We start from the raw sequence: 144179 nt of genomic DNA on the forward strand, positions 1-144179 counted from the left end.
ACATAAATTAACTTCCACGCACCATTGGTCATCCATTTAAAAAATAAATAGGGGCGCCTGGCTGGCTCAGTCAGTGGAGCGTGCGACTCGGTCTCAGGGTTGTAAGTTTGAGCCCCACGTCGGGTGTAGGGATTACTTAAAAATTAAAAAAAAAATCTGTAAATAAATAAATAAATAAATAAATAAATAAATAAATGCATGAGTTGAATGATTTTCTGCTTTTGTAATAAAATTATGTGGATACACGAACCTCCTGATATGATGTGATAAGAAAGGTGATTAATTGTTGTGGTATTCTTTCCAAAACTCCAACATCCAAGCTGAATTATGAGAAAAGAATCAGACAAACCCAATCGGGGGACATTCTACAAGGAACCTGGTCAGTAATCTTCAAGAATGTCAAAGTGGCCAAGGACAAGGACACGCTGAGAACTGACAGACCTGAGGAGACTAGGGGGAAATTATGAGACCAAATGCAGGGCAGTACCCTGGATTAGTAAGGGGATATTAATGGGGAAACTGATGAAATCCAGGTAAAATGTGGAGTTCCCTAAATATTAATGTACTGGTATTGATTTCTGGGTTTTGACAAACACACTGCAGTAATGTGCGATGTTAACAACAGGGGAAACTGAGTAAGAGTATATGGGGGTTCTCTGTGCTATCTTTGCAAATTTCCCATAAACCTAAAATTACTCCCCAATAAAAGAGTTCATAAAAAAATCTTCAGAAGGCACATTGTGTAATTCATTACCCAATGCCTCTACATGAGCAATATCTTTCATGATTTAGTGCCTGGAATTTTTTGGTGTCCCACCTCTCCATAGCTTCCCACATTCACATATTGACAAGTTGCTATGCTTCCTCTATTATAATATGAGGTGTTAACTATAGTATTTTCTTTTTTGCCTTGGGCATCAGGAAACTCTGGTCCAACTTTGACACTAAATCAGCCAAATGAGCTCTCATGATTACTCTCTTCCCCTTTCTACAGAGCTGATTTTATAATCTCTATCATATGTTTTCTCTTGCTAAAGATAACCTTTGTTGAGAACTGCTCTTTGACTCTATCCATGTTCATATCTTAAGAAAGATGGAGGAAAACTGGTGCGTCTTGGTAGGGGGCACAAAGAGACAGGGAAGGAGAGGGAAAGGGAGAGACAGGAAGAGAGGAAGGGAGGAAGAAGAGAGAAAGGGAAAGGTGTACAAGGGAGGGAGGAGGAGGGGGAAGGAAGGAGGGAGGAAGGGAGGGAAAAGAGTGAGGAACGGGGAGAGGCAGAGGCAAGGGCAGAGAGGAGCTTTGACACCATGTTTACGAGAGTGAGGGCAACCCCTGAGTTATCTCAGAAATAAACAGCTTCTGTGGGAAGGCATGGCATTTTCTGATGACAAAGACATCATGGTTTTTAAAGATTAGGTTCAGTCTTTATGTCCACAGAGGTCAAGGTCAAAACTGGACTGTGAAAATTACCAAGAAGCATGAATTAAAGGTGTGTGTTTTACAAGATGTAAAGCCACAGGTTAAAGAATATCCTGTCTCGTCTTGCTGAATACTTGGCAAGAATTTGTCTTTGTTCATACTCTTGGCCTTAGAACATGGGGCCCTTTGACATCCACCTTGGGTCTTCTCAGCTCCATCTCTTGCCCACCCCTCCCCCCAGCTCATCCCTCACCAAAACCAAATATCTACTATTTCTCACAAATGGCACACAGCTTTGCATCCTCTTCTTCACTACTTTCCCACTACCCAGAATTAGAGCCACGACGGGAAACATCTATTCACTCCTGTGTGCCAGACATTGTTCTAAGTGCTTCCTGAGTTTTTATTCATTTCATTTTTACAACAACTCCACAAAAGTAGGAATTATTATTATCTCTGTTTTAGAGATAGAAAACCGGCACAGAGAGAATAAGATCATGTAGCTGGCAAGTGGCAGCATAAGGACTCAAGCTCAGGACATGCTCAGGAACCATGCTCTGAGCCATATGACCTCTTCATGGCAGTCTTTGGATCATTCTCTTCCTGGACCACACCTGCTCAACCATCAACATCTTCCGAGATGCCTTCCCTGAGACCTTCCAAGTGCTCATGGACATAGGGATGGGGAGGTTTCCAGAGGTGGCCCTGAAAGGGGCCACAGAGGAAGAAATGAAGAGCATGAGCTTACAGTCAAAGGGACCAAATCTCAGGTCTGCCAGTCGATGTGAGATCTTTGACAGATTGCTCAGCCTTTTGGTGCCTCACATTTCTGACATGTGTAAGGAGGATGGAATCCTCTTTGGAAGGATTGTGAAGGATCTAATAAGAAAGTCCACGTGACATGTTTAGCATGATGTTTGGCCCATCAGCAATAGACAGCAATGGCTATTATTATTTATTATCACCACATCTGACACATGTCCTTCTTCATTTTCCTCAATGGGGAGAGGTACTTCTGTGAGCTGCCCAACTCCCTCCACCATGAACTATTAGGTTCAACTCAATCTGATAAGCTGCCCATCTTCAGTGGGCATGAGGGGATACAAGATAGAATGAGAAGTAACTCCTACCCACAGAGTTCTCACCAAATGTTGAGATAGTTGAAAAAACAATCCCATTACAATGTGATAAACAAAATCACAGAGGTAGGATGGAATGCAAAGGGAATATTCCAGATCTAGTCATCTTCTCCAGGAGGATTCATTTGGAAGGATTCAGGGCTATGAGGCTGGTAGTACCACCCACTGCAGGAACACAGATTTGGAGGTAAGGACAAAGACCCAAGGCTTTAGGTGGTTGTAACTATAGCGATAACCTCAGATGCTTCCCCTTAGCAGCATGGATTCTGGAAGACATGGCAGGGAAGTCAGGGGTGCATCCAAGGAGGGCAGGATTTGGACCACGTACAGAAACATGTCAGTTTTTCAATTCTTCTATCTTGGAATCCTTAGGAGGTCTTGGCTTTGCAAAACAACATATTACCTCTGAATCTGAGTCTCTGAAATCCTGGCAGGGGGGCCAGTCCAGCCGGCACTGTTGCCATATGTGTTTAGAATCTCATGCACAATAATTAATTTCCATTCTGCAAAAATGAATAATTAATATAGCATCCCACGTCAATTGATCCAAACAGAAGTTGACACATATTAAGAGACACACGCTGCTGAGCAAACTTTTTAAACTGAGGCATTTTATTAACAAAGCAACTTTTAAAAATTCCCTATCTTCCAGACAATAGGAATTGAACATTTTCCAACAAAGAGGGCAGGCCAAGCAGAGGGTGTCAAGTCGAGATTTGGGGAGGGGGAGGTAATGGAAAGATTGCACTCGTTTGAAGTTGCTGGTGGGGGAGCTGAGTAGGAAGATGAAGGATGCTCCAGGGATAGAAGAAGAAAATAAAGTGACAGCCTTAAGGAATTTAAGAGCTAAATATTTTACTTTGATTTTTAATTATGCAGCCATGATGGAGAAATATGGGCACAGTGATGGTAAAATTAGGGAGATAAAAAAATGATTTCAAAGACTATCCATGACAGATGCCGGTTCGTAGATGCAATAGAGTTCTCATGGCTTCATCATCCTCCTTGTCTGATTCAAAGGTTCTTTTAATAAGTCACTTGAAAATGTTGACAGAGTCACAGAATTTGTGGTGGACAAGAAGAAGGGCTGTGAATATCCTGGATGATGTGATGAGGATCTAAATGATCCCCATTCATCAGAATTTGGAGACACCATGAAATACATTTTGATTTGACTATTTCCATTTTCAAAATGATTAGTACTGTTAGTAATAATAACTTCCATTTATTTGAGCCATATGGATCAGACTTTGAGCTTCTCTGCAAAATGCTTCCATGCACCTGCTGGAGAGTGGGTATTCCGCTCTTGCTTTCCAGATTATGAAATAGAGGCTCAGTGTGGACAAGAAGGTACCCCACCCCCCCCTCACCCAGAGACAAAGGTTGAAGCCTTGACATGAATCTGGGCCTGTGGATCCAAACTGTATGCTCATTTTGTAAAATGGGACTATCTTCTCTCTAACTGGAGAGAGGTAAGTCTTTGATGTGGGGTCTAGAAGAAAACAACTTTCCAAGATGAGAAGGGGGAGAAATACTTTCAGCATTTTTCCTTGGGACCTTGAAGATGTCGGATGCAAGGGCTTCACAAAATTCCATGTCACCTGCATGGATGTCAGGAAGGATAACAGTGTTTTTGTTGTATGAACAGAAGTATGACTCTCAGAATGAGGGAGGTGATAGGTTTGTATGCCTGGCTTAAGTCCTATTTCTCCCTGTATAAGGAGCAGTCTCTAGACCTCCAGGATGGTGGTAGGAAGCTTGGATGGGATTGCCATATGGGGATAGTCTAGGAAATTCTTTAGATTGCTGAAGATGAAGGCAAGATCATGTTCTCCTCAGCTCCAGCAGGAAGTTGTCTGACACACCCCAGAGACCTGAGGAGGGACCCCTTGGTGGCAACCCTGAGAATGAGGCTTTGTCTCAGGGAGAAAGCCTAACATCAGAGTGATGCAATAGGGCAGCCCCCGTGCAGCCAGAAGTGGCATTAGGTGGTGCAGACAGAGGTCAAGGAGCTACAGTCCTTGTTCTCTGGGGAGGAGAAGACATGTGAGCAATCCCAAGCTGGCCACATGGAGAGCTTGAAGGTCCTCTTAGCCAGCCCAGAGTCAAGGGTGGGAAATGGGCGGTGTTGCAAGGTCATGTGCAAAGGTTATAGATATGGGCAGGGCGTAGTTGGGGCCATTTTTGTGGTCCATCAATGACAGCTTGGTTGCTCATCAAGGGACATGGGCTTCCTGTGAACTGAGCTTCCTTAGGCCCTGCACACAAGATGCGTTGAGATGCAGAATGCTTGCAATGTGGTCGTTTTAGGTGGTGATGCTGTGACCCAAAGAAGCACATTACAGTTCTATAGTGTTTTACAATCATTTTGTCCTGCCTTCCCAGTTTACAAATGAAGAAACTGAGGGTCAGAGATGCTCAAAGATTTCCCTCAGGCCAATCAACGTTGAGGGTGGCGAGCGACTTGGGGCAGGCTGATGCCAGTAGCCTCCCAGCAGGTAACACTGGGCACTGCCTCTAAGCTCAGTTTATGCCCTATAAAATGGGGGCTATGGGGATCTAGGAAATATGTGTGTGTATGTGTATATATATATATATGTGTGTGTCACCAGACATGCCTGTGGAGATGGCCACAAAATGGTCTAGGACCCGGATTTCCCGATTCCTCATCCAATCCCCTTCCTGCCATACCAACGACCATTAGATAGACTTCCAAACCTAGATAACTTGCATTGAACAGCAAGATGTCAGTGCAGCAACGTGAGCTGCACACAGTGTCCTGCAGGGAGCCTGTGAAGCCACAACACACCGGGCATCTTCTCTCTGGAAGTTTGGTTTTAACTTCTGCGGGGCGTGTGTGTGTGTGTGTGTGTGTGTGTGTGTGTGTGTGTACATGCCTGTGCCTGGAATAAGATCATTATCTTTTCCTGACAATTCCCACATCATCGTATCTGACAGAACAGATTTACTGTTTAAGGTAAATGCTGAATTTCTACGCTATAGGCATGTGGTCTCAATTAGGGGAATCACAAACAATTTATTGATTTTTCTAAAAGAAAATAATGGCAGAAAAATTATGCAATGATGATAGGGTGTGGAAGACTCGGAGCAGGACCCCGGTTAGAAACAATGAAGGGAGTATTATGATTCAAAAATTAATGGATGTCCACGAAACAATTATGAGCAGAACATTGAGTGAAACAATCCTTGCTTTGTAACAAATGCCATATTGAGGTGCTGACTTATTTCTAGAAGATACAGTCTGAGGGATACAATTGCTGTTTCAAATGCCTCCATTTAAACAGTGCAATATTTTATTTTATTTTTTTTTCTTTTTTTTATTATAAATTAATTTTTATTGGTGTTCAATTTACCAACATACAGAATAACACCCAGTGCTCATCCCGTCAAGTGTCCCCCTCCGTGCCCGTCACCCATTCACCCCCACCCCCGCCCTCCTCCCCTTCCACCACCCCTAGTTCATTTCCCAGAGTTAGAAGTCTTTATGTTCTGTGTCCCTTTCTGATATCTCCCACCCATTTCTTCTCCCTTCCCTTATATTCCCCTTCACTATTATTCATATTCCCCAAATGAGTGAGAACATACATAAACAGTGCAATATTTTAGACAAATATTCAGATGCCTGTCTGGCTCTGTGGGCAGCTCTCTGGGCCTAATTCCCAGGTTCAAGTCACTCTCTGAGCAGAAGCTTGGTGTGTGGGGCCAGGGGCACTAGATGTGGAGACAGGAAAGCTCTGTGGATGACCTTGGACAAGTTAATAAACCCTCAGGGGCTTGGTTTCCCTCCGGAAATGTATACTGAATGAGGGAGCCCTGGTTCCTTCCAGCTGTGGGAAAGACGACGTGGATCTTGAATGTGAAAGCCTGGCCGGTGTGCCAGTGGAGTGGCCACACACACACACACACACACACACACACGCATGCACACACACACAATTACTAAATGGAATGCCAAAGACCTAAATTTCATTAAATACATTTTATAGCGATTTGAAACGAAGCCAGAATCCAACCAACTGAAATCTGTAATAAGTGTACATGCACACACGCACACTGAGTTTGCAAATGATCTCTTACCAGCCAAGGTGGGGCGCGGGGTGCTCCGATGTTCTGAGCATTCTTCTGCGCTTTGGAAGAGTTTGTTTCTCGTCAGGATTTACACACATCAGGTTTGGTACCTTTTGTCACTTGGTAGTCTTTTTATTTTATCTTACTTTATTTTAGTAGAGGTTTCCCCCCACTCCCCCAATAAAAGAAAACTGTTAGTTAAAATAAAGGAGCTAGGAATAAAAGGTAAAGGAGAAAAAATAGGTGGGAAATATCAGAAAGGGAGACAGAACATGAAAGACTCCTAACTCTGGGAAACAAACTACGGGTGGTAGAAGGGGAGGTGGGCGGGGGGTGGGGGTGACTGGGTGGTGGGCACTGAGGTGGGCACTTGACGGGATGAGCACTGGGTGTTATTCTGTATGTTGGCAAATTGAACACCAATAAAAAATAAATTTATTAAAAAAGAAAAGATTAAACATTAAAAAAATAAATAAATAATAAAAGAGCTAGGGGAGTGCCAGGCCTGGCCCGTGAAGTCCTTTTCTGAGCAGCAGACGAGCCTTTTGACGAGTCTTTTGCAGAGGGCTGGGGTGCTCCCTGGGAGCGCAGACAATGTGGAAGGCATTTGACTTGCTGTATTAGTTTTCATCAAAGATTCACAGCTCATGCTCAACAGCTTCTTTGCATTAAAATCTGTGACTGTAAAGTTTCAGGGAGAAACATTGATCTTTCTTTTTCTCGTTAACCCTTCCCCCCACCTTCTGAGAGGATCTGAAACACCCTGTTTTTGTTGGAAAGTTCATTTCCCCTACTAAAAATGGCCCCATTTCTTTGAGCCCTGGCTCCTGTGGGATCTGCCCACATCCATCTGCGTGGACGGTGCCTGGTGAAAAAGGGTGTGCTGGGTGCCTGCTGGGGTGAAGAGTGCTTGGCCCCAAATCATGGGGCTTTACCGAAGGATCCTCATGAGAAAAAACACCTGCCTCCTGTTGGCTCCCCATCTGGGGGGATCTCCGTCAAATCATGCAGTTGCCCAATTGAACTTTTGGGAGGAGGATTCCCAGCGAATGCATTTAGCTGACTTTTTTTCCTTTCTTAATTTTTTATTGTGGTAAAATACACATAAAATTTACTAGATGACCATTTTCACACATACAGTTCGGTGGCATTAAGTATATTGACAATGTTGGGCAAATTTCCCTACCATCCATCTCTAGAACTTCATCATTGCAAGCAGAAACCCTGTCTCCATTAAACACAAACTCCCCATTCCTCCCTCCCCCAGCCCCTGCTAACCTTTATTCTACTTTCTATCCCTATGAAAACTTCCAACCTTAGGTATCTCGCGTTAAGTGGAGTTATATAATATTATTTGTCATTGGGGGACTGGCTTGCTTCACTTGGTGTCATGTCCTCACGGTTCATCCGTGTCGGAACATGTATCAGAATATCTTTCTTTGTTAAGACCAAATAATATTCCACTGTATGGATATACCACACTGTGCTTATCCATTCATCCCCTGAAGGACACTTGGGTTGTTCCCATGTTTTGGCTGTTGTGAGTGGTGCTGCTATGAACATAAGTGTAACAAATGCCAAAGTCTCTGCTTTTAATTCTTTTGGTTGTTTACCTAAAAGAGGAATTGTTGGATCATATGACAATGCTGTGTTTAATTTTTTGAGGAACTGCCAGCGTTTGAGTCTTGGGCCGGGACTTACTGATGGCTGTGTGTGGATCTTCACGGAACAACACCTGGCCCCTCAGGGGCAAAGGGAGGCTCCCGAGGCTTGGTGGGGCGTTAAGCCATCTGCCGTGGAAATTGCTGATTCAGTGCAGACCCCAGCTACTCCAACATTTTGTTTTAGTTCCATATAAATGTTCCAAAGTGCAGTAACTCGATCCCTTGCCAGAGCCTGCACAGAGAGATTATTGGATGTGTTAACGGGAGGCGCGGGGCTCGGAAAGCAACAAGATGTGCCGCAAAGCTAAATGTCAGCTCCGTCACTCTGGGTTGGGACTGCAGGCATGTGAGGTAAGTTCTCTGGACCTCAGATGCCTCTGTGATGCAGTGGAGCTGTGGACACCATCTGCCAGATATAAGATTGGACTTGGAGATGATGTGTTCCAACACAGCGGCAGGTGTGGACTGGACAGTCACATAGCCAGTCCTGAACTAACAAATGTCAGGGCTGAGACTGGAGGCTGCATCCCTCCGGGATTCTGAGCCACATGCTCTTCCACCACAGTTTACACAGACCCTGACTTAGTTTTCCCATCAGTCAAATGGGACCCCAAACGCTCTCCTCTCCTCCCAGAGGAGCTGCAGGTCACCAATGGGATGGCTGATGTAAAGGGCCTGTCCATTCCTTGGCATGAGTGAGCACTCATTATGTGCCCACTGCTGTGCTGAGGTCTTGCAAACATCATCTCATGGTGTGTATCTCTACCAGGGTCCTTTAAGGCAGGGGTCCCAGTGCATACAGGAGTCTCTCAGGAGCTTTGGAGGGACAGAGAAATCTGCTCAAGGTTTCACAGCTACAGGGCGGTGGGACATGCCCTTCCAGCTCTGTTCTTCAGGCGAAGCCCTTGGCCTATAGCAGGGGGGTGGGCAGTGTCTGGCAGGCAGAGGCTGGCTGCGTCGTGCCCTGGCTCGGGGCTGACGCCACTGCTGGGGCCTCCCCTGTCTCTGCCCGGTTTCCTGCGTCTGGATGGGTCTGAGGTTGAGAGTGGTTTCCTGTTTCTCTGCAACTCAGGACTGGCCTAATTGGAAAGACATGTCAGGCTGATGTGTCCAGTATGCTGGAGATGAGGTGTGTGTGGGGGTCCAGTTTGCTCAAGTCGTGTCTGTGGAGGAATCTGGAAGGGGACACGAGGGGTGGGGGAAGAGAGACTGCAGACCTCGAGGGATTCTCTGAAGGGCTTCTGTGGGCCACACACTGCATATCACTTGGTGCAAAGCAGCTTGGAGGGGGCAGTGCTGAGTCTGCCCTCTGTGGCTCGTCTGCGGTGGGCAATTGCCCTGGCTCTTGGAGCCTCCTTTCCTCACCATTAGTTGGGTGTGGCTCAACTTCACAAAAATGGGAGCCCATGTATGGCCATGTGCTTTGCAGACTCCAAAGCCTGGGATGAACATCTGCAGATGGACTAATACATATAACCTTTAGAACACAACCCTTTTAGCCCCAAAGGGAATGTAACAGGGCACAAGATGATGTTTGCCAGGCCCCTTTAGAATGGATAAAGAAGGGAACTCAAATGAGCAATCCATATCTGTGAATACTTTCACCATGGTGGGCTTCTTATAAAGGAAGAGATAGGCATAGTTCCTTGTTGTCCAGGGCTTACAATCTTCTTGATTTACTTAGGAAATCTCTAGATTCGAATTCTGGCTTCTGGCTCTCAAATTTAATATTGGGATGGAATAGAAGCACCTCATTCCATCGCTTCTTCCTTTTCTTAATATTCAACGAGCCTCAGTGTTCCCATCTGAAAAATGGCCACCGAGGCATTGCTGTGAGGCCTGAATGGTACTAGCAGAGTATAGAACCTGGTTTCGTGTTAGCTGCATTTGATCATTGTTTGATTCTCTGGCTGCTGGGCTTCTTCCTCCATTCAGGAAGAAGTGGTCCATGCCTCTGAGATGCACAGCTCCTCTCCCGAAATTCTCAACATTCCTGTCCAACAGTATCCCCCTGCTTCTTCCAGGCAGCTCATTGGTGAGCAAGGCAGACGTGGAGGGCTCAATTTCATGCTGCGAAGTGGCCTCCCACATGCCTGAGAAAACCATGGTCACCACAAGCAGCATTCCATCCCCTGGTTGGTGGCGGCTGGCCACAGGGACATGTGTTCGGCTCAGCTCACTCTGGTGTGATCGGTCTCCCGCAGAGCTCAGAGAGGAGGGTCTCCACCACCCTGTGACTGTGAAATCTGAGGGCCCCAGGCTCATGCACAAAAATGTCCTGGGCTAAAGGTGTATTGGTTAGAAAGTCCAGCCCTTCACCCCTATCTGCAGCCAGCACAGTTCACTGTTCAGCCAGGCTCTCTCCCACCATAGGTCCTTTGCCACAGGGATGGCAGGAGGTCAACAGGGAAGGGCTCCCAGATGGTTCTAGATAAGATGACAAAGTAGGCAATGTTTTCTTCAGATTTTGAAGAAACAATGTGGTGTAGCAGGAGATTTACAGACAGACTTGAGCTTCATGTGAGCTCTGGCATTCACTGGCTGTGTGGTCTTGGACAAGTTGGCTCAGTGCAAACCTCAGTTTTACTAATTTGTAAAAATGGGGAGAAGACTGCTGCATGTGTGTGTGTGTGTGTGTGTGTGTGTGTCTGAGAGAGAGAGAGAGAGAGAGAGAGAGATGATTAATAGGAAGTCATCAAGTAAAGTATCTGTCACATGGTAGGTGTTCTATGCAATTAAATGTCCTTTTTCCTTTATTTCCTCCAGTGTCCTATTAAAAACCTCTTAATGTCTTTTCAGTCATGGTTTATTGAGAACCTACTATGCGCTAGGGATTGCACTAAGCCATGGCAATGTGATTGAGGCCATCTTAGATGCTGCCAACATGAACTTTGAAATCTTCTGAGGAAGGAGCCCATGTAGACAAGAATGGTCCAGGCCATGGAAGGAGGTGTGGAAATGGTACAGGGCACAGGGGAGAGTTTATACTCCCTTCATTTGTTCAATAAATATACTTTAAAGCCTTCAGTTTTCCAGAACACCTATGAGGCACTTAATGTATTGAGATGAATGATACATGCCTTGTGTTCTAGTGAGTCAGATGCACATGCAAATAGACGGTTCCAGTGTTGGGTAAAGATCCTGATAGATTTTGGACACTGGGGCAGAAATATACCTTTTTAAGGCCTCATATCTTAAGGAGTCCTCAACTGTTTCCACTCTGAACATGATAACCTTGACTGTCATGGAGATCTGGGTTAGAATCTCAACTCCACTAGTAAAGATTGTAATGGTCAATGGTTTCCCTATTTGTGGAGAAGGGGCTGGGGGGACCCGGTGCATGACGCTTCCTCTGGGTTAGGATTTTTTTCCATTGGCTTATTCGATCTATACATAAGAGGGTACAATTCACTTCACATAAGGGAATACAGACCAAGGAGGTAAAAGGACTTGCCTAGGGTCACATGGCCAATGGGTAGCAGAAGTAGTTTCCAGTCCTGGCTGATTTGTGTCCAAACCCCCATGTCTTTTGTTGTATGCTACTGCTGCACTTGCCTCCTTGGGTGGGACCAGGTGGTACACACTGTCCTCATCCTACCTAGAATTTACTCCAAAGCAAAATGCAGGAGAGTTTTCACAGTCTGCCTTCCAGTGGTAATACCTTTGGAGAAGGGTGGCTCTGAGTAGGGATACGTGTGAGTGCAGGGCTCTGGGCAGAAGGTGCTGGAATCACCAGATCCTGAGGAGACTGTGTTCCTGACCATATTCGGAGGAAGCCCCATTGCTCCGTATTTATCTAATTGATCCCAGGGCTGGCCAGTGGCGAGCCAACGCGAGGCATTTGCTGACTGTGTGCCATTCTATTTTTTGAGTTAGGATTCACAAGAAAGTGAAGCCACATATTTTTGCAGCCAACTGGGGGGTGGGGCCAGGGGTTTGAACAATGGGTTGGCTCCTTGGCCGCTAGACCGGGCACAGTCATATTTGGTAATGTGTGGGGTAGGAAATAATTATTTATTGGTGCATTTATTTTCAGAGCTCTGGGTAACAGGCAATTGAATCCAAATAAGGCCTGAAGAAAGTTTAGTTCCATTATATACTGTTTTCTTCTCCTGGCCCTGGCTCGTCTAGCTTTGCGATTGGCCTTCAAACAATTCAAACTATGTTTTCCAATGAGATGAATGTCATTAAACACATAGATACACATGCACACTCACATCCATGCTTTTTTTTTTTTTAAAAAGAGAGGGCTCTAAAGGAATCTTCACGTGGTTTGAGTGCTGGCCAGAGAATTGTTTCTCAGTGTCCTGGGGAAAATGAGGATTTTGATATCACAGCTGCCCTGGAGCACTGATTTTATCAATTATCAGCTCTCGGATCCTAGTCAGGAAGTTATTGGACTTCTCCTGAGCTCAATGTCCTCATCTGTAAAATGGGCATAGGCATTTTTACCCAGCGAAATGCTGTAAAGTTAAAATGGGATGTTGTGCTTTGAAGCACTTTGATGCTTGGTAGGAATCTGAACTGGGTTGGTCAGCAGTGCCCCAAATTCATGTCCTTCCCAGAGCGATCTTGTGTGATAATAGGATCATTGCAGATATAATTACAGTTAAAATGAGATTATACCAGAGTAGAATGGGCCCTTGATCCTATATGACCGGTGTTCTTGTAAGAGAAGACACAGATACAGAGGCAAAGACCATATAAAGACAGAAGCAGAGGTGTCATTGAAGTATCCACAAGCCAAGGAATGCCAAGGGCTGCCTGCCATCATCAGGAGCTGGGAGAGACAGAGAAAATTCTATCCATAGTCTCAGTGGGAGCATGGCCCTTGCGGTACTTTGATTTCAGACTTCTAGCTGCCAGAAAGGAGATAATAAACATTTCTATAAAGAGCCCACTTCAGAATCTGGCATATTGGTCCAGTATTTATATTTGCCTATACTTGGTATCTGGAGATGCACAAGGGTTGGAGGAGACAAAGATGGTGAAGGCAGGCCACCGACTTCGAAGGGCCCGGGTCAGTAAATGTTACTTCTCTGTTTCTTCTACCTCTGTTACCATAAATCTGTCTACTTTACATACATTCCCATAATACGTAAGTTTGCAGCGCTGGTATGTTTCACATGGAGACCACATCTATAAATTCTATCTACATATATACTCACCTATTTGGTCCCATGTCTCCTGTACATAGACTCTCTGAGGTTCACAGAGATGTTTTAGGTACCATACTCTTCCCAGGTGGTAACTTGCCATCAAATATCTGAGTGGGCAAATGTAATTTATGCAGGCATATATCATGCTTATAAAGGCCAATGCCATTTCTCCAAGCCCCTGTGAACACTTAGGGCTGACAGTGCCTAAATAAACTGGTTTATTTACTGCAGTAGTTACCTGTTTAAGACTAGCCGTTACGTTAAGTAACACAGAGTGCCCGGACTAATAAATTTACAGCGCGCCTGTTTGTTTTACTGAAGAATTTATTGCAGCAGTAATAACTGTCAGAGGGCGAGCCTGGAGAAAGGGCTGGAGCTTACGCGGAGGATCCGTCACATGATCGCCTTCCTGACAGCCACTCTGGAGCTCTTGTCACCAACTCAAGCACCCGACAGGCGGCCTTGCATCTATGGAAGGGAGGATCGGGATCCAGCTTCTGGGAGAAGGCCATCTCTTCTCTTGGACCCAGATGGGTGTGAACAACAGGCTTTGTGCTGTGGGTGTGATTTATAGAAGCCCCTTGGAGTTGGCTCCCATGAATTTAAGGGGGGCTTCATGCCAGCCAGAAGAGGGGAATGTCCAGCTTTCCAACACTGGCTAACTGGAGGGTGGCCAGTGGAAAAACCACATGAAGTGTGCAGAATCTTATACTCCCTATTCCTCATTCAATCTGGCTTTCTGTTTTTGGACCAGCTGGGGTCCTGGGACTGCAGACAAGTGAGGCAGGAGGCATGGGGCACTGCTGTGTAAATGATTTGGAGCACAGGTTTTGGGTCAGGTAGGTAAGTACTCATCCTGGAGTGATCATGTAGAGATTTCACGAGAGTAGGGAAGATGTAGTGAAATTCTCTAAGTCACACACATTTGTCCTCTGAGACACTGGGTTAATCATCTACTTAACGCGGTTGCTGTGAGGACTAGGGGAAGTGCTGTTCAAAGTGCCCAGTTCCCAAGATGAGCCTAATAAATACTGGCTTCTCTTGGTATTTTAATTGACCATTTGTAACTTTTGCATCTGGGCAAGAAGGAAAATGAGAGAAGATATCTAGTCTTGTCCTTCCATCATCCCGTTTTGCAGAAGGGAAAGCTGCTCATGAGACAGGGCAATAAGTTGTCCAAGGCCCTGTTGTGTGTTCATGGTGAAGACTTGGTGAGAAAACAGATATCCTAAATCCGAACCCTAACTCTGAGTCATTCAGTCATTTTGCAGAAAATTACTGAGCATCTTCTGTGGGCTCAGCAGAGGCAGATGCAGAGCTTGAAGGCTTGTTTGTCTGCCTTACCAGATAGAGCCTCAGATAGCCCTGGATCTTAGGTGTCAATGCCAGGACCTGGCACAGAGTAGAAAAGCAGGAGAGGTTTGTGAAAGGAAGAAGTGATAGCCTTTGTCTCTCAAGATAAAGAGCAGTAGAATAAAAGCAAGCTGGAGAGTTAAGAGGAAGGTCCACTCATCCTCTGGGTGCGAAGGCTTTCTAGAGTAGGAAATACCCTCTCTTTGCCTTGATGGTCATGAGCAGCTAGGCAGGCAGACAGCAGAGTGGGCATTGTAAATGGAGGAAACCATATAAGCAAAGGGTCTTTGAAGTAAAAAAAAAAAAGTCGCTTAGTGCTGCAGAAGTGTAGACTGGGTGTGATCAGTCGTGTGGATGAGTTGTGTGTTAGGTGGGGGTATATCTTGAAGAGTCCTCCTTGGCTTTGCTTTCTGCACTCTCTTTGTTGAGATTCTATAGCGCACTATGAGTCAGGCAGGGGAGGAGTTACCCTTTCCACCTTGCAGGAAACAGGTTTTGAGGCTGAAGCGATTGGCCTAATGGTATCATTCATTCCTTCATTTGTTCGTTTCACACAGAACCAACTATATCATTCATGGGGGCCAGTGCACGGTGAAAGCATGAGACCTTTCTCCAAAAGTTATTGAGATTCAATACATTGTATTAACAATAGAAAAGCACTAATTCAAGGGCAGAGCACTTCTGAACTTGGGGACATGTGTGACTGCATGAAGCCAGGCTTCATTCCCCAAGTTTTTACTTACGTGTGTTGGATTCCAGGTATTCATCCTAGGAGCTGGCATGGAAATTAAGGAGTAGTTGTATGCTATACTACTACATATATTACTGTATGCCGGGTGAAGTTCTAGACATTGAGGACTCAGCAGTGAATAAGCCAGGGGTGGTCCTTGGTCTCCTAAAGCCTAGTGGGGGGAAAAACATAATAAACCAGTAAGGAATGCATGCATGGGATGGTTTCAGATAATGGTGAGTAGTACAGGGCTTCAAGGGGGGTTGGGATAGGTTATGAGGGAGGCATTGGTGAGAAGGTGGGGTGACAACTGGAAGAGATGCTATGAAGATAGGGTGGGTGGGGGAGGGTGGAAGCAGTGTTTCAAGGCAAAAGAAGAGCAAAAGATCTACTCTGGAAATATGCATGGGGCACCCAGGAACAGAGAACAACATGGGCAAGGTCGTGGGTGGTAGTGAGGTGGTTGTGGCCAGATATCGTGGGGCTCTGTGGGATCCAGAGAGGATTTCATGTATTCTCTAAGTGCAGTGGGAGGCACTGGATGGTATTGTGGGATGACCTGAGAGCAGAGAGGCCTCCATTCCAAGATGGTTCTCCACTCCCCTCTCCCCCATGTGGTCTGGAGCTCCAGAGCATCAGAGGTCTCAAGTAGAGCAGTGTGGCTCAAGGAAGATGGCGTGGGGAGGATTGTTTTGATGAACAAATGCATGCAGAGCATTAGATGGCCACTTGTGGAGCTCTCATGTAACCTAGCAGGAGGAACCATGAGAGGATGGGGGTGTCCAGGGCTCTCACTCACTTCCCTCACTGGCTGTTATCTGATGCTAAGTTTTGTTTATAAGGATAAAGAATAATTCTTTTACTTAAATATCCTGATAATTATGAAGAAATACAAGCAATTAAGAGAAGTGAAAAAGTTTTAAAAAGTCCTAATTTCAGGAGTGCCTGGGTGGCTCAGTCCATTAAGCCTCCAACTCTTGATTTTGGCTCAGGTCACGCTCTCAGGGTTGTGGGATCAAACTCCGCCTCAGGATCCATGATCAGTGGGGAGTCTGCTGGAGAGTCTCTCTCTTTCCTCTGCACCTCCCCGTACTTGTGTATGTGTGCATGTGTGTACACGTGCACACACATGGTCTCTCTCAAATAAATAAATACATCTTTAAAAAAATATCCTGACTTTAAATTGCTCAGAACTAACAATTGTCAAAATTTGGTAATCATTATTCTGGGTACTTTTATGTATAGAATAGAAACAGATTAAAATATAGCTAGGAAAAGTATGTATTTATAAAAAATTATAACTATGATTTTAAATAAAATCAAATGCATTTTTCTTACTCAATTACAAGTGCCATAAGAAACTAAAGAGCAACTTGATCTTTGGATAAATATTTCTTCATTAAAAAAAATTAGAGGGATCCCTGGGTGGCTCAGCAGTTTAGCGCCTGCCTTTGGCCCAGGGCATGATCCTGGAGTCCTGGGATCAAGTCCCATGTCAGACTCCCGGCATGGAGCCTGCTTCTCCCTCTGCATGTGTCTCTGCCTCTCTCTCTCTCTCTCTCTCTCTCTCTCACAAATAAATAAATAAATAAATCTTTAAAAAAATAAAATAAAATAAATTAGAGTGGCATGCCTGGGTGGCCCAGTGGTTGAACATCTGCCTTAGGCTCCAGGCGTGATCCTGGGGTCCTGGGATCAAGTCCTGCATTGGGCTCCCCACAGGGAGCCTGCTTCTCCCTCTGCCTGTATCTCTGCCTCTCTCTCTGCATCTCTCATGAATAAATAAATAAAATCTTTAAAAAATGAAATAAGAGTTATGGGGAAAACTTGAAGATTTTTAAAGAAGAATATCTCAACTTTAAAGAGTATCTCCTGATGAAAAAGTGAGCAAGTCCATACTTCTTCCTCTCATTACCATTCCCTCCAGTCCCCGGTTTTTGTTATATTACTTTGATATTTGCATTTCATCTTTGTTACATCCTTTTGTTTTAGACTTTATTTGTTCATTTTATTTATTTACTTTTGTGGCTGAGCCTTACTGTGACTTTGTATGCAATTTGGGGGTCACACTGCTTCCCTCAGAAATTTGCTTATAATGGTCAATTCTCTTCCATCCGTGAATACAGAGGTCAATTTTGGGTAACTTGCTTCTCTTGTTTATTTATTTTTTTTATTTAAAAAAAATTTTTTTTGCTTCTCTTGTTTAGATAGCTTCAGGATTTTTTTTCCTTTAGTCTTGAGGGTCAGTCATTTCATTGGGATTTAGTTTAATGTTGATCATGTTGTATTATTTTTTCCTTGAGGTAAAATATATCGCAAGCTGTAAATTTTAGTCTACATCTAAGAAAATGGTCTTTTAAGGTGTCATTGAATAGCTTTTGTTTTGTTTTCTTTTCCAGAAGCACCAATTATACAGATATTGGCTCTTTTATATACATTACCCTATATATAATCATTTTTGTTGCTTTTTTCTTTTGTGTAATTTCTTCAAAATTATTCTCCAGTTTTTCTTTATCAATTGTGTTTATCCATTTTCTTGCTTCTGAAATGGCTTTCATCTCTCATATCATTTTCCTTTTAATTCCTTTCTTTTCTAGATTAACAAAGTGTGTGTGTGTGTGTGTGTGTGTGTGAGAGAGAGAGAGAGAGAGAGAGAGAGAGAGAGAGAGAATCTCTTCAAACCACTGTAGGCTTCCTTTAATTCATTTATGCAGAGAAAAATCCTCTCCAAACCATATAAAATTATTTTTCTGAGCTCTTTTCCCATCAACATGGGCTACTCCTCTTACAATGGACATCATATCTTTTGTTTATATCTTTTATCCTCCCTTTTCTTGGGGTATTGTTAACATTTTTTAATGGCTAAATTTTTTCAGGCCACCTACAGACAAATATTATAAAGAAGACACGGCAAGGGCTATCTGGGACCAACCAAAGCTTTAGCTCTGGGCAAACGGAATCTTTCGTTCAAGTCACAAGATCTATTCTTTCTTTCATCCCAGGGGATATCTTGCTTCAGCTTTCGACATCTGAGGTGTTGCTGTGGCTAATAACAAGGCCATAGAGTCTCTGTGCTGCATTCTTGAATTAGAAGCCTCTTCTCCCTTTTTTAGCCCTGCCTGACCTCTTCCTGTATTCATCATCTAGGAGACAATGACATGATAAATCCTGGGGCTTATTCTTCAGGCAATCGTGTTCTTGGATGGGATGTCTAAAAGGCACTGTTCACCTCTCCTGTATGTTATATACAACCTAGATCCTAATCAAAATAAGCATTGATAGCACTGCTTAAAATGTTGACATTTTAGGGACAATATACTCTGCTCGAGATCAAAAGTAGAGTCGTTTTTGCTCAGCATTCTCCACCACCTAGCTATAGGTCATGTGGTATTTGGCAGGTGTGTTCCATAGCTTATGGTTTGAGATGGTGGTAATTCCCTTATATCATTGCAGATGGTATATTTTCTCTCTTATTCTCCTTTTTGAAAACTATTGCTATTTTTAGTAGAGTTTGAGAGTTGAATAAAACAAAAATGTGTTTTCTCTACCATCTTCAGGTGAACAATTCCTGTGACTCTCAGATTAAAAGGGATGAAAATCCAGGGCCTTTATATCTCTAAATTGTAACTGGTGAAGCAAGACAATTTATCTTAAGAATTTGGACTGAGAGCCAATGGTTTAGAGGTTCAGTATTTACTTTGTGGTCTAAGATTTACCAAAAGGGACCTGAGCAGAACAGTGATAATATTGACTACTGCTAATTATTAGAATATTTTATTTATTTATTTAGAGAGAGTGTGAACAGGGGAGAGGCAGAGGAAGGGAATCCGAAGTAGATTCCCCACTGGGCACAGAGCTGGATATGGGGCTCAACCTCATGACCCCAAGATCAGGACCCCAGATCATGACTGGAGCCAAAACCAACAGTTGGACACCTAACTGACAGAGCCACCCAGGTGTTCCTGACTATTGCTGATTGAATGCTGACTCTGTGAGGTGAAGCATGTTAACCCCATTTTACCAGAGAGGAAATAGGAAACAGAATCTGAAAGACAGGGTGACTGACTGTTAAACCCCTGAGCTTGTATTCAAAATCAAGTGAGTCAACACCACGTCCCTCCCTTTTTTTCTCTGTGTGCTCTGTTTTAGGCCTAAAAATAAAATTTGAAGATAGTAGAGATTATAGTGAACCCCAGTAATTCTTTTTCTCTTGACGTTCCTTTTATTGTGTTTAATTTTCAGTGGCTATGTTAATAACCCCATGTGGCTCCTTCAGCATCAGGCCCTGCCTGGCTACTCTTCTTCTGGCTCACTCATTATTAGTATATGTTCATTAATGGTTTCTAGTGGGAATTCTTTTTTTCTTTCTCTCTCTCTCTCTCTCTCTTTTTTTTAATGGGAGAGGAGCAGAGGAGAAGGAGAGAGAATCCTGAGCAGGCTCCATGCCCCACATGGAGTCTGATGCAGGGCTTGATCCCATGAGCAGAAGACCATGGTCTGAACTGAAATCAAGATGCTCAACTGACTGAGCCACCCAAGCATCCCTAGTGGGGATGCTTAAGAGCTGCTTGGATAGGAAAGGGACTCTTCCTTGTACATTTACAGCTATTGTTAACTGGCTGAAGAATTTGGTCTATTCCCAATTGAAATGTTCTGCACTAGACTGAATAGAATTAGCTTATAGACTTTATAAACCTGATCTTTGAATTCATTCAGGCATTGCAAATAAAATGAGAGGGACTATACTGAAAATCTCAGTCATAATCTTGCAATTTGCTTACTTTCTCATGGCATATCTCCCAATCTCTTGCTTCCTTTTGTTATGTCCAGCTTTGGCAGAGGGGATAATTCATCATCTGGTTAGGAAGAGCAAATGAACTGCCTCCACACCTCCTCCCATGTATCAATCTCCATCTTTCTGTGGGTTCACAGATCTTTTCCCACAGTTGTTTATGCCCCACTCCTAGGGATGGTGTATGTGTCATTGCTGTGCAGTGTGACAGATACACCATAATCTTTTATATTTGTTTAAAAATAAAAGTGTTTAAGATATTTTAAAGATTTTTTGGTAAGATTATCTTGTTGTTGTTGTTGTTGTTAGTGACTATTTCCACCAGATCATCAGAACTACCCCAATTGGCAACTGGTAGCCTGAATCATGGAAACTAGTTACTCCATTGAGAAGATCTTCTGCTTAAATTCAACATAGCAAGTTGCATTAGGTAATTCTCAAACACTGGGTTTCCTAATCCTCCTACCAGAAACACCTACTGCACCATCCTAAAATTGTATTTTCAATGTGTCCTGTCCTGGTACTCTGGGGTACATCTGTCACTGCATTCACTGCATCATATTGAAATGGGCTTTGTGTGGTTCTCTCTTCCTTGAGTTTCTGTCTTTAAAAATCTTCTTGCAATCTCAGTCTCCAGGTCAGATACTGGCAAAAACTATTGTCTAGAGTATATTTCCTACAGAGCATCATGAAAAACTAATGTTTATAGAATACTCTCTGAAAATTGGCCTCATCATGAAAGAGTGGTGGAAAAGGAAACCCGTCTTCCTGGTGACTCCTGAGCCTTGGCTGAGGTTGCTCCTTGCAGGGTTGGCTCATTGTGTTCAGGGTTCCACCCCAAAAGCAAGAAGCCCAAAAGTTTCCTGTGGGAAACCACATTTATGGCCAGCACTTAGCTGGTGTAAAGATGCTTCTTTGCTCAAATTCCAAATGATTAAAATTGAAGCCAAGTAACCTCTTTCATGGCTGTTAAAAACTTGATCCAACATAACATATCCAGTGTGGGACTGGGCGGAGGCAGTGATACCGTGGAACAGTTAGAGGCCTAGATCTTGACACATATTCCCAGCACATATTCTACCTTTCCATGTCCATTCCTTCTCTTCTGATCTTATAGAAAAATTAAACAAAAACAGGATAATAAAATACACACCACAGAAAATCATAGCATGTAACATTTATAGATGCCACTTATATCTTTGTTTTAAAGAATATAAAAAAGCATTATAATGAGAGTTTCATAAAACTCCAAATTTTCAGTGGATAGAATTTTCTGACTTTTTATCTTCCAAATGCTATTTTTGGCCAAGCATGGTCTTCACAGAGACTTTACAAATTTTGTAGCCACTGAAAATTTTAGCCAGAAAAACAATAAATTCTCATTGGAGCCTGTCCTGGAAAGCTATGTGGAAGGTCAACTGAAAGGCAAGAGAATGAACTCCCCATAATGGGAGTAGAAACCAGACTCCTTGTTCTCAAAAATTCTTTGTTTTAGTCCTGGAAATCATTGTTCTGAGACTTCTTTAGCCATCCTGGGCATTGCATCTTCTAGCTTCATCAATGCTACACACTGGGGCTAGATAGGAGGAGGAGATTTTAGTTTCCAGGGGCTGGAGGAACATCAAAAAAGACAGATCAAACCTCTTCATTTTACATTTGAGGAAACCCAGGACCAATGGAAGAAAACGGCTTGTCCAAAGTTCCTGGGTGAGTATAAATATGGAAACTAGCATCTGCTCCCTTCATTTTAAAAATTTTTAAAAAGATTTTGGGGCACCTGGGTGGCTCATTTGGTTAGGTGTCTGCCTTCAGCTCAGGTCATGAGACCAGAGTCCTGGGATTGAGTCCTGCATGGGCTGCCTGCTTTGCAGGGAACCTGCTTCTTCCTTTCCTTCTGCTGCTCCCCCTGCTTGTGCACTCTCCCATTTGACAGAAATAGAGAGAGAGAGAGATAAAGAGAGAGAGAGTGAAAGAAAGATGCAGACTCCCCACTGAGTAGGAAGCCTAACAGAGAGCTCAATTCCAGGACCTGGAGATCATGACCTGAGTGAAAGACTGATGCTTAATGTACTGAGCCACCCCAGATGCCCCAACATCTGTTCCTTCATAGCTGGACTCCAAGTCCAACCAGGAGTCCCATCCTATCTTGGCCTGGGAGACACTTAATGACCTTGATGCTGTTCTACTCTGAATCAACATCCCTGACTCTGTTTTTTCTTTTTTGTTTGTTTGTTTGTTTTTTTGCCTTAGTTTGGGCAATTGTGTTTCTGCTTTGTTCTGTCACCCACACTCATATTTAGCTTTGATAACTGAATGTTCTCTAAGAGAATCTTTCTTAAAGAGCTGACCTAATTCTTTGGGGGCTGAGCTCTAGCCAACACTATTAATCAGGATTTTTTGATTGTCAAGGAATGAAACCCAACTGAACCCGGCTTAAACCAAATAAGAAGAGATTAGTTGAATCCTATAACTGAGAAGTCCAATAGTGCTTCTTGTTTCAGGCATGGCTGCCTCTGGGAGCTGTATGCTGTCCCTCAGACTTGGTCCCTCTTTATCTCTCTTCTATGTTGGCTTTATTTTTTAAATGATATCTCCTTCTGGTGGCCCCCCGAAAATCCTAAGTTTAGAAACCTCACCAGAAAGCAAGCATCCTTTCCTTAATAATTCCAAGTCTTTCTCTGCTGGGCCAAAGTGGGGATCACACTCATCCCTTGGTGTCTGAGAATGGGGTAAGTCAACGTCAACCTCACTTGACCATATGGACTGATAATGAAAAAAAAAAGAGAAATTTCTTAAAAGGAAACCAGGATGCCTATGATCAGAAAAAAAGTATAATCTAGTTTGGGTAGGTAAAACTAGCAGATGTCCAAGATGATTTTCCTGCTCCTTTGTATCCTCTTTGACTTCCTGTCCCTGACTACCCTTGGCCTGGTGGCCAGCTTAGCCAACTAATGGACTTCTTCAGGGATGACTGCTCTCAAACACTTTCAAAGATGACTTGTTCACCTTCACTGTCTTCAGATAGTTCAATACCCTCTCTTTAAAAGAGGTGGCTTACTTGGGCCATTACCAGCTATTATTGTTTTTTATGAGTCTTAACCCAGAATGGGGGACAGGATACCTTCCCCATACTCCACTGTCCCATGACTTAGTCTGGCCCTACTCCCTTTCTTTCCTCAAAGGCCCCACCCCGGATCAATGAATGTGGACATATCCAGCTGGCATCAGATCCTAACCAGTGCCCCATAGCAACTTAATGGCTCTTGCAGGACCTAAATTCAGTTCTCCAGGTTCTTGTGCCCTTTTGCTTTGTTCTAAAGAGTCGACCACGTTAGGAAATCAAACAAAGGAATTAACACAAAGAAGCCCTCAGTGTGAAAATGTCATCCAGTCTACAGTCAGAAGAAAAGAATCAAAAAGTAGAGTCAAGGTTGCTATTGGGTGTTTTTGTTGTTGACGGGCACCAAAGTAGTGCTATCCTGGGAACAAGTTCTCTGACATGCGGGGGAAGCATTAACTTCATTAACTCGTGTGGGAGTGAGGGGGGGAGATGTCCCTGGGAACTTTTGGCAGCCTTGAAGGAAGAGGATGGTGACAGTGTGCTTCATATTGAACTTGGCATAAATGAGAGTGATGGGGGTGTTCAGAGGAGATCAGATGGCACTTCCAGTTTGTCTGCGAGAGCCTAATTACTGACCTGACACCCGTTGCTTCAAATAGGCCAGGCAAGCAGCTAGCTAACTGGTGTATGGGAGCATCTGGTAATGCAATTACCCTGTCAGCTCTTTATCCACTTGTAGTCCTGTCATTAGACACTTTTTTTCCTTGATATTCTTAAAATGTAGAGTTACCAACCAGAGCAATTTAAAATGATATATAGTTATTTTTGACTCCTCTCCTGTCGAGGGAGAACTTCATAAATGATGTCACAATAAACGGAATGTGAGAGAAACCTCAGAAATGAAATTTGTAAGGGCAGAGACCGCGGAAGGAAGAGAAAGATCATCGCTGGGGCTCTGGAGTGCTAATGAATTAACAGGAAACTGTGTTAATGAGTTCCGAGGAGGGGTTGTTGTCAGAGGTGTCGAGGTAATAGTAAAGAGTTATGGAACCAGAAGGCAGAGCCAGAGGCATTCCAAGTGGCCCCCACGGCTCTAGAAATAAAGAGTAGAAAAATCCAGGGCATAAGTCCCCAAACCAGATAAAAAGTCAGGACAACAAAAAAGATGAAGAAATGATGGGAGTCTGGGGCACTGGAGAGATATGAAGGGCTGAAGGTGGAGAGCCCTCTGGGAGCCTTGCCTCTCTTACTTTCCTAGTAACTGGGGGAAATGAATGGAAATGGGGAGAACAGAGTCCTTCAAAGCTGTTCCCAAATTAGTAGGGACAGTTTTGAAGGATGAAGTGGGGTGATGGAAGCCTTTGAGAAAGTGAGGTTGGCCACGTTGAGTTGGGAATACTGGATTAAAACTGTTTTGAGTTGCATGTGGGCAAATCTCATTCTTTACACGTTTGACTGAGGAATGATTTAAAATTCAGAGTTTTAGTTATTTATTTGCCGAAGGCTGATACAGTTCCCAGGTGGTACAATGAATTCCACCCAATATTTTTGGAATTTGCCTTGAAAATTCAGACATGGCCTCTAGTTCAGGGCTCTCAGTGTAAGTGGGGAGGAAGATACACATATAGCCTAACAACAAGGTGGTGTGAAAGGAGTTGCAGCAGAATTATTACCCCTAGTCTTTTCTTCAGCCTCATATCCTACCAGACTATTATTCCCCCTACTAGATGTTTGTGTGCATCACTAAGATCAAGGTTATAAAATGGTTTTGTAAACTCCAAAGGTCTCTGAAAACTGAAAAGATCATCTGTGTGGTCTTTTGAATAGCCTTAGGAAAACAATCCTGCCTAATTTATTAAGGTGAAATCTTAAGGTAAACAGGATGCTGGTTGTCCAGGCCACCAAAAACATCCATCACATCTCCAGATCACCAAAGCTTTTCTCAGCATATCTTCTGTTTCTTTCATTAGAAAGCTGCTTGGCATCCACAGCTTGCTACAACCCCTGCTGCGAGTGTGATGTTGGAGACCAAAGCCAGAAATGGTCCCAAGGAGCTTTCAGCCTGGAAGACAGGCTAGAACTTACGAATATCCTCTCATATGGACCTCAGTCTTGACAGATAATTGTTTTTCATCTCAGGGCCTGCCTTCACTTGGGCATCTTCCTCATCACCTAGATGAAGATGAATGTCTCTCTTTAAACTTCTGTCTTGTCCATGAAAAAGTTCCCCAACTACACAAGGATTAGAAGATCCACCTCCCCTTTGGGTCTTTGGTGGATGTTGGACATACCTCCATGGAAGTGCCTTCACATTTTACTGCGATCGTTTCACTGTCTCCTTGTCACAAAGAGTGACTTGTCCACACTAAGAAAACATGTTAAGTTTGGTGTAGCACTGCAAACCAAGCACTGACATGGTGGCCAGCATAAGTGAGAATTCAAGAGGTATTTGCTGATTGTAGGAATTAAACCCTAGTGTTCGAGTGAGTGGGTTCTTCTCCAAATTTCTTCTTTACAAATGATCTAAATAAAAACTAGATTCTCATAAATAAAGGATTGTATGCATTTCATGGGCCCCTAAAATCTCAGAGTTGATAATTTTTCTCTTTCTCTATGGCTTGTACAAACTCAGAACCCATAGGTAGCAAAATATAGAACCATATGACTTACCTGGAAAGGTACTCACCTAAGGAATAGCTTTCTCCCCCTCTTACTCTATGATCTTTCTGACTTTTTCATTTCTTTATGCTATTCTGTAGCCATGTCAGTTCTTTTTTTTAAGGGATTTACAAACTTCTTTTTAAGTGATCTGGTTACTGGAATTCACTGGGTGGCCCCGGCCCTTAAATGACTTGGTCATTGACTATAGGCACTCTCTCATTCTTCCTGAGGATCTCTTAGAAAAAATACGGTATTGCACACAAGCACATTCAGATGAAAAATCCTATCATTGGTGATAACTTCGGATGATAGAATCTTAATAAACTTTCTGTGTTTGATTGGCTGGGATAACGAGAGATACATATCACCTGTGATAGCTGCACGACAGAAGATAAGCCGGTCATCATTTTCAGATAAAAATGCCCATCCATCCACAGATTGCAATCAGGGGGCTGCCATGGAGTCTTTGGTCTATTCCAGTTAATTAAATGCTAAATGAAATTCAGAGTTCTGGCTCCTAGAGATGCACCAACCTGTCGCCATGTGCTGCAACGGCACAGGATACAGTCAGTAAGGCTTGCAGGGGAGCTAGTAGTTGCTCACGAAATACACGCCCTCTTGGCAGTTCCCTTCTTTTGAGAACTGGTTTGCAGTTTTAACTGGCTGGCACCTGACAGCTATGGGTCACGGGTGCTGGGAATTAGGATGTAAACATCTTTGGAGGACCATTATTCTGCCTACCACACCCAATATACAATTTATTTAGAGAAAAGGAAAAACAGATGGGGAATAAATTATCAAAAACATAATCAGTGATTTTTTCCCCCAGGGCTAAAAGAATATGTGAGTAATTGGGTTGAACATGCTTTCCTGGTAGGAGCAGAATGAGTGAAAAATGAACTCTTCCTAGACATGCCAGTGTAACATTTGAAACATTGAGGGTGAAGAACATATTCTAAGTGTTTCTAGAGAGATTGGGTGGGGGAGAGGAAGAACAGAGACAGGAAGAGAGAAAAGAAGAGCAAAAGGGATGGGGTAGAGCTGAGTGAGCAAAGAGCCACCTGGGGTGAGCGAGGACAAAGGGCAGGGAGGAGCTGAGAGCCCAGGATGTTGTCACTCAGATCCCTAGAGCCCACATAATCTGGTATGCAACCGAAGCCAGCTTTCCTAGTTTGTTAAATGAACAGCAACTGGGTTCTTAACTATTAGCTATTACTAACTCAGCTACCAAAGGATTAATCTGAGGCACCATCAAGTTGTAAAAGGAAGTTGGCCAAACTCAGTTACTGAGACCCAGGACTAGCTAATCAACAAGGTGCTTTGGGAGTTTTTCAGTTTCTCTTACTCAAAAAGTCAATTAGAGAGGAAGACAAATCATGAGAGACTTCTAACTCTGGGGGGGAAAAAAGGGTTGCAGAAGGGGAGGAGGGTAAGGGGATGGGGTGACTGAGTGATGCGCATGAACAAGGGCACTTGATGGGATGAGCACTGGGTGTTGGACTATATGTTGGCAAATTGAATTTAAATTAAAAAAAAATCAGCCTGGATTTGTCACCTGGGAGGGAGTCTTATGTCACCTCCCCTCCAGAGCTTACTGATACTGATGCCTGCTGGGGAAGTATTAAGGTGCTAGGATATTCCAGAAAGAGCCATATTGCTTGGCATGATTTAGACAAAGCTTGTAGCAAGAGAAAGACAAAGAGTGTTCTAACTTCAAGTTTGTGAGCATTACATTATTCAACAACAGAGACTCATCGCAGCGGCAGACACGTTAGCCTGGTGGAATTTCTGAGCTAACTGGTCCTTTGGTTTTGTTTTCTGACCAGCTTATTCATATTGCCCTTGGCTTTTTCCACCAGAGAAACATTTATGGGTATCCCCATGTGCAAATGAACTCAATCACTGACCATGGTGACTGAGCGTGTCCTTTCCCTGCAGGCAGGCAGCATGTGCTCTCACCTCTGGATGTCTGCACCCACAGGTTCCCTTCCTAGAATGCCATTCTCTCCTGATCTGCTTCTGGTCATCCTCAACACAATGCTGAGCTCTCCTTTCCCCAGAGATCTCTCCCTACTGCCTGTACCCTTCCCCTTCCCAGGCCCAATGGCTCTTCTGGGCTCCTGGACTTCACCTCTGACCATGGAATCCCTGGAAACATTCCTCTCAGACTTTAGCATCAAGAAAAGAGTCACCAAAGAGTGGCCAGCTTCTGTTCTGATAACAAAAGCAAGGGATTGCTCATGTTATCCTCTTTGCCTTGACTGCCAGGAGCTCTTGGCTCAGAAATTATATGAACTCATACTGCAAATAATAGCATTTTCCTTTCTTGCTCCTATTTTAAGTTTCATTTTATTTTCTGAGCGTGCCATCACTGTATTTGCTTTAAATTGACTTCAATCCTACCTAGCAATATATAGGGCTTAGGTAAACAAGTATTCATAAATATATAGATGAGAAAATTGGAAGAGGGGCCATAGCCATATGCTTCCCCAGGGACTAAACTCTGGAGAACAATAATGATGATCAGTCATTTATAGCATACAGGACTGTGGATTACAAAGCAGCTGTGCATGCATCATTCCTGTGATCTCAAACCTCAAAGAACCCTCTGATGCTCCCCTCATGCAGCAGCCTTGATTTGCTCTGTAAGTTGGTAAGACCAGAGTTAAATAAAACTCTCTTCGTAGTGCACAGTTATTCTGGTTTAGCGGGGCCATGATTGTCTCCCCATGGATGTTCCCTAGCCCGGATCAACTGTTGTATGCTCTATGGTGGAAATTGTGGTGGTAGATCTTGAGTTCAGATTTACCCTTTTTAAAAAAAATTGAACAATAGATCATTGGGAAAAGGAATTAAGCTCTTTTAAGACACTATTTTGGGGAAAAATATCCACTGAGCCAGGAATGTTGTTTTATTTCATTTTATAGTTGAGTAATTAGAGGCACAGAGAATTAATGATGCATCCGAAGCCACACAACAAAAAAACTGGCAGCCACAGTTTGAGCCAATGTCTGTTGCTGCAAATTGAGATCTCTTCCCAATCAGTCCTGTGTTTGTTGACTGAACCAGGCACCTACAACTTCCTGATACTAACTCCTGCACTGGCTTCTACCCCTGGAGGTTTTGGAGTGCTTCTCAGGACCCAGGATCCGAGGTCAACTCCTTCAGAAGCTTGTATTTTCTCCAGACCATGGAGCTGGGAAGAACCTGTTGTGTGATCATTCCATCTCAGGACAGAAAGAAAGTGGAGACCTGAACATGATTTCTTTAAAGCCATGAGTCTTATTGGTGTAACACAGTAGAGGTCACATTGCAAAAGTGTGATGCCTGTAACTATCTGTTTAGAGAGATGGGACCCATGGACACCCTGCTGGTAATCCATCATTCTTCAATTTGGCATTCAAGTCTTTCTATTGTCCCACCCTAATTTACCTTGGCAGTAACATTTTCCACAAGTATTCACTAGCATCCAATAGTTTGGTCAAGCTGGATAATTATTGCATTTCTATCTGCTCATCCCCTTCTTGTCCTTCTTCTCCTTCTCCTTCTCCTTCTCCTTCTCCTTCTCCTTCTCCTTCTCCTTCTCCTCCTTCTTCTTCTTCTTTTCTTTTTGTGGCTTTGCACTTTGCACGTTAGGAGCTCAAGAAGGTAATACTGATCATGCTGAATATAACTGAATTGTCAGGTAGCTGAACATATATAATTGTGGGTTTTTCTGATGTTTGGGACTGCTCACATCTCTACTTCCACCCACGGCAAAGGAAATCAAGAGTTGCCTACGTTTGACAGAAATATATCCAAGATTTTAGAATATAAGATTAGAGTGACACAGAAAGTACCTCAAGGACAAGAGAACTTCTGCTCACAAAGAGATTACTCTTTATGACATGCTCTGAACCTATTTGTCATAGTCTAATTATAGACCACTCAAGGAGTAGGGCTTGCTTATCTCTCCCTGGGAGATTCTTGGATGAGTAACTTTCAACTCAGGAAATCTGGGACTTCCACCAAAATGTTTGTCCTTTAGAGGGACCTGAGTTTTCTCCTTTATCACTTAATGTACATGTTTTATGCACCCACTAGGTGCAAAACTTAGCTAGACACATTGAAATACAGAACCAGAAAAGATGCTAGTCCTGGGCTGTCTTGGTGGGGGGGGGGAGGGGCGGCGGTTGGCATGATTTTTTAAATTCATCTTTTGAAATGCAAAGTGTGTTGTGTGAGTAACCAGAAAGAGCTTGGGCTCTTTGGATGGGGGTGGGGTGGGGGAGAAGATCTGTGTACCTGGCTTTTGGGGTCCTCTGGAGGGACACTGAGATGAGGCAATAGGCAAAATGGTGCCTGGTCAGGGCTGGCCTTGCGGAGCTGCAGAAGGCTTACACACTAGTTCTGGATGGTGTTTGGGTTCCCTGCAGGTGGAACACGGATGGAGGCAAGGGGAATCATGGGGGAGGGGACCTGTCTTGCATGTCACAGCATGCAAAAGTGAAAGCCTGAAGGGCAGGATGGGGGCACTGAGAGAAGGAGAAGCATGGCTTCTCACACAGGTAGCTGTAGAATCTGCAGGACTTGGTGACAAATTTTATGAAATGTGGTAGACAGTAATTTGATCCTAATAAAAACATGGGAATATAGGAGCTGATGTAATCTCCATTCAAGAATGAGGAAGCTGAGCCTTGGGGTGGTTAAGGCACTTGCCTTAAATATATTAAAGAGCCAGAATCTTCATCCTCATATTCTGATGTGAGCATCCACTTGCTTTTTACCACCTCGTCGTAAACATGAGCACCCAGTGAAAGGTGCGCTGCAGAAAGAGTAGGCTTCAATTAATTACTAGACCAGAAGATTCTTTCCTTCTCAAAAGGATTCACTTCAGGGTTTCCAAGGCCAGCCACCTTAGTGAATTTATGATACAATTTGTCGAATTGTTCCCCTGCCACATTCACGCCCCACGCATGCACACACATGTGCGCACACACACAGACATGTATACACAAAAATGGACAGGCCCACAAGCTATAGGGGGAAGAGACCTATGACATAAACGAAGGCACCTTCATGTTTGATGCCCTTGTTCTGTTGGGTGTGACAGCAACTTCCCGAATCAGTGCCCTCCCCCCAACAACAGTGTGTTAGAAACACCCCAGAGATATTCCCAGTTTGCTTCTGACTTCTGCCCTGACAGGGCATTTAGCTAGATCTTGAGCTATTGGTTCATTGACCAGTTTCAGACCTGCCACTGCCTCTTAGATTATTTATTTGACATCCCTATGTGCCAGGTAATCGACCAAGCCATTCATAGGTATTTTTCTCACTGGATTGTCAAATAAACGATGTGTAGGCATTGTAAGCCCTAATATTGTACATGAAGAAATTGGTCTAGTCACTGGCCCGAGGATGGTGGCTAGTGAAGGACATAGGTTAATATGACCCTTTCCAGTCCTTATCCTGCAGCCACTGGGTGACACTGTTTATCTGGTCCTGAGCCTCAGTCACCTTTCTCAGATCCCTGATTTTACTTCACCCCTGGATCAGTCCACTCTCTGCTACTTACTGAAACCAAACACATTTTGCCCATCCTTGGCTTGACAGCTTCCCCAGCCTCAGCCCGGGGAACTCGTGCCCCACAATCACCCAACCTGGGTCCCTCTGGAATGGAAACAGGTGAGATACCAGTAGATAGTCATACCTTTTTACTTCCATATGCAAATGGCCATGGGCTATTTTGTCCCAAATCCCTGATTTCCCAGGGTTCATGGAATTTCAGATGAGTTCCTTTTGATCTCTTCCAAATAAATATTTTTATGCAGGGAAAGGAACTGAGATTAGCAAAGGTGATTTGCTACCGTTATGTTGAATTAAAAAATATAATATAAAAAGAAAGCCCTAACTTTTTACTCATATATTTATTAAAAAAAAAAGAAATTTGGCTGATTACAACTGGTTAGATCTGCTGCTTCTCTAGTTCCATTTAGGAAAAAAAAAGTGGCTTTATATTCCCACCCACTGATTTCCAACTAAAACAGAACTTTGTTGCCTGCTGATCCTGCTGGCTTTTTAAATGAAAAACTTATTCTTCTTAAACTGCTGTAAAATTATATTTAAAAATCAGCATAATTCCATTGCTTATTCTTTCTGGATTCCTTGAATAATGCAGGGTTGCTTTCTGGAACAACTCTGCATAATCTGATGTACAAATCTAGTTATTGACATACATGTTAACCAGTGATGGGCATTGTTGCTAATCCTCAGAATCCATTCCTACATGTTAATTAGTATCATCTGAGTTAAAAATTCCCCCCCCCTAATCTAATTACAATTTCTGGAGATAAGACTTTGACCAACCTAAAGAGATATTATGATAATATTACATATATAATATTCTGTGTATATTGTAAATATATTCCAAATTCTTGACCCACAGAACCATGAGTTCTAAAAACAATAAATTGTTAATAAACAACAGTTTTATCTTATTTTTAATTTTTAAATAAATTGTTGTTTTAATCCAGTGAGTTTTGAAATCATTTGTTACACAAAGGTGAGTAACTGGAACAGTGTCTAGCCAGTGTCAGCTCTACACCACATTCCACCTCCCCCACACCCATTAACCCAGCTATAAATAAACTATGGCAGATCACTTCAAGAAGATTATCTATATTCTAAAAGATTATCCATATTTATATGTGTATAAAAGATGGTTTTACTTCTAGGGAATGCAGAAGCTGTGACATTCTCTATCTCAGTACCTCCTCATTTATCAGAAAGGAATTGCACAAGAAATCTATTCTAAATTTCTCTTCTGGTGTAAGATCTCAGGGCCTGGACTAGAGCAGATACAATGCTTGTAATACTTGGGCCATTATAGCAGATGAGGAAGCAGCTGAACCAATCTTGTGACCAAGATTGGAAACCAGAAAGTCAAAGCCAGACAGTGGTAAGTCATCAGATCTAAGAAGGACAGAGTCATCCATGGAAGAGGAGTTGTGAGGTTGGGATCCTAGAAGGCAGGGAGTCGGTCTGGGCAATGAAGTGTGGCAGGGATTAAGGCAAGAGGTTCTGGATAGAGCCCAAGAACTTTTCATGGGTTTATGAAAACCATTCTGCATGTGATGACAGTCATGCAGTATGAAGCTAGATCTGCTGGTTTGATGAAGAGATGATTAGTCAACAGAGAATGCATAAATGAAAATAAAAGATGGCACCAATTATAACATCTAGTATTTTAACGATGCTACAGCAGGTACTGTGCTAAGCCTACCTGTGTTAGGTTACCTTACTTTCCTATAAAGTTGATAATTCATTTTCCTCTTCTTGTAGACAAAGAACCTGAGCCTCATATATGTAAAAGTTCTTCAAGGTTCACAGGAATGTAGCGAAACACAAACTCTGTGTTTGAATACAGAGTGTCTGGACTCCATAGCTCCCAGTCTTTCATTCTAGGCTGTACTGTCATCCAGATGAGACTGAAGACAATATGAGAGCTGATCTCATGCAGAGATGTTCCCTTCATTACAGCAATGGTACAGGTTTCTCTCTACAATCTGGCTCATAATGAATCAACACGAGTCAAATGTAAAGGCATCCAGTAGCTTCATAGGGATAAGATGGAGAGCCTGTCACATAGCATGTAGAGGACTCCTAAAATAATACTCTTCCTCTATTCCTCATAAACTCTGATATATTTTTTCCAATCATTTATTTATTGGACAAAAATCCAAGGAGAGGTAACTCTGCCTCCAGAAATACAGAGACTATGATGCCTACCCCATGGAGCTCATGCACAGAGAAGGAAAACTTGGAAACAAAGAAGTGGAAGCATTTACTTGAAGGGTGAAATGTGTTGTATCCATGGAACAAAGGTTGTAATGGCAAAATATACTTGGGGCAATGGAGGAAAGCATCACAGAGAGGAAAGGATGTTTAAGGGGTGCAGGTGGATTGGGGGCAGGTAGGAGGGTGTTTTTTTGGAAAGGGTCAGCATGCCTAAGAAATGGAGAGTTGTAACAATAAGGCTTATTGGAGAAACTATATAAGGACCTGGTACCTAGAAATTAGCACCACCCTGATAATACAGGAATTTCATTGGTCCCAATGGGCATGGAGGTCTAAAAAGAAAGGATTTTACCTCTCACCAGTCACTCCATTGGCAGTGGCTTTAGTGTCCCTGAGAGCCTTTGGTGGTGGGAGGGGCAGCTGTACGTGAGAGTGGGGCAGTGAGGTATGGCTTGATGAAATGTGAGCAGCATTTGCTTTGAACAATTCTATCTTCATTGTTATCTCATCAAAAACAAACAATTGCACAGTCAGCTCTGGAAAGCCAGGTAATAATATGCAATTCTTTGACTGTCCTCTGTAACCTTCTCTATTTTCTTACATGTCCTTAAAAAGACAGATAGAGCTACAGATGATTATCAGGTAAGGAGAGAAAAAGATAAGCAAACACAAAGTAATAATATAGTTCTCTGCAATCATTGGTTGTTTCCCTGCCGAGGATGTGCACTCAAATAAGCCATTATTTAACGTCTTCTTCTGCTTCTTAATAAAAATCTCATGAAGTCAGGGTGTTTTCTCATTCCCACCCCTGGCTACCTCTGTGAATAGACTCGGGAGAGCAGAATTTTTCTCTGGCTTTCCTCCCTGCTGTTCTATCTATTTCTCCCATCCCAAGGTCTTCCAAACTTTCCATTGAAGCAGGCGTGTGGGAGCCCAGCGCTCAATGGCTCCAATTCTCTCCTGTATTCTTTTCACATCAGACTGATTTCTTCATTGTCCTCTGGATCACAACATGCATTTCTCTCCTTGCACATTTGTTCAGGTAATTTGTACAGCTCAACAAAACTCTTCCCTTCTCACTTGGTTGGTGCCATTTTCTGGGGGTGGCGGGGGTGAGGAGGAGCAGTGTGGGAGGAGGAGGTGGGGGAGGTCTGAAGCTGGGCCAGTCTAGGGGATCTAGAATGAGACATTTAATGTAGACCCTCACTGAATGTGCATGAATCATCATAATTGTTGATGAGCCTCTAACGTCTCAAGCTCTGGTTCAAGTTATGCAAACAGACTGGAAGAGAATGGCGATGGACATCTTGACCTCTCATCTGTGAACAATGAATGTGAACCGTACGCACACTGCAGATTTTGAGAGGAAACTCTGAAACTACAATAAAGCTGCCTTCCTAGACCTTTGGTTCTTGATTTGACTCCTGATTTCTAGAGGCACTGGAGGTGGGTTGTACGCTGCTGTTCCCCTTCCTCAGATGATCGACTCCTGCTCTCTGGAATTCTCACAGAAATTCAGAGAAGGGGTGGGTGATTCTCCTTACCTGGGACTCCTTTCTTCCTTACTCGTATGGCCAAGTCCTCCCTGTTTTTCTAGCTTAGGTTTGCCCAACAGCCCTGCTCTTGTGCCCTAGGTTGGTCAGATTGTAGGACAAAACACAGAACAGCCTGTTGAATTTGGATTTCAGATGAATAACAAATACTTTTTAAGTGTAAGTATGTCCCAAATATCACACAGGACATGGGTATAACAGAAAAGTGTGTTCTTCATCAAAAATTCACATTCACTGAGATCCTAGACAACCTCATCAAATGTCATCCTTGTGTGTGTCTCTGACACCTGTGCACTCCCTCCTGGCCCTGGGTTTATCCTGCTCCCTTTCCCTCCTCTCTCCTCTCCCACCTCACAGGAGCAGGGAAACCACGGGGCTCCCACCACCCTGGCCTGAGACACAGCCACCCCTCCCTTAGGAGATTGTGGGTGTCTTCCAACCAATCTCCTTGTTTCTATCCCTGACTGCTTATGTCTGTCTTTGTTCAGAAAGCTTTCTCTAAAGTGTGATGAGGTCACAATTCTTCCCAGAACCCTCAGAATGAATTCCAGAACCCCTAAGCTCTTCTTTTCTTTCACTTTGCCTCATTGCATCCACAACCTCATGCCCTGCTGTTCTCCCCTCTTCTTGCTCTTTCCATCCCTCCCACACCCCATGCTGAGCCCCCCTAACCCTCCAGGCTGTTGGTTTCCCCAGACCCTCCCTGCGTATCCCCACATATGTCCTCCTGGCTGTCTCCCTCGCTACATTCCCATCACGCTGCCAGAGAGCTCCTGCTGTCACTCTGTCGAAAATCCTGCCTTTGACCACTACCCTCTGTCGCCATAGCTTGTTTTATTTGCTTAATATTATTTATTGACATACGACATATTATATATTCATATATTGTTTGTTTTTGAACTGTGTTCTCACATAAGCAGGAATTTGAGCTGTTTGGAGCCGCTCAGTATCCCACTGCCTAGCACAGTGCCTGGCATAGAGTGGATCCCTGATAAATATTGGTATAATGAACAAATGAGGGAGTGAATGAGTGTTTATATGCCTCTTTTCCATAAGCTAGGGAGCCCCTGGATGTCCAGGGACCACCTCCGGATGCCCAGTTCCTAGCGCAAGACCAGAGACATTGTAGGAACCTTCTAAATCCCCAGTGCCTCGCCCAGGGCAGGCATGTAGTAGGACCTTCATATATGTTACTTGCGTGGACTGTGGAAATTGTCTCTGGCTTTTGCCAGTGAAGCAGAAGGTCTTGATTAACATGCTTCTGGAAATCCATCAGAATGTTATGGGATTTGAAAACAGCTACTGAAAAAAAAAAACCTAAAGAAAATAAAATCACAGTCTTGGAAAACTTTGCTTTGAATGTTGCAAACATCTTTAATAGATTCTGACTTCAAGCTTTCTCTGCAGGGTTTTGAAAGTTCAGAACTACTAAATAGTCAAATATATCTATTGAGGAAAAATCCATATGAACAAACGAACACAATAAACATCCCCAATTAGGAGCAGAGTGGGCAGATGAAGGACTCTGGCTCTTTGTGTAGTACAACAGGATGGAGTCTTTTCCCTCGGCAAGCAGTGGATATTTGCTTTATATGAGTGCTTGCTGATCGCCACGAGCTACCCCGGTCTGCCATTAGGACATAAGGACATGCCTTGTGAGCGGATGTGTGGTATTTATGAAGGGTTTCTACCATGCTAAGTATTGAGCTGACACTTTCCCCCCAGCAGGAAAATTATGATATATGTGTGATACGATCTTTGCCCTTGAAGGACCTATGTTCTGAGGCAGCACTGCCCGGGAGGACTTTCTGTGACAAAGTCCTCTATTTTGATGTCTGGTATGGTGGCCATAGTGTGTGTGGCGATCGAAGGCACACGTGGTTGGTGTCACTGAGGAACTGGATTTTAAAACCTATTCAGTTGTAATTAACTTAAATGTGAAGATCACATGTGGCTAGAGGGATTGGACAGTGTCGTTCTAAAGTGAACAGAATGTAGGAAGCGATCCTCCTCTTGGTGCTCGTTAGCTCAGCTTGGCAACGTGGATGTGCTCCCGAGAGCCTGCCCAGGAGGGATCTGAATTCAAAGTCTGCTCTAAACTTCTGCTCGAGGAGGAATTTATTCAACTTCTCTGCGCCTTGCAGTTCTTATGTCTAAAGTGGGGATGACGTTAGCTCTGCCTTTTGGGGTTGTTAAAATAATCAGTGAGCTGCTGCTGCACAGCAGTGCGCCTGTGTGGACAAAGGTACTGCATGGTGCATTTAAAACAACAACAACAACAACAAACTGTTAAGAAGGTGGCTCTCGTGTTAAGTGTTCTTACCTTGGTAAAATACTAAATAAATAAGTAAGTAAGTAAGTAAATAAATAAATAAATAAATAAGTCAGCTAATGTGTGAAAGTGTACAGGACACTGCCCGACACGGGGGAAGCTCTTTGCAAATGCCAACGTATTACTTGTGGAGCAGGGAGGCCAGGAGGCCACGCTATCTATTGCGGGTTTGACATCTCTGTATGCATTTTAATCCCCAGAAATAAACACATGTCCCAGTTCTCATGAACCCAACACACCTCAGTGATGCCCTATCGCGTGCACCGGGGTGACAGGGATGCAAATGTGCCCAGGATGTGGGTTCTATTCTGCAAGGGCTCACCGCCTGGCAGAGATGGCCTACATGTGAACAGAACATTTCGGCTCCTTCACTTACACGTCAGGAATTTGCTGAAGAACTAACAAGTGCCAGCCCTGTCTTCAGTTTTTCTCTAAGGATTTTAAATCCCTTATGAATGTTTTCTAGCTCTTTATCTCTCTGGACTGCATCCTGGTTAAGTTACTCAGGCTCTTATTCTCTTTCACGAGGCTCAATCTTTGAGTGTGTCCCATGTACAGCTTAAATGTTGTACAGCCTATATTTTTAATTTCAGGGTTTCTGGTTTAATACTTCTTTATTAATTAACTTCATTGTCATATTTTGAGTCTTCTCACAATTGCACATTTTATTTCCATTTCCTTACAACAGAATCTCCCTCCCCTTAGTTGTATTTATATAACTCTTATGATGCAAGCTTTCCTCATGTGGCTCAAAATTTAATCTGTAAGCTCTTCTTGAACGGGGACTTCTAATCTCAGTTCTTATCCTCCTCTGAGTCATGGCTTTAAGATGGCTTCATCACCTTTCTGGGGCCTCAGCTGCATGACCTAGCGTGCTTCCTGGCTCTCTGCAGCCTCTCACATCTGAACCTGATGATGAGGGAGACTGAGCTCCAACCGTACACCCTGGACTTTGGGTTCAATGTGGTGATTCGACAGGGCACACTGCATATGGGGCTGCTTTCCTGGGTGTGTGGTTGAGTATGTTTTAGGTATGCAAAGAAACATGAGGTCAGTGTTTGCTGACCGGAAAGGTGGAGTGTGCTGGGGACTCAGCAGATACTCACACACTTACCTCTGGGCACATGTGTTTCCGGATTTCCCTGCAGGTGGCTGGGGTGCTGGGGTGCTGGGGTTGAGTAACCAGCAGTCCAGTGTGGGCAGAGATGTGCTCACTTCCATGGCTGGCTCACAGGGTGCTGAAGCCTGGGACCACTTGGGGGGGATGTCACGTGATTACATTGAGCCCCCATTAGCTTTGGTTCCTAAAGGTCTGGGAGTGGATAGCACTTTTCACGATTGAGAAATAAACTTCTTTTGTGTTGAGTCATGAGACTTGGAGGCTTAGCTGCACAGCAATAAAACTAACACATGCCTCCCTTGTTCTTGTGGGCTTATGCCTTAAAAAATATTACTTCACTGTCATCTGAGTGGCATCTCAGGAAGGAACATGTTCAAGTCTCCATGTTGAAGCTGCATCTCCTGTCGGGGGTTCTCAGCGCTCTGGCATTCTGCGAGCACCCTGTTTTATTTTCCTGTGCATGCATTTATTTGTTTGTTTTAAAAATAGCTTTACTATCATTTCTATGGATCGGGTGCAGGGAGAGGGGGGCTCAGTTTGTGCTTAGAGTCCTATCTTCAAATCGGTTTAATGTGCTGCCAGATTCTATTTGCTAATATTTTATTTAGGATTTTCCATCAATATTCATACATGAGATTGGTCTGTAGTTTTATTTTATCCTCTCTGTCAGGTTTAAAAATCCACATTAGGCTGGCTTCACAAAAAGAATTTAGAAGCCTCTCTTTCTTCCCCACACACTGGAGGAATGGAAAGCATGTAGAAATAATCCATTCCTTAAAGATCCAAAGAAACTCACCTGTAGCACCATCTCTTTTAGAACAACAGTTTTCTAAAAAAGTCTTTACTTTTTCTTTGACATCATTTCCATGAGATAGTCACTCCTTCTAGGGTCAACTTCTTTATTTCTGATTTCTTAGAAAACCACCCATGTCATCAAGAATTTTAAGTTTATTTGCTTTAAGCAAATTAATCTCTCACCATTTTGGGGGTTAATTTTTGAATTTTAATAATTTTAATTTAGGTATTTATACTTTCAAAGGTTTTTATTCTTGATAAGCTTACCTAAGGTTTTTTTTTTTAATTCTTTGTTGCTGTCAAGCACATTCTTGGGTTTATTTATCCTTCCTACCATTTTCTGTTTCGAATTTATCACTCTTTGTTTTTATGATCTGGTTACCTTTTGTCTGGGTTTATTCCTCTCCCATTTCTTGCATTGATCTTTTTCTTCTTTGGTTGAATGTTTCCTATATTTTTTATTCGGTTTTCTTAGTAATGTAAAATTTTTATAATTATTTAAAGACATTTTGTGATGAATGTGGCTTTAACAATAGAATACCAGTTAGGTGCATATTGTTTTTTTAACTGTAATTTTATGTTAGAAAGGTGATCTACCATGAAGGAGACTTCCTCTTTTAAGGGGAGATTTGTGTTTATGTGTGTTTTACTTGGTTAATTTCCAGATTGGGTGGAATCCTTTCCATGCTCCCCCCCCACCACCTTTAAAAAAATTTCTATGACTTTGTGTTAGGAACCTACCTGAGCTATAGCTATCTGAGAACATTTAGTGATGTTTTCTTTGTGACCTATTGATTATGAACTCTTTCAGTATGCATTCTATGGGACTTGAAAAAGAAGGCATTGTCCCTTTTCCCAAGGATAGGCTTTGTAGTCCACTGGGGCGGATGTCTGCCCGGTACTCTGGCTACCAAGACATTTTAGGACACCTTTTCTATGTTTGGGGTTGCTAAGCTCTCTGAGTCAAGCCTGCCAGTTGTGTGAATCCTAAAATTAGCTCTCCCGGCTCCTTTTGTGCGAAAACTCAGGCATCCGGCTCAGACTCTACCAAGCAGACTCATCCCAGGGATGCTAGAAGTGAGCTTCTTGAGAAATGTGAAGGATAAAAGCTGAATTCAGCAGACTAGGGGTTTTAAAACCAGCAAATGGAGCAGGTTCAAATTTCTGAGACAGAAAGGGATTTTCTGCTTGTGGAATTTGAAGTGGCAGTGAAGGAAGAGTCCAAATCGGGGCATTGTGGAATAAGGATTTTGGGAAAGTTTCTGCAGGTATGTCACCTGCTGTGCTTCCTCAGAGGAGCTCATGGTTCTGTAAACGGTGCTCATCTTTTTGTGCTTAATCACTCAGACACAATTTCTGTTGTTGCAACTTCGAACCCTGTCTGTTATATACGTATCAAAATCAATTCTATATATCATGCAATTATGTATATAATGTATTAAAGATCCATATGTTATTTCTATCTTACGCTATTTAGATTGTCCATCTCCTGACTTTATTTATTGTTTTTAACTTTCTAAAACCTTTTCATTTTGAGGTTATTGTAGGTTCACATCTTTATTTCATTTTACTTTATTTTTTTATTTTTCATTTTACTTTATTTAACTTAAATTATTATGCTTATAGGATGAGACAGGTGCATTAAAATGTTGTAACATTATGAAATTACTGTCTTTTCTTACCTTTACTACATTTTTGGACTGTACTTTTGCTGTTTTCATTGTTGTATAAATATTAAAGAGCGTCCATTGTGATGTGTTTACTCATTAAAAATGATCATAAGAAAAAAAAATAAAAATGATCATAAGTATCTCCTTTAAATCTCTCTGCCTTGAATTTATCCTTGCCTGACTCTTTTTTTTTCTTTTAAGAGAAAGAGCATATGCCTGTGGTGGGGGAAGGACAGAGGGAGTGAGAGAGAGAGAGAGCGAATCTCAGACAGGCTCCACACTCAGTGCAGAGCCCGACATGGGGCTTGATCTCATGACCTGAGCTGAAATCAAGAGTTGACAGCTTACCTGACTGCACCAGCCAAATCCTTGCCTGATATTTTAAGGTCTGTATGTACTTTGAAGCTCACTTTTTCTTTCAGTAGTTATAGCTATAAATTTATAGAATATACATAATTTTTATTTCTTCAGATAGTGTTTATTGATTTCCTTCCAACTAGCTTCCCTCTGTCCTTTCCATATAGCCTGGTTTTGGTTACCTACATTATTATTTTTATTTCTTCCAGTGAATACTTCACACATTTAAATAATATACCTATATATTTTATTAGTTTTAGACATTATGGATATTGATATTTCAACCTTCACAAGAGAAGATTATTTATGAAATATCTTTCTCCTTTCTTCTTCCTCTTATGTTGTTTGATAGCTTTAACATCATGGTTGATAGAATATGCATTCTGTTTAATGGCAATGTTTTTCCACAGCTGTACAATGTTTGTTTCAATTAGTTTTTAAAATATAATATAATAGTCCCAATTATTTTACAATATCTTTCTTTAATTTTGGAATGGTGACAGAGCAGCTTTTCATAGCTTGTTTAAGATTACATCATGGAAATTCTTTTCTTTGAGATATTAATTTTTTTTTTTGAAAAGAGGTATTTATTGGGCCAGCTGGGTAGCTTCTGCTTGGTCATGATCTCAGGGTCTTGAAATTGAACCCCACGTCATGCTCCATGCTTGGCATGGAGTCTGCTTGAGATTCTCTCTTTCCCTCTCCCTTTGTCCCTCCTGTCATTCTCTCTCTCTCAAGTAAATAAATAAATAAATGAAGGGGCATCTGGGTGGCCCAGTGGTTGAACATCTGACTTTGGCTCAGGTTTATGATCCCAGGGTCCTGGGATTGAGTCCCACATCAGGATCCCTACAGGAAGGCTGTTTCTCCCTCTGCCTATGTCTCTGTGTCTCACTCTGTGTCTCTCATGAATAAAGAAATAAAATCTTAAAAAAAATGTAAATTTAAAAAAAGATCTATTTGTTGCTTTATTCTAAAAGGATATCTTGGCTGACTATAAAACTATTGCCTCACCCTTTCTATGAGGACTCTGAAGACATTATTCCATTGTACTATAGCACTCCATGTTTTAGGGAGAAGTGTAAAGGCAGGTGGTTTTTTCTTTTTTTCACTGAAAGGTGAGTTGACATTTTTTTCTGGCTATAGAATTTCTTTTGTATTTTTGAGGTATAATGACTCAAATAAAATATACTCTCAGCTAGTGGCCCATTCTCAAGGTGTCTGTACATTCAAATATTTATTTCAAAGCCATTTCCTTATCTTAGATCTTTGGGTAACTTGTATGTTATATTTCTTTTGCTCATTAATCTGAGGCACCAATTCTGCATACATTGGATCTCCTTTGTCATCTTCCACAGTCATCATTTTCTGTTTTGTAATTTTAAACTTTTTGTTATTTTTTTCTATTTTATTCTGCTCAGGTTTTCTCAAGCCTGTCCCCTATGTCCCTGAGCATTACTGTGGCAAAGCCTATTTCCTATCAACTGCTTCCAAAATGAACTTATACTTATGGGATGACTTTATTTTTCTGTTCTGCTTTTACTTGGTCTTTGTCAATTTGTTTATCTTTTTTTTTTTTGCCTTCTGCTTCTTAATAATTAGGTCCTTATATTTCTGCTTTGACTTTTTATTTTGTAGAAGTCATTATCCCTTTCAATGGGACAATGTGGAGGCACATTATTACCCTACTGAGTATCAACATTATTCTGAGATTATATTCATTGTCTCTTTTTATTTTACCATGTTTCTCTTCAAGGATTTTGGTGGAGGTACCGTAATGGTTTCTGGTTTCCCACTGTCCTTGAATGCCAGAGCTCCATCTGGGTGAGCTGTATGCTGCTGCATTATGTAAGAGGAAAGGTCAGGAGGGTGGCTTGGGATAGGGTGAAAGTCAGAGCACTGATCCATTGTCCATGGAGAGTGTCTGCCATGACCTCACTTCCTTATTCTTTGAAGAATCTGTGGTCTCCTATCTTTGCTATACTGGATATCCTGTTTCAGCAAATTTACTTATGCCATTTAATTTTCACTTTAAAATATCTTTCTTGGTTTCATTGAAGATAGATTATTTTTGTTTTATTTTTCACCTTCTTTGTGTTGTGTTCATTTCAGAAGTTTATAGGATTCGAAGCACATCTACTACAATCTTTTAAAATTGATATTCTCCTTCCAGTGTTTAATTATTATTGTGATAACTCATATTGTTTCAGTTTCTGCACTTTCAATAACTCTGTGATGCATTTTAAGGTATAAAGTTTTATCTGTTTATAGGATTGTTTATTTGAGGGCAGATATCAATAAATAAAATTAATGGGAAAAGATATGAACATTTCTAAAGTTCCTGATTTATACTTAAAAATTACTATTTATAAATTTTTCTTTATGTTTCTTCAACAATATATCAGAATGCCCTCACTCCATAACTTCCCTCCCCCAACATTGGCCAAATGCATTTTTTTTAAAAAAGCTCTTGATCATTTGACAAACACCCTAGTTCAGTTTGTTTATTTATTTGCTCGTGTGTCTGATTATTTCAAAATTAATTTTTTTCCATTTGTGTGCTTGAATGACTTATCCATATTCTTCACCTAATTATCTTTTGGAATATAACATTGTTATCAATTTGTATGAGTTTTTTATTAATAAGAGTGTTACCTTTATCATATTTGTTACAAAGTCATTTTCTTTGAACTTTATGGTATATTGAGAATTTTAACATTTTTATGTAGTAAATTTAATTTTTAATTTTTTGGGTGATCTCTCTTTTGTTTTAAATCTTAGGAATCCTTTTCTTATTCAAATATTAGATAAATGTTCAGTTATTTCTTTTACATTTTTGAGTCTTATTTTTTAAATGCTTTATTCTTCATTGCACATGGACCTGTACTGTCTATTTGACTTTGTATTCAATATACACACTTAACATTATAGTAAATATGCATCCTTATCATTAAAGACATTTTTGTAATGACTTTATTTTCTACACAAAAATTTGTTAGCGAGGTATATCCTAATTTATCTGATCCTATTATTGGCTGTCTAGATTGCTTCAGGATATTATCTATTTTAGAGTACACTGCAATGAAAAACATTCTCTTTTAAATATTTATTTTCTTCATAGTTTGCACTATTTCATTCCCATTGAAAGTACAATCTGTAGGGCCAAAATTATGGATATTATTAAATCTCTTAATACAGATGGTTTAGCAAAAGGGTAAGTTAGTGCCCATTTTGTAATCTGAGAGTGGCATCGTTAGAGAATTTCAACAAAAGGAATTCCCTGAGGTGACTTGGCCTCTAGCCTAGCTTGCTAGATATTTCCCATCTCTTGCATTTTCTTCAACAATTTCTAGTATGCAAAAATGGTCTCATTTTGGAAATCATTTATTTTCTCATCAACTGCAGAAGAAAATACTGAGGCCAAAGGATGCTCGACCCCTCTTCCCAAGGTAACAGAGCCAGATTGGGCTAGTTGAGACAAGGTTTTCTGATGAGCAGTACAAAGTCCTATTCCTATGCCACTAATTATTAGTGGTGAACACAGGCTCATTGACCAGGAGTCCAAAGTGGAAGGTGATTTTAAAGCTAAGAGAGATCCAAATGTCTGTCAATATTCAAGAGAAATAGCAGCTGGCAGCCTGTACAAGAGCAGACACAGCCAGAAAATTCCTCAGGAGGGAAGCCACCTCTTACTGCCCCCCAAAAGTACTTATGATAGTCAAGAAATCTTTGAGCACTTGCTTCTGAAATTTTTTTGAGGCAAAACCCCAAGAATTTGGCCTGGCTTTAATCAAATATTTATGATGCCCTCATTAGTCTCCAGTCCAAGGGTAGTACAGGCTCTCATTTGAATTTCCGAGTGGTAAGGGAGTTTTGAAAGGAAATGTCATATTATATGCACTGTTTATACAGATCAAATATGCATGTGTTGGTTTTGCAGACTGGTGCCAGTGCTGCTGTTATTTACTGGGACAGTGATAATGAGGTGCAGCAGGCATTCCCGCTGGGGATCTCGGGGAACATCTGGGCTGTGGTGGGTGCACGGAAGCCACTTCATGGCACTCGAGGCTTCCATGGGGCCACAGGACTTGAGAAGGTGTCTCTGTCACTATACTGCCTGGCAAGTTTGACTAGTGTGCGATAATGAGGTGACATTCACACCCAGCCAAGTGATGAGTAGGGGGAAGAATATTCCAGGCAGAGAAGCCTCTTCCATAGCAGCCTGGAGGCCACAGACAACAGGGGGCTACATTCATCGAAGGCCGAGTCTAGTCAGAAACTGTGTGATGGGGAAGTGACTGGGGCTGAGTAAGAACAGAAAAGAGAGCCAGGCCTGAGTGGTCTGTTGTGGAATTTAGGCATCATCCCCCGGACGGTGGGAAGAACTTTATGGGTTTTAAGCTAGCAAGTGACATTATCTGGTTTATGTCTTGGAAGATTACTCTGGCTTCATTGCAGACAGTGGATCGTCAGGAGGCAAGTCTGAAGCAGGAGGAAAAATCAGGAGGCGGTTTCGTGAATCCTGGAGACACCACGGGATGGGGATGTGGATGGATGGATGTAGGTGCCAGACTCAGTGTTATTTAGTGGCTATTTGTACATGGGGAGTGAGGAAGAAGGAAACCTCAAGCCTGACTCCTGAGTTTTAGCTTTGGTGACTACCCTGGGGAATCCATGGAAAGCCAGGGAAGTCGGTTTGGAAGGGCAAATGAGTTTGTCTTAGTTTTGAATCCACTGCCAGCTGACCCAGCAGGGATTCCAAGGAGGTAGTTGGCCTTTGCCCTGGCCTTTAAGGACTTTGCAGTTTAGTTGAAGACGCAAGTGAGCGAGCAGACCGTCACACCAGAGATGGGCAGTGCCATGGAACGGAGAGGGAGACAACTCTGGAGAGGCACCCCACCCCCAGTGGAGAGAAGGGATGGTAGGATGTAGGAAAGCCTTCTTAAAAAAACTAATATTTCATTTCTCATTTAAAGGATGAGAAAAGGTTTTATCCAGAGTTGGCACGGGCATTCTGTGGGAAGGGACTATAGGCATGAGGACAGGGATGGAGGGAGAGCATTGAGTCTGCTTGCCTTGAAAATTGTGTCTCCACAGCACCCAGGAGTGAATAGGCACTCTATATTTGTTGGGAAGGAAAATGAACAAAATGCACAGAATGAATGGCAGTGAGGCAGGAGAGGCACAAGGACAAGTCCACACAGGGTCTGGCAAATCAAGGGGAGGCATTCCAATTCTATCTAAGGTCAAGGGGGGTGGGGCTGGTGGACTGGTTGCATCCAGAATGAGACATGGTTCTCTTCGCTGGTATTTGCTAATGCTATTTTCGCAAAAGGGTTGCTAATGCTATTTTCGCAAAAGGGTTGGAGCTCCTCAGACAACTTCATGAAGGAGATGAATGTTTGGATTTTGTTGACCCGTATTTCCAGGTCTTTGTTTAGTGCAAGTTCAGCAGAAATAGTCTTCTGTGAGTTAAAGGTCTAAAGCAGCTGTCATTGGAGGAGACTGAGGGTTTGCAGGTGTGTGGTGGGAAGGATTCCCTCAGGCACTGCAGGTAGCTCCACACCCTGCTTTTCTCAGCACCCCCACCCACCCCACTCTCAGGGAGGGCCCTGGCAAGAGAAATACAAGAGAAATGGAGAAGCGGAGAAGGTGCGGAGCTGGGCCCCTCCCCGGGGCAGAGAGGGGTCAGAGCTCACCCATCCTGGATGTCTGGTTATTGCTGGGGGGTGCCCTGGCGGGTGTGTTATAAAAATTCTTTCTCTCCTTTCCTCTCACTTCTCTGCACCTTTCTTTTTATTAAGGCACTGAGTGAGGGACACAGCATGGAGCTAGGGGCACCCCTTCCTTTGGGTGTTCATGTGTGATGGAAAACGCATAAGCTCTGGGAACACAACCCTGGTGTTTTAATCCTAGCTTTGCTTCCTCTTACTAGTGTGTGACACAGGATGGATTATTTCAAGTCTCTTAGCCTTTCTGTGGCTGTTGTTGTTCTTAAATACAGGAAAAGTTCTTTCCCATCCCAGCACAATGGTAAATTTGGAATGCCCAGGCTTTGGTAGACCTTTGGTAAGTATCCATTCTTATCCTCACCCATTCTGGGAAGTGCTTTGGATCTAGAGATCCAAGAAGATTCTAGAGCGAGGATCAGGGAGGCAGAACTTTCAAGAAGGGAACAGTTAAGGAGATTGGATACATCTTTGAGTCCAACTTCCCTGTGTGGAAGAGGCATCAAGAAGTGAAGAAGGAAGCTGTCTACAGGAATGGAAGGTATGCATGTGGACAGAGGATCCTCTGGGCCATTCCTCTGAGGGCTCTGTGCATGATAGTGGGTGGGCATGTGGGGGGATGGGTCTTTCTTCTCCCAACCGAAGAGATGAAACCCCTGATGCGTTGAGCTGGGTCTTGTCCTGTGGCCCTGGGTGTAGTTGTGTCTACATAAAATCTTGTAGATTGTGTATTGCATAAAAGGAATAAGGGCTGCTGACAGATAAGTGATGTGCCAAAGGACAGATTTATGGCTTATGTAGGGAGGCAGAGCCTGCATCTGGTAATGTGGAGCAGGACGGATATATGATTGGTTTGGGAGGGCAGGGCCTGTGTCTGCCTGCACGGCTGTTTGAGATCTGCTATCTCTCTGGTCATCTGCCTTGGGCGGGATGATTTGTATGTGAGTGTTTCTGTTGGTTTCAGGATTAGGACACCCAGAATATGTCTGTTACTCTGTGTAATTATGAATAATTCATGTACAAGCTACATAGTCATAGAGGTGTTATTTTCACCCTTAATTCCAGTCAATCAAACTGACCTCAGGCCTATTTATCAGGTCTTTACCATGGCCTGGACACATGGTTATGAGAGAGAACAAAATACAGATAAAGAGGGAAAGATCCAGTCCTGGACCTAGTAATCTTCCACTGCAGCTGGCAGATAGTCAGAGGAGTTTCCTCCCAAATTATTTGTTGAATAAAAGATATAGTTCGATGGAGGACATATAATTAGAAGCCAGTCCTCTGAGACAGATATGTACCAGCTTGCACGGAGTAGTCAGGAAGAGGCATTTTTTGAGTTGGATCTTGGAAGAGGAGAGGGAAGAAGGAGGAAGCTATTTTGGTGGAGACTGGTGAGGGTCATAAGATTGCAGACTTAGTTTCTAGCTCTACCTGCCCTGCAGACTTGTCTTGAACATGTAGGGAAATAGTTAAGCTCATTCCCATTGGTTCAACCATCTGCAGTGAGTAGATCCCTATCTCCCTGCCTACAATCTCTTACTCCCCTACTCAAGGTCAGAAGGAGGAAGCGATGCCGTGTCAGAATCGAAAATGCTTCAAAAAGTCTTGACAAGCTGAGAAATAGATTCTTAACAACAGAGAACAAATTGATGGTTACTGTGGGTGGGGAGCAGGGGGGTTGGGTGAAATGGAGATGAGGATTAAAGTGTGTTTATCAAAAAAAAAAAAAAAAAAGACCCTCATGCTGGCCATGCAACTTGGGTCTGCGGAGGTTCCTCTTGTTTTTTTTTTTTTTTTTTTTTTTTGTTCCTCTTGTTATATCCAAGGCACTACCCCAGGTCCATGCAAGGTAGCTTCACCTTCCTCCACAAACCCAGGGATGTCGTCCTTTACCGGGCCGACAATTACCTCCAACCTCATTTGTGTTTATTTGCCCTGTGACAGTTGCAGAGCAGGCTACAGGTTTGTAAACTCCACGAAGACCAAAGTCTTATCTGTAATTTTAATCTTGGTGTTCCCAAGGTCTAGTGTAGACGCTGGCAGGAGTTAAGGATCCATGCATTCTTGGTGAATGAGTGGGAGGGTAAATAGATGGTTGGTTGAATGCAAGTAAGAGATAACTGCCTTTTTTCCTATAGATTTTGAAGATAAGATTTCTCTGCTCTTGCCTTAAATAAGTATATATATTTTTCATTTTTCCTTTTCTTTGTGTGTGTGTAGAAATTTTCTACTTATCCTTTTTTTAAAAAAATATTTTATTTATTTATTCATGAGAGACACACAGAGAGAGGCAGAGGCATAGGCAGAGGGAGAAGGAGGCTCCCTGTTGGGGAACCCGATACAGGACTGGATCCCTGGACCCAGGCATCACGACCTGAGCCAAAGGCAGCCACTCAATCACTGAGCCACCCAGGTGTCCTTCAACTTATCTTAATTTGTGGTAAGAGATTTTAAAAAATGAGCATGTATAGAAAAAAATTTACTTCCATTCTAGTAGAAGGGGATTAACATAGTTAATATTTTGATAATTTTTTTGATTTTTTCCTCTGCATTTATCTGAATAGTGACCCTAAATTAATCATATATACTCAGTATATTTTCAAAAAGGAAACAGTCATATTTTTTTAGAAGATTTTATTTTTATTTACTCATGAGAGACACAGAGAAAGAGGTGGAGACAGAGATAGAAGGAAAAGCAGGCTCCCTATGGGAGCGCCATGTGGGACTTGATCCCAGGACCCCTGGAATCACGCCCTGAGCCAAGGCAGGTGCTCAACCACTGAGCCACTCAGGTGTCCCCAAATAGTAATATTAACACAGTTTTATTTCTTAATTACTATTTTTTTAAGATTTTATTTATTCATGAGAGACAGAAAGAGAGAGGGAGGCAGAGACACAGGCAGAGGGAGAAGCAGGCTCCATGCAGTTTGCTGATGTGGGACTCAATCCTGGATTTCCAGGATCAGGCCCTGGGCTGAAGACGGTGCTAAACCACTGAGCTACCTGGGATGTCCTATTTCTTAATTATTTTTCACTTAGCATTGTAACATAAGCATATCCTATGTTAGATATTTTTTAAAGGAAATTAAATTTTCATTGTATGACTGTATAATTCATTAAATCATTCTTATTTTGTTGGACTTTTTTTTTGCTAATACATAACCTTTTAATATTAAAAATAAAGAGAAAATACATATATTACAACCAAATCTTTGAAGGCAAAGTTAGTTATGTCCTCAGCATGAAGTTTTAGATTGGACTAATCAAGTCAGTGTGTGTAAGTTGTATAAATAGAAAACACAAGGCTATGACATACATTGCCAAATTGTTTTTCCTCAAAAAATGCCTCAATTTATAAAATGTTGAGCAGTGAGAGAGCTCACCAAAAATCAGAAGCAGCTTGGATGTCACTCTAAGTTTTATTGGCTTTCATGCTCGTTGCCAGTTCTTAAATAACATCATTCAGTTCCTAATTTTGATTCATTTCCATGATTGATTTTGCTTACACAGCCAACTAAATTTTTGGAGACAGGTTTGTATCGATGCATGCTCTGACCTCTCCCCCAGCGGAAAATAAATGACTTTCCTTCGCACTCACACACGGAGGATAATTTTGCTATTTTTGCTACATCAGATTCTCTTGGTTACAAGTTCTGCTGCCCACCCTTCTGGAGCTGTTGCTTCACAATATCCAGTCGTCGAATCCCAAAGAAGTTCAATTCTATCCTAAATTTCATTTCTTCTTCAGTGATCTGTAGTATATGCTTAGACATTTGTAGGTTTTATTTTTTTCTTTCTCTTTGTAAGTCATCAATTTTGCTAGTATTTTCTCTTTTTTCTTTGATTTTCTTTCTCCCCTACCTAGAACCAGCCTTTCTGATTACAATGCCCTGGGCTCTTTGAAATTGGTTGTTACTTCTGTTCCGGTTATTCTAACTTCTTACTTACCTTTCCTTAACATATTCGACATTTTTTACTATTCTCATTACCTTCTCTCGTCTTCTCCCTAATTATTTTCAGTTCTTTGTAGACTTTTTTTTTTTGTCCTAATTCTGAAAGACCAAGTCACGTTTGCTCCGTGTCACTGATTCCATTTTTTTCAGGGCCAGCGCTGCTCCTTGATGTTTCTTATGTAGACCTGAGGAGTCTTTGGGGCTCATACCCTCTTTCCCCACCACATCCAGCCCCTTTATTCTCATTTACATGCCTTTAGATTTTGGCTTTGGCTTTTCTTACCTGGCCTTCACTGAATATGCCCAATAGTTCCAGACAATTTTCTTTCCTTTTATTATTATTATTTTTTAAAATTCGGCACTACATCACCCTCTGTCCTGTTTTTTGCATGGGCTATTTCATTGACTTTTTCAAGGACATGACAGTCAGTATGCTGAGTGCTTTACATACATAAGTTCATTTTCTTTCCCCAGTGACCCACCAGGTATGTGTTATCTACTGGGTGCGTTTTGCAGGTGAAGACATAGTGGGTTGGCAAAGTGCATGGCTCGACGGAGGTTGCCCAGCTGCTCAAGGCTATAGGATCTGGCCTTTAGCCCATCACGTAATATGGGATGGATCTGGTAGGGTCATGAAAAGAGGCTCTTACACTCAAAATATCCCTTTTCAGAGTCCCCAGGTCAGGCTCAGATTCAGCAGGCACACAGGATGAGTGCACGACTACCATTTCCAGGATGAGCGGCTACCAGGACTGTCCAGTCTGCATCTGCCAAATACGGAGACCACACCTTCCAGGACCTGTCATGCAGCCACTTTGTACCCTTGACTTTTGACTCACTTGTTTTCTGAGTGTTACAGTCTCATAAGAACTAGGAAAAAGTAAGACCAGCCATAGCAAAGGGGATATCTGACATGTTTTGGGTCTATGCCGCACTCCGTACTATGTGAACAGTACAGATTTCCTGTGTCAATCCACAATAATGCACTAAACCCCTGGGAGGGAGGGGTTGTTATTAGTTAATGTTCTCATTTTACAGCTACATACAGAGTCAGAGGCCGCTGTCCCGACACCTGTACCCCTCTGAGAGCAAAGACATGAATGGAGGAGGCAGTGGTGAGGTCATGACTCAAAGCTGTGGGGGTGTTTAGATGAGAGAGGTGCCTCACTCCCTGCATTGGCTGCATCTTGCATTTCTGTCCTAGAATCCCCTGAGGGTGGCTGCAAGGGCTTTGTCCCTAACCTCGGTGAGGTGGGCTCACTCTCTCAGCAGTGGTAGCATGAGGGCAGGCTGGGAAACTTCCTTTTCAATCCTATCCTCTGAGTTATGCAGCAGGTTTCCCCCCAGCCAGATGTTTGCATGGGCTGATGGTCAAGCCTGGTTGAAAGTGATGATTCACTGAGCTCTTGTTTTTGGTCTTTCTGATCCTCTGATTTCTCTTCTGTGAACTAGTGACCTTGACCATTTCAAGAACTAAATAAAAATTGTACCAAGCCTTTACCGCACGGGCTGGCTCAGAAAAGCCCTCATTGCTTGGACTTGTTTATTGACCTTAGCATTATTTTCTGTGTTCGAATTATGGTCGTAGGAAGTTGAGGGGAATCCGTCAGGGGTGCAGATAGCAGACTTGGGCAGTGTCAAAGCCTTTGACAGTTGTCACTCCAGGTCCTACTGTTTGTCCTGCTTGGATGGCCCCTGGAGCCAGTGACTGTCCTTGCTCACCTTCTTCATGTCAGGCTGCTCTTCAGCCAACTCAAGCCTTTCCTACCTTTCCAACCCTGAGTACTTTGGCCATTCTGGGATTATTTTCTAAGACAGCTCACAGCATCCATCCATCCATCCATCCATCCATCCATCTACCCAACAGACATTTCCTGCACAGTTCCTTTGTGGCAGGGCCCGTGCTGAGTGCCATGGATCTGGAGATTCACAAAGTTCAGATCCTATCCTCTGGGTCAGCAAGACTCCATGGACCCGATGTGACCAGCTGCAATAAGGAATCCTTGTGGACTCAAGTATATGACATTTACCTTGCAAAAGGGAGGGACAAATTTCAGATCACATCAAAAATGGTTGACACCAGCTGTCCCACCTAGAAACATATCCTTGCATCTTTCTTTGGAACAAATAAAAATGAAAAGCCCAAAGTGCTCCTGTCTCTAAATCATAGATATTACAGTGTTGGCCCTGTTGGCCTCTGCATTCAGAGGTCAGCCTCAGCTATGATTACCATGCTCTCCCCACCCCACTCCCCTCTGGATCCCTCTGGGTTTCTCCTCGGTACAGTCCTCGCCCATCGGCGTTTTCAACGGCTGTCGGTAGAAGAGATAAGTCTGGTGTGACAAGCTCTTTCAGAGGGTAGATATTTTTAAAGATTGTCAGGATCCTGCCAGGAGCTCTTATTACTGGGTACTTCTAGGCTTTTCACGGGAACAAAGTTGGGTGCAAATACCTTTCTGACGTGCAGTCTGCCCTGATAGAGAGTGTGCTATTATTACTCCAGGAGGTTAATATCCCACTGGGTTTTCAAGTCGATTCATTACTTTTCTCATGACTTGTATTTATTTTTCAGCACCTGTGAAAAAACACATTGATATTTCAATACCCGCTATCACTGACTGCCTGTTGTGTATCAGCACTTACTCTCCTGGAAGGAGGTTTGGTTTTTTTGTTTGTTTGTTTGTTTTGTTTTTTGTTTTGTTTCATTTTATTTTTGGATTTTTTTTTGTGTGTGTATGTGTGTGTGTGTAATAGAAAATTATTTAAAAGTTTAAACTCAAAAGTGAGTTTATATTAGTCCTTTTAACATCTGACTTAAACAGGTATTTTGTTTTTTTAACCTTCATCCCAATTGAGAATTTGGATTTAAATAGTTCAAAGATGTTATTTTAAATTTACATACAAAACCCCCAGATTGGATTTGATAGATTCAAAAGAAATTCACCCCAAAAAAAGATCTCACCTAGCTAAGTACCAGCTTCATTTTCTAAGCATCTGCTGAGTGTCTCTGCATGGAAGTCCCACACACCCTACAAACTCAGCATGGAAAAAGAAAAATCATTTTCTCTCTGCTGCCTCAACCCTATTTCTCCTCCTGTGCCTTCTTAGTCCTTGAATTAACAACCTCTCCTGTCCGGTTTCCAGGGGCAGATATTCTGGATTCATCTGCAAGCTTTCCCTGCCTTTATCACTGAGCCCTTTCACTGTGGGTCCTATTAGCTCCTCCTGACCTGTGACTCAGGGGCCTTGGTCCTCAGGATGCAGAGACTTGTGCTCCTTTAGGAAATCTAGAGGAGGGTCCATTTTGAGGCACCCCAAATGTGCCCTTTCTCCCAACTCCTTCTCAGAGCCGGTCTAAGAACTCCTTGTTCCCAGTCTGATCTCCCTGGTGACCCACTCATTTTCTTGCTCCCAACCTAAATGATCTTCCCAAGATCGATGGGAAGATGATGTTGATGCCATTGTTACTCTCCTGTTATGAAAGGCAGTGGAGCTCCGTGCCTCTAGGGTCAGGTCCAGAAAAGCTAGGGTGGCATCTCAGGAACCCTAATTGCATTTTCTAGTGTCTTACCCATCATTTTCTTTCACATGACCTCTACATATTGATGGAAACTTCCATGCCTCCATGAACACAAGACTGAGGTCAAGCTGCATGGATATAAATACAATGATTGTTCTGTTGACCAGAGCAGATCAGGATTATTGCCTTTGTCACAGGGACTTTAAAAGATGTGGACAATGGCAGTGCGCTGGCATGTCAGGAGGCAGTGATAGGACCTATAGGGAAGCTGATGCAAGTGTCCTCGTCACTGGGGGAAGTTAGTGTGGAGGGAGGTCTTGGAGAAAACATGAGTGCTGCCTTCAAATATGTGAAGATGCATCATGCAGGAGGGCTTCCATTTGTGGGGGCAGAACTAGGGCCAGTGGGTAGAAACCAGGGAACGCCATTTGCAGTTTGATATAGAGCTGTCTAGCCACAGCTCTCCAATGAGGAATTGGAGATTATGAGCTCCCTGTCATGAAGATACACAAGTAGATACTAAATGGCATCTTGGCCAGGTCACTGTGGAGTGGAAGGCTTCAATAGTGCCTGGCACATTGCAATTTTAATTATTGTCGTCATCATCCTCATTGACTTAATTCGGGTGTTAAAGCCTGGCAAAGGATCATGTGATATTTAAGACCTCCTCTGACACTGGGATTTTGTGAACCTGTGCATTGCAAAAGACTGACACAGCTGGCTACAGTCACAATTTTAACGCCCACTGGAATGTCTTAGAGCAGCAGCATGGATGCTGCATGTAATGCTCCACCCAGAGCCAGCTCTCTATTCAGATTGATTTTTTTTTCTTCTAGGACTAGAAATAGCTTTTACATAATCTCCCCACGTTGTTTCATTCTAAAGGTTTATCCCTCACCTGCATTATCTTGTGTGGTTTCTGAGATATTTGTGATCAAACCTTGCAACAGCAGGCACCAAATTCTACTTTGAAGCAAAGTAATGAGAACAATTCAAAGGGAAGCACTGCCTTGCACTGTGGTGGTGATAGACCAGGGGACTCGCCACGCCATCTCCCAAGGTTGATGCCATTTACAAAATTACAAATAAATTCCTAATAAAACCCGAACCTGCCACTTCTGATGCACCATCATATTCAAAGGTCTTTTATTTTCCTCCTAACTTGAATCTTCACACCCTGCCATGTAGCAACAATTTTTATTAAAGATGCAACTAACTTAACATAGAGCAGTAAAATTAAACCTGATGAAATGTTGTTGCCAATAATTCTCATTTCTAATATTCTTCCAAAAATTATTTCAGGACTATTGAGAAACAGAATGGCAAACTAATCAACTTTGCAGATTTATTTACATTTTCTTTCCTTCCCTTATGATTGATTATGTAATTGAAAAAGCTTTAGGTTATAGTTTAAGTGCAATCTTAAAATTGAGAAATTATTGCCAAAAGGGATGATCTTGGAACTTCTGAAGAACAGAAATACGTGTATATATCTACATACTTATACACATACACATACAAACACACATACACACATATTTCACATTTTGAAAATAGTAAAATTTTTGGTAAAATGGCAAATGGTCAAATGGTTAAAAAAACTCACATCTATAATTCTATCTTTGTATCCCATCTATTTTTCTGTTTATCTATCTATCATCTATCATCTATCTATCTATCTATCCATCCATTCATCTAACTATCATCTGAAACACATACAAGTATACAAGTTGAGGTCATATTTTCATCCTGCATTGCTCCATTTTTCATCCGTCTTTCCCCCAAAGTAACTATTATCAGGCATTTTCTGTGAGTTCTTTTAGCTTATGCCTTATCATGCTATTGCATGTTAATCCATGGTAACAGTTTTTTATAGTAAACAGTAAGCAGCATTGTTTTGTGTCCTATTTTAAAATGTATATGAATGGAAGAACCTTGTGACTTTGTACCTTGATCTATATACTCGCTAGTATGTTTGAGAGCTCTACTTACACTTAATCTCTTGACTTGCTTTGTATCATGCCATTTTATGAATAGACTGCATGTTATTTATCCACTCTTATTTTTCATTTTTTAAAGATTCACTTATTTATTTGAGAAGAGAGGGAGAGCTTGAGCAGCGTGGAGGGGTAGAGAGACAGGAGAGAGAGAATCTTAAGAAGACTCGATGCCAGCATGGAGCCTGTGCGGAGCTCAATCTCATGACCCTGAGATCATGACATGAGCAAAAAACAAGAGTCAGATCTCAATTGACTGAGCCACCCAGGTGCTCCCATTAATTTTCATTTTTAGGTATCGCCAACAGTGCTGGAAAGAGCATCCTTGACCACATCTTCTTGTAAATGTGTGGGAAGACTTTCTATAGCACAAGTTATAGAACTAAGGTGTTTGGGACTTGAAAGAGAAAAATGTTACTCTTTATTTTTACTGACCTTTAGCATTTCCTTCAACTGTGAATGTAGACCAGAAACTCGAGTACCATTAGCCATGCTGCGACTTTGACGCCAACAGGAAGCAGAGTTTCAGATCACATCATAGTTGTTGAAGGTGACTCGAAATATCATTGGTGAGCATCAGCACTTAAAAATTATAGGAATTATGAGAATATTACTAGATTGTTTTGGCAGTGAGTAAAAAAAAGAACACAGAGATTGTAATCTAAAAAATTTGTTTTTTTAAACATTTATGGATGTTTTCAATATAATTGGTTTCCTTGGCAATCCTTATAAATATTTATTATACACTCTATAACTTAATAGGTATAATATTTGATAGAGATATAAAATAGAATATATAATTTATATTGTGTGATACTTTACTTATATAATAATTATATACTATACTTATATATTGCATATATTATATATATTATTTATTCATATGTTGCAATATATTACTATATTGCTATGTCTATAAATATCATGAGATTGTCAGTTGAATAAACCCTTCTCCTGACAATATATTTGCTAGGGTATGTGATGTTCACAATTTCTGCTTTAGTAGAAATGGACAAAGATTCTAATAAGAGATGTTACCTTTGTTTTGTGACACCCATGAGCAATCCATGGTAATGCCCATTTCCTACACCCTTGCCAACACTTGGTATTTCAGGACTTTTTTCATATTTGCCAATCTGATGATTGAGAAAGGATATCTTATAGTTTTAATTTTCATTTCCCTGATTTCTAATGAGATTGAACTTTTTTTCCAATGTTTATTGGCCATTCCCTTTCAGTTTCTTCTCTGTGAATTGGGCAATACTGTTATTAGCAAGACAGTCCTAAGGGAGTTATGAAAGCATGGACTTTGGGAAGATAGTTTTTTTCCTGTGAAATTACACTCATAAATAACCTCAAATATTTTTGACCAATGATCTTCAAAGTGGGGTGTTTGCTCAGAGGGGTACATAAAATTCTTTATTGTGGTATGAGCAAACATGTTAGAACTTCCATTTACATATTTTTATTTTATCTAAAAATATAAGAGGAAGTTAGACTTTATTAAAACAATATATATGTTTGTTAATACTTACACTTGTAATTTATAACATGACTTATACATTCATAGGCATAATATAGCAAAGCATGCCTATTAGTCTCCAAAAATGTTTTAATGTCACTGTTTAAGGCGATGGGCATAATGATAAAAGTAGTTACATTTAACGATCACCTGCTATGTGCCAGTTGCTTTACAAGCATTATTCCATTTAATCCTCATAACGATACAGAGAGGCACGTTTTTAGTTTATCAAGGACCTGAGAAAGAAGGATGTTATGTAATTTGCCCAGTGTTGCTTTTGGTAAATTGTAGAATTAGGAATTGCATTTACATTTATGTTTTTCTGAGTCCATAGTGCAGTCTCTTTTTACCATATCCTGCTCTCCCATCTGCTAAATATTGGTTCCATGAGGGAAGAGCCCATCTGCTTTTTTCTTCACTCTATTCCAATGCCCAAAAGAGTGCCTAGCTTGTGGTAGCAGAGCAATCTACTTTTATTTACTGAATAATTGAATGAAAGAAAGGAAGTGGAGAGAGAAGGAAGGAGAGGATGAGACCACATGGGATTCATGTGCCTGTGTGGGCATCAAAAGAACAGGGTAAGCGGGGCCCTTGAGGGTATGTACATAGTATGGGGGAAGCATGGGGATGGAAGCATGGACATAGGGTTGTTATCTTGGCATGGGTTGGACTAGGAAAGGGCCCCCAAATGTGTAGGATGGGAGGTTCATTCCCATAAGGGAGGCTAATATTTGTTAAATGTTTTGTACTGCAGGACAAGGAGTGGATTAATGGATGAGGTGCCAGGGCCGACCACAGCCTGGGGTCATGGGCTTATTGGTTTCACACGAAGACTGCAAGCCTTTAAGGTACGTGTGTACCCTCAGCTTTATTGTAGCCCCTGGCTACCTCTGATCTTTGCCTGCCTTTCCAGGTGGAGGTCTCCCATGACACTTATGGAAGAATTCAGGACAAACTGTTCTGCTGGACCCTGGTCTCTGTTTTGGAATGTGAAGCCTATATAGAACAGGGCACTGGGATCATTCTCTAATTAGGCAGGTGGGGGGTGGGATTATTAAGGTTCTTAGGCAGCAAGTATCAGGCCATCCATGTTATGTTCTGTGTGGTTGAGAATGAGGGGTGGATTCCCCTCATTTATTTCCTCCCTCACCGAGGTCTTTATTTATGAAGACCCTTCCAGAGCTCTCTATATTCCCACTCAAGGCTTAGGCCTCAGCACCTCACAGCTCAGTCTCCCTCAGGCTCCTGGTGGCGGGTGTGGGGCGGTATCTGGAACAATCCAAATTAGCAACCCCCAAACCCCCTCTTCTTTCTGGCTCCAGACAAAGGCTGTCACTTTATGGAAGGTCCTGCATCCTCTCTGCTCAGGCATCTCCAGTGGGCTTGGCCTCAGGAGCAGGTTGGGGTGGGGGATGGGGACAGTTGCCTGGAACTGCCATTTGATATTGGCTGTTGTCCCTCTCTTCCTGGTACCTCCTCTGCCTCTGGACAGCTTGTTCTAACGGGGGTCAATTCATTCCTTCCACACAAGTCAGCACCTGGGCCTCCACCATGGAGCCTCCGTCCTGGTGTTCGAGCTCCCCAAGGACAAGGTATGGGGAGTCCACCTGGCCTTGCATCACATACAAAAAGTATGATTACATTATAGCAGAGCCCCATTGATGAAGGAGCTCAAGGAAGATGAACTGGAAGAACTCTTTGGGATCTGTGGTCCACTTCTTGGTTAGGTTGACATTGGGACATGCATGGGGAAGACACTCAGGAATGAGCTCACTTATTCATAATCAACCCTTCTGCTGTGTTCATAAAGTCTCTAGTAAAAGCACCCTGGGTGGTGTTCTGATAGATCTATTTAGACCCAGTCTGAAAATGGCAACCTTGAGATTGGTGCCTAGATTCAATAGAAGAGGTGGTCTGTTGGCTGGAGTAAACTCTGGGTTATGTTTGATGGAGGGAGGGATGTGAAGCTTCAAGATGACTGCTTCTGGCCTGGGCATTGTTTTCATCTCCAGGCTGAACCATGGTATTGTGTTTTGGGTAGGAAACACCTCTGTGGACTCTGAGCCTTATAGTCTTGGTGGTATCAAATTGACACTTGAGATTTAAGAATAAGGAGCTCCATTCAAAACAAACAAACAAAAACTTTTGATTGTAGCAGATACCGCAGCAGCAAAGCCCTGAATTGGATGACCTTGACTTTGGGGCATCTCAATAAGTCATGTGAATCTGACTCTTGGTCAAAATTAAGTCTGGGTGCTTTCTTTGTTTCCTTTAAACCTGGAGACAATGGATGGGGTTGTTTGCTGAGTTTTGGTTTTAGTTGGCTAAGGCTATAGGAGACAGGACTATTTTATGATGAAATTTGCCAGAAGAAATTGGGCTTTCATTGGAAAAGGCTTTAAAAATTGGGGCTTCTCTCAGTGGGAGCATTGTGATTAAATAAATAATGCTAACATCTGAGTGTGGCAAGAGCGCTGTTTGTTTTCCCATCCTTTTGTGTTTTTGATTAATTTTTCCCCCCATTTGGTGCTAATTGGACTGTATTTGCAAAGATTGTTATGACCTGTTATCCTGTGTACGTGGCCTAAGAGATGCTTGAAGGGCTTCAGAGAAAAAGGAAGTCAGAACTGGTCTGACTTTTTTATTTCAATGTTCATAAAGCTGGAGGCAAAATAGTTTAGCCCCATCCTGGAGAGGAACTTGAACTAGGGCTCTTTTTTTAAGGACTTCTCATGGAAACAACTAGCTTTTGTTGTTCCTTCTGGTCTTCCTCCCTTCTTTCTTTCCTTCCTTCTTCTCTCTTTCCCTCCTTCCCCTCCCTCCCTTCCCCCTTCCTCTCTCCCTTTCTTTTTCTTCTTTTTTTAAGAGTACCTGAAAAATATTAAACAGCTACTGATGACTCTTTTGAGAAAAAAAGCTAATACTCTCCAGCCAGTTAACATCATTTAGCATTTAAAAAAATATTCATTTAGCTTTAACAATGCATTTCAGTTGAAAGAGGTCGCATCTCTTTCTTGCCTTTAAAGCAGCCAGTGCAAGGAAGACAGTAGTTGGGAGAAAGAGTGATTTGTTTCCCTGTGCAGTGTGTTTACTATCACATCTTACCACATTCTATTTCAAGATAAAAAAATCACCCGCTGAGGGCAGCAGCAGGGGCTCTGCTCACCTCATCCCTCACAGGTGCCCTTGGAGGTGTGTTGTTGTTCTCATCCTGCTGGGTTGGTTATGTCTGGTCAGGTTGGAGCTGATGGGGGCCATCTGTGGAATGCGGATGCAGTGGGAATGGTCCAGAAGGACCCTTTGCTCCAGAGTGTCTGATTGGCTAGAACAAGCCTTCTCTTAACCAAGAACACAGTTAAAGACGTTAACAGAAGAGGGATTATGTGGTTTTACAGAACAAAATAGTATAGTTGGGGCCTTGTCCACATTCATGCTCGTTATTCAATCAATATTCTGAAATTCTGTTTTTGCCTGTTTCTGAGCAAGATGCTGAGGACAGAGAAACTAAAATGTGGTCCCTGTCCTCAAGGCACTCATGGCCTAGATGGGAGGGAGAAGAGTTAAAAAGACTGCTAGACTGGGGTGCCTGGGTGGCTCAGTTGGTTAAGCGTCTGACTCTTGATTTCAGTTCAGATCATGATCCTGGGATCGAGCCTTGCATCTGGCTCCATGCTTAGCGAGGAGTCTGATTAAAAATTCTCTCTCTCCTCTCCCTCTGCCACTCCCTCTACTTGTGCTGGCATGCACACACTCTCTCGCAAATAAATAAATCCTAAAAAAAAAAAAAAGACAGCCAGGTTAATTTGGTAGCCCTTAGGCTAGAGGTAAGATGATGCTCTGGGGACCCAAGAGAAGTATCTCATCCAAGGTGGGCATACAGGGGGCAAATCATTCATTTTTTTTTTCACTATCTAGCACCTAATATCAAGGTGGTAGAGAATCTGGGTATTAAAAATAGATATGTCTATTCCATGGGATCAAGTCCAAAATAAACTACGTGGTCTCTCTCCTTCATCTCTCTTTCTGACATTTAGACATATACACACAGACATAGAGTCAGAAAGGAATTATGACCTCACACTCACATAAGTTCAAATCTAGAAAGAGGAGTGAGTGTGTGTGTGTGTGTGTGTGTGTGTGGGAGGGGGACATGCATGTGTCTGAAATAAAACCAGATCAGATCCTTGGGTCGAAATCATCTCATGTTCTGTCTGCTTTGTGGACCAAACTTCATTGCCCTCATCTTCTTTCCCCATCTAGAGTTTTCCTTCAGATATCTCCTTTCTAATCATTGCAAACAGAGCTAAGAAGGAGGAGCTTTCTGGGCAGGGGGAGAATGGGATTGGTTGGGAGTTGTGGGATTGGCAGATATATCCATGACGCTGAGAGCATCCAGAACAAGTGCTGTCCAGAAGGATGGCCTGTTGACTTGGCTTTAGCGTGCCTGGAAGGTGAGGGGCTTGAGGCCTGAGGGAGACTGGGGACCCTATTAGGTACTGGCCATTTTCTCATCCTGCTTTCCATCCCATCCCAGGACTTCCATGGTGTCCCTAGCCTGGGCCACCCCCTCTGCCTGGTTCCTTCTACCTAAACTGCCTCATGGCTCAGAATGTCAGAGAACAGAACCAGTGTTTCTGGACTGGAGCTGGAATTTTTGAGACCAATGAATCCAAAGTAAAAAGCAAGAGGACAAGGATGAATTAAATAGGAAATGAGGAAGAGAAAGATCAAAGGAAGAAAATCACAAAAATTAGAAAAAAAATAGGCAAATAGTGCCTAATACTCACGGCTCCCATTACTGTGAGTGTGGATTTGCAAATCGGGAGAAAATATGAAGCAAAGGGTTTCAGAATTTGGTTTTGGCCTCCATGGAATCGATCCTATTTACAGCATTTGGTAAAAATTGTTGTTCATGTTTGCATACTGCTTTGTCATAGTCAGAGGAAGGCTTATAAAGCCCATTTTAAGTGAAAACAGAGTCTCCGATACTGAGTGATGAGCCAGGTTCACTCTGCAGAAGTCGCAGGATTGGCCCGGGAGAATCTGAGGGCACAGTAGCCGCGTCACTGACGTGTGGGAAGGTTTGTGTGCTGAACAGAGACTCCAGAGGAGCTGAGTCATTCAGATTTCCAAGGGTGGGAATCTTCCAGAAGGAAAGCCACCTGACAGTGGCTTGCTAGAGCTCTGGCACCCAGATGTCTTGGGCAAGATGCTCCCGTCTTCCATTCCCTGACTTGGGAAGTAAGTCACTAGGTGACTCCAGATGAGCGGGACTCCCACACTGGGGATGGTTCGCTGTGTGGGTTTTATCTCCTTCGTTGGGTCTGTGCACATCCTAAGGAACAGGGAGATGGATGGCTTCCCGGGAGAGGAGGCAAGGGGCTTATGGAAATGGGCTTTCTCTTCCTTTTGCTCACACACACAGCTAATCCTGATTCAACAAGGTTTTTTAATTCCTCTCTCGTTGCTCTGCAAATAATTTCCTGCTCCCAAGTGTAACTCTGGTTAAAAACTACAGACGTTTGGGTGCAACTGTAGACAGGTTTTTGGGGAACGTCAAATTCATACATATTTGCTTATTAAAATAGGACCCTTAAATCTCCAAGCTGAGGGGAAAAGGAAGTTAAGTCTTTAAATGCACGTGTACAGACTTTTCCTGTGTAGCCGAGATTTTTCTGTAGCTCTGTTTTTTTATTTATGGATTTCTGCAGTTTACTTTGGATGGGGGGATTATTTTTCCCTCTGCCGACTCCAGCTGATTGATTCAATGCACCTGCTCACTTTCAGATATGGCAGGAGAAGCTACAGCATAAGTTTGTGTCTGTATTTAAAATTGAGAATACAAATGGGTTTAAACTTGAATATTTCATCGAGACATTGCGTTTTACTAGTAATTTATTTTAGAAATACAGGCTTCTCCCTGGGCAGCGTAGATTTTGAGTAACTTGATGCTGACTTACTTCCGAATATTAATATCATTTGGACTGTGCACACTTTGAGATTTCATACAAACTTATCAGTGCAAGATACTTAAATAGCCATGAAGGGGATAAAGTGAATGCTTTTCTCAACATTTATATCAGGATATTGGCTTTCTGTACGATGACTTTAACTAATATAATTTCAGACAAGAAAAACAGCAACATTTAGAATGGAAGACAACTCTGTTAATCACAAAAAATACTGGATGCAAGACTTAATCATTTTTAGGACCACGGAAGTTATGCGTGCTGAGTAAATGTAAGATTTTTCTCTCTTTTTTTTTGTCAGCTTACAAAATAAATATTTCCTTGATGTATTTTTTTTTTCAGAAGGAAGCTTTAGAAGTCAGCTTTAGCAAAGATTTAGTCCAGCTTAATTCCATTTTTCATCAATCCATCGCAATTTGGAAGGTAAAACTCATTAAGTTCTGGAAAAAAAAATTGTTGAAATTGGTGGATTGGGGGAAAGTGAAGATGTTCAGAATGGAGTCCTGACACTCTGGGATCTTTCTCTAGGGATCAAATTCTCCTTCTATCATCTTTGAACACTGTAATTCTCAGCTAAAAATGGCTTTTATTTGAAATGATGCAGAGGAAACCAGGCATGAGGGAGAGGAGGAAGACGATGAGATGTGTATGGGTTGAATTGGGTCCCCCCAAAAGATTTATAAAATCCTAATACCTCATATTTGTGAATGTGACCTTAACTGGAATTAGTCCTTTGCAGATGTAACCAAGTTAAGATGACTTCATGTTGACTTAGGGTGGGTTCCAATCCAACAAGGGGTGTCCTTCTAAGAAGAAGAGATTAGCACACAGACGAGGAGAGACGAACGTGTGGGGACAAAGGCAAAGACTAAAGTTCTGGTGACACAAACCAAAGATGCTGGGAGATGCCAGAAGCTGGGAGAGGCAAAGGGGGATCCTTCCCCAGAGCCTTCCGAGGGAGTGTGGTTGATCAAGGACTCCCGGCCATCAGAACTATGAGAATAAATTTCTGTTGTTTCAGGTCCCCCAGTTGGAGGTACTTTGTTATGGCCGCCACAGGAAATGAATACAGATACAAGTAGTGTCATAGGAACAAATGGAATTCTGGAGACAGAACAACCGAGGTTCAAGTTCATGGATCCTCACAATGTGTGACTGGACAAGTTCCTTAATTCCTTCATGCCTCTGCAAAGTAAGGATGGTGGAGAGGCTACATCATAGGAGTGTATGCAAGTTAAATAGTTGGTTTAGCAGAGGTCTGTAACGGCATGTGCATGTGTGTGTATGTGATTATGGCAATGTACACTGGTAATTTTGTTTGCCAATTTTAAGAGCTCTAACCCTGATGGAAAATGAGCTGTCTGAGACCAATACGAACTGGTCTGAATTAATAAATGATATTTGCATCCTATTTAAACAAGGTGTGAATCTCAATTCTCTGATATCTCTGTATCCACACTGACAGCCTAGAGTAGAGGAAAGAACACAATATTCAAAGTCTGTGAATGGCTTCAAGCCCTATTTCTACTGCTTTGGTAACAGTGTGACCCCGAGAAAGTTACTTAATGTCTCTGAGCCTCAAAGGACATTCATAATTAGAATCTCACAGGCTTCTGGCATAAATCCATGAGACAATGGTTGTGAAAGGCTTATTAAATTGTGGCTTCATAGGACTTATCGGTTATTGTTGCTAGAATTTAGTGTACTGTCTTGCATGGGGTTTACTCTGTAACACATACACTATGAAAGTTGATCACATTGAATTGAATTTGTCTGAGCATCCCCTCCATCTAATCACCGTGGATTTTTAGGCTTATTATTATTATTTTTTTAACACAATCTCCCTTAGTTCTGGGAAGAATATGTTCATCTCGATGATGCTGGTCTTACCTTGACGTGGGGTGAATGTTTGCAGGTAAATATACCTATTTCTGGTGAGACATTGTGAAGAAGAATTTCTTGGAGCACCAAGATATCTGAAAATGGAGGTAAGATTTCTAAACCTTTTCATTGGATCACGATCTGGATTAGCCCGGAAGGGAATATGGCGGCATGATGGCTGGGGTGGAGGGCTGTAGAGTAAACCTTCCAAAGCTCATGTTAGCTGTAGAAGGCTGCCTGCCAGAACTTTCTCAGGGCAGAAAGCATTTCCTGCCCTTGCCCTGTCCTTCCTCCCCCATCTTCTCCTTCCCAAGCGGCCCCACGAAGGCCCAGGGATTGAGTCCATTCAGTCTTTGTAAATACTAGTTTCATCATTTTAATCTCCAAGAGATTATGTTTTTTTGAGCAACATCACTGAAGCAGAAATCTTGAAAACTTTAATTATGATGGACTCACACTGTTTGCATTGTTTAAGATGAGATCCCCAAGGCAGAGAATCTCTGTGACAATTTTTGAGGGTGTAGGCGGTGGGTGATACCTCCTTTGTCAGCTCCTGGGTTCTCCGTGTCTACACTGGCCACAGCAAGCCCAAGGGCTCCAAGGCAATGGAGGCTGCCGCCCTGTCTAGCTATGCTCTGTGAGTTGTTTAGGGGAGAATTGGCAGCTGACAAACAGGTAGGATTCTGACACAGGTGGAGCTCAAAAACTGGCCAGCACCCTACCCACACCCTGGAATTTTTTTGGAGTGATAGTGACAAATGCACACAAGACATATCATACCTTCCCATTAGAATCTGGCCTAGATATGGTCTATAACGTTTCTGTTAAGAAAGATATGTCTTATGTGAGGATCCAAAAAAAAAAACATTTGGAGCCAGATAATCCTCTCCCTAGACACTTCCCTGTGTTCTTTCACATAGTGATTCTCAATATGACCCTGGCCTTGGCTGCCGGCAGCTCAGCACTCAGCCCCAGACCACTTTAGCTACCTTTTCATCTAAGAGCCTCCATGGCCTTATATTTCCCCTTCTCTGAATGGTCTCTGATCACTCTTTCTCAAGTATTATCTTAACAAATTAACTTGATGTGTATCTAAAAGTTGTCAGCTGTTGACATGGGTTTAGGAGTAGTATCAACTCTCAGGAAGCAAAGCTCCCAAAATGCCCTTGAGAAAGCCTTTATGCCCTATCCTCATGCTTTGACCAACTCTTGACCCCAGAAACTGTCATCCATATAGATGGATCCATCCCCGCCACCCCAGCCCCAGTACTGCACAATCCCTGGCATGTGACCTCCAACCCTGGGCCTGTCTTGGGAACTGTGTGTTTAGGATTGTGGCCTGACCCTTGGCCAACCACAGACTCTGGTCTGTGGCCTAATCTCCACTGGATTGCACTTTTGTTGGCTCTGACACTGGGTTCTGTCCACAAATGCCTTCCTTGTCATGCCCACATCTATTCCTTCTGCTGGGCATGGCCACACCTTGGACAGAAGCCTCAGGACTTTCAGGCTTCTTGGTCCCTAAAGTGGGGTCAATTGCATCTCACCTGCCACCACATTGTTTTTGTGGGGATCACACAAATGAGTGAGTAGTGATGTGAGCTATTCCTCAAACATGCCCAGCTCCTTTCATTGAAGGCCTTTTCCCCTGGAATTCTCTTTTTTTGGATCTGTGCATAATACCCATTCACATCACTGCACATCTGCTCACTAACCCTGGGTCCCTGATATTCCAAATTACAACTCTTGTCCTACTTCCTTATTGCACTGCATTGTTTTCTATAACTGGTTGCTATCTGAAGTCAGGCTATTTATTGATTTGTGTTCTTGATAACTGTCATCTCCCTCTCCACCCTTTGCTCATTACTGTGTTTCCAGCATCTTCAGATCTCTGCCCAGAACAGAGTAGGTATTGAATACACATCTGTTAAATACATGGTCAGATGCATGAATGGGCATTATGACCATAAGGGTCCAACTTTCCAGCATGGAAAGTTAAGCTTGCACAAGGCTGAACTCTCTTGAAATCCCTTTGAGGTTGTCATGTGAATCATCCCCTTATCCCCAGTTCTTCCTTTATTATGGAACATGTTGCTTCAGTAGAGTATCAGAGGTGGGACTGGACCCAAGTTTTAGATTTCTGTTGCATGAGAAATACCCATCTTTAAACATTGGAATCACACCCTCCATGGTGAGATGTTCACACATTTGGAATGGGACCTATTTAGTATAAGAATCCAAAAGTCACACTTCCCAAGTCATGTTCACATTGGGCCATACTCTCTTTGAGTAGAATAATAGAATTCTCCAGACTATTTAAATGATTCACTTTCTCCTCCTCCCCCATCTCCAACCCTGGGTGCTTATAATGATTTTGCACATGATGTCACTGCACCATATGGACTCTTTGCAAATCACCTCCATCCAGTCCCTTAGTTTTGGTGGATGGTACAATCTGGTGATGATGCTTTTGGAAGAAGATGGGTCTAGTTCTTCCAATGACTCACCTCTGTACCTCTGAAAGCCCTCCTCTGTGAGATGGGGAGGGGCATCCTTTATCAGCACAGGAGCCTCATGCTTGGGTTTCACTACACATCCAAAGTGAGTCATCCATCGTCACTGACTTATTTAGAGCTATTTTTTTCTGTATTTTTTTCCTCCTTCAAATTGCGACCTCTGCTGAAAAGACCCCCAGGCACAGAGACAATAACATCATTCATTAAAATATTTAAATCAGCTGCAGAAGCAGTAATGACCAAGATGACATCTTGGAGCACAAATTGCCTGTAACACAGGCACCTATTTTGCCAAAGGGGCTTGGAATGATCTGGATCTGGGGTGCTAGTAATGGCTAAACTCTTGTCAATAAAAAGCATCTTAGATTAGCATGAAGTCTCACATTTGCAATCTGGGGTCACCAACCCGTATGCTTCCCAAAGACCACCAATCCTGGGATCTTGTAAGACCTCTGCTTTTGGTGCTAGAAACATAATTCTCATAATAAAGATAAAAATCTATTACTTAAGATAAAAACTATTTTCACTCAATTATCTGACTCAAGGCATCACAAATAGTAATCGTTATTAATTTTTTACAAAAAAGAATAAAATTTGCCATGTTTCTGGTAGCAAGTAGTTGCCAGTAGATAGATTCTGGGATTAAAACAAAGACCCCAGAAAGCTTGGTAGGGAAATAAATCCAATTTGGAAAATAGAGCCTATGTGAAAGCACTTTGAAAACTGGATAATGAGCAATGTATTTAATGAAGGTTCAATATTGTGAGGCTGTTTAGTTATGAATGGTTAAGGGCAATGTCTCTGGGGAAAGAGAGACCCTACTCATGTCTCATGAGCTATTTTACCTTGGGCAAGTGACTCAGGGTTCTGAGTCCAAGCATCTTCATCTCATGATGGTGCGGGCATTGCTGAAAGCTGCCTCCCCTGGTCCTCATAAGGAATGGATCCACTTGGGCTCTGAGTTTCTCAGATCAGTTGTATTCTGGCTTCTGATAGCACCATCTCCTTCCTTTGTGGTGGTGGTGGTGGCTTCCAGCTGTCACCCATCTCTGGGTTCTCACTATTCTCTTTTTTGATCCTCAGCTCTTCTGTGAGCTATAGAATCAATTCCCAGGGTTGGACTCTCTCTAGTTTAAGCACATGGTGTAGGTTCTATTTCTCTGATTGGGTCCTTCCTCCCAATCCTTTTCCTTTCCCTCTCCTGATTTTAATTCATTTTGGACCCTAATAAATATGGGGACATTTTAATTGTATTCTAAGTCCCAAGTTAAATCTTGTTTCCTAATTGAAACTTTCTTTGGCATCTCCAGAAGAAACCATTGTTCCCCCCATTTTTTTGCCCTATCCTCTAGTCAACATAGCTCTGTTTTATTCCAAACCACGTAGATTACAATGGTTTTGTTTTGTTTTTCTTATTCTTCTGACTTCTTCACTAGACTGTGTATTGTTCATCTTTGCACTCTTAACTCCTAGAGCAGAGTAGAAATTAGCTTATTTTTGTTGAATTAATTCAACTAATGTTACACAAATGATCACAGCAGGTATTGCATTAAGCACCGAGCATGCTAAGATGTTTCTGGTCTCATAACAGCTACTGGCACACCTTAAGTGTTCAGACTCTCAGCCAGAGAACTCTGGATGAAGCTGTCTCAGACATATTTCTATGCCTCACAAACTATACGTCTGCTTATTGGTTTTGATTCTCCTGTTTTCTCTGTGGAACAGGATCAAGAGTTTGAAAGTCTCCATCCTAGGACATGTCTGGTTTGGTCGCAGGCTTGCTGCCTGACCTGCTCCTTTCTGGCTTAGCCTCATTCTCACGTCCATCAAATAAGGCATTGGCTGCAGTAGAGCTCCTTATCTGGGTCCACAAACCTTTAGGGCATTCTTGGAGGGCTTAAGTAGTCTGTGTACATTGCAAATTATGAAAATCATGGGTATGGATGCAAGTGTTCCATTTCTTGGGGAGAGGGTCCATAGGTGTCCTCACATTCTAAAACATCCCATTTCAGTTCTGCTATGTGGTTTGCCCAGGAGTTTCCAACTGCTACTGTGGAAGCAGAGGGTGGCCCTGTGAAGTGGCTAAGGGCTCCTCTCTGAGGGGAATTCCTCATTCAGTTCTGATGGAACCCATGAAAGCATTTCAGGATGCTATAGTTTCCCCCCACCACTCCATTTTAAAAAGCATTGTATAATTCATAAACTATCTGCCTAAATAAATGTTTATCTGAACACTGGGCAAGGAGCCTCCAGTGTCTCCATGGAAAACGAATCATTTTCTAACCTTTGATGAATTATTATTTATGGGAGTCAAATAAGCCAATAAATCTACCCTCTTCTTCCCATCCCCCTTGTACTCCCTCCCCCTTGAGTAGAAAAAAAAGTATTTTCCACTGTCCATCCAAGCCAGATCCTAGAACACAAGTGTTCAGGTTGTGGTAGCTTCAGTGTCAATAAACAAAACCCCGTGGAGATAGGGATTCAGGTAGACTTGTGAAGAAAATAGGCTGGGTTTGTGCCTTTTCTCCTCACACACTTTGTTATAGGGGCATCCTCACAGTATAGAGCCTCTGGGATGTCCTAGAAGGGAGATGTCTTGTCCCTGGAACTAGTCAAATATCAAATGCCTTGATTCTTTTTTACCTTCACTTTTTCTCATTTGGAAGAAATAATCAGCATCAAAAAATGTTTCTGATCACCAAGCATAAATCAGTCAGATATTTAAGAAGAGAAAAAGGAGTGATGTAGTGATCAAATGCCAGAAAAATCTTCTGAGTTTCCAACAGTATAGACATGGAATGTCCAGGTCACACTCATGTGGAGATCCCTAGGGATCCCTGTTCCCCATTCAGGTTCAAGTAGACATAGAGTGACTGGTCTGGTTGTTGTATCTTGAGTCAGACCCAGTTGAGAAGCATTAAGTGTTGTGACAGAAAGACTTGGCTTTGAGAGTGGTCTGGAGGGAGCACAGAGAGATGGTGCATTTCCAGGGGTGAATGTAGATGGTAGCCCCCGGAAGCCCATGATCTATGTAGGCAGCGAGGGTCTCAGCAGCTTCAGCACAAAATGGGATAACACCGTCAGGCCATTGGTCAGGTGAGAGGTAAAGACATAAATATAGCAGGTCAGAAGGCAGATTGCAAAGCAGGAGTGACAGGTGGTATGTTGGCTTTGCTGAAGGCTGTCCCACTTTGTGGATGGAGGTCTGGGTGAAGAGCATCACCATCTTCACTGTTGATACAGTCAGGCTCACAGATTCCCAGTAACTCTGACCTTTCTAGATACCAGGCTCCTTCCACTTATGAAATGGTGTGAATGAACCCCGCTTTTATACTCCTCTCTCCTCAAAAAAAATGTACTATATTGAGATATGAGAGAGAATAACTATTGAGGCCTTAAGGAGGTTGTCTGGATCCAGAGTGGTATCCTTCATGACCTGTGCAACCAGAGAACTAGGAAGGTTCCTCCTCCTCAAGTGCTGTATGCAGCAGCACCCCGCCTCCTGCCCTGGGCTTTGGGGGGACCAAGAGAGGCACCAGGCCCATCTGCACCACATGACTGTTGGAAAAAAGCCCAAGCCTCCAATTCTGGAGCCTCTTCTTTTCCTCTTGAGTTAAATTGTTATGGGAACCACCCTACCCATATGGTAAAAAAATGTTTGCTAGGTTTTTAATTGGACAGTATTATCACTTTTCACTGCTAGCAAACTTTGTTTTTTATTTTTTCTTAAGATAATTTTTATGGAGTACACTTTTTTATTTTTAAAGATTTTTTATTTTTTATTTATTCATGAGAGACAGAGAGAAAGGCAGAGACACAGGTAGAGGGAGAAGCAGGCTCCATGCAGGGAACCCTATGTGGGACTCCATCCTGGGTCTCCAGAATCACATCCCGGGCTGAAGGCGGTGCTAAACTGCTGAGCCACCTGGGCTACCCTTTATGGAGTATACTTATGAAGTGTAGGAGTTCCAAGCTTCAGCACTGTCTCTCTTCAGAGCACACTTGCTTTGCCTGCTTTGTCTTACGTGCCTGGCTGTGTTCAAGTAGTCACCGTAACATTGGCTATGTGGAGACCTCATTCTCTTTGTCCTGATGAGGAAAGGCAATTATATTCTGTAAACATTCCATTTGCTGTCAATGCATGGTACATATCCTGGTTAACCCTGAACCCTTAAAAGCACCTTAATTTGAGGTAATTCAATAGACGAGAGGATCATATTGGGGGTCCACTCTTTTGAGGTTCATACTGACAACTGTCAGAGCTGGTTGATTCCTGCTCTCTGCTCTCTGACATGTTGCCCCAGAATATGAGCAATGATTGGGGAGGGGGGTGGTCAGGGAAGGATTCCTGCAGTCAGCAGTGACTTGTTTGAGTCCTTGTGGATGGATGAGGTTTGGTCAGGCACTAGGTAAGGAGAGCATTTAAGCACACACCCCTAATATAAATGCAACTAGTAATCCACAGTCACCTCTGTTAGCAAACAAGCAGTTTAACTAGACCAGCCCTGTATTGTCCTCTTTCCTGTGCCCCTTAAAGTAATCTCTTTGGGTAATCCAGGCTGATTCTAGCCAGAATTTGTAGATGATTGTCAGGACAACACCAAGATACTGACAACACCAATTAATGTGGCAATAGCTACTCTGCCCAGGATCCTGGGAAGATGGTGATGGGTGGAGTTTGACCAAGGAGAGTCTTAGATTGGGAGGCAGGATAGCTGAGTTTTGGTGTTGGTTTTGCCACCAGCTTGTTGTGTGTGGGATCTTGGCTGAGGAGTCACCCTCAATTCTCTTCCTGATGGAAGAGACTGACAACTCGGGGATACTGTGCTAAACAGTGTGACCAGCAAACTCTGGCTGTAGCAATTTTGTCCCACTGATGCCTAGCCCAATGTCCTTGGCTGCCTAGCTTCCTCCAGCCTCTACTACCTTATGGCACAGGGCTCAAACACATTGATTAAATCCAAATGAGTCCAGTGGGATTGAGCAGCAACTCCCTGCTCATCACTGGATAGAGGCATTCTTGTCTGACTCCTTAAGAGTCTAGGAACCAATGGGAAGTGGGCAAGTACCCCGGGGTGAGTAGGAGTGTGTAAAGCAATGGGGTGACTGTACTATTTCAGAGTGGATATCCCATCTCTGCTTCCTGCTCTCTCTGACCATTGCTAGCCTCACCCTTGCTCTCCTGAATCCCAAAACAGACTGTAACACAAATGAATAAAGTCTTCCTCTTGACCTGATTCTTCCCTCTGAACACAGTGGAAATGCAAATTCACCAGCATCCTTGCCCATATGTGATGCAAACAATGTTTTTTTTTCCCATCTGGAAATTATTCCTTTCTGATTGAGAGGTTCGAGTCCCTTCTGCTTGTAATAATATTATTATTTATAATTTATGTTCTTAATTTTTATAAATAGTGCTCAGTCACCATGGCAACAGAATCTTCACAAATCATTAAATTAAATAATGAGTAGTCATGATGCTTTGCACTTATGTTCATTTTCTTATTAAAAAAATAGATCTCCAAGTTCTTTATAAAATACTAATTAATTGGGTCTTTCGCTCCACCAGTATTTTCCAAAGGTGGGTGATGAGGTAAATGTTTTTCATCTCTCTGCTGCCTCTAGCTTGGGGTCAGGAAATGATGGGGTGGAGGGACCTCGAGGATGGTCTGGTGCGATGTTTCTCAGAGTGTGGGTGCAAATTCTCTTTTGGACTATCAAGGGTGTCTGTTAACATGAAACCCATTGCCAAGCTCGCCCCAGGCCCTCTGAAATAACATTGGTAGGTGCTGGAACCCAAGGGCATGTACTTTTAACCAGTTTACTTGGTGATTCTTGGGTGCAATCAACTCTACTCCCTTGTCTTTAATCCCAAGTCACTGTCTGGCTTGGGTGTCAATACCCTTGTGGCAGTTTCTGGCAGCTTCTTAATCTCCTTATTATTAAAGTTTGAGGCCAAAGGATTCTGTATTGTGGGGCTGCTCTGTGCACCATGGGCTTTTCTCAGCATCTCTGCCTCTCCCCACCAGATGCCAGTGGCAAAACCCGTACTCCTAGGGGAACAACCAGAAATGTCTCCAGACATTGCCTCACATTCTTTGAGGGGGCATATTGCCCCTGGTTGAGAACCATTGTCCTGCACTAGGACAGGTCATTCTAGACTAGGGAAGCCCAGCCTTCTTGTTTTGTTATATTACTTATACTATTTTACTTTATCAATTTTGTTTATTTTTGTGACAGTTCTGAGGGGAAGTCCTCCCTCATGTTGAATGAAAACCTGGTTCCCTGTAGGTCGTGTGGATAAGTCCTACTGTCACCTGGAATACAGGGTCACAACCACTCCTTTTGTCCTTCTGATCTGAAACCAGTGTCTTGGGTCCTTGGAATTACTTCTTACTTAGGTGAAACTATAGTGGTTCTTTCAACTGTTCTTCCTCTGCCTTGAGTAGGAATTATTTTTCTTTATGCTTTTGATAACACTGATTTGGATTTGGAGTTCCATCAAATTGAGACCAGATTTTACAACAATGATTTAGATCAGATCAATTTTTTTAAAAAAAACTCTTGACAGTCAGTGCCCATCTCTAGACCAAGGCCTGCCTTAACTTTATTTCTCCAGAGGTTACTTGTTGAAGAAGACTCTGATTCCTGGAGTAGTCAGAGAGACTGAGTTTAGAATGGCTGTGTGGGAAAGTAGCCTGCCACCTGCCACATGGCTTCTCTGAGGCTCACTTCCTTACTTGTGAAATAGAAAAAATAATGTCCATCGTCATAGGCTAGATTATGTCCCTCTAAATCTATATGTTGAATTCCTAAGCTCCAGTACCTCAGAAGACGACCTTATGTGGGAATAGGGGCCTTAAAGATGTCATTATAGATGAGGTCATCCTGGACTAGGGTGAGTTCCTAATCCAATGTGACCAAACATCCTTATGAGAAGGGGGCATTTGGGCACAGACACGTACTCAGGAGACACAAAGGCAGAGATCAGGGTGATGCTTCTATAGTCAAGGATGGCAGAGATCTCCAGCAAACCTCCAGGATCTCAGGGGGAGGCCTAGAGCAGGTTATCCCTCCTAGCCTCGGAAAGAACCAGCTCTGCCACCGGCACCTAGATCTCTGACTTCCAGCTCTACGACTATGGGATGATACATTTCTGTTGTGTAAGTCACTCATTTGTGGTATATCATTATGGCCCCAGGAAACTAACACAACATTTTATAGAACTGTTTGAAAATAAGATGGAGCAATATGAAGACCAGGAGATCAATCACCTGACATAAGGTCTGCCACATGAGACCAACTTATCAGAAGACAAGAAGGTGGCTCTGGGGTCTGAGAGTCATTGCAGCCCCAAGGGAAGGGAGGAGTGGGGGGACTGTGGTGAACACTGCATCTTGAATCAGAGCAAGAATAGCTCCCATCCTTAAGCACCTACTGGGTGCAGAAGGATGTGTTTCAGGCTGATGTGCTTCCTCTCAACCTTATCAGTCTTTCAGGGTCAATACTGTGTCCCCATTGCACAGAGAGGTTGCAAAATTCCTGTGATGTGTCAGGTGTGCAAGCCCATCCAGGGCAGTGAAGGAGCTCGTGTTGCTGGTGTTTCTGGTCATCAGCACCTATCTCCCTCCCTGGCACGAGACAGACGTTTGTTGAATGTTGAATGAAATTTAAAAAGTGGAGGAATTTGGATTCAAACCTGGGCTTTCCCACTGTAAAGCTCATCCCCTTTTGTTTATTTCCTCTTTACCACCCTACAGAACAGACGGCTTATGTAGCAGGACAGTGAGGGCCACGAGCCAGCCGCCGACTGTCTAGACCCTCAGCTGCCCCATTTGTGAATTAGGGGTAATAAAATGCATTCCAAAGCCTCTTTCGTTAGGACTAAATGAGTTATTTCAAGTGAATGGGCTTTGCAAGCTGTAAATTGCCGTATAAACCCGAGGAAATGAAATGACAAGGAAAACTGTCCACCAAGACTTAGCCTGCACCCAAGCGCTCTTATTTTGAACACAACCTTCCTCTGCTAATGCATCAATTTACTCTCAGAAAATCCACACTGCATCTCTGAGCAGCTTCACTCAGAGCCAGCCACTCAATTAATAAGTCCCCATTACCCTGAAAAAAAAAAAAAAAAACCCAAGCCAACAAAAAAGCCATTTTCTAGTACCTAAACAACAGGATTTTCGACTTAAAACACAATGCCAGCCTAATTAACTAATTAGACAACAAAATAAATAATTATCCAGTGTATCAGCAAGAGAAAGAGATGCGTTAAAAGGTTACTCAGATGCATTGTTTCTTCTGGAAAGGGATCGAGCTGGCTTGACTAGGATCTGGAGAGTTTTATTTGTGGGTTTCAGTCAGAGACCTCTCCCAAGCTGTGTGATAATTACACACATCACCCGGTAATGGCAGAGCCTGTGTGTGCACACTTTCTGGGTGATGAGCAGCCCAGTCTCCCTCCCTGCACTCCCAGCCCTTTGTAGCAAGCAACTCTCTTTCCCAGTTCTCCTCCTAAACAAAGTTATCAGAACTGTGACGTCCACAGAGTGGAAGAGGATGGTGCTCTTTATCAAATGAGCCTCAAACATGCAGACTGAGAATGTGTTTTGGCGCCTCCTTGGTAATCCTCAAACAAATTTCTTTTACATCATTACAACCATAGGTTCCTAGGAATGGGATTTGGGATAAAGGTTGAGAAGCCTTTGGTCCTGTATTTCTGTAAGACCAAACTCTTCCTATGCAAAGTATCTGAATTAATTAATTTTAAGATGGCTTGGCAATGAGGAGCATGCATCAATCCATAAAGGGGTTGATACCACACATCTGCCTGGTAATTCATTCTGACGTCCCTGATGGATGTGCTGCGGGCAAGGTTGGTGTGTTGCACCTGATGGACTCTGTCATTATCTTCATGGGTCCATTCATGGGGAATGGCTTTAATAATGCCAGCAAAAAAACAAACAAACAAACAAACAAACAACCCACCAGAATTCCCAGATGAAGGAACGAACCTTACCTTCCAATGACAAAGATTCCAAATCTCTAAAGATTACTGGAATTTGGCTGGAAGATGACCCTGGACATGGGGCTCCAGATGTGATGAAACTGTTATACTCTCAAGAGAAGAGCAAGATCGATCTTGGGCGAGTCAATGAATTTTTAGCCAAAGCAATTCGCTTGGCTATCAATGGACTTTACCTCTTGCTTATACTCTGAGGAAAGAATCCCTCCTTCTTCCCACTCCCTTTCCCCTCTTTGCATAAAGAGCTGTGGAATCTGCACTAGGTAAATGCAATGTCCCTGAGGATCTAAGAGTAACAGCTCCATCCTCTTTCTTGTGAAACTTATATTCTTGAGAGGGAAGCAGACATTATCTCAGTTATGCAATTAGTTACTTAGTGAAAAGAGTAGTAGATGCTACAAAGAACAAATCAAGGAACTTTTGTAGTATGTAAGAAAGTGGGGCTCTCGAGTGGGGGTGGAGGAAATGCCCTTTGAACTGGCATCTAAATGAGTCAAGAGAGGCAGGCAAGGATCAGCTCATGAGGAGAGCAGAAGGCTGTGAATTTTATCTGAGGGCCAGAAGGGAGCCTGTGAAATATTTCAAGCACATGGAATATTACTCAGCCATTAAAAGAAAGAAATCTTACCATCTGCAATGATATGGATGGAACTAGAGGGTATTATGCTAAGTGAAATAAGTCAGTGAGAGAAAGTTATCATATGATTTAAGTCATATGTGGATTTTAAGAAACAAAACAGATGAACATAGGGAAAGGAAGGGAAAATAAAAGAAGACAAAAACAGACAAGGAGATAAACCATAAAAGATTCATAATGCTAGAAAACAAACTGAGGGTTGTTGTACAGTTGGTGGGCGGAGGTATGGGGTAACTGGGTGATGGGCATTAAGGAGGGCACGTGATGTGATGATCACTGGGTGCTATATAAGACAAATGAATCACTGAGCTCTACCTCTGAAACCATTATTACAGTATATGTTAATTGATTGGAATTTAAATTAAAAAATTAAAAATAAAAGTTTAAAAAAAAGAAAGAAAAGATCCAATGAGCAGAGACTAGACTCTGAGTTTCTAGGTGAGAGGAATGTGAGCTTGGGCTGCAGAGTAGAGGAGGCAACAGAGAGGAGCAGATGGATCTCAGAGATGTTTGGGCAGAAACTTACAGGATTTGGCAATTGATTAGATTGGGGACAGGGGGAGGGACACCATGTTGTGTAAATGTGACTCCCAGGGCTGCTGGATGGATGGGTGGCAGTGAATTCACCAAGGCAGCTCAGACGAAACTTTATACAACTGCTCAGAGAGCCATCTTTAGTCTGCTCATCTCAGAAAGGCAATTCTTTTTTTTTAACATTTAAAGTATTTTTTTTTTATAATTTTTTATTTACTTAGGATAGTCACAGAGAGAGAGAGGCAGAGAAAGAAGCAGGCTCCATGCACCGGGAGCCCGACGTGGGATTCGACTCCGGGTCTCCAGGATCGCGCCCCGGGCCAAAGGCAGGCGCCAAACCGCTGCGCCACCCAGGGATCCCTTAACATTTAAAAAAAAGATTTATTTATTTATTCATGAGGGACACAAACACACACACACACACACACACACAGAGGCAGAGACATAAGCAGAGGGAGAAGCAGGCTCTTCACAGGAGCCCGATGTGGGACTTGATCCCCTGGTCCCAGGATCACAACCTGAGCTGAAGACAGATGTTCAACCACTGAGCCACCCAGGTGTCTCCTTTTTTTTTTTTTTACATTTTTTTAAAAATTTAAATTTAATTTGCCAACATATAGTAAGACACCCAGTGCTCATCCCATCAAGTGCCCTCCTCAGTCCCCATCACCCAGTTACCCCATCCCTCTGCTACCTCCCCTTCCGCAGCCCTTTGTTTGTTTCCCAGAGTTAGAAGTCTCTCATGGTTTGTCTCCCTCTCTAACTTTTCCCACTCAGTTTTCCTTCTTTCCGTTATAATCCCTTTCACTACTTCTTATATTCCACGTATGAGTGAAAAGGACTCTGCACTCCATCCCCCGAGTGGAGACATAGGATGTAGGGATGGGGGACTGTCACGCCTTCGAGAGCAGGACTGATGCGAGCTGTCAGTGCTAGGGCAGAAAACCTGAGGCTAGAACTGTGGCAGGTCTTGAGATTGGAGGGCAGAAGTGCACACAGCCCGATGGGCTTCAGGAGAACTTGGATCTCAGGCAGAGGCAGTGGGAGCTAGTTATAAGCAGCTCAGCTATGTGCTGTGTGGAGACAGGCAGTGTGGCCAGGCATGAGCATGGACTCTCCAGGGAGATAATGCTGGATTTGAACCTGAGTCTGCCCTTACCTGGGCATGCATGTCAGCCCCCTGAGCCTCACGTCTGTGGAATACAGGTGGTGATAGCATCTACCTCAGTGAAGGCTGAATGAGACCATGGGGTAAACGATTGACCACGACAACTCACACATGACAGGTGGCCATAAACTGCTGCCGTCATTACTATTTCCGCCAGGAGCATAAATTTCAATCTCAATACCCAAGTGAGGCCAAAGGCAGGGTTAGCATTCAGGGAATAGTCCAATGTCAAATGGTAATGAGAGCAAGAAGAACAAGGAAATGGAGGTGGCAGGAGGCTGGGGCTTGGCTCAGATTTCTGGGCTCCACAACGAACACCCCATCTGCATAATTACAGAAAGCCAAGGAACAGCCATTGTTACACTGTCCCCTGGTTCTGAGTTTATAACAATAGTTTAACCTTGGCCACAGCCGTAGCCAGCAGCCCTTGTCATGTCTGGCTTGCAGGTGTGTTTTGTTTGGCCTCCACATGGCTTAATTTTAAAAAATTGTTATTAATTAATTTTTAAATATTTTATTTGAGAGAGAGAGAGAGAGCGCACATGTGCACATGTGCACGAGAAAGTGGGGGCAAGGGAAGATGGAAAGGGACAAGCAGACTCCACGCTGATCGCAGGGCTCAATGTGGGGCTTAATCACATGACCTTGAGATCATGATCTGAGCCAAAAACAAGAGCTGGGTGCTTAACTGACTGAGTCACCCAGGAGCCCCTCAGTTATTATTTTTTTAATGAGCAATAAACATTCATTTATTTACTTACTTATTTTAAAGATTTTATACTTAAGTAATCTCTACACCCAACATGGGGCTCGAACTCACAATCCCAAGATCAAGTGTTGCATGGCTACCAACAGAGCCAGTCAGGCACCCGATAAATGAGCAACAAACATTTAAAACTTGGATTTGTCACACTAAAATCAGAATTTCCAGTTTTACTGAGAGACCCAAAGATCTGACAAAGCTTGGGTTCACATCCCAACATGGCTACAGTAGCCAGGATCCAAGAGTGGACATTTCCTTTAAGAAAAACACTTGCTGTCCAGAATCCTGGGGTGACTCTTCTTGGTTCTCTGACTTGCTGAGCCTTGTAGACTTTAGAATCTTTGGGCTCCTTCTCTAAAACAATGGTTTACTATGTTCCAGTTGGGATTATTATTCTTTTCTAAACTGGATAAATTGGTTCACTGTTAATATTAGATCATTGATAGTATTTTCCAAATTCACACAACCATGGACAAAGGCACACGTGTCCTCACGCTAAACAGTCTAATTATTGGAACTTTTCTTGACTTTTTCTCCAAAATTGTTCTCAATATTCTCAATAGTCTTAAGCTTGTCTATACTAGAATCTGGCATCGGTGTCAGATTTTGTTCACGTGTCTATCTTTGGTTTTTAACATTGAAGACATCTAGATATCACAGCTCTCTTCCAGGTGTTTTGCCTCCTGAATGCTTCTGAGACACACTTGGCCAAAGGTTCTTGTACAAAAAAATCAAAACTGTTTTAAACCCTGAGTGAAATGGTTTCTGATAATCCTTCTTTCCAATCTCCCCTTGGTGAACCCATGAGGAAGTAGAGACACGTATGAAGAACCTGCCTCTTCGAGGAAAACAAAACAAAACAATAGGCAATGACATAGTAGAGAGGGAAGATATTTGCCCCAATAGCAAAATCAACTACTTGCTGATTTCATTTACCCAAGGACAGCATGTTTTCTCAAATATTCCATAGTGATTATCTGGCAAAATCTCAAAACATTTTTTAACACAAGTTGTCTTTGGTCAATAAATACCAGAACTGAAATGTCCTGGTGGGGGGTGGTGGTGGAGATTTATGATCCTAGCACAACAAACACACCCATAAATCAGTCCGAGAAAGCTCTCAGGTAGCCGAAGCAGCATTTTGCTGCCCTCAGCAGAGGCCACGAGTGAGCGTGTGGGCTCCTGACAGGCTGGGCTCTGCTCAACCTGTGGGGAGAAGGACCAGCTTTCAAAGACCTCATTTATCCCGCCTCGAAGGAACGGACACTTTGACTTTGCATAGCTGAGTTTTCCTCTCTCCAGTCTACATTCTCTGGGAATTTACATTTTTCTATTGCTTGTAAGTCTTTCCAAAGACAGGCATTGGGGTGAAGAAGCTGAGAGCTGGGTTCGAATCTCTGCTCGGCTGTGTGAGCTTGGACATCTCTTAAATGCTCTGGCATTTCACTTTCTTATCTGAAAATTGCACATAATAATATCTACCCTCTAGGGCTGCCGTTTGGACCTAAATGAGATGACCTATGGGCAATTAACTTGGTGCCTTGCCAATGGAAAGCACTTGATACAGTTTTATTTTTATGGTTTATAAGGTTCATGGCACAGTATAAGTCTTCTATGAATTACACTTAGTGCTTTCCAAGGTGCTAATTTACGGGACTATGCAGATGATGCTCCAAAATAAATAATAGCTTCCTCCAGATGCAAAGCTTGACTGAAGCCTTTGTGCAGTACGTCTTGATATGGAGTCCAGCTCTGATAATTGGGTTTGTCTTGGCCCCGAGATCTATTGCCACCTTGAACTTCCATTTGTTTACTATCCATTCCCATCCACCATTCATCACGAGACTCTCTTAAGCCTGCTTCTCCACATTTTAAGTGTTGGGAGTTTCCCTCCTCTGATTCTATGCCCTCTTCTCCCCTCCTGGTCCCCACTGCCCCTCTCCCTTTCCCAGCCCCTCTCCTCTGTCTTCTCTTTGCCTTTCCTCCCTCCCTGCCTTTCTCTCAGTCTACAACTCCCTGATGAACTTAAATTCCCTGGTCTCAGTTACTGCATACATGTGCCTATGGTCCCAAATGATATGTGGTTCTCCCAGCTGTCTTTTCTGGATTCTAGGTTCCATATCTAGAGAGACACTCCATCTGACATTTCCACTAAGGTACCTCAGACTCAACGTTTCTCAGACATGCTTCTTCACCCTTCTTCACTGTTTGGGCAATTCATTCCAGACTCTAACATACGCCGGCTGTGTGCAGGATGCTGAGGAGGCAGTGATGGGAGTCGGACAAGTCTCGAGCTTGCAGAGCTCACACCTGGTTGGCCTTCGGAGCCTCTTGTCTTGGTAAGTGTCAGCAACAACGTACTGGTCATGCAGGTCCAGTATCTGGGACTCCCTTTGGATGCCTTCCTCTTCCTGTGTGCAAACCTCTGCCTTGCCCTGTAGATTCACTTCCTAAATACCTCTCTTGTCTGCCACCCTATCTTGACAGCGTCTCATCTGTCACCCACATGCTGCGGCAGACAACCTTTTCCTGGAACCCTGTGTTTCTCCCAACCATCTCGCACAGAGCCGCAGGAGTAGCTTTAAGTATCAAAGTCTGGCCATGTGATCCTTCAGCTTAAAATAGTTCTATGGCTCCCCTGGATTTTAGCACACAACCCAGTGTCCTGCCTCCGCCTCCGCCATGTTTCCAGCTCCTGTCTTCCTCTCTTTCTGTCCTAGATATGTTGACATTCCTTGTGGTTCTCCACTGTGCTGTGATCGCCCTGAATGCCCAGCCATTCCCTCTGATCTGATCCCTACTCCCCTGCTCAGGATCAGGGCTCAGCTGAAACATGACCTTCTCTGGGATGCATCCTTGACTGCTTATCCTTGGTCTACTCTCCTGCACCATCTTGGGTTCTTCACTGTAAGTTCTTGCACACTCATGGTCATTTAATCAGAATGTGGTGAAGCCTTGGACCAGTACTTCCTTGTGCATGGCTTGGATCACCTGGGGAGCAAGCATGTGAAATATGCAAATTTGAGGGGGGTTCTCACACTTAATCAGAATTCCAGGAAGTGGGTTCTGTAAATGTATATTTTTAAGGGGCTTCACCAGTGATTCAGAAGCACAGCAGAGATGGAGTACTATTGCCCATGGAATAGGAGAAGAATCCCCGCTCTTGACCCAGCCAGGCAGAGAGACAGGGCTATGGGATGAGGCAGGCTATGGACAAGGCACAGGGTCTCAGGATGCCCTAAGGAGCTTCTCCCTCCTCAGGTTCTCTGCTCTTATGGCATGGCTCAGATTTCTAGCTGTCTCATGATCTCTTGACAAATGCATAATATTTCACAAAAAGTGGAGAATTTTCTAGAACTGTCAGCATGAGCAGACTTCCTATTTCCTATCCCGGGGGTCTGCCACATAGATTACCCTGCTACTCTTCTGACACATGCATAAGCCTCACTGACAATAACAACCCTGTTATCCAAAGTTATGGGAATGGAAGAGGCAAATAGACAAGGCCAGTATTTATCTATGAAATCTCACTTCCTCTCAAGGATATTTCCATCCATGACATCTCTTCCACTGTTCTTTGGAACAGCTGCTTAAATCTTTGGTTTAGTGCAGAGATCAGGGGTTGTCAAATCAGACGTCCTAGAAATGACCCTAGATACATTTCTTCACCTCTCTGGAATTCATATTTCTCTTCTGTAGAAAAGCAGCAACAATAGCAAAAGCAGGTAGGAAGCTCACCTGGAGGGGATGTGAATTGTGTGAAAACCTGGACACAGGGAGACCCCCTCCCCCAGGGATGTTAGTGACCCTTCCCTTGCCCCTCTGCAAAGTGTTCATCAATCTTAGACATCGGGAAGGCCAGCCCTGCTCTGACAGTGATGTCACTCCTGCTGCCACATTATAAATACAGATCACTGTCATGGTGAAACCAAGCGGTAGCATCCCTTGCTTTGGTAGAGAGCTCCATAAAAAATTGCATCTTATTACATACTTTTCCCAAAATTGACATAATCCATAGCTTCGCTTTCCATGGAAGGAAATTTAGAGACAGATTTGTCAGGTTCTTTCCTATAATCAACTGGCGATCTATCTAGATTCAACTCTTGACTCTGGCACTTACTGGCCATGTAATGTGGGAGCAACCCTTACACCAGCCCTGAAGACATTGCTCACTTGCTGCGAGGCCCTAGTCTAAAAGTTTAGTCATACCTGCCCTTCCCCTCGTCGTATGATCATGATCTTTATGTCACAGGTGAGAAGATTAAGGCAGAGTGAAGAAAGACAGTCCAGAGTCCACTACTGGGAAATGGCCTTCGGGTAGTGGAATTAGGCCTGGGACTGTCATCATGACCAACATGGTTGAGCTTTCCAAGTCATTGTTCCTTATGTTAGCAGAAGTAGGGGTGATGAGAGTCAGTGTCCCCACCTAAGCAAGGCAGTGCAGCTAAATATCTAGCATAGCACTTGGTCATGGAAACATCAGGATGTGTTTCATCTTGTGTTAAAGTGGTACCTGGGCCTTCATTGGATGAAGCCGCCCTTTACCATGGCGGCTGAATGCAAATAGTGGCATTGCCCCTGCTTATGTAGATGGCCAGACACCTCTCTTCTGTTCTAGCCTGGCCATTGGCTTTGTTAGACTCAAAGTCCTGCTGGTGGTGATTCTGCTCCAGCTCCTACTGATGGCCATGTGTCTTTGGCTGTGGCTTCCATGCCTTGGTTATAAAGGTGTGGAGGGAAGAAGCCTGATGAGAGACTGGCCTCAGGACATCTGCCTGCTGCAGCCACCACAGAAGGAACCAGGTCTCCAAGTTGCTGCCTCTCCTGCTGTCTGTCTTTCCCTGGTCCCTACATCTTGTACACTCTTCATAGAGCTGGATTCTGACTTTTCTTCTCCATCTGGCCCACAACCGCACTGTGTCTCACTGGGATAATTTGGCAGGCTTCTAAATGGTTTTCTATGTCCAGACCTCCGACCGGGAGTCAACAAACTACAGCCAGTGACCAAATCCGGCCCTGGGCCTATTTTTAGCTAAGAATATTTTTACATTTTCAAAAGTTTGTAAAAGCCAATGAAACAAATAATAAAAATAAAGAAGAACATGCAGCAAAGCCCACAAAGCCTAAACTATTTACGATCTGGCCCTATTCAGGTCCCACTTGCTGACCTTTGTTCCAGACTACCCTTTAGCTTGCAACATAACTATCATTTTACCTAGATCCCTGGGACCCAACCCCACCCAACCCAGCACGTTGTATCGCCACCATGCTCAAAACTCTTTAAAACATCATGAGTATAAGAAAAGCACCACCCTGCTCAAAAATCTTTAAAACATTTTGAGTGTAAAAAAAGCAAGCTGGAGGTGACCTGAAAAAATCTGGATCCAGATCCCAACTCCACATTTGATGAGCTACATGCCCCTCCAAGCCTGTTTCCTCATCTGCGTGGTGCAGAGTCCTGGTGGCAGGCTATGGGTTATTTGGGGTCCCGTGGCTGTGAAGGGTGAAAATAAAGTCTGAGCTGCAGAGAGCTCTTCCAAGTACAAGATGATTTCCTAACTCTTTTGTTCATGGGGTGGCATCCCCAGCCCAGAGCCTGCTTTGCAGCCTGTCTCCAGTGGGGCCCCATTTTCTCCACCTCATTCCTTGGGATTCTCCACCTGACCTGCCTCCACACATTGCTCTGTTCTCACCCACTGTGCAGAAACGCTCTTCTAGTGTCCTCTCGTTTGAGTCCAACCTGATTGTGGAGGTTCATACTCAGGTGGCGCGAAGCACATAGTGGAATGTGTGTGTGGACATTGGGCACAGAGACTGGATGTAGCTTTCTCAGCTCTGTGACTGCTCTCCAGGCCCACGGAGGCCTGCATCATGGCACTCTGTGAGCCAGCTCTAACTGCTCTCCTCCTTCTCTTTTCTTGTTCTTTTTCTTTCCAACACTCCAACATGAAACAGTGCCTGCTGGGGCCGTAAAAATATTTTGGCTGTCTCCTTCTTAAAAACTTTCTAAAAATACACAGAGGCACCTCAGATGAACACATGGCTGGCTTTGATGATTGCCTTCCAGGTGACGGAAATACAACCCAAGCGTGCGCCCCTCCTGGAGACGAGCGTGGGTAACTCCTGGTTCAGGCTTTCCCAGGAGAGGCTGGTAAAGTGGCAGCAGCGTCGACACAGAGCAAAAGTTCACCCTGTCTGCCGGCCACTTGAAATCCTGCAGAACTCCAGTTTATTTGTAGAAATCGGAAGGAGGAACGTGACTTAAAGGGAAGTAGAAAGTGATTCATTCCCTCCTTTTGTATTTGAAGATCTGCTGAAAGAAATAAGAAGTTTTGAAATTTTTGCCTCTTTAAAGCACTTGTCTGAACTTGGATAAACTTTTGTTTCATGGCGTCCTGGAAGATCACTGGGCGGGAAGCCAGTGAGACAAGGTTCTAATTGCCACCTGCCACTAACCTCCGACAAGTCACGGCTTGCCTCCGAACCTCAGTCTCTTTATCTAAACACGGAGATGCTTTAATTAAGTGACTTCTCCGACCTTTTCCAGCTGTAAAATTCCATGATCTATCAGCTAATATTTAAGACATAATGTAAGACTAGAAAACAAGAGAGATTCTTTCACCACTAATAGTCACAACTTTGGAGGATGCTGCATATGGCTCTCATTTAAAATCCTGTTCACTGGGCAGGGTGCAGTGACTACAGCGGAAGAAAGCATGTGTTTATTCTGTGGTCCTGCGTGTTGCATGTTTATAACATGCCTTTGTGGTTGAGATCATTCCCGTTATACAGAAGATAACACCGAGGCTGTGAAGTTGAAATTAATATTCAAGCTCATATCTATGAGATGAGCCCATTCTACTTAAAAGGGCCCCAATCTTATTAAGCATCTCCAAAGTAGACCTTCAACTTATTGGACCTTCAGGTAATTCTGACCAATGGTGCAAGTTGTTATTTATGACACATTTTTTTAAAAAAGTTTTATTTGTTATTTTTTTAGAGACACATAGAGAGAGTGTGTGGGGGCTGAGGGGGTAGTGGGAGAAGGAGACGGAGAGAAAGAATCCCCAGCAGCCTCCATGTTGAGCTTGGAGATCAACACCGGGCTCGATCCCATGACCCTGAGATCATGATCTGAGCCAAAATCAAGAGCTGGATGCTTAACAGGCTAAGTTACCCAGGCGCCCCTATTTATGATACATTATTAAATGAGGTAAGCCTATTTTGTATTGCAATGTATCACTGCTTCTGATGTTTTGGTACTTACAGCGAAGTTGCTTGCCCACTGTGTGCCTAATATTAGTAAGGCCTCATTCAGGCTCTTGTAAGTGTGTTTTCACAAAATCAAGATTCCTCAAGGAACGCCCCAGTTCATGCATTCTTGCCTATCTTAGTTATTCTAGGAAAAAGGCTTTCATGATCAGTGCATTTTGGAATATGAGACAAAATTAAATGGGGTCAGAGTCTCTTTGCACAGCCTGTAATGCACAGGTGGTCATTTGGAATCTCCCAGAGGGTGCTAAAATTTGCTATATTTCCTGAAGTATTTCATCACAGGACCCCTCTACCTTTGCATTGGTATCCACAGAAATCAGTGCTTCTCCCACTTAATCTTAATTTCTTTCATTGGCACTGAATCTGTGGGGTATAGTTTCAATATAAAAAAGAAAGAATAATGACTATTTGCTATGTTTTAGACACTTTGTGGTTTCCAAAGTGTTTGTCTCACTTGGTTTTAAAAATGACCCTGAGAGATGGGATATGATTTGGTTACTCCATTGTATTCACATGGCAATGAGAATTTCAGTGCAAGATGGTGCACAGAATAAATGCTACAACCTTCCCCCAGCAATGAGAATTTCAGTGCAAGATGGTGCACAGAATAAGTGCTACAACCTTCCCCCACTTCTATGAACACATTGGGAAGGTGGAGAAAATATTAGTAAGGTATATTAAACACATAGCAGTGCTCTTAAACAGGAATGGGGATTCCCAAATATCAGGAAGGGCAATATTTCTTAAGAAAAAGGCCCCTGTGGTACTTAACAGGTCTGAGTCCTTGAAGTCCAAAGGGGTGCTGAGAAGAGCCCAGCCCCAACATGAGTCCAGGTAAAGGGCATTGAGTCCTAGGAAGGGCTGGAGCTGTATCTGGCAGTCTGGGCATAGCTAAGGACTGCACTTAGGCTGTGAATTTGTAGTGAGGCTAGAAATCTGCTCCCTGAGCCCTATTTCTAGAATCTGCACTGCCCTGTGTCTGTTTACCCAGAGGTGTGGCTTAAGCCCTGGTCCATGGACTTGAGCAGTGCCTTCTGCCCGCAGCAAGGCCTGGAGTTACCAAAGGGTATGGCCTGTCTTCAGAGAATCCCAACATGTGGGATGGGATCACATGATGAGACATGTGATTAGGAGCCATGGGGATGCACCCTGGGACTCCCCAGGATGAAGACCATGGAGGACAAACAAGACTATAGAGAGTAGAAGACTAGTCACGTGATGAAAAGAAAAGATCACCAAGGAATCTAAAAAGAAATTTACAATATGTGAATATCCAGAAAGAAATAAAGGAAGAAGAGCCAAGAGAAGAGGAAAGAAGGCTGTGGGGAAGGGAAATTTTGAAATGTTAGCAAAGCATTCGGAAAAGCAATGATAATTTCCATATGTAGAAATACATTTTTTGAAAGTAAAGTACCTTTTATGACGGGGTTTTGGAGTGTACTTGTTATGATCAGCACCAGGTGATTAGAATAAAAGCCTAAAGAAAAGAAAAGAAAAGAAAAGAAAAGTACCTTTAAAGACTTTGGTTTCCTTGACAGAAGGAAACCTCCAAGAACATAGCATTGCAAAGAGAGAACTATCTGAAAATACTGAGACATGGCAGGTGACCTGTTCAGAAACCAAGGCAAATGGGGTTCTAGGAGAAGAGAATGAACAGAACAGAGCTCAGAACACATACAAGGAATATTTGAAGATGTGCTGTGTGGACATTCTAAAAACCGGCTGATGTCATCTAGAAAAAAATCTCCGCACATAACACATACAAAGGAGAATCCTACAATGTGTCAGAGGAAATTAAAAACAAATCCTGCAATGGAGCGAAAATCATGCTGATATCAGATTTCTCATCAGCAGTATCAGGTGCCAGCATAATAATTAAGTAATATATTGAGAAAGAAAATAGATTTCTGTCATGAATCTCTCATTTTTCCCAAGTAGTTTTTAAGAGGGAGGATAACGTAAATAAAGAGATTTAAAGACATACAAACCAGGAAGGTGACCACAGCCTCCCCTGAAGGAACAAGAAATCCTAGAAGGAGGTCCACATGGTACCATGGGCCAGATCCAGGTCACCACCTAGTTTTGTGTGGTAAGTAGGCCAAGAAGGATGTTACACTTTAAAAGATTGAGAAGAAATAAAAGAAGAATAAAATATTGTGACACATGGAAATATCAAATCAAATTTCGTTGCCCATATTAAAGTTTTATTGGGACATGGCCAAGCCTATTTGCTACATAGTGTTGAGGGCTGCTTTCAAGACACAAGGGCAGAGCTGAGTAGTTGTGAAAGAGACCACGTGGTCCACAAAGCCTAAACTATTCACTATCTGGGCCATTATGGAAAAAGCTTGCCAACCGAAAAGATGTATGTTAGAAAGAAAAAATATGAACTATGATAAACAGAACTGAATGCAAGAGGTGAAAGCAAACAACACAATCAACAAATATTTTGAGGATTCTAAATAAATCATGATATAGCTATTATTATTTAAAAAAATTAAAAATGTGTGAAAAGAAACTGCAACTAAATCTCCAACAACAACCTCACAGAGTAGAGAGTTTTGAAAGGAAGTAAACGTTCTGCGCAGATTGCTTAGGAGAATGGAGGTACTAATGATATTTATGTCTTTTAGAGAAAACATATCTAAAGTAATTTTTTGAGAGACATTAAAAAACAAAGAGAATTTAAACACAAATCAGTAGACACTAAATAAAAGGCTTAAAAGAAACTTGAATTACCTAACAGAAGGAGAAGAGGGAAAAATAAGAAGGCAAGAAGTATAGCAAGTAGAAAACATGAAATAAGAAGGCAGATATAAGTCCAAAATTGGAGCAATTCCAGCATAAAACAAATTAAACTCACCTAAAATGGACTTACTAAAATAGGACGAAATGCTGTCTGTGAGAGGCACAGCAGAACAAATAACTCTAAGGATTGAAAATAGGTGGAATGGGGCGCCTGAGTGGCTCAGGGTGGTTAAGGGTCTGCCTTTGGCTCAGGTCATGATCCCGGGGTCCTGAGATTGAGCCCTACATCAGGCTCTCTCCCAAATAAATAAAATCTTTAAAAAAAAAAAAGACCTGGCACCTTCCAGTCTCTGGCACCAGGAGGTCTCTGGCAAACCACTCACGTAAAGAAAGCCAGGGAGTCAATGCTAATGTCAGAAACAGGGAATTAATCCAAAGGGACAAAAGAGACAGAGAAGATGCTCATGGTGATAAGAGGACCATGTATAGGTTAAGAACTTGCAGCACCTGCTGGAAGTATCAAACCATTTCACCTTTGCAGGACTCACAGAAACAGTCTGGTGGTCTGGATGTGGCCATCTGCTTCAAGTTGCCTCTGGGTTGCCAGGTGGTGGCTGCTTTGCTCATAGAGTCTTCATTCTCTAGAAAGAAAGAACAGTGGGAGAGAGTGGGTGCCTGGCAGGTAGGCAGGGGAAGATGCTCAGGTCTCAGAGCACAGTCCTGACCTGGGCGTTCAGTTGGGAGGCCCTGACCTGAGTTTGGTTCACACAGAATATGGATGCTTCACCATAATGCCTGAGGACAAACAAATGTCCCTTGAAGTTCTGCTTTCTGATTCCCAGGATAAAGATTCTCCCAGCTGGAATTTTTAGAAACAATTGTGAACTGGGTCATTTGTGAACAGGAACGAATCCAAGAAAGAAGCCCAGAGAAGGTCAAGGAATGAAGTGTCCAGGGAAAGTGACAGTGTGGGGTGGTGGGTGCCGGCTGCATGGGGGTCCCACCTCTGCTCCATCCAGGTCCGGTGCTTGTAGGCTCTGTCTTCTCTTCACTCTGAAGTGCAGATTACTTGCTTCTTGGTTATCCTTCCATTGCTGGTTTCTAATTGTACTGTGACCATAGTTTGCATGATGCCTATTTTGGGAGGAGTGGGGAGCTTTAGATGGAGTACATGGTCAATTTTTAGAACATACATTCCCTGTGTGTTGGTGTCCACATTTTATGTTGTGTCTATCAGCTATCCCACACATGTACACTTCCAAGTGTGCCATGTGCCAGAGTTTCAATAATCAAATTAACCTTACTATACCTTTTACTTGTATTACACTTGTTCCATTGTCTTTTGACCTAAGTGTGTTAGAGACACTCATGTGGGTTGGGAATTTATCTTCTTCTTCTTCTTCTTTTTTTAATCTCCTGGCAGTTCACTCAAGTTTTTGTTTTCTGTATTTGGGGAGTTATATTATTAAGTGCTGGGGTAAAAAATGTTTCTTTCCTCCCAAGACTTACTCCTCATTCCTTCCTTACTAGCAGAGGAGCCTCTATGTTGTTGAAAGGAGCAATGCACCCAACTTAGAAATATTTTCCCTTGAAAAACAGAAAACAGGAAGTGTTGGGTGGGGATCTGGGGAAATTGGAACCCTTGTGCTTTGCTGGTGGGTGTGTAAAATGGTGCAGTCGCTGTGGAAAACTGAATGGCAGTTCCTTTAAAAATTAAATATGGAATCACCACATGATGCAGCAACTCTACTCCTGGCTCTATACCCCAAATAATTGAAAGCAGAGACTTGAACATGTATTCGTACACCAACGTTCATGGCAGCATTATTCACAACAGCCAGTGTGGAAACAACCCACACTTTGTTTTCTTTCTTCCTTCTCTTGCTTCCTCTATCTCTTCCCTCCCTCCCTCCATTCCCTCTTTCCTTCTCCCCATTGACCCCCATGTGCAATCTCCTGGGTGGGGGTGTAACTCAGTAGGCCTACATGCCTCTCCTCTGCCGAGCACACGGGGGACATCCACAGGTCCTCATTAGGCTCAGGAGTCCTGGACCAGACCCTGACCTGAAGGACCCACAGAGGGCTGATTCAGATCTGCCTGGGCCTTGTCAGATCTCCTTCATCAGGCTTCCATTTCATGATGTGATTTTACTGGAATGCAGCAGGAACGGCAGCACTTCCTAGAACTAACTGCATTCAGCTTCAGGCCTGGGACTAACTGGTATGCACAGTGTGGGCAGGAAGTCAGAGTGCAGGGCTGGGCATCACGTGCCGGTGACCACTTGCACGTCTTCTTCTATTTTCTCCGGACCTCTTCCCCACATCAGCTCACCAGCAACCTTATGCTCCTGCTCTTGTCTATCCCTTTCTCAGGTGAGGGAATCTTCAGCCCCAGAGGGCGGTCCTGCATCTCATAAGGGATGACACATCTCCTAACAGACAGTGCTGAGATCACAGGTGGCCCTGTCAGTCTTTGGGTTTGTTGGTTTTCTTCTTTCTGGATCTGCTTCCTCATTTCAAGAAAACGTCTACTATGACTCTTTTAGGATTCTAGCCTTATTTTCCACAAGGATTGCTTAGGAGCTTATCCTTATCAGGTGAAGGACTCAGGAACTGCATTGGTTTTAGTGGGAACTTACCCTTCAGCTTTAAACTTCTCAATGGACATCATTTGAGGGCTGCAGGTTCTCTGCATGCTCCTGAAATCAGCCTCTGTCCCAAATCCCACTTGTCATCCATGAAAAGATCCAAAATCTACCAAAGAGCAGGGGAGCTATTGTTTGCAATATTTGTTGTCCCACAAATAACAAAGCTCTCATCTCTTTCCTTCTCTCCTTTTCCACTGCCCAGATGCATCTTAATTGTTACCTGAAATTCTCTGACCATCTTGATAAATCTTAATACATATGCATTTATTGAAGAAAAAATATTCTGGTTGAAACACTGTGCTCTTTACTGGGAATTTTGAGACACAACAAGACAAACTCTTGGTTCTCCACCACTTCAGTTTAGTAGAAAGTGTGACATATAAACAAATAGTGAGAATTAATATTTATTAGAGGCTTACACACATTGTTACATACATTGTCATTTACTCCTTTACACACTGGGATGTCATTTAATCCCCAACACAAACAATAATACTGGGAAGATATTATCATCAGCCCATTTCACGGAGGTGAGGGTTTCAGGTGAGAAAGGAGGAGAGACAGACGGGCTCTTTCCCTGTTTGGGGGGGTGACAAAGGCCACACTCTTACAGCAGGTGACAGGTCTCTTGCACTAGGCTGTGATGCTCACCATGCTTGGTGACATTTTAGGGCAGGCTGCCTAGAGAGCTGGGGAGAAGCTACATGTAATTTTGAATGCTGAATCAGGGTTCATGAGGGAGGGGGCAGAAGGAGCAGAGACACACAGTAACTGTGCAGCCTGGCATGCTCATACAAGTGCACACAGTTCAGCACTGCTAACATTTATAGCAAATTTGGAGGGCGAATGGGGTACAATGAGGGAGACTGGAAACTGAGGCGGGGAAGTGAGTGGGGGCCAGGCCATGGGGTCCCCCCTGGCTTATAAGCGGTTAGGGGTCTTTTCGGGGAAGATGAAAGGTGCAAGCCCGTTTTTGGGCAGGGCTGCTGTGATGCCCAACCTCTGTCACAGGGCCAGGCACGTAGTAGGTGCTTGGTCTCTTCCTGCGAAACAAAGCTATCTGCTCTGGAGGCACCTCGGATTTCCATTTCTGTGCATGCATTAACACAAAGATCTAAACAGCAGTAAAAGCCAACAATATGTCTATTCCATGCCCATGTCTGTTTTAGACCATTCACGGAATAATTATCAGGATGGCTAACAATGGATGATTTATTACAAATATCAGCTTTGCTGCTTGTTAATTCAGAACCAAAATATTTGCCCATTTCCATCCCAAAGGGAGAAATCTAGTTAGTTTGTTCCCCATGTTATAACTATGAAATTAAATTAAATGAACTGAATGAATTGCATGGGGGTAAATAAACTATTTAATTTAATTCACACGATGAAGAATAGTACTGGATACATCTATAGTTGGCTAAATAAACCAATTAACTATTTTCTCTTTAGACAGTACAAGCCAATGGTGCAGCTTGACTGAAAAAAAAAGTGTAAGTGAAAAAGAACTTGTGTTTAAGTGTAATTGAGCCTTGGGCCACCAGCCCTTGGGTTTTGGCTCGCCGCCCCCCCCCCCAACCTTGGGTGATTATGATAGTGGCTTTCTCGTCTTCTAGGTGTTGTTCTTTACTTTCTTTCTTTTTTTAATTGGAAGAAATAAGTCCATGGGGTTGAAGTTGATGGGACTCTATTTCTCCAGCACACACCTGGAAAATGACAAATCGTGGGCAGCGTGAGCACAACCTGATGTTCTAGTACTAGGTCTTGAGGTCAAGTGAAGTTAGGCTTAAATTTATGGCAGGATGAACTTAGGCAGGTTACACCGCCCTCATCTCCTCATGGCTAGGATGGGAATGGGATTGGACTACCTCCTGGGCTGGTATTGAGAATCGAACGAGGCCGTGGGCATAAAGCATAGCCCTGTGCCATGCGCATAAGCACGCCGTGGCTGTTAGCGCTTTCATCCTGCTCGAGTGCTAATCTGCCCTGGATGATCACACATGCCCTGTTCCCAAAGCCAGAAGAACTAAATTCTTCCAACTGCTCTTTCCTGAGCACCTACTATTTGTCTGGCGTTTGACTCAATGAGGAGGGGTACTGATAGGCAGAAGAATGAGACCTCCAGGGCTGCCCTGCAGGATCCTAGAGTCTAGCTAATCTGGCTGGGATGATCACACATGCCCTGTTCCCAAAGCCAGGAGAACTAAATTCTTCCAACCACTCTTTCCTGAACACCTACTATTTGTCTGGTGTATTACTCAAGGAGGAGGGGTGCCTGATAGGCTGCTCTGCAGGATCCCTAGAGTCTAGCAGGTGAGTCAAGGATGGGTCTGGCAGGTGAGTCTGCTCCCTTCACTTGGTTAACACCCAACAGAAGGAAAATTTGACAAGAACGTGCTAGAATGGGAGCTCAGAATTCAGCCAGGCTCTCATTAGTATCTTGGCCTCAAGAAGTTACTGACAGCCAGAGCCTTGGAGAGCAGGGGGATATATTCTTTCATTGTCATTTCAAGCCCAATAATGCTGATTCCTGCCTCTATCTTGGGTCAGTTCTGAAGGTAACTGAGGCTGGTTCGGAGTAGGCTGCATGTGATGAGGACTGTCTTTGGTTGGCTCCAGGGTCAGTGTCCACAGAGAAGACAGTGACAGAGAAGACCTACAGCTAGCGAGGCATCCTGGACCAGAGTCGGGATCCCAGGCCTGTCCATGCTTGGCACATGAGCTTTGCATTCCCACCCTGGGCCTCAGTTTCCATACCTGCAAAGTAGGGAGTGGGAGAAGTTTCCTCTGGTTTTGAGACCCCACAGGGAGTAATGCTAGAGCTACAAGTGCAGCTCTAATCTCTGGAGAAAGGAAATGAGTTGTACACCCATTGGACACATACTTTATGAACACCAACAGCTGTTAGAACCGAAATCAGTGCTGGAATAAAGAAAACCTGAACCAAGGAGCACACAGTCCAGGGGGCCAGACACACAGCTAATACTCAGGAAAGATTTCACAAGTGCTGAAGTGTAGAGCAAGGGGCCAGGGAGCTGTAGCCATGGGGGAAATGGTACCCAACCCAACCTGGAGGGATTAGCAAAGACTTTCTAGAGATGCTTAAACCTGCTATGAATCATCAAGGACACAGATGAATCCAGGACGTAGGAAGTAGGAAATCACCTGGTTTACAATCCAAGCTGGGAAATGCAAGCTCTTTGGGGCTGCCGGAACTGAAAGACACAGAGAAGGGGCAGACAGAAGGCACAGACAAGACTGGGAAGGACATTCTAAGTTTTGCTAAGGAGCTGAGACAGGATCCTCTAGGGGCCAGGTGACCTGAGCATGAGTAGTAATTGCACTGATGTAGGAAAGAGACCAAATAGGAAGAACTCCAGGAGATAAAATCTTTAGGATGCTTTAGGCAGGAGAGGAAGGTGTGGCCCGATTTCTGTCTTGAGCCAATGGGCAGAGACACAAACCACAGGGGTCAGGAGTCTCAAGAAGTGAGAGCTTCTGGTTTGGAGCTGCTGGGTGTGAAGAGCCGAGCAGCCTCTAGAAGACAAGAGGTTATGCTGCAGTTGCAGAGCTCTGGGACAGCCTTCAAGGTGGGAGACACAGATTTGGACACTGGGAAGGCCTGGACAGAGCAAGGTAGGAGAGGCACATGGCCAATGGGATTTGGTGACAAGAAAGTCTCCTCTCCCTCTTCCAATCCTCTACTGTCACCTGGCTACTCCCATGTGCCCCGTGTCGTTCCAGCTTGGAGAGAAAAGCTGAGTCTGCTCCCTTCACTTGGTTAAAATGTCCATCTCCAAACACAGAGGGAAATCGGTAACAAGTGACAATACAGCATTTGACTGAAGTTTGATGGTCCCCAGTAAAATACCCCATGGCACTGCTGTTCTTCAAGCTCCCCTACTTTGACACGGATTTTGATGACAGACAGTCAAATGAGCTTCCCCAGAAGGGCTGATCCTTGGGGTACAATGGGCTCTGCCAAGGGATCTGAGATTGCAGGGACACCACCTGCCTGGCATCTGCAGAGGGAATGTGAGGGACGATCAGCCCAGGGCCACTCCAAGAAGCCAGTGGAGGGCATTTCAAATGTGGACTCTAGGTGCCCTTTCTCCCCAGTACATTCACTCAGAAGGATTGTTGTTTTGTTTGTTTGCCCTGGAGAATGGGGTGACGCGATGGCATCTTCCTCAGAAACCTCACTGGCTCGAAGGAGTCTCCTACGTAGAGCACAAACCTGCCCTTTGGGACTTCAGGGTTCCCACTCGGCTCCACCTCTAATCCTGATCTGTCTTTTTGGCCTTTTGTCTTGATCCCTGTGTCAGAGGAGCCTGTTTGTTAGCTTAGCCAGGAGGGCTGGGAGGCTGGGGAGGGCCCAACAGGCTGATGCTTCATCCCTGTGTCCTTGAGCTGCATGTGGGGTTTGCACCAGCAGGTGCTCCAGCAAGGTTTGCTGAGGTGCTTGTTTTCCCAGAGTAACCCTCCTTGCCTTTGCTCATGTAGTGACCCCTACTGGGAAGCCCTCCCGTCTCTGCATCTCAAACATTTGCTCCTTCACCAAATCCCAAATCCAGAGTACCTTTCCCAGTGTCCCCCAGCAGTGGGCCCTCCGAGTGTTCCTCTGCAATAGACACCCCAAGATTTGACTAGTGGGCTAACGTGTATTCCTTTTGTTGTTAAACCAAACTCTGCTATGCCCAAGACCCAGATTAGGACTTGTGGGGCTCTTGGGTGTCCCCAGAAACATCTCTTTAAGTGTTAGATTCTCTCCCATGTTCTAGACCTTACAAGGGTGCCAAGTCTCCTAGAACCCTCAAAGGATCACACAGGCTCTGTCTCAGGGCCTTGTTGACATGATCCCCTTTTCCAGGGGACACATGCAAGGTCACATCTTTCCTTCACAGGACCTCTGGCATTTCGTAGCTGGCATTTACCCTGATAAAACATCTTGGTTGAAACTGTTGACACTGTTCCATATCAAAATACTGGTGCCCTACTTGTCAGGAATCTTCTCTCCAGTCTGGCCCCCTACCCAGTGGCATACAGAAAATGTGCAATCAGTGCTCATTGGATGGCTTTGGCTATCACATCAGTCTTAATGGAGTATGATATGGCAGAGACAGCACAGTGACGTAAAGTGGACAAAATGTGAATGTTGACTTTGCTTAGTGGTTAGTGACCTTGGTGGGATGTGGTGAGAGGGCTGCCCTGCAGACACGGGCTGGCCTAGGCAAGGAACATTTGTTTAGGAGTTAGAGATCTTGCTCATCATTCGAGCAACCACCATTTCATATGCCGTGTTGTCTATACCCGAGAGTCAGCCCTGTGCTAGGCCCCCACTGGGTTCTGGGGATGTAAACATAAATTAACTATTTCTTTGTCTCAATAGAGCTAAGTCTGCCTGGAGAAACAAATACGTGGACAGGTAAATTCCAACGCAGTGCACATTGACTAAATGGGTCAGCCCACTTATTGCAGAAGACAGGACCAGCGGTGTTTCTCATCTCACAGTTGAAATTGCCTCTTTTATTTGGTATCTACGAGCACAGGGGGAAGCTAAGAGAGTGAGGCAGTGAAGGGCTCATGACTTTGGCCTTTACTGCTGAGCTGACCATAGACATGTAATCCCTCCTTTTTGAACCTGTGGTTCCTTCTGGGAGATGGTGTTCAACTTTCCGGTTTGTTTGGAGGATTGATGCTCATGTGTATGAAGCACCTGGCCCAGGTCGACACTTAGACTTGTTGTGAAAGCTTGTTGTGACCCCAGTTATGCTCATGCACAGCTGATGGGGCAACGTCCAGAGCGATAATAAGCAGACAAGGTGGACAACAGACTTTAGCTGCTGCCCCTGAGTTCTTACTGCTCTGGGACCAGACAAATTGGGAAGGCCCTCATCTTCTAGCTTTTGTAACCTCTGCTCCTTCTTCTGACCTGATGTCCACAGAGGCTGTCCTCATTCTGTGTGAGAAGCTCCACTCAGAGGCTCACTTGTCTCCACTCATTTCTCTGTATCTTCCTGCTCACAGGAACAAAGTGAGAGTGAGCAGCAGCGCGTTGGGAATCTTCTGCAGTCCCAGATGGCACGCTGACTGCTCTTTCAGGGGATGGGGGCCTATCCATGAAGCTGCAGATGCTCCTGGGCATGCAGGAGGCGGTCTGCTCGGAACACTTGGTGACCACTAGTGCCAGGATCCAGTGCCAGGGGCCACACGGGGCCTGGTGTGCATACCTGTCTCTGCATCTTTGGGTCCTGGGGGAGGCAGTGACTTACCCTGGATTTCCAGCCTCACCTAACACAGTCCAGGTGTGAGGGGGACAATTGTCAGATGTAAGGCCACCTGGCATCTTATCAGGACAACACAGAGACATTCCCTGTTATTTGGTTTCCTAAAGGCCTGAGTCATGGCTACTGAACTTGGTTCTAAGCAAGCCTGTGATAAACCTCAGTCCAGTTATTTTGGCTCTTCAGCCATCAGTACTCCAGGTCAACACTGCCATTTCCTTCCATCTTCCATCAAAGATTGATTAGTATTCATTGGATGATTCTTAGATACCTGGAGTTGTGACAAGCTACTTTACAAAATTAAAAAACATTAATTCTGTCCCACCACTCTGCATGATGGATATTTTATCACCATATTCCAGGGTTAAAAAAAGGTCTCAAAGAACATAAATAATTTGACTAAGACCATGTAGTTCATACCTAGTGAATCTGACCAGTTGTTGATCTGGCTCTAAAACTCTGTTGTTTCTATTTTTCTACTTAAGAGTCATGGAATCCTGAGGGAGTAGGAGATCTTAGAAGCCACCTGATTCCTCCACTTCCTTCTAATGCAAGGATCTCTTACAGATATTTTTCAGAGAAGCAGGCTTTATTTATGTTGTAATCACCCTGTCTTCCTCACCACTGTTTTTTTTTTCATTGTCATCATCATCATCACCATCATCTTCATCATCACCATCACCACCACCATCATCACCATCATCGTCATCTTCAGCGTGTTCACCATTGTGTGGAGTTTCAAAGTCTCATTTGTATGGCAGAGCTAAGACACAAACCCAGACCTTCCTTGGTCACTGTGATAGGCTACCTTGTAGTTCTTAAGTCGGGCAACTCTTTTCCTCACAAGATAACACATTTATTTTTTGTCCAACCATCATGGACAGAAGGTCTTCAGTTAGTTAATAAAGGGAGCAGCCACTTGAATGGCCCTCTGTGGATACAAATTTGACTCCTCATGTATACCACAAATTTAGATATTTGAAGACAATGCTCACTAGGAACTATTTCTCCTTTTGTAATTATTTCACTATTATCTGAGCTACACCCAGGTCCATCTCATCCCTGGTAGAACCTGCTGACATAAAGTGTAGATTCCCCTTTGAGATGGAGTTTGATTTGGCAGCCCTTCCAGACATGGACATGGTGGAAACTAGGTGGTAGTGGGATATCTGGGCAGTGTTTGCAATAGTGAGCAAAAGACTGGGACAGACAGGACACGGGACACTCCCCTCTTCATGAAATGTGAATGTTTCTGAGTTTAGGTGAAGCAGTGTGGTGAAGTGAATAATTACCCTACTCTCAGATCACTTGGCTCTTTCCCCAACTCTGCCATGAACTTTCTGTGTGACCTTGGCTAATTCACTTTCCTTTCCTGGTCTTCAGATAGACTGTCTAAAAACAAGGGTTTGATGTAATGATCTTCATGTTGCCTCCACTCTGAAACTTCTCTGAGTTAAATGATTCAGAGAGAATGAATGAAACTACCAGCTTTACGACAAACAAATGTTGACTCAGATCATAGCTTTGCAAGACAGAAGCTAACCATTCAAATTAGCCATGCACATGGAAAATAAGAAGAAAATCTCACACTTCAAATATAGGTGAGGGGTTTCAGACTTAGAAACAGGAGTTCTAAGAAAAAGAAGTGAGAATAGCCTCTTGAAGGGGTAGACTTGAGACTGAGGTGTGACTAGAGACTTACTTATGACTTGGTGCAAGGTCATTATGATATCAGCTTGGGTTTCAGAGACACTTACATTGAGTTGATAAAAATGGTAGTCAATGAATTTCCTGTTTAGAAAAAAAATGAGGAGAGTCACTTGAGTAGCTCAGTCAGTTAAGCATCTGACCTTTGATTTTGCCTCAGGTCATGATCTCAGGGTCAAGAGATCAAGCCCCATGTCGGGCTCCACACTCAGTATGGTGTTTGCTTGAGTTTCTCTCCTTCTCCCTCTGCTCCTCCTGCTTGTGCTTGCTCTCATTCCCTCTCTTGAAAAAAAAGAAAGGAAGGATGGAAGGAAGGAAGGAAGGAAGGAAGGAAGGAAGGAAGGAAGGAAAGAATGGAGGCTCAGAGGCTGGGTAACCTCTTCTCTGTCTCCTGTATATTGAGAAATAAGGCTGAGGTCAGCATGCACCCACACCCACTCTGCCAAGTCTCACCTTTTACAGACCTTGGCTTATATTTTCAGGTAGATTATTAACATGAGGGGTTCATAGTAAGGTAAGTGCTTATTATATTAACTTAATCAATACCAAAATGATCACAGATAATTTATCAGATATTCTCTAAAAAATTACACATCACATTTTGTTATTTACATAATGACCTAATCATGTTCAGTTTCAAACTGAGTGAAATATGAAGCCCTCTGGAATGGAGATGATATATTGGCCATCTAGATCTATGTATTACTTACACCACCTTTGATACTTTGCAGAATAAATTGAGGTATACATAAAACCATAAAATAAATTTAACTTTTTTTTTTCTCTCTGTCACCACATCAAACAAAAATGGCCAGACAGGTTTCTGCACACTGGCTTTGGGATGGCCAGGTGTAAAGTTGTACTCTATGGCATGTGTGACATTCACTTTGGGAGCCCTGGTGGCCTTTCCAAGAGAGGCAGGCAGCTTGATCTGACCTTGAGGTATGATGAGAGGTATATGTGATGGCTTATCAGGAAAGATAAAATATATAGTGTGAAGATGCTATGGACCAAGAAGATGAACAGTGCTTCCAAGGATGAGCTCCACCTTGCAAGTCATGAGGGCAAATCTTTGACCTTCATTCTGATTTTGCTTTGCAACAAGATCAAATCTTGCTTTGTAACAAGAGGCTGATGTTCAGGGGGTACTAGTGTCAGAGATCAGCATTTTCAATGACCATTAATAATTCTAAGTAAAAAAGAGTGCAGTGTGTATGCATGTGTGTATTAACTCATGCACATGTAAGATATTCGTACACATGGAGCATGTCTGTAGTAACGCTTGTGTGTTTAGACACACATGCAGACTAGTTCATACATTCTTTTATTCCAGAAGGAAAGAACAAAATCAACACAAATTTCAAGTATACTTTAACTACTCTTTATTGATACAGTAGCACAAAGCATAAGCTAATTATAATAAAAACTATTAAGGTGCCTGATTCAATCATGAAAATGAAACGTTAAGGAAAAGCAACCAGCTAAAGGTCCTCCAAACCCCTACCAGCTGAGACATGGCCTGCAGTCAGACCACTATATTTCAAGGTCCAGCCATGCCATGCACCTGCTGTGTGACTTTGGACAAGTCACTGCCCCTCTGGTTCTTGATCATCTCACTCTGAAATGAGCTAAAAACTCGAACTCTAGCAGCACTGGGCTTGGAGTCACAGGAAGCGTGGGCAGTGTGGCATGGTGAGTAGGAGTTCAAACTTGCAAAGCCTCTGCCTAATGCTGAGTTCTGGAGCGCTCAGTTTCCCTATCTGTAAATTAGGAATGCTGACACTAACCCTCACGGGGTCATTGGGAAGCTTTGTCCGGAACTCAGGTAGGGTGCCTTGCACAGTAGAGCACACAGGAGGAAATGCTGGCTGCAGTGATTAACAAGTCGTGCAGAACCTTGAGTCACTCATCCTCATCAGCCTCCTGGGGATGGCAGTGGCCTTCAAATCTTCTCTCCAGTTTGGAGAAAGAGGGCAGTGCCAGACCAGGAGGGAGGGCAATTGCTCTTTCCTCGTACTGCCTTCACAAAGCGCTCGGAGTTGTGTGACTCTGGAAGGTTCCTGCTATCTTTCTCTGCAGCTCTCCTGCCTGCTTGCCTTGACAGGTGGACATCATTATCTCTATCAGGACAGTTAAATTACCGAAGGGAAAAAAATCTCACCCTGAAGCCATCAATTTTACTTTTGATCTTTCTCCTCAGGTTGAAACTTCCTTCCAAAGTCATTTAAAAAAAAAGAAAAAGAAAAAGAAAAAGAAAACCTTTAAATGGAGGTTTTATGCAACAGACAATGTTCCCTATTTGAATTATTTCTTTTGAGCCTGGATAGTATTTCTGTTGCCCACCGTCCAATAAAACATTAATCACAGAAATATTGAGCTTTAGAGAGCACCTTCAAATCTTCCAACGCATCCACGTCAGGCACTTGGGGGAATGGATGGATATATTATAAATCTGGAAAGAAACGTAGCTACGGAGTTCACTGCTTCTAGCATTCACGCTTCTGAGGCAGAGGGCTAAGGAGCTCATTCTGCTTGGAGCTGCGTGTTCCTCAGAGTGGGAAGAAGGCACACAAAGGGAGGACGAAGAGCTCACGTCCTGATTTTCATCATGACATGGGTCCTTACAAGCTCCCCTCTTCCCTCCAGGAGCTGGTGTCTCACAGATTTAGATCAAGATCCTGTGGTGCTGTCTGATGCCTGGAGGACACTAGGCACCTACTGAACACCCGGGAGACTTGGTTCCATCACAGGTCAGTATGGGCGCTTCATGAGCTAAGGATATTACAGCTTACGCATATGTTAACCGGCTAACTCACTAGATACTAGGCTGGCTGCTTTACACACCTCATCTCTTTCAGTCTGTATCTCGTTCTACGTGGTGGGCATTGTAACCATTGTCATCTTCCTGCAGACGTTAGAAATATTTAGTGATTTGTTCAAGATCATATAGATTATCAATGTGGGCTCCAGATATCTGCATTCCTTATCATAAGCAGGCATCACCTCTCTCTGTATGAGGTAGGGAGATAGATGCCCCATGCCTGGCATATAGATGTTCAGCTCTGTGCCTTCCTGAGCCCTCTGCATTTAACATCTGCCTGACAGCCCTCCTTCCTGGCAGGAGTAGCACCCTCTGCTCACATGGGTGAGAAGTTGAACACACTTGGTAGTTAATGACCTTGAAGCAACCCTCAGTCAACAGTGGATGGTGAAATGATGGATCAGTACCCCGGATCCCTCGTCCCTGGTTTGAGTGGGTAATTTCTGGGCATGTTGTGTACTGTCTCCCAGAGTCCCTGCTGGGGTTAAGGCCAGATTTGTTTATAGCTGCTGTGTGGTAACAGCCATAATGCCAAATTCTCTCAAGGTGACTTAGTTTGACTGCCTCGTTTTTTTTTCTTTTGCCTGAAATAAAGAACATAACAAAAATACAAAAATGAACTGCCTACCCTCTGACCCTTGTCTCAAGTTGAGCTTCTATGGGAGCTCAAACCCAGGCTGAGTTTCCGAGGGCTCTGGTGTGTCTGCTTGATCTCAGATGTCCTGCAGTTGGCACAGTGCTGGCAAGGAGGAGGAGCACAGCATATACGTCTTGCGACAGGCAGCATGATGGAAGTGGTGAGTGCGCAGGCGTCTGGGCTCCGGTTTCGGTGTGGACACGTTAGCTGTGATTCTAGGCAACTTCTGTACCTACTTGTAGCCTCAGTTTACTCAGAGGGATTAAAAATCCTCTCCAGAGTATTTCTGGACTCGGACAAAACTCAGACACAGCACCTGACACATAGTGGACACTCATCGCATAGTAGCTATGGTGACGCTTCATGGAAGGCCCGAGAGCCGACCCCCACCTTGCCTGCCAAGCTGGCAAGTCCAAGGCCCATCATGCACAGAGTGAACAGCAGTAGAATGAACTATTGATAACACCCTCAAAAGGGCAGTCTGAGCTTTTGTGCAGCTCCAGCCAGACGCCTCCGTTGAATTAGGCCGGTCTTGCTAGCAACTGCCTCCGATGGGCATCTCTGGCCAGGGGGGTGGAAGAGGGTGAGGGAGGAGGGAAAAAAAAAAAAAAGAAAAACCTCTGACTTTATTCTTTGAGAAAAAGCAATGAGCTTCTTTTGTCTCAAGTTTGAGAATGGTCTGTGGAGGTCACCACATTTGTGCTCCGAAGTCAACGGTTCAGACAAAAGGCGTTTGACTCGGAGGATAAACAGATGTAGATACCACGGCCACAGGCCTGGCTCTCCTCCAAGGACAAAGGAGGGCCCCTGAGAGTTGCAGGGATTGGACAAATGCCCCACCTTCTTCTATAATCTTCGAAAACACTCCTCTCGGCTGCCTCGATTAAGCCCATTAGACTTGCAGAGGCAATTTGGAAAGCAGATCTGAGGCTGCAAAGGTAAGCTCTCAGGGTGTGTCAGCGTGCCTGGACGAGGAGGCATGGGCAGGGACACTACATCACGCCTGTTGTTGGCCATGTGTCGGGCACAGGGAGGGTACATATTGCACGCTCAATATCGGGGTTTGAGTGGCACCCGTGGGGCAGGACTGTCTGTCCTCTCAGCAATAGGGGCTGCTTTATCATAACGCTGTGAGCTGCAGGTATCAGAGGCACACAGTTAGCTGCTGGCACACAGGGAGTCTTGGGTTTGGGAAAATATGAAAATACATTGGGAAGGAAACTAGCATTTGTTGATTCCCCCATGTTCCCAGCAGGTTATCCAAGCCTTATGTGAGTATTAAATCCTCCCAACAGCCTGTGAAGACCTCCCTTTTGGACGCAGTGACACACTGGTGTAGCTGGGACCTCAGGCTCAGTCAGCTTTCCAAGTCCTTTCTGTCCCAACTGAGCGATACCTTCAAAATGTCAGATAAAGTCTGTCATTCCTTACCTGCGATGCTCCTCACCTCGGAGTAGAAGCCAAGCACTCACTGTGGCACTTTCCAAGGCTCTCATGTTCAAGTCTCTTTGCTTGCCGCTGGCCCCTGCTCCCCCTGTCAACCGCCCATGGTCAAGGCCCCTTGTTTGTCATGATTGCCAAGTACAGTCCTGCCCCTGGGCCTTTGCACTTGCTGTTGCCCCTGCCTGGGGTGCCTGACCCACTGGCCAGTGGCTCACAGCCTTCCTTGTCTCAGGGGTCCAGGGTTAGCTCCTTAGAGGCTGGCCTGGAGTGGAAGCTCCTCAGACAGCTCAACTTTCCTTCCCTGCGTTTTTTACTTCTCAGCTTCAGATACAATGATTCCACTTTGCTGATTGCTTGCCCCTTCCCTCTCTGGAAAAGCAAGGACCTCCTTCATCTTGTCTGTCAAAGGGTCCCCATGCTAGAGCACAACATGGACATAGTAGGCCCCTCAGGACGCTGGTCCAATGAATGAATGACAGACTTACCCGAGAAAGCATGTTTTGGAACAACTGCCATGTAATGAGGCCTCTGTTTTGTGTGAAGTGGGTACATGGATTTAGAGTTATCAGCAAACTTACATGTCTCCTGTCCTTCCGTCAAATGAGTGAGTTCCAAAAATAACTGTTCTGCGAGGGCTGGGGAGCTGCTTTCTGTGCCGGAGTTCAAATCCTGTTCTGACTGCTAGGAGCCAAGCGTGCCATTACAAAAGCTTGCAAGCAGAGAGCGTGGTCACCTGGTGTGCCCCACTCAGCTGGTGAGAGGGCCCCCGTGGGGCTCTGGTGAGTGTGAGCTGTGGATTCCAAACCCGGCCAAAGACTTGGGTGACTGAGGGGCAGATGCTGTAGGAGGAGTGGACCCCTGTGGCAGAGGCAGGGGAGTGGCAGGGGTGGGGGGCTGCAGGATACTTGACAAATGTCTCCAGGAGCCACTCGGGGGGTGGTGGTCCCTGTGGTGACAGAGGAAGCAGGATGCAGGGATGCAGGGATGGGGTGACAGAGGTGCTTCCCGAGGACGTGCAGGCAGGCTGCAGTGTGCAGCGAATCCACAGCTACCTCTGGCAGTATCAGCAGGAGTTTGCCAGCAAAGAACAGCATCCTAAGACACGGCGTGGACTGAGCTGTCACATGGGGGGACCGTTCCTCCTGCTTCCCATTGTCTCTGCAGCGTCCCTCTCTGGCTTCTTCAACAAAATGTACTGGGTGGCACCATGTTCCAGGCACTATGCTGGGCAACAGTGAACACCAGAGAGGCAATGATGCACAAAGAGAGACGCTCGTGTCCTCACAGCTTGGAAGCCACAGGATGTCTGGGTTAGGGGTAGGACCTAATTACCAATTAGCCCCATGAACTGCTCTGGGCTAAGTCAGGAGCTCAGACCATAGATGGGTCTGTGAGTATGTGTGCTATAGGCTAAGGGAGACTGATGGTTTTTTTGTTTTTGTTTTTGTTTTTGTTTTTTAACCTTCTGCACGAGTCTTCCAGAAAAAAAAAAAACAACTTTATTTTTTATTTTCTTTTAAAGGTTATTATTATATTCATTTTGAGAGAGAGGGAGAGAGCACAAGCAGATAGGGAGGGGCAGAGGGAGAGGGAGAAGCAGATTCCCTGCTGAGCAGCGAGCCTGATGTGGGGCTCAATCGCTGGACCTTGGGTTCATGATGTGAGCCCAAGACAGATGCTTAACTGACTAAACCACCCAGGTGCCCCAAGGAAAAATCTTTAATGGCAGCTGAGAGCCAAGGCAGGTGGTAGCTAGGAGCCAGCAGCATGCCCAGGACAGAAGGGATGTGTCCGTGAGAGCGAGCCTCCCCTTGCATCTCCTGCATCCCCAGCCCAGCCTGGAGGAAGGCAGTGGATACAGACTGAGCCCTAGAAGGCCCCACACACAACATCCAGCATGTTTCCTTCACCCTGCACCTCTCGTTCCCCTGCAGAAGTTTCTTAGCTGAGGAAGCTGAGGCTCAGGTGGCCAGAGTGTCCCCATCCCATTAGTGTGAAATGGTACCACTTAAAAACCCCTCCACACTTGACTCTGAACTTCTGTGTGTCTCTGGATTTAAGCAAATGCAATGATCATCTCCTCTGGAGGTTGGAAACTTTCTGGTCCAGTCAGGCCTGGGTCCCCTTTGTCACATGAGTCTCCTTTTCTGTTTCCGTGGAAACAGACGCAGCAGCAAAACTTTGTTAATGGGGAGAAGGCTCGTGGTGGCCGAGCTCCTGTGGGAGAGCTAAATACTCATTTTCAGGCCTGAGTTGGGGTTGCCTGGCCAGCTGGGGTATCTGAGGGCTCAGAGATACCCGGTCATCAGACAGGCGTGCCACCTCGCGTGCTGGGCTGGCTGGCCCTGAGCCATCCTTCTTATTGTGGGCTCGGTCCTAAGCACATCAGAAGTACCCCAGATACTTCTTTCCTCCTTCCTTCATTTCAGGAGCAAGCCCTGGTGGGTAATATGTTTATAACCAAATCAGCTTCCCTGTCCTTACAGAGTGAAAAAAATCTTACTAAAAACAGAAGACTCCTTTATTAACGTGCTCATTATCCATTCTTTCATGCACTGGAAGCGATCTGTGCAGTGATTCTTTCTTGCCAGGCTCTGTCTTGGGTTCTGGGGTGACAACAGTAGACAGGACCCCAGAGTGACTTTGAGAAGTCAGAGGTTGAATGGACAGCTCAGACACAGACAAGGTCAGCGCAGTGTGGAAAGCGTCTCGATGGGGGTGATGAATCCAGGCAGGCTGCCTGGAGGATGAGGATTAACTCAGCACCGAGAGGTAGCAAGCCATGGAACATGGAAGGCTTCTCAATGGTTTGGGATTCTCCTGGAGGGGAAGAGGAGGCAGTGTGAGCAAGGATAGTGACCTGTATAAAACAGATAGCATCGATATTGCCAGCTATGACGGGTGTGCAGGGGGGCAGGGATAGGACTTGAGACAGGCCCCTCGAGGGTGACCTGGGTCTCCGTCCTATGTCCATTGCTAAGGAGCTGGGTGACCCCAGCAAGGTAGGGACAATGTGAGCTGGTTCCTGCAGGCCCCGTCAGGGCAGGATTCTGGGACCATGATGCTATGAACAGCTGGGTGCCAGGTGGCCCAGGACTTCGGCCTTTGCGTTCCTGGCTAAATTCAGAACAGCTGAGCATCCCTGGCCCTTTCCCCATGGCACGTTGTCCACACAGGCCTCCCTTTGGCAGAAAAATCAACTTTAATTCTTGGGAGCTCCAGGGATTTGGGGCAGGCCACAAAGCCTTCCCCTTCTTCCCCTCCCATTCATTAATTATTGTCGTCAGAAACTTCTATTTATCAGGCGCCGAGCACAGGTTTTAGGGAGAGATAGACCCATGCAGAATGTTAGTGATCTGATACGGCTGGACTCTTAGAAGAGTTACCAGACCACGGATGCTAGTTAATTAGGAATTCCGGGCCTGCCATTCAAAGATGGTTGATAAACAGCTCTCAGCATCATTATCTCCTCAACCAACTGAGCAGTTGGCCGCCTCCCTGCCAAGCCATCCCACCCCTTGGGAGGAAGAGGGGTTTCCCTGCATTGTGAGCAGCATGTGATGTTTGGAGGCAAAGCTCTGCAAGCGAGCCCCGGGCCAACCTGGACGGAGCTCGATCTGCTCCAACTGAAAACCCTTTTCCTGTCGCCTGTTAACTCAGGTCCAGACTCACTTTCTTCATCTGTCAAATGGGGCCGATGTTATTGCTGGCACAGGAGTGAGGCTATGGGATGACAGAGAATGAATGGCCAGCCATGCAGTCCTATGCAAAGGGCTGATAATTTCGGCATCGATCACCAAAGAGGGATGTCAGAAAGTCCTTTCCTTGCTCTGTCTTCCTTCTTGGGATCATCGTGTCCTCCAATTGTCTAGGGCTCCCAGGGAGGTCATGGGGAAAACCCAAGTCTTATCACTTGATGGAGCTCATTCTGCTGGGGCTTCCCTCACAGGATCCACTCACCCAGGAAATTGGGATTTTGTAGCTCAAAAGCCAATACATGTTGGGTTAAAAGCATCCAACTGCCCGTCCACATCCGGGTGAGAATCAGTCTGCATACTCTGCACTCTCCTGTTCCAGACATGTAGAGAACAAAGGAAAGCAAGGAGACCAATACAGATGGAGGGAGAAATCGCGGAGATGGGCGGAGGCGTTGTGGGGCCCTGGGACACCAGGGGCTGTGGAACTAAGAGAGAGAGAGAGGCAAATGGAATCATAAGACTCTGGTTCAGCAGGAAGTGCAAACATCTTTGTTCTCCCCATCTTTCTAGAAACATCCCAAAGTTTGAATGCTAGCAGCTCTGAGGAAAAATGACAAAAATGGTGATGGAAGTTTATATTTAAAAATATATATATTTTTGGGGGGTGTTTTGCTTTCATTGTTGTTGTTCTGTTTTGTACTCTGCAGAGTGTGGATGAATGGCCACAGCTTTCTTCACCTAGCGGGGATGGCATTGTGGGGCAGGGCCCTGTCTGTTTGTCCCTGTGCAAGATGCTTTCAGCAGAGGCAGAGGCTTGATGGAAGGTGCTGGTCAGCCCCTGCAGGGGACATCCCCTCCTGCTCACAGTAGGCCTGGAAGCTGCTGCTCAGGAACCTCTCCTCCAAGACGTTGAGCTAGGGGCTGCACTGCCGAGAGCTCATGAGACCTTGCCACCTCCCCAGGAGCTAGGTATTAATATTATGGCCATGATTTATAGGGTTAGGGTTATGGCCTCAATCTATAGTTAAAGAAAGCCGGATGAGAGGCAACCGCTTTCTTAGCATCCCTGAGCTAATGCGTGAGGAGGCTAGATTCAAAGCTAGGTCTGATGGTGTCCCCCAGGTCAGTCCTCTCAGGACCAGGGGTTCTATGCCCAAGTCCCGTGTGCTTTTTGGAGGCACTAAGCTGAGGAGAGAGCACAGTCTTACGCCTATGGATTTCTGGCATCTCTTTCTCTAGACAGTCCGGCTCCCAGACTGTCATTTACCTGATGGCTCAGTTGCCCATTTCCTGAGCAGGCTGGACTCTCTCCAGATCTTGAGGACCTATCCAGGCTTCTCTCTTTCTCCTCTGTTGCAGACCCCGATCTCTCTGTGTTTTAGAATCTTCAGCTACTTTGAAGTCCAGATCTGGAGCATCCCCACTCCCACCCAGGTTCCCAGCAATCTTTCCCCTAGAGACTCAGTACACCATTTCTCATGTGGCCCTGGAAAAAATGATTCTTTAAATTTTAACTCCCAGAAATGGAATTTCCCAAGTATATTGCTTTATTGCCTTTTTCTCCCCAACTCCTATTTCAATTGTAAACTCCTTGAGGGAGAGAATATGATTTTCCAGCTTGCTCTCACTCGCTGGCTAGCCCCAGAACTCTGTACTTCTTAGGACCTGTGTGTTTTCTCAGCCTCCATCCTTTGTACCCAGGTCTTCCCAGCCTGAAATGCCACCTTACCATCTCAGAAAACTTGTTCTGCTCCTCCAAACCCCATGCCAAGCCAATGCGCCCACCTTGGTGATGTTTCCCCTAAATAGCCCTGCTCCACCTACTACCTAGAAGTTGAAAGATGAATTTTGCATCCCCAAGGCTTCCTTTGCCCTTTCAACATGTTCTTATGATAACACACACTGTTGTTTTAGTTCCTACTAGCCTCTGGCTGCTGATTTCCTTTCTGGCACGTAGTTAAGCCTTCAGTATGTCTTTGCTGATGAACAAATGACAACTAGGAATGCTTAGGACATGTTAGCTGAACCATGGCATATGAAACAAACTTCTCACATATACTCTGATGAGGTAGGATGCATGAGGACTTAGCGTCTTTATTTAACAGAGGAAAAAACTTGAGATCCAGGGAAGCTAAGCAACTGGTCTAGGGACAAACTACTCTGCAGCCAGAGATGGCCTGATAACCCAGGCCCCGCGATGCGCAGAGATGATGGAGTGGCCCTGGGCTCCAGGCTGAAGGTCACTGCAAAGTCAGCACTAATCCAGGGCCACCTGGGGTCTCTTCTCCACAGTTCCTTGGTGGGGACTTGAATTTCATGCTAACATGTGGGCAAGCCAACCGCTGGCTTCTCTGAATTTTCCCTGTCCCCATCTAGTCTCCCCCTCTCCTGGGCCCTCCATAGGAATGCAACACCCAGCCTGGAGCAGGGAGAGGATAGGATTCCATTCTCACTTGCTGTTTCCAGGGAACGCTTGATACGCAGGCCAGATGGGAGAGCCTCCCTATGGACAGGCTCGACTCATGCGGCCACACGGGGTGTTTCAGGCAGATGTTGCCCCCACCCTCCGGCCGCTCAGGGCTGCCCTGCCAGGCCCCTTCAACCCCCCACTCATCTGGCCCAGCTGTGCAGGGGCTTTAGGATGAATCCACAAGAATGCCCCTTCAGCTCTGGTTGGCTGCTGGTGACATCATTGGAATCTGGAGAAATGATTTTATTGCATATCCTGTTATATATGTCTTTGATTAATAAACATTGGGCAATCAAATTAATTATATCATCACAAAGGCAGATTTGTTGGCAAAATATTTTGAAAATGTGACGTTCAGTCAAGACTTGATCCGAGTGGTAGCCTTCTCAATGTGTAAATTACACCAAGAGCAAGCAGGAAATATTTTTTACTAAATCAATGCCCAAATGCAAGTTTCCTGACCAAGCCCAGGGTCCCGCCCCTTTATACACCACTACCTGGAAGCTCTTCCAAGTAGATGATGAGATTTTTTTCTCAATGTCATGTATTAGACGGATTTCCCCATGGTATGTCTGCAAGATGGCACATATGTATCTTTGTATTTGCAGAAGACAAGACAGATAGTCAGCAAAAAGCTTTCTAATTATAATAAAGATCCTATAGTAGTTTCCTAGGGCTTTAGTAACAAAGCACCACGATTTAAGTAGCTTAAACAGTAGGAATTAATTATTTCAGAGATCCAGAGTCTAGAAGTCCAAGATCAAGATATCAGCAGGGTTGCTTTCTTTAAGGGCTGGTGGGAGAATCTGTCCCATGCTTTTCTCCTAGCCCGGTGGTCAGCTGGCATTCTTTACTATTCCTTGGTTTATAGAAGTATCACCCTGTGTTCACATGGCATTCTTCTTGTGTTCTAGTCTGTGTGCATTTGTCCTCTTTTTATAAGGACGTGGTCATAATGGATTAGAACCCACCTTAATAACTTTACCTCAACTGACTACATTTGTAACAACTCTATTTCCATAGAAGGCCATATTCAGAATTACTGGGGGTTAGGGCTTCAACATCTATATTTTAGGGAGACACAAACCCGTAACAGATACCTTCGAAAGGACACGGCATGACATAATAAAATGATAATTTCTAGATATTTCACCTCTAACAAGTCAATTTATCACTGAACATGAATTTCCTTACCTTTAAAATGGATTTAATGATAATTATATGAAGGGGACAAACATATTTTGGCTGTCCAACCAAATGACAAATTCCAGAAGAATCAGAAAATCAAAGGTTTTTTGGAAGAGACACATCTAAAAGTAAAATGATGTAGAAATTGGAAAGTAAAAGAATAAAAAAAGAATATACCAGACAGACACTAATAAAGATAGTCCAAATGAATATCAGAAAAATAAATATCAAGTCAAAATTGTCATTAGGGATTTGGAAGTTTGTTACTTATAATAAAAGGAACAGTTTATCAGGATATATAATAATCATGAATCTTAATGCAACTAACAATGTAACTATATATATTAAAACATGTGTGGGATACAGCTAAAGTAGTTCTTAGAGGAACATGTTTAGGATTAAATGCTTGTGGTACGAAAGAGAGTATCTCAAATCTTCCAAGAAAGAAACTTAAAACAGAAAAGAACGAAGTAAACTTAGAGAATTGTAAGAAACAATGAAAACAAAAAAGGAACAAATGATGTAGAACACAGAAAAACAATAGAAAAATAAACAGTGGAGGCAAAATCTGGTTCTTTGAAAAGATTAATTAAATTGATTAATCTTTAGACAAGCTGATGATGATAAAACAGATAAAAGACACAAATTACTCTTAACAAGAATGAAAGAGGTGACATCCTAAGTGATGCTAAAAATGTTAAAAGGGCGATAATGAAATATTTTAAATGACTTTATGGCAAGAGAAAAAGCAGCAAATTATGTGCAAACTAACTCAAGAAGATAGCCTAAAAATTCCTGTATCTGTTGCATAAATCAAATGTTTAGTTTAAAACTTTTCCATGCACACACACACAACCTCAAATAAATCAAATACATGAACAACTATTGGCTCTTTCTATTTCACCAGTGAATTCCACCAAATACTTAAAGAATAACTCGAGCTAATTCTACAGACACTCTTGCAGAATGTACGAACAGAAACAGTACTTTTCAGCTAATTTTATGTCTTCCATCATCATATTCCATTATCATACATCATTACATCATCATACTAAAACTGGACCTGTTTCTCTTTATTACACATAAAAAAAGAGAGAGAAATATCCCTCAAGATCATAGAAGTAAAAATACTTAAGAATTTTTTTCAAATCAAATCCAATGACACACACACACAAAAGTAATAATCCATCAAAACCAAAGAGTTTATCCTAGCCATGAAAAATTTGACTTGACAGACTAAAATAAATCAATGTAATTCACTATAATGACAGGTTAAAGGAAAAAAAACTTAGTTGTAGAAATATATTTTAAAAATTTAACACTAATTCATGATTTAAAAACAAACAAACAGAAACTCTTTGCAAAAATAAACACTTCCTCAATCTGATAAAGGGACTCTAACAAAAACCTACAGCTAACATTATACTTAATGGCAAGAGACTGAATGCTTTCCCCTAAAGATCAGAAACAAGGCACAGATGTCCACGCTCACCATTTGTATTTTATATTGCACTGGAGGTCCTAGCTTGTGCAATCAGGCAAGAAAAAAGACATAAAAGACATCCAGATTGGAAAGGAAGAAGTAAAACTGTATTTATTCACAGAAACATAATTGTCTATATTGAAAATTCTGAGAAAAATATAAAAGAAATTCTATAACTCATAAATGAGTTTAGCAAAGCCATAAGATACAGTCACTACACAAAAAATCAAATGTATTTCCCATACTAGCAATGAACAAGTAAAAATAAAAATGTAGATAATACCACACAAGGGCAAATTTAACAGAATATCAACACGATCTGTACACCAAAACCTACAATACACTGCTGAATTGAGTTTTAAGAAAACCTACATAAATGAAGAGATGAAACATGTTAGGAATTGGAAGATTCAGTATCACTCAATTTCATATCCTTATATTCAACTATAGATTTAAAAAATCCAAATCAAAGTCACAGCAGGATGTTTTTTAAATTGGCAAGCTCATTCTGAAATTTATATGGAAATTCAAAAATGCTAAAAATTAGGTTTTTGGGGAATTGCAGTACCTGAATTGAAGCTTACAATAAAACTATAGTAATCAAGCCATTGTGTTATTGGTGTAAAGACAGGCATAATAGATCAATAGAAGAGAGTGGAAAGTGGAAAAATACATCCTCAATATATGGTCAATTGAATTTCAACAAAGCTGCCGAAGTAATTCAAAAGAGAAAGAATAGTCTTTACAACAAATGGTGCTTGAATAATTGGACATCCAGATGGAAAACAATGAAGCTCAACCCTTACCTTACACTATATAAACAATGAATTAGAAATGAATCATACTCCTAAATATAACAGCAGTGAAAACTGTAAAATGTCTAGATAAAAATGCAGAAATAAATAGCTGTGACCTTGAGCTAAGCACAGATTTCTTAGACAGGACTCAAAAACCATGAATCATAAAAAGAAAAAAAATAAAGGAAACTTCATAAAAATATAAAAAAACTCTCTTCATAAAACAGTTAAGGAAATGACAGGAGAGCCATGAACTGGGAGAAAATACGCACATTTGTCTGACAAAGGGCTTGCATTCCAAATGAATACAGAACTTGTAACTTGATGAAAAGAAAAATGACCTGCTTTAAGAAATTGTAGGTATGAGAGTTGTACAAACATTTCATCAAGGGAGATATAGGGATGGCAAATAAGTACACTGAAAAGCACTCAAAATCATTTGCCTTTAGAGTCAAAAAAATGAAGCTTCAATAGAAAAAAAAATTCACACCTATTAGAGTGACTCAATTCCCAATGACTTACAATATCAAGTGCTGGTGAAGACGCTGAGCAACTGCAGCTCTCATTCATTGCTCGTTAGTGATGAAAAGTGCATCCAGTTGAAAAACACTTCTGTGGTTTCTTATAGAGTTATATACTTACCTTATGACCATCAACCCTACTCCTAGATTACCCCCAGATAAATAAAAACTCACCTACATACAAAGATTTGTGCTTTAATATTCACTTTATTTATAGTTGCAAAACCCTGGAAATAACCCAAATAGCCACTAGCTGGTACATGGAAGAACAAATTGTGATGTGTTCACACGATGGAATATTACTCAGTCATAAAAAGGAACATTGCTGATATGTATAACATTAGTGAATCTCAAAAGCATATGTTAAATGGAGAAATCCAGACACCAAAGGCTACATATCGTATGATTCCATTCTTATGAAATTAAAAAAATATATATATAGGCAGAAAGAAAATGATTGCCTGGGGTTGGGGATGGGAGAGACAACTAAGTACAAACAGATATGAGGGAACTTTCCCGGGTGATGGAAATAATCTATTTCATAACTGTGAATATGTACATTTGTTAAAACTTATTAAATTATACACCATAGTTTGATTTTATGTAAGTTATAACTCAATAAAGCTGATTTTAAAAAAATCATAGATGCTGTTGAAAGACAAGTCAAAGTCTGAGAGAATATACTCGTAACATATTCACCTATTCAGGATTCGTACATTTAAAGTAGAATATGCATTTTTCCCTTTGCGCTGCAATAAGAAAGAGAGAAAAGCAGGCAGAGAGATGAACAACAAGTTGTAGAGGAGGAAACCCTAGTGGGTCGTGAATGCGTTTCTCACTACAGATCAGGGAAATGCAAATTAAAACAATGTTAAATATCATTTCATTCCTTTCAGAGTGACTAAAATGAAGAAGATAACAATACCAAGAGCCAATGGCCTCTTTCGGTAGAAACAAAATAGTTACCCCAGGCTGCAAATGGGGAGTAAATAGTATCTGGCTTCCTGGCAGGTATAGCCTTGATAAGATCTGAGTTCAAACAATCACATGTTCCACCAAAGTTCTGCTGGGGACTTTGAGTTCTGAGCAAGTGTCACCAGTTACGTAAATATGCATCACAAGCAGATGCAGATATAATATAGTTTTTTATTATCTATCTTCCCTCCAGAATGTAAGCCTTGTGAGAATAAATATTTAGTCTTATTTAGTGCTCTGTTCTCAGGGCATAAAAATGCCTGAGAAACTATAGAATAAATAAACTACTAGAATGAAGATGGAGGCAGCAGTAGCAGCAGGCACTAGCGAGCCCCAGTGATGGTGGCAGGGCAGCTCCGTGTCCACTGTCCAGTGTTGCGTCCCAGCAAAGGTGGCCATCCTGGTAATGGTGTGCATACTGCAGTAGTGTCAGCAGCAGGGCCTGCCCAGGGGTGACTTGCACATTTCATCAATACCAGTAACAGTGCCATGCTTGAGTGACATGTAGTTTGGGGGCGTTGGCATTGGTGAGCATCCTGGTGGCATGCACAGTCCAGATATGCCAACAGAGTAACTGGCCACACTTCCTTTGGTAAGATTGTAACTGTAATTTCAGCTTCCTGATCTCTCCCCCAGCTGCCCTATTTCTTCAGAATTTTTATCTGTTTTTTTTTTTTTCTGTCAATTCCTCTATATCCTTCTCATTAAATCATTTTCTGGTTAATTTAATGAAAGCCACTTTCTGTTGTTTGCAACCATGCCCTCTGATGAATACAGATGCCCAGCTGTTAAAATGAATGAACTGGATTTGTGTGTATTAACATGGATAAAATCGTACAAATAATTTCGAGTGAATAACAGAATGTTATGGAAGGACATATATAGCTTGATGACATTTATGTGAATTTTAAATACACACCAAATAATATAGTTCACTACTTATAAATAAAAGATATAGGGGATCCCTGGGTAGCTCAGTGGTTTAGCACCTGCTGTTGGCCCAGGGTGTGATCCCAGAGTCCCAGGATTGAGTCCCACGTCAGGCTCCTTGCGTGGAGCCTGCTTTTCCCTCTGCCTGTGTCTCTGCCTCTGTCTCTGCCTCTCTTTCTCTCTGTGTCTCTCATGAATAAATAAAATCTTTTAAAAAAAGGATATGTAAAAAAAAAAAGGATATGTAATACAAGTGTTAATTAGAAAAACACACAACTTCAAGATGCTAATGACCTCTAGGGAAAAGAGGACGATGAGGAAATTTCAAAGAGGAGCTCAATGCTATCCCTAATATGTTAGTTTGAAGGAGTCAGAAGTATACATGGTGGGGTATAGGAGTATTTGTTATACTGGGGTGCAGAAACATAGGCATTTGTGAACCTAGTATCTTTAGTTCTACATGTACTTTATTTTTTTTAAGATGTATTTATTTATTTTGAGAAAGAGAGAATGCACATGAGTGGGGTTAATGGCAGAGGGACAGAGAGAGAAACTCTAGCACACTTCCCTTTGAGTAAAGTCTGACATGGGGCTCAATCTCATGACCCCGAGATCATGACCTGAGCTGAAACCAAGAGTTGGGCACTTAACTGACTGAGCCACCCAGGCACCCCTCTATGTACTTTATTAAAAGGAGCACACATACTTTTTATTCCTGACTGCATAGCCCACCTCACTCCTCATGGTGACCCCAGGCCACCACTTCAGGACCCAAGAATTTCCCAGAACTGAATTTCAAACTACCGCCCCTGGTTAAGAATTCTCTCCCCTTTTGGAAAATGTGATCATTGTAGTTATAGTCACTGCAGCCTTCTTTGTCAAAATAACCAAGTGTTTCATAAAAATGTTAAATTGTGTTTGGTGTTAAGGAATATACCCCCCAAAATGTGATTAAGGACATGATAAAATAGAATCGAATCTTTATTTTTTTCTTCAAATATTTTATTTATTTCTTCATGAGAGATACAGAAAGAGGGAGCCAGAGATATAGGTAAAGGGAGAAGCAGGCTCCATGCAGGGAACCTGATGTGGGACTCTATCCTGGGACTCCGGGATCATGCCCTGAGTCAAAGGCAGATGCTCAACCACTGAGCCACCCAAGCATCCCAGAATTGAATCTTTAATGTGTGTAGTTTAAAAGTTGTTTCATTAAAAAATATAAGGAGGTCTTTATAAATGTTATTAAATAATAGAATACAATGAATCTTTAATTTACTGTTTAAATAGTTGCTCCATTCTTGAAATAAAAAATAGTCTTTATGTCTCATCACTTTTTAATCATTCCTTAGCAAAGACTACCTGATAATTAAGGTGTGTGTGTATACAATTGTGTGCATTTGTATATAATATATAATGATATATAAAGAGAAAGACAGAGATTCATTGTCATTATGCATATAAACATCTTCTTGTCCTAACAAGAGCATTAATGCTACAAAATACATCCTGATGCTTCTCTAATAGTCTGAAGGTAGTGGTGGGATTAAAAAAGTGCTATGTTGTATGCATCCTTGTATTTTCAAAACATTCAACACTTTCTACATTTCCCCCTTCTTTTAAAATTCAAAGAGCTTTCAACTAGATATGGAGGCTAGGAATTTCACTCCTGTTGTAAATGAAAAGATGGATACTCAGAGAGAAACGCCCATCAATGGTCTCCCACTGTTTTGGGGATGAGAAAGGACTAAGATTAAGTTTCCTTGGCTGTTTTTTTTGGAATAATTGTTCACTTACTGATATTGACTTAGCCCAGACCCCAGCCCTATGACCTCTAGATCATTAAGATGACTTTGCATCTTAATTGAACATACATTAATGGAACACTGTGTATATGAAGGAGTCTGTGTTAGGCATTGGAAAACAAAAGACAAAAATTACTGCTCCTGTGCTCAAAGCATAAAGGGTAAAACAAACACATACATCAGTTCAATTGAAATTTGGAAGGTTTGTGTGAGATTTAAACACAAAAAATTATGGGGAACTCACCCAGGCTGAAAGGTGCTAACCAAGATGAGAAGAGAACACAGGGCATTAAAAGCAGAGGTAGCAACACAAAGTATGAAATTGCATGATATGTACTGACATTGACAGACATCACTATGAGAGGCAAAGAGTCAGATGATAGAAAGAATTTTGGGTTTGGTTGTGGCCAAAATTCTGAATGAACATAACTACTGAACCCCCTTCCTAAAAACACTCTGGACTAATTAGGGAAAGGAAAAGAGAGAAAGCTATGGAAACACCCTACAGAAATTTTAGTAAGAAATAACAAAGAATATATAAATAAGGGGAGGAATATACTATGTTCATAGATAGAAAACCTAAAATTATAAAGATACTGATTTTTACCTGAATTAGACCTTTCCATTTGATCCAGTTATGGTTCCAGAACTTGACAAGTAATTTCTAAAGTAGGACTAGAGAATAAAGATTAAACCTGCTAAGTTAGCCAGGACACTTCTGAAGGAGAAAAGTAGGCAAGGGTGATACCAGATATTAGGATATATTTTGAAACTAAGACGTCACAGTAGTGTGGAAATAGAACAGAGAGAGACAAGTTTAGCAATGGAGTGTAAGGGGGAAATCCATCTACATGTATGGGGGATTTGGGGATTTACATCAGAGTAGCATGTAAGATGACAGAAGAGAGAGTGAATCTAAGAAAAGAAGAATGGAAAAATTATTACCCATAGTAAAAATAAAAATTGGACCCCCTACCTCACACCATGTGTAAAAATTAATTGTAGATAAAGATGCCTGGGTGGCTCAGTGGTTGAGCATCTGCCTTTGGCTCAGGATCTGATCCCAGGGTCCTGGTATCAAGTCCCACATTGGGATCCCTGCAGGGAGCCTGCTTCTCCCTCTGCCTGTTTCTCTGCCTCTCTCTCTATGTCTTTCATGAATAAATAAATAAAATCTTTAAAAAATTAATTGTAGATGAATTAAGTTTTCAAATATAAGACAAGACACCAAAAATCTTTGTAGCAAATAGACGGGAATTTGCTTTAGATATTCAGACTTGAATAGACCTTTAAAGAAGATGTCAGAGTATTGACTATGAAATGAAGGGTAAAAAAATTTCAACTTATTAAAATTAACATCACTTTTGTTTTAATGTAAGCTGTATGCCCAACATGTGGCTTGAGCTCACAACCCCAACATCAAGAATCACATGCTCTATTGACAGAGCCAGCCAGGTACCCCTAACCAACACACTTTTAAATAAAAGAAAAAGACAAGTTATAAACTAGTAGATATTTATAACACACACACATGCCTAAGAAAGAATTGATATAATAAAAGATAATCATTTTGAAAAATGGACAAAATGCTATGAATAATAAAGCCAATAAAAATATAAAGAAATGTCCAACATTTCTGGTAATAGGGAAATTTAAACCAAGACCACAAACAATATTTTACATGGTTTTAGTTGGTAGTATTTTTAAATTCTGAAGATTTCAGTGGTGGGTATTCTAGAATCCACAGGATCTTCTAAACATCACTGGTATGAGAGGGAAAATGGATGCAAATACAATTTGTCATTACCTCCTAAACTTGAGTGTCATAAAACCAATAGCCCTAGTAGTTCTGTTTCTAGAAATGCTCTTGGAAGAAATCCTTACACACAGTGGGAGACATATACCAGCATGCCACAACTGCACTGCTCACAATTGCAAAAATTTAGGAACAACAACATTGCCTATCACTGGGAAAGTCAATGAACAAACCATGATATAGTCACAAAAAAAGAATACTAGACACCAGTCAAAATTAATTAACTACAATTATTCAGAGCTAAAGGCTGAGTATTAGCAATAGGATATTACATGGAAAAAGTCCCAAATACATTTAGCAGCATGACACATTTTATAAAGCTCCAAACCAGTAAGTTAAAAGTACTGTTTAGGAATACATATAGGTGCTTTACATCTATGAAAAAAGAAAGCAAGTTAATGATGAGTTGAGGATTGTGGGTGTTGATCATCATGGGTGAGAGGCAGAAGGTCTGGGGTGGTGTATGGGGACTTAGGGTTAGAAGTAGCTATTGTTAGAGACCTAGTTTTCATTTTGAGAGGTGGATTGATGCTTATATGCCATCAAAAATATCTACAGAACAAACTCAATAAAGTGTGTTATGAACCAAAATTACAATTATTCTAGTTATATGTGTGTGAGACCAACAAAAAGAAAAGATGGAAGGAAGGATGGAAGAAAAGATGGAAGAAAAGATGGAAAGAAGGATGGAAGGAAGGAAGGAAAGATGGAAGGATGGAAGGAAGGATGAAATGATGGAAGGAAGGATGAAAGGAAGTAAAGATGAAAGGAAACAAGGATGGAAGGATGAAAGGAATGATGGAAGGATGAAAGGAAGGAAGGATGGAAGGATGAAAGGAAGGAAGGATGGAAGGAAAAATGAAAGGAAGGAAGGATGGAAGGATGAAAGGAAGGATGGAAGGATGGAAGGAAGGAAGGATGGAAGGATGGAAAGAAGGATGGAAGGAAAAATGGAAGGAAGGAAGGAAGGAAGGAAGGAAGGAAGGAAGGAAGAAAGGAAGGAAAGATGGAAGGATGGAAGGAAGGATAAAATGATGGAAGGAAGGATGAAAGGAAGTAAAGATGAAAGGAAGGAAGGATGGAAGGATGGAAGGAAGGATGAAAGGATAGAAGGAAGGATGAAAGGAAGTAAGGAAGGATGGAAGGAAAGAAGGATGGAAGGATGGAAGGAAGGAAGAACAGAAGGATGGAAAGAAGGAAGGAAGGAAGGAAGAAGAAAAAGAAGAAATTAGGGTAAAGACCAATCCCAGAACTCCTGAGACAAGTAACTGGCCGGCCATGGAAATTGTGCCTTTCATACAATAAAAAAAGTTCCTTCTGGTTATTATTCTATTACAATATCATTACAGTGAACAAGCACATAATATGTTCACGTGGTGTGCCAAATGCTTTCCGTCTTCTATCTCCATGAATTCTTCCTATGAAGCCAGTCCCTGTATGAAACCTCCTTATGAGGGGACTTGATCAGAGTTGTTCAGTTAGGGGAACTAAGGTGCAGATAGGCTGTGCCTTGCCCCAGGGCACTCTCAGATGCACAGAAGTTTCTATACTGTATATGATTTTGCTTATTTCATTCTCTTCTTGACTTCTGGGCCACTGTACTCCCTGGCTCCTAAGCTTCCTTGGTGGCTGCTCCTTGTCAGTCTCCTGTTTTGGCCACTCCTATCTTCTCTCCCTGGTAATATGTCCCTGACCCTCATCCTTGCTTCTGCACTAATGTCCCAGGTCACTCATCTAATCTCATGACTTTCTTTCTTTCTTTCTTTTTTATTAAGATGATCTGAGCTAAAGGCAGGCGCCCAACTGCTGAGCCACCCAGGCGTCCCTCATCTCATGACTTTCAATACCGTACATACCTGGATGGTGGCTAAACATTCTTGGGCACGTACTTCTAACTGTCTTCTCTACCCCAGTGGGCTGGTGAGGGTGTCTCCCAAACTTCACAAGATCAGAACCAGGCTCTTCACTACCGTCTCAGATCTGTTCCCAGTCATCTTCTATGTTCATTAACTAATGGTGTCACCATTCACCCTATTGCTTAGCCCCAAACCCGGACCTTATCTCCTTGCTTATACCCCACCCGTGAGCAAATCCCGTCAACACTCTCCCCAGCTGATTCTAAACCAGTGACCTCCTGGATCCCTTATGCACATCTGCACAGAGCAAACTGCCATCATTACACAACCGAATTATTGTAGTAGACTCCTAACTGTTCCTCCTATGTACACCCCTATACTTCTGTGACCTGTTCTCCGCACAGGAGCCAAGGAGGTATTTTAAAAACACAAGTAAGAACTCATCTTACCAAGCTTACAATATTTCTAGGAGCTTAATCTTGAGCTAAAATACATCCCAGTCTCTTAGGATATATACTCCCTGCCTTCCTCTCACACGCTGCCATACTCTTCCTTACTTGCTCTGCGTGTGGGCAGTGGCTTCCTTTCTATTTAGTAAAGTCACTAAACTCTCCCTCTCTCCTCATCCTTTACTATGGTTCTCAGGGACACTCTCCTCTCAGTTCATGGTTAGAGACACTTTCATTAACACGCTTATCTAAAACACGTGTGCAACCCCACCGTTCTCTACTGCCTTATGCTGCTGTATTTTTCTTTATGTCTTTTCACAGCACTTCAATCTATAGTGTTCTTTGCTTGCTCGTTAACTGTATTTCTTTCCAAATGGAATCTAAGTTCCATGAAGGCAGGAAACCCATCTGTCATATTCACTGTTCTACATCCAGTGACTGGCACAGTGTCCAGGACATTTTTGTTCTAGAGTATGAATAAATGAATGAATGAATGGTCTCACAAAACCTGACCAGAGAGATTTTTAAAATTGCAAATGAAAAACGAAGACAGAAATGTTCAGTTTGTGAAAGTGACGGAGCCACTAAGACGTAAAACCAAACCTCAGACATGAGCAGTTTGACCTCTGAGTTCGTGGACTTAATTATGATATTTCTTCTTGAACTGGCTAAGAAAGTGCCATTCCTGGAGGCTTACATGAGAGACCCATTTTAATGGATAGAGAAGAGCTATATACAATGAAAATATTACTTTATGCTTCAGGATTGACTGCCAGAACTTGAAGAAAATATCTTAAGTATATCTTCTCATTAATTCTCACTTACAAAAAAATTCTCACTTACCTAAATAATGTGTTTAGCAGAGCCTTATAAAGAGGAACAATAATGTGAATAACCATCTGCATTCTTTCAGAATTTTTACAGGTGGCTTTCGATGAATCAGGTTTTAGCTGATTTGTCATTTCATCAGCACCGCAAATATTATTTAACAAAATGGTGAGGCTATGTGATGATATGAAGACAAGATGTATCAGGTGGAGATGTAATTTAGGGATAGTGGACCTTGATTTCAAGGGGCAGCAAGGGTAGCTTCTGATCACTATATTCTTTGATAAAACTGAATAGAAATTTATCTTTTCTGTTTATAAAAGTAATACATGTTAATTTTTTGAAAAACTGGGAACAAAACAAAAAAGTATGTAGAAGTTAATTATAGTTTATAGGGACACAGTGTCAACTGTGTGCATATATATATACCTTATACCTTATCACGCTGAAGTCAATAGTTTTGTGTCCTGTTTGTCTCACTTTATATCAATCATAATAATTTCTTATATGAGTAAATATTCCTTGAATGTATGATTTTTAGTGGCTGCATAATTTCCCATAATAAAACGTCTTAATATTAATTTAACCATTCGACAAGGTAGGAAGCTGCCCCCTGTGTGTGTATGTGTGTGTGTGTGTGTGTGTGTGTGTGTGAAAATCATTGCAAGGAACAGCTTATATAAATCTTCCCTTGCATCTCTGATTATTTCCTGTTACTGAAAGGTGATTTTAAGTGCCTAAAAGGAGGTTTACAGAAATGAAATCAGAGTTATTTAAAACCATGGATCATTGGTGTGAATGCTATTTCCACTTTTCACCTCACAGGGAAAAGGTGTTGAATGTTCTATAAATGTTTGTCTTTAGCTATATATTTTCTAACTTGTCAACAAATTGCCCACTAGCAGGGGAAGATCTAATGGTTGTTTCAGAGTAAAACTATGAATCTATGGATTGACCCTCATTTACCCCTTAACTGGGCATTTGTCTAATGGTCCATGAATGCAGTCCATGCACGTATGGAAAAGTTTTCATTGGTCTGGGATGAAAGGACAAAATGAAGCCAATGTGGTATGTATTCCAAAGACCTGAATGTGTATTCCTCTCTGGGAATAAGGATGATAAGAGGTGGTAGGCTGTGTGTTTGTTGACGGCTAACTTTGCAAAATACAAAAACTCAAAAACTTTTCATGAAGTTTTACAGGCCTATGAAATGCCCAGATCTGGGAACAACTGACCTACACAGAATGAGCGGGAGGTGATTCTTTGCTACTGCCGCTGCCCTGGGGGGATATTTGGTGATGTCATATAGGAAGTATCATCACCCTGTCTAAAGGTGAACATGTTCTCAGCCTGGACCTCATGCAGAAAGTGGCTTTTACTCTGAAAGGGACTTTCAATTCCCACTTGATTACCACAGCAACTAGCATATGTTGATGACAACAGGGACTATAGGCAGAGCAGCACAGGCAGGTTATGGGGAAATCCGCCAGATTAGGCATCAGATAAAAGCCACTTCTAAGTTAAAGAGTTAAATAGGCAGCCAGTATTTCACGGAGCATATTGGAAGGAAGCAGAACAAGCTAAATTTAAATTTAGCTGTGAGCATTTGCAGATGTAAGGACTAAGAACTCAGAAGCACGGGTCACTAAATGAAAAAGCAGTGCCAGAGTTCTAACACCATGAGGTGAGAATGGTGTGCGGGGGATGGGGGGGGACACAGAGCATACATTCGAACTTGAACTTGAACCTGAACCCAGCAAACAGAATGTGTCAGATGAGGGTTCCCTGCAGCTTTCGAGGGAGGAGATGGGGGAACATGGTTACAAAGCTCTGCTCAGCATAAAATAATTGTTTATTTTTATGCCTAAGCCAAGTGTGTGGGAAAGTGAGGAGGGACCCATCTTGAGGGTCAAATTGCTCATTCTTTATAATTATTTTTAATATATTAAGCATACGACAAACGACTGGAGATCCACTCCAGTGAGGATTGGGAGATCTACAATCTCTTATCGACCATACCCAAATCCCAAAAATCCTAAAAGACCTATTTGCAAGGAAGTGGATTGGCAGGAGATCCTCATCAGGACTGAAGCAGGGTGGGGGGGGGGGGTTGCCGCTTTGGGGGAATTAGCCAGTGAAGCGCCTGACTCCTGATTTTGGTTCACGTCATGGTCTCAGGATTGTGGATGGAGCCCCAGGTCAGGAACCACTGTTAGCGGAGAGTCTGCTCTAGAGTCTCTCTCCCTCTGCACTTCCCCACACACCCTCTCCCAATCTTTAAAAAAAAAAAAAAAAAAAGAACAGAAACAAGATTATTTATAATCATTACTGTGGCTCTCTTCATGTGAATATTCATCTCTTTGTAGCAAGAATATTCAGGTGTTTAATTACAGGTTGCCACCCCAGATCTTGCTGGGACTGTTAAGGCATATATAGTACATGGATTATATTACTTTTCTGAAATCTCAAAAACTTTAGAATTATGAAGACATCTGCCTCAAAGTTTTCAGCCATAGGATATGCATGGATTAATATGCATATCCTATGAGTGCTCTATACGCTACCAGATTCAAACAAAGTTGAAGAAATGAAATATTAGAGAAATACATTGTCCTATATACGACTCTATCATCCCAATGTTCTCTTTCTTTCCTACTCAAAATCCCCATTTTCAATATCAGTATCTATTTTGTCCATATAAGTTATTACACTAACATGATATATACTAGTGTAAATATTCCATTATTATTAAAATATACATATATGGGCATGTATTTGTATGTGTGACTGTATTTGTAGAAATTTATATGTTGCTGTAACTCCATTAATATAATTTACATGTGGCATTCTTTACCTGGTTTTCAATATTATGAATAGAGTCATCCTGCAATTATTTTTACCTTTTACAATAACTATCGATGTTAAGCTCTTTTTCATGTGCTTATTGACTATGCATTTATCTTGTTTGGTAAAATCCCTGTTCAGATGTTTCGACAATTTTTTTTTGTTGATTTGTCTTCATATTAATGAATGATAAGACTTCTTTATATAATCTGCATTAAGTTCCTTGTCAGATATATATGATTTCAAATACTTTCTCTGTCTGTGGCATGGTTTCTTGTTTTCTCAACAGTGTCTTTCAGACATCAGAGATTTTCAATTCTGATTCAGATGTCCTTAATTTTCTCATTCACGGCCTGTGCATTTGCTCTTCTGCTTAAGAAATCATTGTCTAGGGACGCCTGGGTGGCTCAGTGGTTTAGCACCTGCCTTTGGCCCAGGGTGCGATCCTGGAGTCCCAGGATCGAGTCCCACATCAGGCTTCCTGCATGGAGCCTGCTTTTCCCTCTGCCTCTCTCTCTGTCTCTCTCATGAATAAATAAATAAAAATTAAAAAAAAAAGAAATCATTGTCTAGCTCATTGTCATGAACATTTTCTCCTGATTTTTCTCTCAGATACATAACAGTTATAACTCTCATATTTAATATCTCATATCCATAGGAGGTAAGTTTTTCATGGTGTGAGATGAGTGTCAGTGTTTACCTTTTTTATACAGGTAATCTAATTGTTCCTGTTATTGAAAGGCTATCAGTGCCTTGTTGAATTACCTTAGCATTTTTGGCAAAAATGAATTAACCATAGAAATGTGGGTATACTTCTGAACTCTTCATTCTGTTTAATTCACGTATAGACTCTTATGCCAATATCACACTGTCTTTATTACTGTAGTTTTATGGTAAATGTTGAAATGAGGAAGCATACATACTTATACAGTCTCTTCTTTTGCAAAATTATTTTGGTATTCTAAGTCCTCTGCTTTTTCATATAAATTTTAGGATTGGCTTGAAGATTTCTTCCTTCCTTCCTTCCTTCCTTCCTTCCTTCCTTCCTTCCTTCCTTCCCTCCCTCCCTCCCTCCCTCCCTCCCTCCCTCCCTCCTTCCTTCCTTCCTTCCTTCCTTCCTTCCTTCCTTCCTTCCTTCCTTCCTTCCTTCCTTCCTTCCTTCTTTCCTCCCTTATGAATTTGTAGAAGTTCATTTTGTATTCTGGATATTTTTCCGTATGTTAGCTATATGCTTGATAAACATCTTTTCTTAGCCTGGCCTTACTTTTTCTTGTAGTTTTGCATTCTTTTGTTATGCAAAAATGTTCACACGAAATAGAGTCGAATTTTCCAGTTTCATTGGATTTGGCTTCTTATTAGGTTAGGTTTCTTGTTTAAAAAATTCTTCACTATCCTTATAGCACAAATATATGTTCTTATGTGTTCTCCTAAAGCTTTAGAGTTTCCTTTTTTTATATTGAAGTACTAATTATATCTAGAATTTCTACTTTGAGGATATGATGAGGTAGGTTGCAGATATTTTACTTTCCACAGGGATGAACAATTCTCTCTGAGACTGTAGTGTACGATCCATTTCTTCCCATGCTACTTTTGAATGCCTCCCCTGTACTATGTCAGGTTTCTGTATTAACATAGGTCAGTTGGGGGGCTTTCTGCTTTAATTCATTAGTCTATTTTCTATCTGCTATATTGACCACATAATTTTAATTACCAGATGTTTATAATACATCTTGATATCTAGTAGGACAAGTACCCAATCTTATTTTCTTCAAGACTGTCTCAACTTGTATTGATTCTTTTTCTTTCATGTTAATTTTATAACATCAAGGCAAGTTCCCACACAAAGTAAACACTTTGGGCTGCAACTGCATTGAATTAACAGAACAACTTGGAGGAAATTGACATCTTTGTTGACATTAATTCTAGGAGGCTGACCAGATTTTTTTTTTGGGGGGGTCTTCTTTTAATCCTAAATGACATTTTTGTATTTGTCTTTATAGTCATATGACACATCTTTTGAGGAGATTATTACTGTACCTAATAAAATTGTTCATACTGTAAATGTAGTGTTTTTCTATTAGATTTTTTAGTGATTGGTTATTATTGGTAAATAACACAATTTTCTTGAATGTTGATCTTCTTTCAACAACATTGCTTAATTCTCTTATTTTAAGAAGTTGCTTACAGATTTTTAATTATCTTAATTTATTATAAATTATTATTGTTTTAAGTAAGTTCAGCTAGACATTTGTTTCTATTGATTTAGCTACATCACATGAGTTTTGCTATGCAGCCCATTTATTTCTAACACATTCTAAATATATGTAGATTTTAAATAATTTTAGCTTTGATTCCCATTTTAGCCCATCATATTTTCAAGTGTGGTAGGGGAAAGTGGCATTAACTATACTTTTATTGTTGATATTTATTTATTTGTTTATTTATTTATTTATTTATTTATTTATTTACATATTTTGTTTATTTATTTAAGAGAGAGAGTAAAAATAGGAGGAGCAGCAGAGGGAGAGGGAGAAGCAAGGTTCTCTCTGAGCAGGAAGCCCAAAGTGAGTCTCCATCCTAGGGCCCCAGGATCATGACCTGAGCCAAAGGGAAACTGACTGAGCCACTCAGGCACCCCTTATATTGATTTTTAAATTTAATTGCATTGCAGTCAGAGAATTTGGGCTGTATTATATCTATTCTTCAAAATATATTAGTATAGGGACGCCTGGGTGGCTCAGTGGTTGAGTGTCTGCCTTTGGCTCAGGGCATGATCTTCGGTCCAGGGATTGAGCCCCACATTGGGCTTCCTATGAGGAGCCTGCTTCTCCCTCTGCCCATGTCTCTGCCTCTCTCTGTTTGTCTCTCATGAATAAATAAATAAAATCTTTTAAATACATATATATTAGTATATATTCTTATATGTGCACATTGATATATATGTGCATTATATGTAACCTAATCTATGTGTGTATGTATATATGTAGTAATATACAAAACAATAGATGTGTGAAATAATATGTATATTATATAAAGTAATATATGTAAAGTATATATCCCTATTCCTTTTATATTACTTTGTAACCTAATATATATGAGCATTCCATATAATCTAGAAAAGAATGGATATTCTCTTATTCTACATGTAGATGTAGAGTTATCTATTTGTGTGTGTACACATCTAACACATATGTATACTTATATGTGTGTGCATACACATGTGTCCAGATTTATATTTATATCTGCATAAAAACAGTCTTGTAAGCATATTACATTTTGTTCTAATCATCTTACTCTTCACTATTTTTGTCTTCTTGGTTTATTATTTTCTGGTAAAGGCACATAAAATATTCCCTAATTTTGATTTTATACTTCCTCCCTATAATTCTGTCATTAGACTCCATTCTTACAGATATTTATGGTAATGTGTGCTCTTTATGATCTTCTGGTTTCTCCTCTTTCCTTTGAATGAGTTTGGTGTCAACTCCATTCTCTCCTAAATCATATTTCACAGCAGCTGGTTTGGCAGTGGACTCCTTGAAGGCAGGGTTGTCTGATTCATCTCTAACCCTCAGTAGCCAGCTCATGGGCATGGCTGGGTCTCAGGAAGCAGTCCTGGTGATGAGTCCTTGTGCATCTGAATAGCCTGGTAAGTGGATCAAAGCTAGCAGGGATGAGGTGACAGTCATAGCACCTATAAGCATGCTTCCTTTATGTATTCTATACCTCCTGCCCATTATCTTATAAATATCTGTATCAGGGGTTGACAGATAGTAAATATCTCAGGTTTTGCATGCTATTTGGTCTATGTCACAAATACTCGATTCTACTATTGCGAGTAAGAGTGAGGAGTCATGAATGAAGAGCATGGCTATACTCCAATAAAACTTTATAAAGAAAACAAATGGTAGGGTGAATTTTCTGACTCTTGCTCTACATCATTAGATCTTCTTCAGTATTCCATACAATATTCCAGGCTGTGAATACAATTTATTGAACTACCTCTGTATTGTGCATTTAGACAGCTTTTCTTTTCTGTTATTATAAATAACCTTGTAATATGAGTTCCTATGTACAAATGTGCCTGCTAGTTTGATTTTCTTATAAGTGGTGATGTACCTCGTACATGGTAAATGCTCAATAAATATTTATTGAATAAATTAACAAATTTCTGTTATAGCAAAATCATTTCGCTGAGTACTGTGGATATAGATTGAAATGAAGGTTAAATCTAGCACAGAAATTCACACTGTAGAGAAGCAAAGCAAATTTCTTGCTTTCCAGCTGTGTGATCTCAGTCAATAATGAATTTGAGCCTCAGTTTCCACAATTTAAAAAAAGAAAAAAATAATGAATTCTTCGGAAATGTGTTGTGGAGGTTGGGTAACATCAAGTGCAACTATTTTGGAAAGAGTATTTTTGAGGACTCAGCAATACAGGGCTGGCTGTAACTCAGACACCTTTTCCTTTTTTTATTCAAAACTCTGTGTGCCCACAGCAGGAATGCTTGGAAGCCAAGATCTGCAGGCCAGCGTGAATTTACATAAATTTGCATAAATTTACATGGGACAATTAATGCCTATAGTATCATTATTGTTAAGTTGCTTAGATTTCAGCTTTCATAGTAAACATCAAAAACACAGTTTCCAATGTCCAGCTTGCCTCCCTGGGCATAGACCAGAAATGTCAGGTCAGGGATTGGCACATTTAGGACAAAAAGAAATAAATGCCAGGTTAATCCTAGAATTGTGTGTTCCAAATAAGCAAACAAATACACTCACAAATGAACAACCTAGAGAATGAGTTTGACATGCTCAATGCCACTTCTGACAAAGAAGATTGGATGCTTTGTGTAGTTTGATAACTAGGCCGAAGTTGCTTTTCTATTTTGTTCCACATACAAATGACTTTAGAAAAATGCATTATTTTATTTTTATAAGAAAAAAAGTTAAGCATGCATCAGTAACTTTAAAAAAATAAGATATATGTTATACCATAGTGGGAACTAAAATATACTTTAGAAAGGCTACTGTCTTTCAGTGGATCAATCATTAAAATGACTGATCTATAGAAAAAACTGAAATGAATATTCCAAATCAATGGGCAGTCATTCAATTATCTTTCTGCAGTCAACATAAAGGTGAACATATATGAGGGAAGTGAGCTTCCTAGTCTTTAATAATGACAATACCTAAAATTTGTACATATTTTCTCAGTGGCGATAAATCCATTCAAATTCCACAGAACCACTATGATGTGGGGATCACTTATTTGTGAACTCATTCATTCGAGAAGAGTTGATCTGCTGCTCTTTCTCTGTCCATGATCTGGGGGAGTCACTTCCCACAATACTCTGGGCTTGACGTGTGACTTGCCTTGGCTAGTAATTCTACTGAGTAGGAAACGTAACACAAGAAGTAACTTGAAAAGCCTGGCACACGGAGCTTACCTCTCAAGCTGCACCTAGAACCCTGAGACTACCACATGCATGAGTCTGAGGTGGCCTGCTGGAGGAAGAGAAGCCAAGGTGTCCCAGCCTACAGTCAACCAGACCTCTGTCGACATCTTGTCAATTGTCAAACATGCAAGAAGGGCCGTCCCAGGTCATCCAACCACCAGCCATGAGACAGACCAACAAGCCATTACAGACTGCAAACATCTAACTGACCTACAGAATTGTGAGCTAAATTAAAAGGAGGGCTGTTTTAAGCCACTAAATATAATTCAATAAACTAATACAATGATAGTGTAGTACATTCCTGAACCAGTCCCTCTCATGAGTTCAGCCAAGTAACTGCCTATGACATCAGAGACTAGAATGAAAATCATCAACCGCAATCTCATCTGACATTGAAGTAGAGACAGCTGCCAAGAAGATAGTCCTGAAGAGGGCCATGGAAGTCCCAGTTGAAATGGGAATACCTCTGGGCTGGAATTACAATGTGTGCAGGAATGCAGGGAGGCAGAAGGGCAGGCCTTGAATGAAGGCTTTGCATTTTGGATGGCACTAGCTTGTGCTTATGACTCCTTTCACTGGGGATAACATCTACACCTTTCTCAAAGTGAGGAGGAAATCATATTCAGGTGACCCTTGAACAACACAAGTTTGAACTGCATGGGTGCTCCTATTTGTGGATTTTTTTTGTACTGAAAATGTGTTTTCTCTTCCTTAGGATTTTCTTTTTTTTCTTTTTTTTTTCCCTTAGGATTTTCTTAAAAACATCTTCTTTTCTCTAGCTCACTTTATTGTAAGAATACACTAGATAATACATGTAACATACAAAATATGTATTAATTGGCTGTATATGTTATCAGTAAGGCTTCCAGTCCACAGGTCATTAGCGGTTAAATTTGTGGGGAGTCAAAGTTATACATGAATTTTTGGCTGCATGGGGGTTTGGTGCCTCAACCCCATATTGTTCAAAGGTCAACTGTAAGTGTAACTGTATGGCTTGTAATAATCTTACTTATAATTGTTAGCTATTATTACATTATTGTATTTGTATATCACCTTTTTAAAATTTTTAGTAGTGATTTGTCTGTTTAATTTGGGGTATATAGGAGTCAATTATAGAAACTGATAGAAAAGTAGTTTTTTAAAAATTATTATTCCCTCCTTTTACTTTTTTATTTAAATTCAAATTCTAGTTAGTTGACATACAGGGTAATATTAGTTTCAGGTGGACAATATAGTGATTTAACACTTCCATGCAAAGCCCGGTATTCATCACAATAAATGCTCTCCTTCATCCCTATTCACTGCTGCTCTGTCACTCATCTGGCCCAGTGCTGGGTAGGAAGGAGACAGAGCTATATAAGGTATGTCTTCTACTTTTAAAAGCTGTCCTGGGGGTTGCCTAGGTGGCTCAGTCATTTAAGCATCTGCCATTGGCTCAGGTCATGGTTCTAGGGTCCTGGGATTGAGTCCTGCATCAGGTTCCTGGCTCAGCAGGGAGTCTGCTTCTCCCTCTCCTTCTGCCTGCCACTCCCCCTATTTGTGCTCTCTCTCTCTGCCAAATAAATAAATAAAATCTTTAAAGAAAAATAAAGGGCTTCCAGGGTAGGAATAGATATAGGCATGTAAATTTTTTTTTAATTCTAGATAAAAACTATGGTCCTGATCCTATTGTCAGCATTTTTCGGACATTAAAATATTAACTAATTTAATCTGCATAATAACCCAGCAAGGCTGACACCACTGAAATGCTAATAAAGAGCAGCTCTGTATGTAACTTAGACATCTCCTGGCTAGTGTGTGATGAGCCAGACTTTGAACCAGTGTAGTCTAACTTCTGAGTCCAGGCTCTATGGTCCATGCTACAAATCACCATTACAATAATAACCTTGAAACCTGACAATCTTTCACAAGATTTGGAGACCAAATCCTATATGATCACACAAATATTCATATATGGCCAACCATTTCTCCTGTGAAATGGAGAATTTTCAGATCGGGGTTTTCAGGTATATTTATGGGCAAGTAGAATTTTTCAGTTGGAGGTTAAATTGTTTACGAAGGCGGAGGGGATGGGAAAGTAACACAGTGGATTTCTGACAGTTGCATATGTAGGTTTTCCTTGGCTAGGTGAAAAGCAGCAGAGGATTGTAAGTATGGGAAGGTTAGGGTTGGCCTAACATTCTTTCTCTGGTGTTGCAACTCCAAACTTTCTCCCTGTATTTGACACAGGGAGTGAAACACCTTAAACAGATACTGAAAAGCCATGCAATCATGTCTTTCCGGAAATTCCCGTGTGCATTAAAGAACCAGTACATCTGGGTTATGCTATTTCTGATGCAAGATATAAGTACCCTGTAATATATGAGTGGGAGATTGCGAGGAGGTGAAACCCTGATGTTGATTTTTTTCCCCTACTTAATGGTGCCATAAGACAAATTTGATCAGAAAATGGGTCGACCCATCGGTGATTGGGATACAGATGTTTCCCAGTTGGAGACTGAACATAAAAGAATAACAGATAATTGATTCAAGTGCACCAGTGTTGGGAGTGATAGCAGGAGCATGGCACCTGAACATAATTTTACATATTTTAAGGACTATTGTATTATTTCTACATTTGCAAGCAGCCCCAGGAAAATTGTGCATGAAAAATCAATGAGGACCTAATGCATCAAGTGGGAAAGCTTATGATAATACAGGGGGATCATCTCACATAGGGTAGAATTATCATTCTGAGAAAGCCTTTGTAGCCTATTTCTGTCTATCAATCCTATTTATCTATCTATCTATCTATCTATCTATCTATCTATCTATCTATCTATCTCTACCTGTCATATCTATCATGTCTATCTATCATCTATCATCTCTATCTACCATCTATCATCCCTATCTATCCATCTTCTATCTATCCATTGTGTCTATCTATCCATCACATCTATCTATTCATCATATTTGTCCTCTATCATCTCTATCTACCATCTCTATCTACCATATCTATCTATCTATCTATCTATCTATCTATCTATCTATCTATCATCTATCTATCATCATCTATCTATCATCTATCTATCCATCTATCTATATCTATCCATCTATCTATCATATCTTACCTATATACCTACATATAACTTTTATTGTGAAATATTTCAAACCTTCAGAAAAATACAGAGGATATCTAACAACTGTTTTTTTTCTTTTAAACAATGAAACCTTAATAACAGGTGAACACTAAGTAGATTCTAAGACACAGTCTGATACTTTGGAATTCTGGAGGCAAATTCTGATTGCCATTTACTTTCCAAACCAGGATGCACAGCAGTTGCAGGAAGAATCTGCTGTTACCCAAGAGGCTCCATTAGAACATACAAGGTGCCCCAGCTACCATGTTTTCCCTACTCTAATGAAGATTATATATTAACATCGTCTTTCTATGACAGGACTCCGCTGGTTCTGTTCCCTGCAGAAAATCCTATGAATTCTCCCTGTTGTTATCCAGTTTCACATTCTCATGGCCTTGAAAAAAACAATCTTCTCTTGGCCTAATCCCCAAGTAAACAGAACTTCCAGGCAATTCTCCTACTCTCCAATAGTCCCTGTGTCCACAGAGCTTCTTGATAATGGAAGAGATAGTGAACTAGTATCTCTTTTGAGCACGAAATCTGAAGGATAGATAAGACTTAGCTAGGAAAAGCCAAGGGGAGTATAGTGTCTAGGCAGAGGTCTTTCCTAACCACCCTTCTAGAACCACATTGTTCCATAGAAATAGATGATCCACATACATAGTTAAGCATTTTCTACTGTCAGGTTAAAACAAGCAAAAAGAAATAGCTGAAATTAATTTTTAATATTTTATCTGACTCAACATGTCCACAATGTTATCATTTCAACATGCAATCAATATAAAATATTATTGAGATATTTTCATTCTTTTCATGCAAAGACTTTGGTATTTAGTGTGTATTTTATGCTTTCAGCACATTCGATTCAGACTGCCACTTCTCAAGTGCTCAATAACCACATAGAAGTAATGCCTACTACTGCCTACCCTGTTGTTATTTTCTTCATAGTATTTATGTCTATCTGAATTTATTGTGCTTATTCATTTACTTATATTTTTTTCTGTCACTCTCCACCAAAATGTGAGCTTCATAAGACTACGAGCCTTTGCTAACCATTTAAGTTTAGATGAAGATGAAAACACTTGTTTGATGGTAAGCTTTCATTCCATGTTTGTTGGATATGAATGAGCAGTAGGTAAGAGGGCCTAGATGCAGGAAAGTTCTTGGAATCTTTGAGTGCTTCTGGTGTGGTGAATAACAGGAATGAGTGTAAAGGAGATGGGCAGAGATGGGAGTCATTAAAAACACCCGATGTCTCCATGCTGCTGTCTGTATGGAAAGGCTTTGTTCTATTAAACTTCCCCATCTCAACACCCAACTTAATAATGGGTCAAATCAGTACCTTTCTCATAAGTGTTCCCCATTTCTCCATTGTATCCTTCACCATTTTGGACTAGTAGTCTATCTATCTACAAATTGATCTTCCCCATGAGAACTTGTGCTCCTTGAGAGCAGAGCCTGAGTCAGAGACTTGTTATTTTTCTGTACTCAGCAAAATGATTTTAAGATTCACTCACACTGCTACCTGTCTTAGCAATTTATTCCTTCTTATTTCTGAGTAGTATTTCATTGTATGCACATAACAGAATACATTTATCCATACATCTGTTGATGAACATTTGAATTGACTCAAATTTGGAGCTATGATGAATAAATCTGCTATGATCATTTCTGTATATAATCTAGTGTGGACATGTGTCTTTTTTTCTTTTGAATAAATAACTAAAATAATTTCTGGGTCATATAAGTAACAGTAGTTTAAAATCTATACCAAACTGAAAAATTTCCCCAAAGCACCTGCAGCACTTTATATTCCCATCAGCAATATGTAAGAACTTCAGTTATATCATATCCTTACCAACACTTGGTATTAATGTACCATTTAAATTTTAACATTTTAGTGGGAATGTAGTAGTGTCTTAATGCAGTTTTAATTTGCAGCTAATAATGCTGAACATAGTTTTCCTGTGCTTATTTGTATATCTGTGTATTTTGTGTATTTGTGTATTTTCCGGTGCTTATTTGTGTATCTTCTTCAGTGAAATGTCCACTTAAATTTCCTGCATATTTTTAAACTTTGCATTGCTTTCTTTGTTGTTATGACTTTTGTTTTGTTTTGCCTTTTTTAAGGAGAGAGGAGAGGGAGAGGTAGAGGGAGAGGGAGAGAGATAATCTTTAGCAGGTTCCACACCCATCATGGAGCCCCATGCAGGGCTTGATCTCATGACCCACTGAGCCATTCAGGCACCCCTTGACTACTGTATCTTTATAAGTCTTAAATCAGGCATGTCAGTCGTCTGGCTGTGTTCTTTTTCAAAATTTGTTGGCTATTCTAGGTTTGTGGTACTTTCATGTAAATATTAGAAGTAGCTTGTTAATTTCTGCAAAATAGCCTGTTGGGATTTTGTTTGGATTTATGCTGAGTCTATAAATCAATTTGAAGAGAACTGACATTGTCATTAGCATGCTGTAGTTTTAGGTTTATTTTTGTCTATTTTCTTCTCCGGTGTATCTTAGTTTTTAGTGTGCAGTTATTCCATGTATTTTGTTAAATTTATTTCTAGTTATTTTGTGGTTTGAAATGCTATCAAGAATAATATTGTTATTTCAATTTCCAATTATTTATTGCTATTATATAGAAAAATAATTGTTGTATATTAACCTTGCTGAATCCCCTTATTAGTCCTAGGAAAAACAATTTTTGGTTGATCCCTTTTTATTTTATGTACACTATGATGTTTTCTGCAAATAAAAGCAGCTTAATATCTTTCTTTCTAATTTGTATGGATTTTATTTCTTTTTCTTCCATTATTGCACTGGCTAAAAATGTTATTAGAAATAAGGAAAACAGATATCTTTGTCTTGTTCCCTATGATAAAGTAAAAATATTCTATCTTACATAATTATGTATAATCTTAGGTATAGATATCCTTTATCAAATTGAGAATATTCTCTTCTATGGCTAGTTTCCTGAGAGTTTTTATCCTAGATGGTTATTGAATTTTCACAGATGTTTTTCTGCACTTAATAAGATGATCATATTTTTAAATTTTCAGTCAATTAATAATAGTGAATATTCCAAACCAACATTGTATTTTACCATTATTTATATAATTTATGTCTATACAATATAATGTAATAATATAAAATAATTATATTGTTATATATGTATATTGTATATTGTTATATATCATTGTATGCATTATATATATGTTACTGTATGTGTGCAGGCGTATTTATGTAAATAAATTTGCTGATATTTTGTGAAGCATTATTTTATGTATAATCAAATGAGGTATTGATAATAGCTTTGTTTTGTAGTAACATCTGTTTTTGACTGATTGTGGTGACAAAGTTAACCCTATTAAAAGAATTTGAATGTATTCACTCTTACTTTATTTTTCTGGGGAAAGGTAAGCATAATTCCACCATTTCTTCACTTTATAAGTAATATTAATCAGTGAAGCTATCTGGTCACAACATCTTGTGTGTGGGATAGTTTCTAATTATAAATTAAAATTTTAAAATAGATATAAGACTATTTATATTTTCTGTTTCATCTTGGGTAAATTTTAGTAATTTGTGTTTCTCAAGATACTTGTGAATTTAAACTCAGTAGTCATTTACTGGTATAATATTGCTCATAATATTTTTATCATCTTATTAATGTCTGTGGTTTCTGTAATAAATTTGCCTTTTTCATGCCTGAAATTTGTCCTTTTGTTTGTACCATTTTTTTTCCTAATTAAAGTAACTGGAATTTTCTCATTTTTTTTGATACTTTTAAATATTTTTTTCCAGTGATTTTCTTTATTGTCTATATTTTATTTCATTGGTTTTCTCTTTTTTCTCAAATAAGGTGAAAATTTGTTTCAAAATTTTCAAATTTGTTATTTCCCTTTTAATGCTTTCTTTCTTTTTCTACCTTCTGACCATGAAAACTGAGAACATTGATTTTAAATCTTTTTTCTAAGATAAGTATGTAATGCTATAAATTTTTCTCTAAGAAATCTTTAAACTGTACCCCCAAAATATTGATATGCTATGTTTTAATTTCATTTATTTTAGTATTTTAAAAATCTTTTCTAATTATTATTATTATTTCTTTGTTGGCTCATGGTTTACTTAGAAGTGTTCTGTTCAATTATTTGAATTGTTTTAAGATGTTTTTCTGGTAATGTTTTTAATTTGATTCCTTTGTGATTACATTTATGGAAAATTGCTTTATGACACAATATATAGTCTATATTAATGAATGTTTCATGGTAACCTGGGGGAAAATGTATTCTGCTGTAAAAACATTGAACAGAATGGAATGTTCTACAATTGCTAATGAAAGCAAAAAAGTAATGTTATTCAAATCTTCTATATACTTACCAAGGTTTTTTTCAACTTATTTTATCTGTTACTGCAGTATCAGTGTTAATTACTCCAACTATGGTTATGGATATATCTATTTCTACTTAAAATTTTATGAGATTTTGATTCATGTGTCTTGAAGCTCTGTTACTAGGATCATATACAATATTGAGGAAATTAAGTCACATTTTAAGTGAAGTTAAGCCTTAAATTCTATACTATCTTCAATATTCAAAATCCTTGAAAGTGACCAGAAACATATATTTGTGGCAAATGTGGCAGACCAATGATAAATATCACTATTACATAAAAAGTTCATGAAAATTAATAAATAAATGAAATACTGAAATCTCAATTTATAAATGAAAAAAACAAACAAACAGGAAAGACCATTCATCAAAGAGGAAATTTAACTTATAAAGAAGCATGAGGATAAATGATAAGTCTTCATAGTAACCAAAAAATGTAAAGTAAAATAATTATGCATTTTTTTCTATTAATTGACTAATTTTTAAAATTTTAATGCTGAATGGTGGGAAAGATAGAGTATAATTACATTCTCACACAATGATTGTGACACTGATAAATGATTTTAATAATGTATAAATAAATGCAGACTAAAACAAGTGAGCCAAATTAATTAAGAACAAGAAGAAAATCTTATTTATTTATTCATTCAGCGTATTTTTTTAGGATATATCGCATATTAGGCACTGTGCTAAATGTTGGGGATACAACTCTGATTACAGAAACAATTTTTGTTCTCATGGAACTTAATAATACTTTTGGTACATATCCTAAGGAAATAATACCCAAGTGGCTTACATTATATGAGTGAATACATTTATCACGTCACATATAACTACCAAATTAATTAGAAACAAAACAACTGTTTATTAGCTAAGTGAACTATGGCATATCAATATTTTGAAATATTAGCAATGCTATAAAATAATTGTATTTATTCATTTGCTAACTAAACAGATGTTTATTTTTCACTTGTTAAGTACCAGGTATTGTCCTAGGCATTTGAATATAATAGTACACAAGACAGACAAAGTTCTTGTATTTAAGGGGCTTATATTCTAAAATAAAATGTAACATCATAAGATCTTACATTGGATAAAAAAGCAATATATGATATAGGTTCTGGAATTGTGGTTCTAATTTTTAGATGAAAACATGATTGGAACCAAAATATCTATTATATTAGTATTTTTGTTGCAGTGTAACAAATTACTATAAACTTAGTGGCTTAAAGCATCAAACACATTTATTATCTCACTGGGTCTGTGGGTCCACAGTCCAGGCACAGATTAGCTCAGTCCTCTGCAAGACTGCAATATGGGTGTTGGGTAGGGGTATATTCTCTGGAGGCTGAACTGGAGAAAGATCTGCTTCAAAGCTCACTCAGAATATTGATTGGTTGCATTTATTGCCTTGCTGCCAAAGGGCTCATAACTGATTGTATTTTTAAAGCCAGCAAAAATAAGTGTTCTAGTAAAACAGAGTCTTACATAATGTAGTGTGACAACAAGAATGACATCCCATCACCTTTGCCATATATCATGATGTAATCATAGGTGTGCCATCTCCTCACCTTTACCATGTAATGTAACATAATTATGGGAGTGATACCTCATTGTCTTTACCTTATTCTAGTGGCAAGTAGCAAGCTGCAAGCCCTGTACATACTTGACAAAGAGAGGGAATTACACAAAGGTGTGAACCAGAAGGCAGGATTATGGAGACCACTTTACCGTCTGTCCACCATACCAAATAACTACAATTTTGTTAGGGTGGAGACATTACAGGTGACTTGTTTGTTTCTTATTATTAAATATTGATTTTAAGGTTTCTATGCCTTTTATAATTGAACATACTTCAATTTTCAAATGCCATCGTTAGTCATCTATGCCCTAATCTACCTATTATTAAACCTATCTTTTCTCAAATATGCAGTAATTTTTGAAGGGTAAACAAATATTCATCCTTGAATTTTATTATTTGTCCATTATGTCTTTCAGATAATATGGCAGTAGTTCTCTTTTCTGCTTCTTTCATTACAAAAACACATTATTTCAGTTATAGTTGAGTATCAACATTTTCTGAGCTCACCTTGGAAAATGAAGATGACCACTATTGATAATTTCTTATCAAAGGTTATTGGTTCTTTCACAGTGACTTATAACCTACTACATGTCTGGCATCTAAGTGTACAGAGACAGGATGAAAGATAATAGTCGCACCTGGGCATGCCTCCCCCAGGTGAGAAGCCAAGGAACTTTGTACCAGGGTGAACCAAGATGGAGCTGTACCAAAGCAGAAGGATCTGAGTACCAGGAAGCAGATATTATGGGAGAGTGGCTAACAGTGAAGCCACATAATCCTTCACCTTTCCTCCTTGACAAAGACCCCAAGAGTGAATGAGCAGTCAGCCTATCTAAATCCTAATGATTAAATTACACTTGGTAGACATGGAGGGTGTGGTAATTGTTGTCATTTTTACAATATTGTGATATTAATCTTATGGAATATTGAATCTCCAAATAGCCCATGACATAAAGAGACCTTTATGGCTCCGAAGGAGCTATTATATTTTATTATCTCACGAATCTTCAGATTTAAAGAGTCCTCAATGAGACCTTGACATAATTAAGCCTAATGAGTCCAAAGGAGTTACAATGGTCTATTGTGTCAATAATTTAGACATGACAGGTCTTTGTTGCAAGGAGGCCTTGGCATACCAGGCTAGCCTGTGGGTTGCATGGCAAGATGGACACAGGAATTAGTGAACTGAAGTTGTTCAGAAGGTACTCTAGACATAAAATATAGCTTCACTGTTTCCAATAAAGATTTTCCTATGTTGAATCTATCCTTTAATGTTACCTGGAGCATCAGTTCATTCATTCATTCTTGAACAGCTTTTGCATGTGCTTACTCCTTCGTGTGCTATGCTAGGTAGAGAGATGCAAAGCTGAAAAAAAAGACTCAACCCCTTTCAAGGAGTTTACCATCTAATGGTTTTGAAAAGTTTACAGTCTAGAACAGTAGTGAACAAACCATGACACATAGGGCAGCCATGTGTTTTTGTAAATAAAGCTTTATTGGAACACAGCCATAATCTTCTAT

Source organism: Nyctereutes procyonoides, unplaced genomic scaffold (assembly GCF_905146905.1).
Source record: "Nyctereutes procyonoides isolate TBG_1078 unplaced genomic scaffold, NYPRO_anot_genome, whole genome shotgun sequence".
In the NCBI taxonomy this organism is placed as follows: domain Eukaryota; kingdom Metazoa; phylum Chordata; class Mammalia; order Carnivora; family Canidae; genus Nyctereutes; species Nyctereutes procyonoides.